This window comes from Equus quagga, chromosome 14 (assembly GCF_021613505.1).
Source record: "Equus quagga isolate Etosha38 chromosome 14, UCLA_HA_Equagga_1.0, whole genome shotgun sequence".
NCBI classification, from domain to species: domain Eukaryota; kingdom Metazoa; phylum Chordata; class Mammalia; order Perissodactyla; family Equidae; genus Equus; species Equus quagga.
The window spans coordinates 36,251,783-36,378,740 of NC_060280.1; the positions used below are offsets into that span (position 1 = coordinate 36,251,783).

At 39.2% G+C, this 126,958-nt stretch overlaps 2 protein-coding genes across 5 annotated transcripts; one reads left to right on the forward strand and one right to left on the reverse strand.

The window, feature by feature from the left end:
• Nucleotides 1–39,748: 39,748 nt before the first annotated feature.
• PRCP (prolylcarboxypeptidase) lies at nt 39,749–100,415 on the reverse strand. Of its 2 annotated transcripts, none has more exons than XM_046637576.1 (10): nt 100,356–100,415; nt 99,040–99,229; nt 68,998–69,138; nt 65,527–65,628; nt 62,678–62,859; nt 62,286–62,443; nt 61,444–61,616; nt 50,823–50,987; nt 49,905–50,092; nt 39,749–40,496 (listed from the first exon to the last, which is right to left on the reverse strand). In XM_046637576.1, exons 2-10 carry the CDS (start codon nt 99,205–99,207, stop codon nt 40,280–40,282), a joined length of 1,494 nt encoding a protein of 497 aa, XP_046493532.1. In that variant the 5' UTR covers nt 99,208–99,229; nt 100,356–100,415; the 3' UTR covers nt 39,749–40,279. The 2 variants fall into 2 exon arrangements, with proteins under 2 accessions (XP_046493532.1, XP_046493531.1); XM_046637575.1 differs by lacking the exon at nt 100,356–100,415 and adding an exon at nt 100,173–100,349.
• Nucleotides 100,410–120,755, forward strand: DDIAS (DNA damage induced apoptosis suppressor). Of its 3 annotated transcripts, XM_046637573.1 has the most exons (7): nt 100,410–100,565; nt 107,119–107,231; nt 108,335–108,429; nt 108,767–108,895; nt 114,998–115,159; nt 116,111–116,228; nt 117,601–120,755. In XM_046637573.1, exons 4-7 carry the CDS (start codon nt 108,783–108,785, stop codon nt 120,196–120,198), a joined length of 2,991 nt encoding a protein of 996 aa, XP_046493529.1. In that variant the 5' UTR covers nt 100,410–100,565; nt 107,119–107,231; nt 108,335–108,429; nt 108,767–108,782; the 3' UTR covers nt 120,199–120,755. The 3 variants fall into 3 exon arrangements, with proteins under 3 accessions (XP_046493529.1, XP_046493530.1, XP_046493528.1); XM_046637572.1 differs by lacking the exon at nt 108,335–108,429 and having other exon boundaries at nt 100,419–100,565; XM_046637574.1 differs by lacking the exons at nt 107,119–107,231; nt 108,335–108,429.
• Nucleotides 120,756–126,958: the final 6,203 nt, after the last annotated feature.

Here is a 126,958-nt window from a genome sequence, read left to right on the forward strand (position 1 = left end):
CCACGTGTCAACATATTTTAGTCTCCTGGGCCACTTCTCATCAAATGATTCTCTCGTCTCCAGAGGATCTGTATATCTTGTCTGCCTTGGACTCTCTGGGTGCAACCTTCCAGTCCACTGAACCTCCTGCCTATACGCCTTTGGCCCCCATTTAGGGGCAGCTCTATGAACTTGTACAGCCAGAAGCAGTCATGGAAGATTGACCATCATCCACATCCCCAAAGGATTTCAGGGCCAAAGGGGCTCGGGGGGCATTTTATGATGTATATCAAGGCTGCCCCAGGAAGAGAAGCCCAAGGCATTCTGGCCTACATGCTGATCTATATCATCCCCCGGGAAGTAAAGGACATCCTGAACTGATTCATATCTAAAGTTATACAACCACACAATAACCAGACCCCACCTGCACTGATACCACTTTAACAACCTTTTTACATGATCTTTCCTTTATCTAGCAAAAATAACTCACATATCCATGCCTTATAAATTTAGCCCTACCCTCAACCCATTGCAGCTCTTCACTGCCCATGGGTCCTGTCCTCACACTAGTCTCTGAATAAAATAGCACTACCACTAGACCTTGAGAGTCCAAGAAATCTTTCTTTTGACTCTTCAGTTCACTGAGCCCACATCACATGTCATTATACATTTCTTAAAGATCACTGAATGAACAACACCAAGAGTGAACCCCAATGTAGACTCTGGACTCTGGGTAATAATGATGTGTAAATGTAGGTTCATCAGTTGTAACAAATGTACAAACTCTTGTGTAGGATGTTAATAGTATGGGAGGCTGGGGAAGGGGGAATTTAGGGAGTGCTCTGTACCTTTCACTCAATTTTGCTGTAAACTCAAAACTGTTCTAAAAAATAAAGTCTGCTTTTTAAAAATGAACAAAGGATCTAAATATACATTTCTCCAAAGAACATTTATAAATGAACAATAATCATATGAAAAGATGCTCAATATCATTAGCCATAAGGGAAATGCAAATCAAAACCATAACGAGATACAACTTCACACCCATAGAATGGCTATAATCCATCCAAAGAGCAGAAAAATACATATTTTTTGGCAAGGATTTGAGGAATTCTAACTCTAAGATACAGCTGGTGAGAATGTTAAATAGTGCAGCAGCTTTGGAAATCAGTCTGGCATTTCCTCAAATTGTTCAACATAGAGTTACCATATATTCCAAAAAATCCATGCCTGTGTACATACCCAAGATAAATGAAAATATATACCCACATAAAACTTGTCCAAAAATGCTCATAGCAGCATTATTCATAATACCCAAAAAATGGAAACAACTCAAATTTATCAATGTATAAATAAAATCACAGCACAGACCCTTAGAACTCTGAAGCAAAGCCCTGCCATCCTCTGAGGATAACTAGTCATCTTTTGGGAAACAGTTTTGGCTTTCTACTAGGGCTTCACAGAGACTGAATGCTTAACCCTGGGCCACCAAGTTACCATATGACCTGGGCTGCCCATCATAAAGTGGGTGTTGTCTGCCCCGATAAGCCATAAGTTGAACATACATAGTACCACTCCATCATCCAATAGAAATGGTAATAGTGTTCAAAATAGCACTGTAGGAAGATCCTGAACTCCCCTCCTCCCATAAACACATCAAATCTACTGCTATATATGGAAAAATTTCCTCTGAAAAAGAACCCTAAAAACTAGCTGAGCAACTCCTACCCATGGCGTAAACCAGAAAAAACCCACATCGAAGTGGGTAGGAGAGGCTGAGACATAATCTCACCATAAACCTTAACCACTAGCACAGTGACCCACAATTGAGAGGGAACTCAAAACCCAGAGCTTCTCCCCAAGGAGAAAAGAATTTGAACCCCACGTTGGACATCCTAACTCTTAAGACCTGCACCTGAGAGATGAGCCCCCAAAACATCTGGCTTTGAAAAACAATGGAGCTTACATCCGTGAGACCCACAAAGCTATAACAAACTGAGAAATAGCTCTTAAAGAGCTTTCAGGCTGGGGCTTACTCCAGAGACCAGCATAGAGGAGCCAATTGATAGGCACCTGGACTTTACATGAAAGAAGTTGATTTGCTTACTCAAAGTATCAGCCTGTGGGGCAGACATCTAATTTAACAACAGCTAAGGGCCTGCTGGAGTACTCTCTGGGGATGGAGGCTGGCAAGTGTCATCTTTGTGGTCTCATTCTGCCTCACTCCAGCTCACTGGTATCTCCTGAAAAGGAGCTTGTACCCTCCTCTGGCACACTGATTTTTTGCAGCTGCCACACAGGAGACACCTCTTGATTGCCTGGCTCTGGTGGCCAGCGGGGCTTATGCTTGCAAGTCCCAGAGGACTATAACCTATGAAGAAAAGAGTTCTTAACTGGTTACCATCCCCAGGGCCCAGCATGAGGCAACAGTCCAAGGAGCCCAGTCTTTATCTGAAAGAGGCCTCTTTCTCTTTCACATAGTCTTCCAAAATGGCTGTACTATTTTCCGTTCCCACCGGCAATGAACGTGCATTCCGGCTGCTCCACATCTTTGCCAGCATTTGCTGTAACAAGTGTTTCAGATTTCTAATGAGTGTGTAGTGGTATCTCATTGTTGTTTTAATTTGCAATTACCTAATAACACACCTTTTCATATGCTTATTTGCCATCTGTATATCTTCTTTGGAGATGTGTCTGTTCAGATATCTTGCCCATGTTTTAGTTTGTTTTCTTATTGTTCAGTTGTAAGAGTTTCTTTACCTATTTTAGATACAATTCCTTTATCAGATATGTGTTTTGCAAATATTTTATCCCAGTCTGTGGCTTGTCTTTTGATTCTCTTAACAGCGTCTTTCACAGAGCAGAAGTTCTTAATTTTAATGAACTCCAAATTATCAATATATTCTTTCACAGATCATGCTTTTGGTGTTGTATCTAAAAAGTCATTACCAAACCCAAGGTCATATAGATTTTCTTCTGTTATTTTCTAGAAGTTGTATAGGTTTCTGTATCATAGATACTGTAAAAGCTGTAAGGTCTGTGTCTGAATTTATATTTTTTCATGTGGATGTCCAGTTTCTCCAGGACCGTTTGTTGAAAAGACTATCCATTCTTCATTGAATTGCCTTTGCTCCTTTGTCAAAGACCAGTTGGTTATATTTCCATGGATTTATTTTTGGGCTCTCTATTCTGTTCCATTGACCTGTTTATCTATTCTTCTGCCAATATCTTGATCACTATGGCTTTATGTATGTCTTGAAGTTAGATAGTGACAACGCTCTTTGTTCTTTTTCAGTATTGCTTTGGCTATTCTGGTTCCTATGCTTTTCCATTTAAACTTTAGAATGAGTTTATTGATATCCACAAAATAACTTGCTGGAATTTTGAGGGATTGCATTGAATCTATAGATCAAGTTGGAGAAAACTGACATCTTAGTAATATTGTCTTCCTATGCATGAACATAGAATATATTTCCATTTATTTAGACTTTCTTTGATTTCTTTCATCAGAGTTTTGTAGTTTTTCTCATATAGGTCATATACATTTTTTGTTAGGTTTATAGCTACGTATTTCAATTTTTTGGCGGTAATGCAAAGGGTATTGTGTTTTTAATTTCAAATTCCATTTGTTCATTTCTGGTATATTGGAAAGCAATTCATTTTTGTTTTTGTTTTTGTTTGAGGAAGAGTATCACTGAGCTAACATCTGCCACCAATCCTCCTCATTTTACTATGGAAGATTGGCCCTGAGCTAACATCCTCGCCCATCTTCCTCTATTTTATATATAGGATGCCTGCCACAGTATGGCTTCATAAGCAGGGAGTAGGTCTGCGCCCAGGATCCAAACCGGCAAACCCCGGGCCGCTGAAGAAGAGCACGCAAACTTAACTGCTGCACCACCAGGCCAGCCCTGATTTTTGTATGTTAATCTTATATCCTGTAACCTTGCTATAATCACTCATTAGTTCCAGGAGTATTTTTGTGGATTATTTAAGGTTTTCTAAATCGACAATCATATCATGTCAAACAAAGATAGTTTTATTTCTTCCTTCCCAATCTGTGTACCTTTTATTTCCTTTTCTTGTCTTATTGGATTAGCTAGGACTTACAGTACAATGTTGAATAGTAATGGTGAGAGGGGACATCCTTGTCTTCTTCCAAAATCTGATGTTCTCCTCTATTCCTAGTTTGCTGAGAGATTTTTTATGATGAATGGGTGCTGGATTTTGTTAGATGTTTTTTTCTGCATCTATTGATATGATCATATGATTTTTCTTCTTTAGCCTCTTTATATGATGAATTATATTAATTGATTTTTGAATGTTGAACCAGTCTTGCATACTGGAATAGATCCCATTTGGTCATGGCATATAATTCTTTTTAAATGATGTCTTAACTTTAATCAAGATGATTTATAGGTGATAACAAACTACATTTACATTACATTACATTATTATTGCAATACATTACATTATTACATTTCCTAATATTGGATTTGCCTAGTATTTCTATTGTTAGACCACATGTTATATGACGCATTCATCATTTAATATGGTCATAAATTAAACCTAGTTTATTCTATTAAGGATGTTTCTGTCTAGTGGCAGCAGTGTGAAGGCATTAGAGTGCTTCATATTGGAAAAGAGCATGGCTTTGAAATCAGATTGTCCTTGATCTGAATCCTGACTCCACAATTCAACAGCTATCTGTTCTTCAACTAGTTATTTAATTTGCCTAAGACTTAGTACCTTCCACACAAGACTGTGGGATTAAATAAGATATTATGTATCATGGCACACGCTGAGCACTCAATTAAGTGCAAGTTTTTATTGATGTTAATATTTCAAGTAAGGTTATACAAATATTTTGTACTCTCCCTTTTCCAGATTCTGGTATCAGAGTTTGGCAGATAAAAATCTCAATGTACAAAAAAACAACACATTTATTTTCTTTAAATCATTTTAACTTCAATACCAAGCTTCCATCAAGCTCTACAGACAGAAAATTTAACCTCAGTCATCCTTGGGGTTACCTCTTCCCCAGGTTTGGAAGTTTTTGGAGTCTTACATGGCATCAGGGCTTTGGATGAGCTCCCCAATCATCAGTCATAGGTCATTCTCATTGAGACACAGTTTCATATAACCTGCAGGCCCATTCAAGCCAGAGTCTCTACTCTTTCCAGAAGTACAGAAAAACAGTTATAAAAATAGGCTCAGGAGCCAGATTCCCCAGGTTCAAATCCTGTCTCCATGCCTTCCAAGCTCTCTGAGCCTCAGTTTCCTCATCTATAAAATCAATCGGGAGAATGATAATACTTAACCAATAGAGTTAATGTGAGAAAGAAATGAATTTCACTATGTAACATTTTCAACAGTACCTGACACTATATAAGAGTCAGCTATTATTATTTTTAAATTAATTATAGCATAGGAACCTTGGACAAGACTAGGAACTCACTGAAGTTTAGGGATGCAGGGCGAGAGGGAAATTGCCAAGGAACAGAACAGAGTGCCATTGTTCAAGGGACCCAGTCTTCCCATAAATCTTTATCCCTTTCCCAGTCTCCTGGAACCTCTCCTCTCAACCTTGCTTGTCAAAGGACCCTCTCCCTCGTCCCAACCTCTCAGGACACCTAGCAAGATCCCTTCAGAAAGCTTAGACTTTTGGAAAACAAGAGCCGGAAAAGGAAGATGCAGAGCGCCCTTGCTATCTATCTTACCACAGATCCTGAGGCAAGAGACACAGGGACTGGCTGCCAGCTTCAAAGGGGGGAAAATGGGGGTAAATGCAGAGAAAGAAAACACAAACTGACACATCAAATATCTATCCTGATGTAAGAATAAAGCTAGCTTCATAAATGACTCAGGAAAATTTCCCTTTTTTTGTCTTCCTTCTCCTAGCACTGGAAGAGTAGTCATCAAAAGAAATTGCCCATAAAATTATCTGGGTGGGAGAATTTTTTGGAGGCAAATTTCTTACATTTAATAGGCAGAAAACAAAACCAGAGCCTACCTATGTAACTGAAACAAACCACACTATGTCATAGATTTTACATGTACTGGAAGCAGTTCATGTGTAAAACCATTGATCCAGGAAATCTGGTGTAAAAACGATACCATTATCTCTTTATCAATTATTAAGGAATATGAAGAAGGGAAGATGAAAGAGGAACGGAATTAATATTTGATAAGCAATTAACAGTGCCTCTTACCTTGCTAGGCCTTTTCTACGCAATTCACATCTTTATATACGAGAATGATAGTAGTAAGGTAGGTTATCCTCATTTTATGAATGAGAAAACAGGGTCATTGAGATCACACCAGTAGTACATGAAGGAGCTAATATTTAAACCTGGTTCTGATTGACATCTAAATCTATCCTCTTTCTACTACACCTCCATTACTTTATAGCAAATTCATGACAAATATGTGAATCTTCCTCCCAAACTTCATTGTTGCAAACTGAAGTTTTTGTTAGATTTAGCTCTTTGATAAGCCCTAAGCTGAGGGAAGACCTATGTGTTTATGAACATCAGAACCAATTTCAGTACAGAACATAGGCTTCCTAAAAGTTTCTCTTGAACAAGCTGCATCCTGACTAACCTCAGATGAAGATCTTCTGTATCATGTTGGGAAGTTTTGTTTTTTTTTAAAAAAAAAAGATTTTATTTTTCCTTTTTCTCCCAAAGCTCCCCGGTACACAGTTGCGTATTTTAGTTGTGGGTCCTTCCAGTTGTGGCATATGGGATGCCGCCTCAGCATGGCTTGATGAGCGGTGCCATGTCCACGCCCAGGATTCAAACTGGCGAAACCCTGGGCTGCCGAAGCAGAGTGCGCGAATTTAACCACTCCACCACAGGGTCGGCCCCTCATGTTGGGAAGTTTTTAGGAGGTCATTTTGGAAGTGGATTGCTTAGCTAAACATTTGAGTCTTGCATGCCTCTTTAAAGCAGGCTCATGCACATATTGGCTTGGGACTTTTTACAAACCCCCAAATGTGATGACTCCCCCAAGGTACATCCCAGTAAGAAATTAAGCCTTGTTAATGGGAAAGGAATATCACCCACTTCTATTTTCATGCAAATGGTCTCAGTAGAATAAAAGGGGGACAGTGAAAGTGATGACACTGATCTAATTATCTGCAGGCCAGTATCACCAAGTTCTTGAAAGGAACCCACAGAATGGCTGACACAGGCACACAAAACAGCCAGGAAACAATTGGGACCTTAGCAACATGGCAAAAACTGGCTCCTCTCTGCATAAAGAGCTGCTTTATGAGCATTCCTTGTTATTTTCCATTAAACTCCACCACCTCCCCCAAGAAAGATTGCAGCCCATTTTTAATCGATGCCCCAATGCTCGACAGTCACTGACATGTTCCATTCCAACAACTTCTGCTTTCCAGGTCTGTTATCCACTCACACAATTTCAAGGCCTAGTATTATGAAAATGTAACATGTAAGAATAAGACTTCAGTGGATACAGAGCATCAGCATCCAGACAGTGTGGTACTTCACAAACTCTCCTATGATCCTCATAACCACAGAGTGAGGCCAATGTTAAAATCTCCATGTTTAAAATCAGGAAAATGAAATCCAAGGAGATGAAGCCCCTTGATAAAACACTCAAAGCTAGCAAGTAGAAAGAAAGGAGCCCAAAGTTTACGATTCTTTATACTGCACTACATTGCAGCTGTGTTGGTAAGATATCAGCAAAAAAAGGAAATGAGAGGTATGCCCTAAAAAGCAGCATTCAATGCAATTCAGCAGTTTCCTGGTTTACGCTTTAGTTTCCTGAATCTAGCCTGCTTTACCCAGGTTCCAAGGCCTTCCCAACTTTGCCGAGGAGGCTTCTCTCTCAATGGGATGTGCCCTATCCCATTTCTCTCATCGCTGTCTCCCAACCTGCTGCCAGCTATAGCCCTATTTCAAATCCTGTCGCTGCCTTATCCCCAGCCTCTATTGTCTAAGTATCACCACTGCCTGGGACCAGATAAAAATCTTTGCCGCCTAATACCAGCTCTGATCAAATCAAGTTCATCAGAACCCCTTAGGCTCTTGGCCATCCCCCTCAAGGATCAAACCTACAGACAGCTTAGTTCCTCTAGCCTCCACCTTGCCTAAATCCAGCTCCATCCACTTCTCCAGGGCCTGACACTAAGGTTCCACACCCTGTAGCAGAGGCAGTGTCGGGCAGGCAATGACCATAGGCTCTGGAGTCAGGCAGACAGAACTGGATTTGAATCTCACTATGTGAACCGGACAAGTTATTTCAGCTCTATAAACCTCTATTTTCTTACCTGCCTAAGGAGAATGATACTACATGCCTAGGGAGGAATCAGCATGCAGTGATTATTTAATAAAGGGTAGGTATGCCCACAGTCATAACTTTCAACTGCTATATTTATCAAAATTCTTTCTTTTTTTTTTTAAAGATTGGCACCTAAGCTAACAGCTGTTGCCAGTTTCTCTCTTTTTTGTCTCTGCTTTATCTCCCCAAATCCCGCCCCCCGTACATAGTTGTGTATCTTAGTTGCAGGTCCTTCTAGTTGTGGCATGTGGGACGCCACCTCACCATGGCCTGATGAGCGGTGCCATGTCCGCACCCAGGATCCAAACCGGTGGAACCCTGGGCCGCCGCAGCAGAGCACACGAACTGAACCGCTCGGCCACAGGGCCAGCCCCTCAAAATTCTTTCAACTGTTATTTAAGAATAACTTTACATTCATATTAAATGGTGATAAATTTCCTTACTACCTAAAAATAGCTAACACTTTTTAAGGAGTGAATAAATGACTGAATAAATTATTAAATAATTGAGTGAATCAATCAAACCGTTGGCTATACTTGGTATAAATGAATCAATTCAATTAAACAAATATATATTAAATACTATAATGTCCCAGGCACTATGCTAAGTTCCAGGAAACTAGCAGTGCATAAGATAGACAGGATCTTTGTTCTCCTAGAGCTTACAATCTCCTTCCTTTGGTTTTTGATACAAAATCTACGATGACATTGAACGAACTGGGTTGGAATTATTTGCTTGGGAAGCTGCCTCCTCCACTGGCCTGTGAGCACCATGAAGGTAAAAGCTGCATCTTGATTGCCGGCCTCAGGGCCTGGTAAGGATGAATGACTTCATGTACTAGCCTCATTTCCCATTCCTGACAGAGATCTTACTGTCTCCTCTGGAATTGCCTTATGTGTACACATTCCTGTTTCTCTCCCCCTGACAAAAATCCAGGCAGAAGCCTGCCATAGAATTTACCCCTCAAGATCTGATGGGAGTAGGGGTTTTAGCAAGGGAACATTTTTATGCCCAGTTGCAATCTATGGATCCAGAGAGTGAATTTTTAAATATATATATATATATATATATGTTAGAGGAAAATGCTGACATTGTGACAGAAAAACAAGTCCAAAATAGTATGTCAACTGAAGAGAGCCAAGGGATCGATGAGAGTCAAATTAGGCAACAGGGAGCAAGAAACAGTGGGTTGGAGGAAGCTCATGGTGATGCCCGAATGAATCTGGAGACCAAGAGCTGATCCTGCGAGTCCTATTGTATCCTCCCACTATGTATTTGAGTAAGTGGGCCCAGGTTAGTTAAAGGAACAGAATTACACAGACGCTGTTAATCTGTGGAGCTTCAAAACTGTCCCAGCAACCAAACAAAATTTGGACCAAAACTGAGTAAACTTAAGAGTTTTCCTGACAGGCAAATTAGTTTTACCTTCAGAGACTCAGGACTTGACTAAGAAAATTAATTCAATCAGCTGCACAAACAGGATGTGCCAGGGTTTCTTCACCTTCTTTCCGGTGGTCACAGTTGGAGGAAAGAGACAGATAATAAGGGCTAACAATAATCTGCAGTTACTTATATAATGGACGGCGAACAGGAAGCCTGAATGCAACTGCCTCACCCCTATCAGAACTTGTAGCTGGAGATCTCGAACCTCTGAGAGCATATGGTTTTCAACTGTTTCACAGAGGAACCCTTCAGAGTAAATGGTGCCCAGCAGGTCATTTCCTAAAGCAGATGGTAGCAGAGCTCCTGTGGTTAGGGTGAGGCTACCAGGTCTGGAAGGCCACCTGCTCAGCCTCCTCCTTGTCCCTTGCAGTTGGTAGTGAGGGTGGGGGGGCAGGCAGGAAGGGAGAGGTGGGGAAAGGATGAGGAAGTTGTGGTTCATAAAGAGAAAACACAACTGCACAAATGCTGCAGGCATTGGAGATTTGATATTCTTTCAGGGTTTTATATGTCAAAACAATGGCGAGTGAGAATGGTCAGGAATGAATAACTGGCTGCCAGGATCCCTGTTAACCATGGTGATTATCTCCCAGCCAAAGTCAGCAGGCAGCAGACCGATAAGAGTCACATCAGCTCTTCGGCTCACAATTCGTTTAGAGCTTTTTTTTAAATGTGGAAGCCAGTTTATTCAAGACTTCCAAGCTCAGTCTCTAGTCAGCACAGGGGCATTTGTCCCTTATTCCTCATCTTCTCTGACTCCTCAAAACCATAGAGGAAAATGTGCTAAACCAGCTGGTGCGAAAGGTCTGAGTTCACGCAGAACCTTCTTTCAAAGGATTTGGAAGCAGAAGCCCGTGTAACTGCATTGCCTGTGGCCAAGCATCTTCGGAGCCCCCCTCCCACCACACCCCAGCTTGAGGCAGCTGCTTCCTTGCTGCAGTGGTTGCCACCCCTCAGACTGGAGAAAGGGAAATAAACCATTGCCATTTATCACCTGTCAAAAACTCAGACTCCACTTGTCCTGAACAGCACAGCCAGACACAAAACGGCAACCAGCAGTCAGAGGATAAGAAGGATGTGAAGGAGAGACGAGGGGCCTGTATCCCACCTGCAGGGAAGAAGGCAGGAACGTTAACAGAATGTTCCGCCACTGTCTTCCTGTCCTTGAACTAAATAGGAAGGCAGTCCGATCAATAGGAAGGCCTATGTGAGTCTCTCAGGAATAAACAGCTCTAGCTGAGGGTCTCCCTTCCACCCCTTAACTGTGGGCCTTCTGGAAACTTACTTGATACTTCTAAGGTCTGGTTCCTTCATCTGTAGAGGGAGGATAATATGAACACTTGCTTCAAAGTTTTCGTGAAGGTCAACTAAGAAATGTGACGAGCTTTATGAACTATAAAGTACTGTATATCATCTCACAATCACCTTGTTGCTGTTCCTTCTCGTGAAGGACCATGTTTGCCCAGTGTGACTGAAGGGCTCCTCGAGGGGCAGCACTGCCGGGACAGCAGCGTGATTAGGTCACCACAGCACTGCAAGGTATAACACGAGGCTGCGAAGGTTGACAGGTTGGGGTTCAGTACTGTCTCTTACCAGCTATGTGCCCTTTGACACAGCATTTATCTCTAAGTTTCTGCGTCCTAAGTTTCTGTGTGATGTAGGGCTAAGAGCAATCACCTCCGAGGTAAAGTTTAAGTGACATAACGTCTAAAGTGCCCAGCTTATGATGGTGTTAAGTAAAGATAAGCATGATCCTGTTTGTCCAGGTCACTAAGACAGAACCTCTGGGAATCAGGACTCCTGTAATGGGGATACAGATTTAACAAACTATCATTTCACCTTTTCTTTAATTGTTTCCATCTTCCCCAAAAGTTGCAGGACCAAGAGGACTTCAAATTTTCAACTAAATAGTATCTCTTTCTCTTCTGGTTTAAGAGTCTCTTTTGCATATCTTGGTGTCTTCTGGGTAAATGCTTAGGCTTTTGGCTTTTTCCTCCTTCTTTTGACCCACACCATCTATGGCATATGGGTCTGTGAGGAGGGAGTTACATAGGTCGGTGACAGCTGGGGAGGAGGGTCCTCATATCTCTTCAGGAAGTTTCTTTCTTTCCTTCTTTCTGTTTTTTTTTTTTTTTGGTGAGGAAGATTGGCCATGAGCTAACATCCATTGCCAATCTTCCTCTTTTTCTTGAGGAAGAGTGGCCTTAAGCTAACATCTGTGCCCAACTCAGGAAGTTCTTTATGCTTCACCCTCATGTCTGGTCCTGAACTGGTACACATGGAAGTGTTGCTGACCCCATCAAATCTTTTAGAATATCACACCTGTATCTACTTCTCTTAAAGTTCACACTATTGGTCATTTGCTTGTGGTTGCAAAATTCCTATTCCTATCTGATCTTTTCTTTATCTCAACCTCAACTCTGCTAGTCCACCCATCCTCTCAGGCATCTGAGCCCCGTCACCAAGCCAAGCAGAAACCTGAATTCCTTGTATGCTCCTCACAGGCCAGGGACCCAGCAGTGCTCTTATACTGTCTGTCTAGACTATTTCTCAGCCCCTGCTACACTGTACAGCTCCTGCCTCCGGTTAGAGTCAGTGTTAACCCAAATGCACAACTTCTCCTAGAGGCTTAAGCATCCCTAGGCCCTGGACCCAGACCACTAGTTCCAATACTTTCAGCTCCCTCATACCAATCTGAAGACTTCTATGGTACACACACACACACACACACACACACGCACACACATACTCCCTCACACACACGCCTCAAGGTTATACCCTAAAAGGGGGGCATTGAGAGCTCTGGAGGCTGTCTGTCTTACTCTTTCTCTTCCCTGGTCTCTCTTCTCCTTCCAAAATTAACAATGCTAAGAGAGGTGGAATTTCTTCAGTCTCCTGAGTCAGAGCCTTTCCCTATGTCCCCTGACTGTTCTCTGAACTATGGTTTATGGGAGTTTTTTAATTATATGTTGTAAGTTATTAATGTGTTGAAAAATCAATTTACTGGGTCCAGACCAGCATTTCTGTGAATGGAACAGAATAGAAAGTATTAGGGGCATCCCCTGAAGTAAGGGCAATACTATTTCCTGAAATTTTTGTTTCTATTTTCTACAAATGTATGTGTGTGCATGGGTTTGTGTTGGGTGTGTGTGTGGTTGTGTGTGTGTGTTGGGTGATGATAAAAAATATATTTCTTACCGTCGATTGTGGTCAAAAAGTCTGAAAACCACTCGGTAAAATTACATGTTCATGTTAAGAAATCTAAGCTTTGCTTTTGATATATAGAGATAGCTTAAGATCTTTAGAAATCTATCTTTTCTTTCAAAAATACCTGACTAAACTATTATCTGACAAAACTATTATCTTCCTAAAGATTCGTGAAAGAATTTAGGTCTGAAATTGAAAGCGAAATAAAGGACACTTTGCTATAGGTAGTATCTGCCCTTCCGATGAAAGATGATGACATTGAGTAAAGAGCTGCAAGGCAACAAACTCATATTAAAATTGAATGGTCCAAAAAGTATGACCCCCAATTTACATTTTAGAAGAACATGTGCACCACCAGCAGGCCTGAACCAGGGAACACACCGAGATTCAACGACATGTTACTTCGTAGTGTTTTGCCAGACATCTCAGAAGCAAAGACATCGTGGCTGACTTACATCCTATCACAAATAGTCTATTTTAATCCAGTGATTATCTTCAGCCAAACTGAGTTATTCATTATTCCTAGAACCAAATTTAGGGGTGGGCCAGCGAGGCCACTTCCCAAGACCCCAATTCATAAGGAGAGCTAAAGCAGGTGTGGATCATATAACATCAACACAGATGGTTTTAAACGAGTGAGAACAACCCAGTTTCACCAAAAAGATCCACCGAGAGAGTCAGAAGAAAGGCTCAGAGCACCTTGTGCTATATAGATGAGAAGAGCGCCTTGGAGTCTGGGTTGATCCAGACAAGACCACTTCTCCCAGAATTCTGTGTTCCTGATGGGACCCTGACTTCTCCCTTCTCCCTCTGCCCAACGCTCACAGCCTCACACCGCTGTCTGCCTTGACCCATCAGGGTTAATCTCATTTGGCCTTTATAGCTGTTTAAGTCAGACACTTTTTGTTTAGGGCATCCTCATCCTCTTGGCTCTCATCACCAATTTGGCTCTCTATATCCACTTTTTTGATGCCATCGACCTCAGGAGACGTCCGAGGAAACCCTTCCATTGCATGCCCCTGGAAGTCAGAGCCAATCACCAGCAAATCCCATACTTCCTCAATCTTGTACTTTCTCTTTGCTTTCTTGTTGTGATAGAAATCTGACCTCTGGGAGAGGACATTGCTTCCCCAGCAACCCTCTCAAGTGGTTGCTGTTTTATCTCCAAACTCCTTTTACCACAGAGCCCAGGTGGGGTAAATGTTCTCCTTGCCCATCGTGGTGCCTCTTACCCCTTCCACCCTAAAACTCTCAGCTTTAAATAATATCGCCAGACCATACTACCCACTGCCCTCTCTTTGTTGCTACCATCTACTGACCTTTAATTCATACCTCCTCATTTCTTGGAGGTTGCATCTCACTTTTACTTTTACTTAGTTATAAGTCAGTAATTTCACAGAGACATAATTCCAATAATCATATAGATGTTCCTCCCTATGTCTTGGCTTCTGTGTTTCTTGACTTCATCTCCTCCAGTGATACTGCCCTACACCCCAACCTAGCCACTCATTCCCATAGTCAAAGCCTACACCTTATTATTACCAGTAATTGCAATTTTTACCTAATCTCAGTTCCAAGCATGCCACTTTCTGATCACCACTACCTCTTACCCTTCCAGTTTTAGTATCCCAATTCCAACAAGTCTTTGACCCCACAGAGGCCAACAATTTATAGATCCTAGTCATTTTCACTATCCCCTACTGTAGCACCCCACTGTGGCTTCACTCCCCTCTTTATCCAGCTTATAGTCTACAATCCATCATTATAATTTGTCCCATACTTGCACCTTCAATGATCTTTTCCCTTTCTTGCTTCTTTATACTGTTCTTGAAAAACTCCAACCTCAGCGAGATTCACCTCTTCACTTCTTCCAGCCTGCACCTGAGCAGCTGAACCTGCCTGGAGGTAAAAGCACAACCATGCTGAGTGGCCTCATGACTCCTAAACTCGAGCAGACCCTTAGAGCTGCTCAGGAATCATCTCCCTGATCCATTCACTCTCTCATTTTCTTAGGTAAGTATTTCATACATTTTCCTCATTTTAAACCTCCATCCCCTCTTCCATCATTGCTTCCTCTTTCACTGAGGAAATAGAAACAGTCATGTAGAACTTCCAGAAGCTGCATCACCACATTTGCCTCACAGATGTGCCCGTGCCCACGCCCACGTTCTCTCCCTTCCCTTCCATTATTAAGAATGGACAGTCTTTACTCCTAGCTAAGGCCACCCTGTCTACCCTTATACTGGATTCTTTTTCCTCCTCCTTAATCAAAGGTATCACTTCAGAAATTTTCTTCTCTCTTTTATATCATTGATTACTATCTCTCTATAAAGTCATCCCCATCTGCATAAAAAGCATCTGAAATTCTTCCATTTATTAAAAAAACCAAATATCTAGATTCCACATCCCATTCCAGCTAGCAACCTATTTTTCTGCTCCCCTTCGTAGCAACTCTTGAAAAGATATGTCCATGTTCACTTTCTCCAATTCCTCTCTTTCTATTCTCTAGGGAACCCACCTTAAAGAAGAATTCACTCCTACCATTTCATAAATACTGCTCTTATCAAGGTCTTTAGTAATCAATGTTAGCAAATCCAATGACTAATTCTCAGTCATCGTTTTCTTTGCCAGTCAGGAGCATTTGATATATGTGTTTGAGCATTAGATATATACTGTTCTTTCTCAGTCTCCTTTGCTGGTTCCTCCTTCCCTTTCAGACCTTTAAACCCTGGAATACCCCAGGACATAGATCTGCTCTCTGTCGTTCATGTACTCACATCCTTGTCAACTTCTCTAGTCTCATAATTTCAAATATAATAGCCAAGCTGACAATTCTTAAGTTTAAAAGTCCAGTCCAGGGGCTGGCCCCGTGGCCGAGTGGTTAAGTTCACGCGCTCCGCTGCAGGCGGCCCAGTGTTTCGTTGGTTCGAATCCTGGGCATGGGCATGGCACTGCTCATCAGACCACGCTGAGGCAACGTCCCACATGCCACAACTAGAAGAACCCACAACGAAGAATACACAACTATGTACCGGGGGGCTTTGGGGAGAAAAAGAAAAAAATAAAAATCTTTAAAAAAAAAAAAAAAAGTCCAGTCCAAACTTCTTCCCTGAACTTCAGACTTAAATATCCAACTGCTCAAATAACTCTATTTTGAAGTCTAATAGGCATCTCAAACTTAACATGTCTGAGGCCAGACTCCTGATCTTCCTTTAAAACCTCTGCTTCCACAGTTTTCTCTATCTCAATTAATGAAAACTCCAACCTTCTGATTTCCCAGATCAAAAACTTTGGAGTCAACACTGACTTCTTTCCTAATACCAGACATTGAATCCATCAGCAAATTCTGCTGGCTGTATTTTTAAAGTAGCTAAAATCCAACCTGTTCTCCACACCCACATCATAACCTCTTTGGTCCAAGATACCAAACCCAGTTTATTGCAATAAACCTCCAAACCAATGTCCCTATTTCCTCTCTTGACCTCCAGATCTACTCTCCAAACCTTTTTAAACGTGTCAGATTGTGTCACTCCTCTGCTGAAAACCCTCCAGTCCTTCCCATTTCATTGAAAGAGCTAAGCAGCCCCATAGAGTAAACCATTCTCTATTCTCTGAATCCTGTACGTACCGCTGTGATAGCACTTCTCACACTGAACACTAATGAGCTTGTTGACTGGTCTGTCATTGCCCACTCTGTTAATTCCTTGAGGACATGGGTTGTGGGCATTTTCTTTTTCTTTTCAATTTTGGTATTCCCAGCTTCTAGCACTATGCCTTATACATGAAAGGAGATCCGTAAATATTCATTGAATTTTAACTGCATCTGATCACAGTAGGTCCTCCTAAATACCCAATTTTTCCTGAAGAAAAGTTCCAGGTATATTCCCAACTAGACTATAAGCTCCATGAGGACAGAGATTGCATCTGCCTCATTCATGGTACCTATCATGATACCTACCACATAGTGGGTGGCAGGTAAATGACTACTGAATGAATGCATGAATGAATGATGCATGAGTAATGAAATAAAGATCCCACACCTCATGCTGACTGCCCTCCCACCAAATGCCACTGTCATCTCCAGAACAACTCCCTGTACTTTCCTGAGAGAAGGCTTAGAGTTGTGAACTTCTTTTAGCTGTGCCGAGTTGGCAGAGAGGAACTGCTAGCCTCGTTTCCCGGGCTCAGCTGGCTGTGCTCCGAGCTCCACGGCTGGCCCTGGGTTAGGGGAGAAAGAGAAGAGCTACCATAGATCACTGCTTCAGTGAAGTGAGCAACACTTGCTTCCGCAAAGAAAATATCTTCTTTATTCACCTTCACCTCAACTCAGAAGAGCTCCCTAGCAGCCAGCTTTGTCCCCAGACTCTTTCTCCTCCATCTCAGGAAGCCAGGAGCCAGAGCCCACTCCCTCTTTTCTGGTGTGTGGTCTGAGTTTCAATTCTGTCTGGCAGACAGTATGGAGGACTCCAGGTCAGCAGGGTCATCAGAATGCTAAGAGGAAATCTGATTGATGAGCAAGTGTCAGCAGGAATGAATGGGAGCCTTAATTAATGACTTCTGCCCTGTTTCAAAGAAAGGTTCCCTTACACCCAGTTCTGTCTTTTCTCTGGAAAAAAAAAATTGGGGTGGGGTAAGGAACTGAGGAAGAAAAAACACCCCTATAATCCAAAGTTTTCTAAACAACATAAAGGAGACTTCAAAGACAGACATGGTCAGTTTTTTATGTGAGAGACTGGTTCAGTGATTCTCTCCTCTCTTTGTTTCCATGGACAGCTAGGCTCCATTCCAAAGCTAAAAAATAAAAGGCCACATTGTTCTGAAGGGAGCTAGCTTTTACAAGAAATTTCCTCCTCACCACTGGGGCACATTAACTGCCTCGGCCCTGGGTGCTCCGGGAGCATTTCTTCCAGAGCTAGCTCAGCAGGCCAGCCTCCCACTCCTGCCCTGCTGACTCTCACCAGAATGGAAGCTTCATCCACTCAGGAGACCGAGAAAACTGACCTGCCTGGTGAAGGATCACAGTCAGGGTGATAAGTGTGGTAACAGAGGTCTGATCAGGGTTCATGTGCACCAAAGAGGCAACATTAGGTTACAGAAGGATTTCTCGAACAGGTGGTGTCTAAACTGAGGTTGCACTCAGGACATTCAGTTAGTAACTCCGCACTGAACATCTGTCATGTGCCTGATCATGGAGCTGGATGATGCAACAGAATATAAAGAGAAAACATTCAAATCACAGCTCAGCAAGTCACTTAAACTCTCTGCTCTTAGAATCCCCACCTCAAAAGTGGATGTCATAATATCTGTTTCCAGGAGTTGCTGAGGAAGTGATGAAATGAGATAAAAAAGATAAAATTCTTATGCAGTACTTGGCACGTAGAAGTTAACCAATAAATGGTAGTTTAGAAAGGGGGAGGGGAGTTAGTCCTCGTCTGGAAGCCCTCCCAGCCTAGTGAGAAGAACAAACATGAAAAACAAGTAATTACATTGTGTCTTGGTCAGTTTGGGCTGCTATAACAAATTACCATAGACCAGGTGGCTTATAAACAACAGAAATTTATTTCCCACACTTCTGCAGGCTGGAAGTCCGAGATCAGGGAGCCAGTGTGGGCAGATTCTTGTGAGAGCCCTGTTCTGTTTCAGACTGCTGGCTTCTTGCTGTGTACTCATTCATGAGGGTTCCACACTCATGACATCATACCTCCCAAAGACCCCACCTCCTAATACCATCACATTAGGGGTTAGGATTTTAGCATACTGATTTTGGGTAGGGGGGGACACAAACATTCAGACCATTGCATTGTGATATTATGTAATCTACAAGAAATGTGCACAAAATATAAGTATAAAGTATAGTATACACAGTACAGTAAATCTCAAGGGGAAGTTTCAGCACCAGTTTAATCAAGAGGCCAAATTTATCTGAGTGTTGAAAATCGAGTAACAATTCACCAAGTAAAGGAAGCTTGGAGGATAATCCAAGGAGTGGGCCCAATGAAACTACATCAAGCTGTTACTATGGACTGCATGAGTGGAGATTCAGTAACAGATGGGAGAGACATTGGGATGATAGAAGCAACTAAATTTAGCAATGGATTGGACATGGAGTTGAGGGCAGAGGAAGAAGTCAAAGAAGGCTGATAGTGGATTAGAAGGCATGAAGATGGTGATGCTTCAAATAAATCTTACAAGGAACAAGGCAGAGTTGCTCATCCAGGGCAAAGATGAAAGAGCAGATTGAGTGGATCCACAAATCCAAGACCAATGGGGTAATTTAGATGCTCTTATGCTTCTGGAAGTGATGAGCTGGAGGGAGGACACTTGGCTAATTTTGACCCAGCATCCTTAAATTGTCACAGACCCCACTTCTGTATTTCCATCACCTTTATGAATTCCTGTTGAAACTCTCATCAGATATTCCTCTGGCAACTCTGTCAAGCAGGTGAGCACACGTGCTGTCAGTTTAGAGATAAGAAAGCTAAAACAATGAGCAGCCTTTTACTGAAAAATTATAGGTTTGTTAATTGACTTAGCGGATTGTGTTTGAGTTAAAATTCAGATTCAGTTTGCTGAATTTTGCAAAAACACCTGAATCTAGAAGGTCAAATTGTTTTCCCAATGACAAATCAGGTCTATATAAAGTTAATATGCTATAATTACTTTTTACAGATAGTTGTTTTTGACCATTTGTACTTATTTTTTGACTAGAAAATACATGCACATGATTAAAAAATTTTAAAGGTATGAAAGATTACAATGAAAAGGAAATCTACCTGCCCCTCAGCACCACCATTTATCCTTTCCAGAGCTCACTCCCAGTTTCTTGTGTATCTTTAAAAAGAATATATTGTCTTGCAAAACATGTTCTGCACTAATAAAATCTTGTTTGTTTAGTTCCTTTTATTTACACAAATGATATTATACTGTACTCACAGTTCTGTACCTATATTTTTCTCCACTTAGCAATTTATCTCAGACATAGTTCCATATCATTATAGATAGAGTTGTTCTTTCTTTTTCACTATTTTAGCATTACCAAAAAAAATGCTTTATTAAATATTCTGGTATTCTGGTATATAAATATAGGTCACTTTAGAGTTTGTAGAATAAAGTCCAACAAATGGGATTGCAGGAAAAGAGGATGTGTGCAGTTTCACTTTTTATAATTATTGCCAAATTGCTCTCTGGTTAACATTCCCACTAGCAATTTATAAAAGTGTCTAATCTCTCTCACCCTCTTCAAGGTAATGTGTTATCAAACATTTTTATCTTTGCCAATCTGGTAGGTAAAAATGATCTCTTATTATGAATGAAGTTGATCATTTTTCCATATACTTAATAGCAACTTGTATTTCCTTATCTTATAAATTCTATATCCTGATTGTTGATGTTTTTCTTAGCGAGTTGAAGATTTTTTTTATACATTTATTTTGTGCCAGGCACTGTTCTAAGCATGTTACATAAATTAACTCCTTGTTTTCTTAAATGAGGAAACGGAAGCTCAGAGAGTTTTAGCAATTTGCTCAGTGTCACACAACCACAAAGTGGCAGACCTGTATTTGAACATAGGTAGTTGGGCCCCAGAACCTGAGAGTTAGCTAACACAGCAACACAGCTTCTGTGCATTGTACCCCTCTTCTTGATCACATGTCATCCACATGCTATGTGGCACTACATGAAAGAGGGCACAAATGAATATTCAACCCAGTAGGAAAACCAAAAGAGGAAGAGTAAGACTACTCAGAACAAAAAAGTTGCCTCCCCTTTGGACACCGTCAAAAAGGAAGGAGAGAAATTGGGAAATTGGTTTAGAGAAGATCAACCTGTTGCCATCCCACAGTGAGTCATTAGGCCCAGGGTAATTTGCATGCGTCTTGGAGTACCTTGGGGAAGGCTGATAAAAGGAGCTTCATTGATCCAGATATTTTAACAAGGGTCTGGAGGGAACTGGAACCACTGTCTTTTGGAGAACGTACTCCTGTACAGAGCAGCTTTCACTCTGGCCTTTCCCCCCTTCTCCTCTCTCCCCTCTCCCCAACCCACAATCACCAATGCATTTCATAACAAAACAGTTGAGAGCTTTTATTTCCATAGGATGTAGAATTTGGAGAAACTACGTGAATTTCAATCAAGAATAATCTTCCACTTGCCCATCAAGATTGAGAAATCGAGACCCCAAACAGGAAGTGACTCTCAGCTCCTTTCCATAGGGGCCAGACCTCAAACCTTTGACACTGGTTCCTACCTCAGTAATTTTTACACTATTGGCGAAATATAATTAAAAACGAAATCTCTTCCCAACCCAGAAAACTTCTCTACAAAGGTTGAAGAGAAAGAAAACAATCTGATTATTGAATAAGGCTATGATCCACATCACAGGCAATTCACTAAGAGATTACAAAGATAGAAAGAAATCTCACCTTTTTAAATAGCTGTGATAGGCTGAATATTTTCCCTTCAAATTCATATGTTGAAGTCCCAACCCCCAGCACCTCAGAATGTGACAATATTTGAAGATAGGGCATTTAAAGAGGTAATTATGTTAAAATGAGGCCATTAGGGAGGGTTCTACTCCAATCTGACTAGTATCCTTATAAGAAGAGGAAATTTGGACACACAAAAAGCCACCAAGGATGCGTGTACACAGCAGAAAAACCACATGAGGACACAGTGAGAAGGCAGCCATCTGCAGGTCAAGGAGAGTCCTCAGAAGCAACCAAACCTGCCAACATCTTGATCTTGGACTAGCTCCACAAATGCGAGAAAATAAATTTCTGTTGTTAAGCCACCCAGCCTGTGGTATTTTGTTAGGCCAGCCTTAGTAAACCAATAACCAAGCAGATGCAATCCATTTCATACATGTTCTCAAGATAAACAATAACTAGTCCTCAGGTAAGAGGACCTGTCAGCACCATTTGTCACACAGTAGTTCATCTTAGCTGTACCTGATAATTGAGGTTGCCGTCTGCGTTTGCTAACTGGCTTTATTCAAAGGAAAAATCAATTCAGATCTTTATGAAAGGAGGTAGTTTTACAACTTGGAGCAAGGTACCCACATAAGGTAGGCTCCTATCTTCCCACAGAAGCTGGGAGATAGGGGTGCTATCTCCTTTGATGACCACATTTCAGAGAGAGCTCACAAGATGGATAGTGGTGTCATTATGCAACAATGTGAATGCACTTAATGCCACTGACCCATGCACTTTAAAATGGTTACAATGATCAATTTCATGTTATATATATGTTACCACAATTAAAAAAAGAGAGAGATGGTTCCCAGGTCCTTGAGAAAGGCATTCCTGGGTTGTAAAACTGGCAAGATGCCTTTTAAAAGATTTACAAGAGTCTCGAAGGGACAGGGAAAGAATTTGTAAGTTTTCTAAGGAAAATTCTGCAAGAAACAGGAGGAAGAGAAGGCTCTTGTCTTACTCTCAACAGGGAGAATTAAACCTCTTATTTCTAATTTATATTTGCCCTTGCAATCTAAATATTATTCCCTAATTTTATACTTAAGGAAACTGATGCCCAGAAATGATGAAAGAACTTGCCCATGGTCACACAGTTGGTGAATGGTAAAGGTTGGACTTGAACTCAGGTGTCCTGACATCCAGGCTAGAGACAAGAAAGCCCCTACACCTGTATCTGGAGATGCAGCATCTTATCTTGCAGCTCACTGCCTGTCTGCTGTGCATGTTAAGAAGGCAATGTCCTTTGGCAGCATCTGTGTGACTGGAGTCAATACAACAACTTCTCTCAGTTTGAGCCAAACACAAACTACCAAGAAGCTTCTCCAGGACCCTCACTCTCTGCTTCGAGGGGAAGGAGAGTGAGGAGGCAAGCAGTATCTGGCCATAGCTTTTAGGGAAGTTCCTCTGCCTCCCTATCTAATCTGTCTTGGCTTGGACAGATGGCATAAATTCTGTACTTCCCATCTGCATCTAGGCCAAGGAAAAGTCCTGTGAAGGCAGCGTGGAGGAAGCAAAGTATGAGGGGGTTAGAGGAGAAAATCCTGATGCTAGGCCCAATGTGGTACCATCTCCAAGAGCCTGGATTATATTGTTCTAAGCACTAACAATAACAGTGACTACATTTCTATAGCACTTAAGGGTTTCCAAAATACTGTAAAACTATTTTTATCATCATAACAACCTTCTGAGTGAAAAAGGAAGGCTTTCATACACACCCAACACCTTTCCCTTCCCCTAACACACACACACACACCACTTAATCCTCTAGTCAAAAATACACACAGACATATTTTCCCCCCACTCCTCATCCTATCTTTCTTTCTTTAAAAATTCCTCAGGACATTCAGGAAGTCAACCAAGATGGAGACATAAAGGGCTCCTGAACTCTCTTCATCCCATGGATGCTCCAAAAATACAGCTAAACACAGATCAATTCTCTCTGGAAGAAATCCAGAAACTAGCTGAGCAACACTTACACATCAGGCAAAATACCCATATCAAAACAGATAGGAAAGGTTGAAACACACTCTTGCCATAGAATTCACCCCCGACACAGTGCCAAGCATTTGAGAGGGAACTCCCAACTCCTACTTCTTCCTGAGGTGCAAAGGGTTTGAATCCTGCATTTACTGCTCTAACTTTTAAGACTCACCTGAGAGAAGGGCTCCCAAAACATCTAGTTCTGAAAGCCAATGGGACTTGTGTTCAAGGCTCCCACAGGACTATAGCAGACAGAGAAGAAGTTCTTAATGAGCGCACAAGCACTAACTGCAGCTTATACCCCAGGGCTCAGCACAGAGGGAGCAGGCAAAAATGCCTATCTCTCAGTCTTTCCCTGAAAGTAGTCCATCTGCATACTTGAAAGCTGCTGCCTGAGGGTCAGGCTTCTAATTTAGCACAAACCTACAGGCTTTCTGGGATCATTCCTAGGGACTGGGGAAGCTGGTGGACACCTCCTCTACCTTCTCCTTCTAGCCTATTCCAAGTTGCCAGTATCTCCCTGGAAGAAGCCTGTACACATATCTGTGCACCAGCTTTGTGGCCATCACCCAAGGGATGGGTCCCTAGATTGCCTGGCTCTGATAGCCAATGAGGCCTCCTTTCATGAGTCCCATAGGACTGCAGCAAACAAAGAAGTAGTTCTCAACCAGCTATTCTGCCAGGGGTCAGCACAGAGGAAGCAGGCTAGATGAAGCAGAGAAAGGATAAGCAAACTCAAAGACAGGGCAGTAGAATTCATCCCATCAGAGGAGAAAAAAGAATGAAAAATAGTGAAGATAGCTTAAGGGACTTATGGATGACATCATGTAGTCCATGGTCCCTCAGGTGGACCAATATATGCATTATAGAGGTCCCACAAGGAGAAGAAAGACAAAAAGGGTGAGAAAGCCTATTTAAAGAAATAATGGCTGAAAACTTCCCTAATCTGGAGAAGGAAAGAGACATCCAGATCTAGGCAGCCCAGAGAGTATCAAATAAGATAAAAGAGACCCACAGCAAGACATATTATAATTAAGTTGTCAAAAGTTAAAGACAAGGAGAGAATCTTAAAAGCAGGAAAAGAAAAGCAACTTGTTGTATACAAGGGAATACCCACCCTTCCCTAAGACTATCAACAGATTTTTCAGCAGAAACTTTGCAGGCCAGATGGGAGTAGCACAATATATTCAAGATGCTGAAAGAAAAAAGCCTACCAACCAAAATTATTCTACCCAGCAAAGCTGTCCTTCATAATTGAAGGAGAGATAAAGAGTGTCCAGAAAAGCAAAAGCTAAAAGAGCTCATTACCACTAAACAGAACTCACAAGAAATGCTAAAGGGAATTCTTCAGGCTGAAATGAAAGGATGCTAATTATTACAAGGAAAACAAATGAAAGTATAAAACTCACTGGTAAAAGTAAATGTATAGTTAAATTTAGACTACTCTCATGCTGTAATGGTGGTAGGTAAATCAATTCTAACTCTAAAACACAAACGTATAAAAAAACTTTACAATAGTTCATTAATGGATACACAATGTAAAAGATGTAAATTGTGACATTGAAAACATAAAATGTAGGAGAGGAGTGTAAAAATGTAGAGCCTTTGTATGTGTTCAAAGTTAAACTGTTATCAGCTAAAAATAGGTGGCTATAAATATACGATGTTTTATGTAAGCCTTATGGTAACCACAAAGCGAAACCTACAGCAGATTCACAAAGGATAAAAGAAAAGAATCAAAGCATACCACTACCAAAAATCATCATATCACAAAGGAAGACAGCAAGAAAGGAATAAAGGAAAAAAGGAATTACAAAACAGCTAGAAAACCATTAACAAAATGGCAATAGTAAGTCCATACCTATAAATAATTACTTTAAATGTAAGGGACTAAATTTTCCAGTCAAAAGACATAGAGTGGCTGAATGGATAAAAAAAACAAGATCTAACTATATGTTGCCTACAAGAGACTCACTTCAGCTTTAAGGAAATACATTGAGTGAAAGTGAAGGTATGCAAAAAGATCTTCCACACAAATGGAAACCAAAAGAAAGCAGGGAGAGCCATTAACAGACTTTAAATCAAAGACTGTAACAAGAGAAAAACAAGGTTATTATATAATAATAAAGGGGTCAATTCATCAAGAGGATATAACAATTGCAAATATATATGCACCCAACATCAGAGCAACTAAATATATAAAGCAAACATTAACAGATCTGAAGGGACAAATAGACAACAACATGACACTGTTAGGAAGAAAAGAAAATTACCGGTCAACATCCCTTATGCACATAGATGTGAAAATCCTCAACAAAATATTACCACACTGAATTCAACAATGCATTAAAAGGATCATACACCATGATCAAGTGGGATTTATTCCTGGCGTGCAAGGATGGTTCCACATCCACACATCAATCAAGTGATACATCACATTAATAAAATGAAAGATAAAAATCACATGATCATCTCAATGGATGCAGAAAAAGCATCTGACAAAATTCAACATCTATTCATGATAAAAACTCTCAATAAAATGGGTAGAGGCAATGTACCTCAACATAATAAAGGCAATATATGACAAGTCCACAGCTAACAACATACTCAACAGTGAAATGCTGAAAGTTTTTCCTTTAAGATCAGAAACAAGACAAGGATGTCCATTCTCACCACTTTCATTTAACATAGTATTGGAAGTCCTAGCCAGAACAATTACGGAGGGAAAAAGAAATAAAACACATCCAAATCAGAAAGAAAGAAGTAAAACTCTCACTATTTGCAGATAGCATGATTTTATACATAGAAAGTCATAAAGACTCCACCAAAAGACTGTTAGAACTAATCAACAAATTCAGTAAATTTGAAGGATACAAAATCAACATACAAAAATCAGTTGCATTTTCAAACAGTAAAAACAAACTATCAGACAGAGAAATTAAGAAAACAATCCCCTTTACAACAGCATCAAAACAATAAAATACTTAGGAATAAATTTAACCGTGGAGGTCAAAGATCTATACACTGAAAACTATAAGACACTGATGAAAGACATTGAAGATACAAATAAATGGAAAAATATTCCATGCTCATGGATAGGAAGAATTAATATTATTAAAATGTCCATACTATTCAAAGCAATCTACAGATTCAATGTAATATCTATCAAACTTCCAATGGCATTTTTCACAGAAATAGAACAAACAATCCTAAAGTTTGTATGGAATCACAAAAGACCGAAAAGATAGCCAAAGCAATCTTGAGAAAGAAAAATACTGGAGGCATCACACTTCCTGATTTCAAAATATATTACGAAGCTACAGTAATCAAAACACTACGGTGCTAGCATAAAAACAAGTATATCAACCAGTGGAATAGAATAGAAAGCCCAGAAATAAACTCATACATTTACAATAAATTATCTTCAACAAGGGTGCCAAAAATACGCAATGGAGAAAGAACAGTCTCTTCAATAAATGGTGCTGAGAAAACTGGATGGCCACACGCAAAAAGAATGAAATGGGACCTCTATTTTATAACATACACTAAAACCAACTCAAAATGGATAAAAGATTTAAATGTAAGACCTGAAACTGTTAAACAACTAGAAGTAAACATAGGGAAAAATTTTCTCGACGTTGGCTTTAGTAATCATTTCTTGAATATGACAACAAAAGCAAAGGCAACAAAAGCAAAAATAAAAAAGTGGGACTATATCAAGGTAAAAAGCTTCTACATAGTAAAGGAAATAATCAACAAAGCGAAAAGGTAATCCACGGAATGAGAGAAAATATTCGCAAATTATAAGACTAATAAAGGATTAATATCCAAAATATGTAAGGGACTCCTACAACTCAGTAGCAAAAAAGGCAAATTTAAAAAGTGGCAAAAGTTCTGAATAACCAGTTCTCCAAAAGGAAGAGAAAAAATATTTAAAGATCATAATAAGGAGTTCAATTATAACAAAACCCATAGAGACATGATGCTTGGCAACCTTCCTCAACAAAGGCCCCCCGAGAAAATTAAGACCTACAGAAAATATTTTGAATGACTTTTTAAAAAATTCTCTTAAGGATGGTACATAGCTAGGACCATTTCTAGATGCAATGGAAAAAAGTTAATTCACTGCACACGATGGATACTTTTAGCATTGGGGTGTAATTCCCTCATGAAATACATGAGAAAGGCTTGAATAGAGAGCCTGAGGAAGAGGGAACGGTCAAAAAGGAAGCCTGGGTTTCAGTCATGGGACTTGAAAAGCTGGGAGTTTTATTTACTGAAACAAGAAACACAGTACCCGCCCCCCCCCCGCCACCCCGCCCGCACTCCCCACCCCAGGTGTAGAAAGTTCTGCCACATGTAGAGTGCTATTTCTTGAACTTCCTGCCCAATCTGCCTGAATGTCTGACAGACAGAATCACTCCTCATGTCCCCAAAACAAGTTCTCATTTTCCATTTACCCAGACGCCCTCTCTAGCCTCGTTGACTGGACTTTACCCTGGAGATGACAGAAAGTGTTCTGTAATCATCTCTTCACGGGCAGGATCTAGGCAGACCTATCTCTGCAATCTCGCCTAGTGCCTGCCACGGGGCAGGTGCTCCATACATATTGAGTGATGATTAGGAATGCATTTATGATAACTAAACCATTTGGAAATTTTAAGCAAGAAAGTGATTTAAGACTTATATTTAAAAGGCTTACTCTTGCTGCAGAGTGCAGAATCTGCTACAGCAGTTTTTCTCAACCTTGACACTAGTGATATTTGAACAGGTTAATTCTTTCTTGGGGGTGGGGGAGTGTCCTGTGCATTGTAGGGTGTTGGGCAGCATCCCTGGCCTCCACCCACTAAGTACCTGTAGCTCTCCCCTCCCTAATTATGACATCCAAAATGTCTCTCCAGACATTGTCAATGTTCTCCGGGAAGCAAAATTGCCCCTCGATGAAAACCACTGTCCTAGAGGTAAAAGAAGATGAAAGATCAGTCAGGAGGCTATTCATTAGATAACGTTATTAAGAGGAAGGATGGAAGTGCACTCACATTGATAGAAAATGTCTACTGTGTACTGGGCACTTTACATATATTATCATATTTTAAAGAGGGATATCGGATAAGAAAGCCCCATTCCCATACCAACTGCCCCCTGAAATCCCTTTAGGGTTACCTGAGGTTAAGCTCCCAAATGATTAAACCCTAGAACAGACATCGTCACTTTCTCTTGATTTGAGCTCAGTGAAGCCTAATTCCCACGCCATGTCAAAGAGAAGTGTTTGACATTGCTCCCTGGATATTAATTTAAGTTATTCTGGGGAGGACTCAAAATCACTTTCCAGCCAGCTCCAAGGGGGAACAGGGCAGAGGTTCTTTGGCACAAGCTGGTCAAACTCCCTCCAAGACATGGGTGTCTTATTCCTTTGCCCAAGTCCTCGGCTACGCTTAGGGACCCTCTCCCTGGGGGCCACAGAACAGCTAGGCTAAGAGCTGAATGCTGGAGCGGGCTGGTTTTGTTGGTGAGGTCCAGCTCAGATGGCCCTGGCAGGTGCCTCTACACTTACTCAGCAGCCTGGGGACTTGGTTTGCTCTTCTCTGCTCCCACCAACGCCTGCTGGTTGCTGCTGGTATTAATAACATGAGCAGCAGGAAGCTTTGTACCAGAATTGGGGCTGTCTGGATAATTATCTAGTGGCCCAGGACCAGTCGGTAAATTACTCTGTGACCTGGGAATTCAGCAGGTTACCACCATCACTCAGGTCTGCTCACTTTATTGCTCTCCCCTCCTGCTGCACTGACATTTAATTGTCTAGTTTACATTCAGAGCATCGATTTCATGCTGCTTTGTTTTCTGTCTTAGAGGTGAGAAGTAGCCCCTTTGGGGAGACTGGTTTCAGGTCAGCGGATGGCCATAGTGACATGAGGTGGGAGAATATTGGGAGTTTTTGTTTTCTGCAATCATTTAGCGTGCCTCCAGCTTATAAGCACCTGCTCTCTGTGGCACTCCCAAATATATTTCAGTCTCTTTTGTCAGAGTTGTGACACTCTCTACTAAACTGCCTGTATATGTAACCTTGTATATTGGGGAAGGGAAGTTCAGAAAAACAAATCTCTTGTCACTCCCACTGCACACACTACACTTCGGCTATACCAAATGGTAATAGCACATTCAAGTTAATTTTCCCATACGCAGTGGTCTCTCTCCTTGGCGTATTTGCATAAACTGTTCCCTTTATCTAGAGCACTCTTTGCCCTCCTCTTCTTCACACTCTTAGTCATCTTTCAGGCCTTATCTTAGATGTCACTCTCTTCCCAGGAAGCATTTCCTCACTCATCCAGAACATAGTCAGGTTACTCATGCCTCTTCTGGACTGCCACAGCATCCTCTTCCTTACTATATGACTAATTCCAGTTGGTTGCAACTACCTGTTTTCTTGCCTGTCCTTTCTTTCAGATTGTGAGCTCAGTGAGAACAAGAACTAGCCACATTTGTACCAGGTCCCCAATTAAAGTAGCCAAAGAAAATTAATAAATAGACGTAGAAAGCTATCCCCTAAATTTACCTTCCAGGCAAACTGGATTCCCAGCTTCAGTTCAGCCAAGAAACTCACTTACATATCCAACACCACTCTCCGGAAAAGAGCCGAGATGAAGTTTCCCAGTGGGAAACTTTAGCTAAGGACTTTATTCCCATTCCCTGGAATTATCTACTGCATCTCTTCCTCTTTTCAAGTCACCAATTTCTACAAATGCACCTGGAGTTAATCCTGTAACTCACTTAATGTCTACTTTAACTCCACAATCCATCTAAAAAACACAAATACTCCTGGCTCAGCTGTTTAAACTTCTTTATAACCTTGATTAAGACATTTATATGCATTCAGCCTTGATTTCCTCCCGCACAGAATGAGTTCATGATCTTTTACCTGCCTTTCATCCTGAAAGCTTTCTGATTCTAAAATTTGAAGTATATTTTATGATTCTGCACCATAAAGGTACGAACAGTTCCCAATTTGCTGCACAACCCTTTTTGACAAACAGAATATAAATCAAGTAATTAATTAAAATATAAATTTACCCACTTTTTTTCACAAAAGTACAGTGTGAGAGGCGACAACCTGGTTCCTCCTTACTCTTCCGACTTGCCCCACTCCACTACTAATCACACACTGCTTCTAGTTCCTCTCTGCACAAATGCTTTTCTAGCCAGTGTGCTTTAATTTATGCTATTCCATCTGCCTGGCCTGCCCTTTCTCCTCTGTACACCTGGAAAACTTCTAATTCTGTTTTGAAATCCAGCTATGGTTAACTCCTCTAGGAAGTCTTCCTTGACGTGAGATGCAGCACAGCACAATGAGGGAGAGTTTAGACTGCAAAGTCTGACAGATCTGGGACTCTCATTTGGTCCACCACTTACTGTGGAAACGTGACTTAATTGATCCGACTGAGCCTCAGCCTTGTCTGTGAAATAGGCATAACAGTTCCTACCTCCTAGGGCTATAAGGATCGAATGAGATAACTTAAGTAAAGCATTTGGCTGAGCTCTTGGCAAATAATAAGCACTGTATGAGATTTAGCTATTATTATTGACCCTAAGTTAGAATTAATCACTTCTGATGCACATTTATCAAGCTGAATTTTATACGCCTGCCTCCCCTACAAGGTTGTGATCTCCTTAAAGTTCAGAAACTTCTTCATATCTGTATTCCCAGAACTGTGCACAATGCCCAACACATAGTAAGTAGCCAACAAATGTTTTGTTGAGTTAAATTGAATACAGGGGGCTGGCCCCATGGCCGAGCAGTTAAGTTGGTGCACTCTGTGCCAGTGGCCCAGAGTTTCGCCAGTTCAGATCCTGGGCGCGGACATGGCACCAGTCATTAGGCCTTGCTAAGGTGGCATCCCACATAGCACAACTAGAAGGACCTACAGCTAGAATATACAACTATGTACTGGGGGCTTTGGGGAGAATAAGAAGGGGAAAAAAAAAAGAAAGATTGGCAACAGTTGTTAGCTCAGGTGCCAATCTTAAAAAAAAATTGAATTATACATTTAGAAGACTATTCTTTATAGGAACAAGAATTAAAATAAAACTTTAAATAAAGTAAGATAAAATAAAAATAAAAGGGTACAACATGTTGCCTGATAATGTTCTAGATCTGCTGTGACACATCCATGTTCATATTTTCACTTTGGTGCTCACAGTGAATTTATGTTGCAGGTACTGTCATCCCCAGTTCACAAAGGAGAGATCAGCCTCAGAAGGATTTACTTTTGACCCAAAGTCACAGAGCAAGGTGCAGAACTCAACTCTGTATCACTTTCCTCCCCTCTTACTCTTTCCTTGCCCACCCACCACAAAAGCAGCAGCTAAGCCTCTCAAAACTCAGGTGTAAGATTTCAAGCTTGCACAAGTGATCCCTTACCCAGCACCCAATGAAAGCAGGAGCCAGGAATGGGGCTCCTCCAGATGCCATTCCCGCTGGGGACCGGAGCCCTCGCTTCTCCACATGCCATGGAGAAAGCAGGCGTGCGCTGTACATTTTGCCCTCACTCAGAGGAGATGCTTGGTTTCTGGCAATGATTTGGGCTCCTCTAGCCTTTTCCTGTGCTTTTGAGCAGCTGAGAAGGTGAAGCGTAAGGGTATCAAAAGCTACAAACAGTCCCTACCTCTGGAGACAGGCATTTACTAGAAGAAAGGACGGACCAATGGCTTCCCAGAGCATTGTTCAGCCACATTAGAGAAAGGATTAAGCAGATACATTCAGCTATTCTAACAGATTTTCTTTAAGCCTTGAATAGCCTCTCACACTCACTCAGATAATCACATTAGTTTTGTCATTAAAAGATCCCTTTTATAGAAAGTACCTAAACCGCTTAAACCACCCAGAGAGGTTGCATACATTATCAAACACCAAGACAAACAAAAGAGATTTTTCTGTTCCACATCTCAGTTCTCCTTATTCCTTAAAAAATTTGGGAAATCGAGGTAGAAATGATTTTGCAAATGGACAGTGGCAGGACAGCAATTTTCACTCCTTTCTTCCCTTGGCAAATCCTCAGCAATCGGAACTGGGAAGCCTGGAAAACTTCACCATTGGGGCCAGCAGAAAACAAAGGTTAAGACAGAGATGAAGACAGCAAGGCAAGGAGGGGGGTAGAAAGAAGTGGGCTTGCCTCTCTGCCACAGGAAATTGCATTTGGAAATACGGAACAGTAGAAAAGCACCGGATTTGGGATCAGACAACTGCTGCTTACTACATCTGTGGCTGTGGTTGGGGTAAAAGAGTCATTTCATTTCTCTTGGCCTCATGGCCCTCCTTTATAAAATAGGGGTAATACTGCCTTGCCTCCCGCCCAGGGTTGTTGAGGGGCTCAAATGAGAAGAGGCAGGCAGCAGAGTTCTGAGGTCTATAAAGTATGACTTAAGTATGAGAGGGAGGTTTCCTTGGCTATTTTTTATAGCCCCCATAATGATAGGAGCTATGTCTGTTTTTTTCACAGGAACATGATTGGTGCCTAACTCTTGGTATACAATGGGTGGTTAATAACTTTTTTTTTTTTATGAATAGTGCTTTTATTGACTTTCTTACCAATCCCCATCTACCCTGCAAACTCCCATGTTTCAAATCTCAGTTCAAATGTTACTTCTCCTTTAAAGCCTTCCTCAGATCTTCGGAATGAATTCCTCACTTTTGCCTTCACACTCCCATAGCATCCTGAATGCACCACAAATTCTAAGCCCAATGTATTTAATCTCACATTCTGACTGTCTCTCCTCATTAACATTGAGCTTCTTGAAAACAACTGGGCTTTTTGCCTTTTTATTCTTACTACCTACCACTGTACCTGCATAGGGTTACCAATCAATAAATGTTTGAATGAATGATAAATGAACAAATGATCCAAAGCATTGGGGTTATTTGGCCCAAGGAAGAGAAATTCAAGGAGTAACTTAAGAATTGGTCTCCAAAATAAAAGTTGTTAAATTTTAGAGAAGAGCCTGTCTGTGCTAAACATTGTGCTACTGTGTTGTTTAGAGTGTAAGGGTATGGGATGAATTGAATGAACAATCAATTTTACATTTCCTTTGCTGGGTAATACTTGAGGAAAAGGCCTTAAGTCACAATGGAGAAGATTTAGGGTAGATATCAACACTATTGCCATTTGGGGCCAGACAACTCTTTGTTGCAGGAGGCTGTCCTTTCATTGCAGGTTTAGCAGAATCCCTGGTGTCTACTCAGTAGATTTCAGTATCAACCACCCCTCACTCCAAGCAATAATGTCTCCAGACATTGCCAATTGTCCCGTGGGGCGCAAAAGTACTGCCAGTTGAAAACCACTGGCTTAGACCTAAAATCTAAAGAGTAAACTCTCACAGATGAAGGTTTTGTGGCATCAAAAAAAGGAGACAAAAGAGATGATGGTTCCATGAGTTCCTTAAATATAAAGCAGATGAGTATCTTACTGATTTATATTGTACCTTCCATTCTGAAGGCAGGTAGAAGTAACATGATGGTAACATATGAAATATCTTCTGTCAACTGTAAGGGAGATTTCTGAAACAGAAATAGTCCAATAGCCTTTATTGATGAGAAAAGGAAGCCATTTATCAAATCATCTGGCTACTTCTACAGTATTGCACTTATTCAAGGACATTTATTGTATACCTTCAGTGTCACAGCATTTTATATATCACCTGAGCAAAGTTTCATTTAAAGATTAATACCTTGGACTTATTGATTGATGGTTTTCTGTAAACCTTTGTTTGGCTATTTGCCTCTAGATTTCAGGAGCTACAAAACAAAGAAAAACAGTTAAAACCACTCCACCAAAGCCATAGAGGAAGTTTGGTAACAGATGCAAACATCTCTGCAGTAGAAGAGGCACCTGACTCCTTGTCTTGGTTCTGCCTCCACATGACTGGTGAGCTACCACTGGCCCCATAGTAAACCTGTGAGCCAAGTAGGGTGATAGTAAATTCAGGTGTCTGAAGTACTTCCTTTGTATTATAAAACATCATTCCTCCCAACTATCTACTAAGGCATTTAAATTGGCCAAGAAACATCTATCTGGAAAAATTTTGGGTGAGAGTTCCTCTAGATACTGTAAAATCTATTTCTAGATTAAGCCAGATCAGCAAAGAAAAATACATCAGTAGTATATTTCATTAGTTCATTATAGAATTATTGTTACACTTAGGTGTTACGACTTTCCTCTATACTGAAGGATCGTATAAGGTGAATACAGTGAAACTTAGCAATATCTGTAGAGAAGTTGAAGGTCTCATTCATTATACCTTATCCTGTTCTGAGGCTCTTTCAGGAAGTTCCTGACTGAGCTTCTCCAGGTTGACTGGTGTGATTTTATCCTATGCACAGTGTGAACTGTTTAACTGACTTTGTTTTCCTCTTTGCAGACGGCTGCTAGAAAGCTTAGAGCCAAGTTTTCTTGGCCCCTATCTTCAGAATATTATGGCAGCATTTCCCAATGAATGTTTGGCAGAGCACTAGTTCCTCAAATGTTGTTGAAAAAAGGTTCTGGATCAAATAAGTTTGAGAAATGTTGCATTCTTGTTGATTCACAATGCACGTGGCACATCAAAGGTTTGAGAGATTCTGTATTAAAAGATAACCTGTTTAAATTTATTTCAACCATGTTCAAACATTTTGATCAGGTACACCTTTTTTATGTAACACCCACTAATATCTGGCCTTACCAGCAATCGCTGGAAACTATTTGATAAACGCTGCTTTATGGTTTGCATTCCTAGATCCATTTTACATCTCTATCCCTTTCAAATCTGTTCTGTCCCACTCACACTATGTTTAATATATACCTTTAGCTCATCTGAAATCCTTTCAGAAAAGAGATGTGACAAAAATAAATAAATGAATAATAAACATGTTAGCTGTATGACCTTGGGCAAGTAACTTTCACACTCCAGGCCTGAGTTTCTTATTAAAGATGTTAGCTGTGTTAAACACACATGTAGAACTAATTGATCCCAAGATTGCTTTTCAGCTCTGCTATTGTAAGATTCCATCCTCCCATCTCCATTATTGGAAAAATCTACTGGAACCAGACCCTTCTTCAACCCCTTGAGTTGAAAAGTGGCTTCAGAGAAATCTACCCACTCGAATGGCTCTGTTTCTACTCAGTATTCTGTTCCCACCTAACATCAAGGCAGAGTTACATTCAGACCCCTGGGCAAAGAGTGCCAGGCTGATAGAGTGGGAGGAGGAGCCAAGAGCACATGCAGTTGAAGAGAGTGTAAATCAGGAAGTCCAAGTTCTAGAGGTATTGAGTACTAGGTGATTCCCTTCCCAGAATCCGGGAAAGTCAAGGGCAGGAGGTCACGTGAGCACATCAGAGGTATGAAAAGTGCTTGGCTATGGAGACAGATGGATACAAAGATTGGCCTTTCCACCTTGAAATGTATCCATTCATATAAATTTATGAAGGGCCTACTGAGACCTGGCTGCCAGGCCCCAAGCTAGGTGCTAATTACTAGAAGGAATGAGACACAGTCCCTACTCGCAGAGAGCTTGTTCTTCCTAAAAAGAAGGTGAGAATATTTAGCAAAATATTATAGTTTAGAGTATGTGTACTAAATTAGAGATGGTCAGGCGCTATTTAAAATACTGGAGATGTAGAGATGAACAAGACAGATAATCCCCACCCTGGTGGTATTTACATTCTAGCTGACAGGCTAGGTGTGAACCTTTTCCTGAGAGAGCATAGATGAGGAAACCATTCCCTTTAGGAAAGCTGAGAAAGACTACACAAGGGAGGTAATCAAGTTGATCTGAGCTTTGAAAGATGCACATAAGTTTGCCAGTGAAAACATATTGAAGGGTAGTACTGAGAAAGAAATATTAGAGGAACAGTATTTTAGAATGATGGGAGGTTTGATGTGGTTGAAGTGCAGGGTAGTAGGAAAGTGAAAGGTGGCAGTAAGAATGGGAAATGAGTGCAGAGAGGTAGATCCCAATTTAAGCAAAGGCTGTACCAGGGCTCAAGTGGTGGGTTGATCAGTAGAGTCATTATGTACTACAGCTGTATGAGAATTAGGATGTTTGGGGATTTCTTAGGAATGTATCATGGTAGGTACAGTACAGTAACAGCTCCTGAAGTTTATTTCCTGAACACTAGTTCCTTGAGCTCACATCCCATGCTTGGATCACCATCTATTTATCATGTCTCTCCAGCCCAGACTGGGCTCCAGATCTTTACATCCAAAAGCCCTACTTGACAGCTAGTTCCACTTGGTTACTTCAAAAGTGCATAAAACTCAACATGACAAAATTGAACTGAACTCATAATCTTTCTGCTAAACCTGATCACCTTCTAGCGTTCCCTTTCCACTGTATGTATTTCACTGGAATCGATCCAAGTGCACAAGCCAGAAGTCATCATTCTTGATACCTGCCCAATTCATACCTCATATAGAGCCCATCACCAAATCCCACTGACATTCTTTACTAAATCTCTCTCAAGTTCATCCACTTCTCATTTCCACCTCTACCACCCTAGTCAAAGCTTCATATCTTTCTCCTACGAGAGTGTAAACCTTATTAAAACAGATACTCTGCTTGCTTTTTCACCACTGTTTTCTTCAGATTCCAGAACAATACCTTATACCTTATAGATGTTCTGTAAGGGTAGGAAAATTTGCATTCTCAATTATTATTGTGGAGAATCACAACACATATTTACCGATTAAAAAACAACTACTATTTAACTTTGTTTAACCCAATATTTTCCAAACTTTCTTAACTATGGGCTTACTGGGCTCCAGATCTTTACATCCAATAACCCTACTTGGCATTGGCATTTTGTTGGACACCAGTGTTCCAAGAAACACTGTGTGATAGATATATATTGAGCTGCCCGAACTGCTCCTCTCCATCTTAAAAGTCTATCTCTGAAGCCATGTTTTTACGACCTTGTCCCTTCCTAACCACCTGAGAGTTGTGGGATTGCAAGGTGGTGCAGCCTTAGGGTCCTGAGGATACCATTCTGGGAAGTCATCACGGGCCTTGTGAAAGCACTGAAGCTAGTCTACAGAGAATGAAGCAGCCATGGGAAGAGAAGCCATGGGCAAGGTTCCCACACTCATATGGGATCAGGAAGGACAACAGGAGTGAGGTGAACTGGAGGGGCATGCCCTGTCTGAAAAAATTCAAATTCAGAACCCTTTCAACTAGTGCTTCTCAAAGTGTGATTCCCCAGCATAACCTGGGAACTTGTTAGAAATGTAACTTCCCAGGATCCACCGCAAGACACATTACAAACTCTGGGGTGGGGCTCAGCAATCACTGTTTTAACAAGCCCTTCAGGTAATTCTGATGACATGCACACTTCAGATTGCTAGCCAAACTATAAACTTCTGAGGGACAAATCTCACCCACAGGCTGACAACTGATGACTTCTGCTGAAAGTGACAGAAACAGAAAGTAGCAGCCTTGACTTTTAATGACTTTCCAGAGCCCAGTTCCATTCCCTCAAGACTCCTAATGGCCCAAGTCCTGGAGGTATTCTTGCAAAGTTTCAAAAATTCTCTCCTCTGTTTAAGCTGGTTTGGTGAGGTTTTGTTGCTTGAATCCAAATAAAGATTAAACCACACCAATAAAATGAAAACAACAACAACAACAATCAAACCTGGATTCAAAGGCTGGTTCTGGCAAAAATGAACTATGAGGCCTTAGACAAGTCCCTTCTCTCTGGGCCACACAGCCATCACAAATGATGTGGTTGGAGTGGATGATATCTGACGTGCCTTCATTCTCTAACATACTAGACAAGATATTGGCTCCTCTGGATAATCTTTTGATGCTACAGATTCCTCAGGAAAATCCCTAAATTTCTTTAGTTCTACTCATTTGACTCCAGGTAGTTAAGGTAACAAAAACAGAAAATAAAAAACATCCCATCTCTCTGTCTCTCCTCCTGGGTCTTTCAAAGCATCATCTGTTAATTAGAGGGATGCTTTAAATAATAAGGTTTAAGTTTCAACTCTTTTTTTCAATTTAAAATTAAATTTTAGCATATTATAATTAGGCTAACTAGTTATGGTTGCTGTTTTTCATGAAATGTACATAGAAAAACACGTATATAGGACCAAAGTATACTTGCAGAAAATGTCATTTTTTGGCAACTTTTCCCCTCACAAAAATGCAACTCGTCCAAACAATCAACATTAAGTGACGTGGCAAGTATTTTAAAGATTTTAAGCAAGTAGAAAGGTGTCAAGGAAAATACCCTAAAATAAACAGTAAGAATATCCTCTATTAAGCCCATAAACCCTACATTATATAACTTCTTAGTTGACAAAGAATAAAAACTAGTATTGCTTTGACCCTTAAATTCCCACCCCAGCAGACTTTTCTCCAATGCCGAAATGAAAATAGTGACCGAATGTTTTGATGGACAACTCATTAAAATGAAAACTGAAGGCTTCTGAAAGCAAAGATTTTCTGTATCTCCCAGATGTCAGGGAAATAGTTCAGTCTCCTACAGAAGAATGAACTTTATATCTATATATCTGCACTTTAAAAAAATAAATGCTTTAGAAATGATCAAGCTCAAGGTACAGTTTTTAAAAAACAGAAAATGTTCCCGAGGCTGGGTGATGAAAAAAAATTTATTGAGAGAAAATAAAAAGAAACAAGGGAGAAGAAATCTTTCAACAGAGTAGAAACTGTTAGTCTCTCTCTGTGCGCCTGAAAGGTTTTGATCCAACTCTATTTGTTATCCTAGAAAAGCTCTTCTGAAGAAAAGTCTCAGTGTAAGAACTGCTTGAAAGAAGCCAACCCCTTGGAAATAGGAACAGCTCGGCCATTTATTAATGTCAAATATGCTGCCTGCATGAATTAGTCAGCTTGTCTTTTGGAAGCCATACAGAAAAGTTCTCGTGCACCTGCCTCTTAGTGTCCTGACACTTCTGGCTTTAATGACAGCAGCAGCAACCACCAGAAAATAAAATTTAAAAAACAAAATGCCGAACATAACTGCATTCTACCTTCTGAATAGGAGATTCATCAGTTTTTCAAGGCTTCTTACTGAAGTATTATCAGTGACTATAGCACATAAAAACTTGCTCTGATGTAAAAGGAAAAGCAAAACAGAGTCATTTTCCTAAACTGGTAAAGTGAAACCAAATTACCACAAAACTGACCTCAGAAACAAAGAGAAATGGAGCAGAAAAAGGCCAGATTTCTTACTGGCAGTACCACAGTGGCAAATATCCCAGAACTAAGAAAAGCTGCCAAGTAGAAGAGAGAAAATTAAAGGACTTTCCAAAAACAGCCAGGCCCAGTGCGCACAGCATTCTCAACAGCTGGAGTGAGCTTCAGAAGCAACACACAGGTATAAGGTCCAGCCTTATTCTTTATTTACAGCATAGTTCAAAGCAATTAAATCAAGTACAAAAGAAATGGCTTCCATTTCCTGGACTGGCATTGGACATCCTTCCTACCAGCTGCAATTACATCATTTTTATCTATGTTCAGCTTTTCCTTTTGGGAGGACAGGGGTGGAGAGTGACAAATGGGCCAAAGAAACTTCAACCTCAAAATGAAGAGAAATCCTGCTTTCAGAGAAACAAAAGAAGTGACTCTCCCTCTTGCGAAAGGCAGTTGGGAACTCTGCTCCAGTTGTGAGGGCCACTAATGCTGTGGGAAAGCTGTCACAAAGAGATTCTTCCTGGAGGTGGCACAAAGATGGCGAGGACCTGGGGTGTGGGATGGCTGCTGTTGCCACCATCACCCTCTTTTCTATCTCAACCTTCACCTTGCCACATCTACTGATAAACAAAGGAAAGTAATTACATGCAGAAAACCAAAGTGAATGGGAATGTGAGTGAAATCAACATAAAAGAAACTGAAAATGATCAAAAGTTGCTCAGCGCTTCTTTCTCAGGCTGGCGTAGAAATTTTTGATCCACTGCTTCATGTATCTAACTTCCAGGGAGCGGGCTAACAGCACAGACGTGGGATCAAAGGCATTGTTGGCTCGGAGATCTAGATGATGGGCCCCCTCTGGGATGGTAATCGCAACCAAGGTGTCTGTGACGTTCTCAGTTACTCCACCTCCTGACCAGGGGTCTAGGTCACCATTGCTAAGTGAGGGAAAGAAAAAAATATGATTGTTAGTTTTCCATATCTACACCCAGATAAGATAGGAGAAATCTATTGTATATATAACATCTAAAATTATAAGCTTATAACCTGAGGATTTGATCTGAGGATCTAATCTGTCATATAGAAAGGTGCTTCATATTGGAGTTTTAAAATATTTCTGCAACCAGGCACAAGAAACAGGACAAGAGAAGACTGAAGATGGCGCCTCATGAATCAAACCAGACTGTACTGGGACTTGGAACTTAGAAGCCTGAATTCCAATCCCGGCTTCATCACTCCAAAGCCGTATAATCTTACAGAAGTTATCTGACTCAGTTTCCTCACCTGTACAATAGAGATAACAAGGCCTACCTCATAAGGTTGTTGTAAGGGTTAAACCAGATGATACATGTGATGTACTTAATAAGCACAAGTGTTAGGCTCACTGGAGTCCCTCAGTCAACCGGGTTTCTTTCTTTCCTAGGACCCAACTATCAAAGTGATAAAGAAAAGTTCCCATATTTAAAAATGCTAATTATCTCTTAGCTCTTAAAAGAAAAAAAGAAAACACGTACTTTTTTTTTAAATAATACTTCCCTCTTAGTACAGTACTTTGGAAAACAATGTGGTAGAAATGAAAAAATTTCCCTGAATCTGGAATCAGAAAATTTGGAAATTACTCAAACATCCTCATTCTCATTTTGTATTAGCTTCACAGTTAAGGCAATGCTATTAGGTTATTAGTCTTGGCTGGTTCACACAACACATTTCAGAATGATGTAAACAAGATCAGTCATTGAACTAGGCTATTGAGTTTAGCTGAGTAAAAAACCAATAAAACCACAGACAGCATCCATAATAATATTTGTTAATAGCTTTACTGAGATATAATTCACCTACTACAAAATTCTCCCATTTAAAATGTACAATTCAATGTTTTTTAGTATATTCAGAGTTGTGTAATCATCACCACAACCAATTTCAGAACATTTCGTCACCCCAAAAAGAAATTCATACTCATTGACAGGCAATCTCCATTCCCCTCCTCCACACTCCATTACTCTCAGCCCCAGGCTACCACTAATCTACTTTCTGTCTCTATGCCATACAAATGGAATTATACAATATGTGGTCTTTTGTAATTGGCTTCTTTCACTTTGGCATAATGTTTTCAAGTTTCATCCATGTTGGAGCATGTATCACTACAGTATTCCTTTTTATGGCCAAATAATATTCCATGTATGGATATGCCACATTTTATTCATCCATTCATCAGATGCACACCTGTGCTGTTTCCACTTTTTGGTTGCTATGAATATCACTCCTATGAACATTCATGTACAATGTTTTTGTATGAACGCATGTTTTCATCTCTCTTAGGTATATGCCTACGAATGGAATTTCTGGTATATATGGTGAATTAACTTTTGATGAACTGCTAAATTGTTTTCCAAAGTGGCTGCATCATTTACATTCCCACCAGCAACATATGAGGGTTCCAATTTCTCTATATCCTCGTCAATACTTATTATCTGTTGTTTTGATTATAGCCATCCTATGTAGGTGTGAAACAGTCTCATTATGGTTTTGATTTCCATTTCCTAAATGACTGATGGTGTTGAGTATTTTTTCATGTACTGATTGGCTATTTGTATATCTTTGAAAAAGTGTCTATTCAGATATTTGCCCATTTTTAAATTGGGTTATCAATTAAATCATTTGATCCATTTTGAGTTAATTTTTTTGTATGATATGAAACAGGGATCCAACTTCATTCTTTTGCATGTGAATACTTAGTTTTCCCAGGACCTTTTCTTAGAAAAAACTATTCTTTCCCCAATGAATTGTCTTGGCACTCTTGTCTGAAAATCAATTGATCATACACATAAAGGTTGACCTTCAGACTGTCAGTTCTCTTCCACTGATCTATATGTCTCTTTTTGTCAGTATCACACTGCATTGATTATGGCAGCTTTAAAGTAAGTTTGAAACCAGGAAGTATGAGTTCCTCAAGCCTGTTCCTCCTTTTCAAGATTGCTTTGGCTATTCTGGGTCCCTTGTGTCTTTATACGAATTTTAAGATCAGCTTGTCAATTTCTATAAAAAAGCCAGCTGGGATTTTGATAGGGATTGCACCGAATCTGTAGACCCATTTGTGGAGTATTGACATCTTAACACTGTTACTATTTCCACAAGAACATGAAATGTCTTTCCATTTATTTACATCTTTCATTGATTCCAACAATGTTTTGTAGTTTTCGGTGTACATGCCTTGTACTTCTTTTATTAAACTTATTCCTAAGTATTTTATTCTTGATGTTATTGTAAATCAAATTGCTCCCTAGTATTATTAACTCCACACATACAGAGACTGGTTTAGAGTTTACAAAGCCTTTCACATTTGACCGTTATAACAACCCTATGAGGTAAGGTTTAATTACAACTTCTTTATAGATGAGAAAACTAATGCCCAGAGAAGTTAAAAGCCTTGCCCAAATCATTCAGCCAGAAATGGCAAATCTGAGAGAGAAACTCAGGTCTTGTAACCCTAGTCCAATGCTCAATTTTATACTTCACTGCATTGCTTAGACACATGCTTGCTATTGGAAATCAACAGCACAAACCCTCTTGACTTGTGTGGTGCAGAGTAAGAAGAGCATGAGCTTTGGGATCAGACATACCTGGGTTCCAGTCCCAGGTCTGCCTCTCATCTTTCTAAACTTATGGAAGCTTAAATTCCTCAGGATAAAATAGGGACTGAAATACCTGGATTTAAGTACCTGGCCCATGGCAGGTATTAGATCACTTTCTCCCTGTATGGCTCTCCTTGGTTTATCTTTATCTACATATCACTTGAAATCACTTACAGAACATTTTTACATGTATTCTGACATTTGTATAATGCACATTTCATTTTGTTGATATTGTTACAAAGCCTGAAATAACAAATCTTGAAGGTCCCATTATCAGATAAATGAAATTATTCCCATAATTTGCATAATCACAAAAAACCCACTCATCTATGAGTACAATCTATACACAGATGACTACCAAATAATATCTCTAGCTAGGACCTTTCCCCTAAACTTCAGAATCAAACTCAACTGTCTATTTGACATTTTTATATGGAAGTCTAACCAGATGTCTCAAATTCACCAGGTCTAAAACAGAGCTCTTGATACTCCCCAACTCCCAACCAGCTCCTCCCACTATCTTCCCAATCCCTTTTAATGGCAACCCTATCCTTCTAGTGGGCTCAAGCCAAAAAGTTTGATGTCACTATTTAATCTTCTCTTTCTTTCACACCCAATCAGTCAACAAATCCAGTCAGCCATAAATTGAAATATATCCAGAATTTGAACACTTCTCACCACCTCTGCTGCCACCACTCTAGTCCAAATCAACATTATCTCAAGACTGAACAGCCTTTTAACTGATTTTCCTGCTTCTACTCTTGTTTCCCTACAATCTAATATGAACGGGGCAGCCAATTTTATCCTGTTAAAACGTGAATCAGATTATGTCACTCCTCTGCCTAAGACACTTCAAGTTTTCCCATCTCATTCAGAGTTAAAAACAACATCCTCACTAGGATCTACAAGTCTCTACATGATCTGGACCCTCTGCTGCCTCTCTGATTCCATCTCCTGCTATTCTCTCTCTCATTAACTCCACTCCAGCCTCACTGACCCCCTTACTGTACCCAGGGAGGGCATGCTGGGGATATTTACATCTCAACGCCTTTGCCCTTGCTGACTCCTCTGGAGTGTTCTTACCTCACCAAACTCATGGCTAGCTAGCTGCTTCTGTCACCGCCCAAGGGGGGGTCATCTGCCTGCTGCAAGACATGCCAATAGTCAACAGGTAAGGTGGCAAGAAAGAAAGGGTTTTATTACAGCTTGCTAGCAAAGGCGAAGACGGGTGACTAATGTCCAAAAGAACCACCTTATAGAACAAAGACTACAGGCCAGTTATATAGGAGGTTGGTCTCTCGGTGGGTGAGGCATCTGGTCTGCAGGTAGGGGCAGATATCTGGTCTTAGTTTCTGGTAATCTTTTGTTTCACTACTTATGTATCAAGGGCCAGAGCAATGCTGTATACCCAGATCTTTCAGTTGTCATTGATGATGGCTATCAGCATAGAATCTCTCCCCAGGGTCATCACATTCCCAAGGAACTCAAAAGAACAAAGTTATCAACTTATTGCAGCTGGGAGGGGCCATAAAATCTACAGAGCATGTATATCTCCTGGAGGGTGCATATCCAACTGGGTTAATCAGAGGTCATTCAAAATTACAATATGGTTTCTTTTCTACAATATGGCTTCCCTTACATCAACCTTGTGTTGAGCTGGTATCACTTCTTCCAGATCATTTTTCAAAAGTCACCCCTTACTAAGGTCTTCCTTGGTCACATCTAAAATTTCAAACCTCCCTCTGCTCCGAGAAATTTCATAGGCCTCTTCTCTGGTTTATTTTTTCTCCTTAGCACTTAACTTCTTCTGACGTGTTTATAGGTGCTATCTTGTTTACTGGCTATCTCTCAAACTAGAACTCCTCAAGGGCAGGGATTTTTGTCTATTTTGTTTATTACTGTATCCTCAGTGCCTGGCACACAGTAGGAGCCACACAAATATTTAGTGAATGAATGAAAAAAGAATGTTAAGTGCCTAGTTGTCCGTGGCCTTATACCAGATGCCCTACACAAAAAAAGGTCTCTAAATACATGTATGCAAGTTCAGGAACACGTAAATCACTTCAGTACTTTTTACATAGGAAAGCAGATGATATAAATGATTAATATAAATATAGAAAGACTGACCTTTAGCTGTGTAGTAGTGACAAGAACAACGAGCGGGTCAGCAGATTTAAGTTTTACTCCCTTACAAGTCACATGACTTTGGGTAAGTCACCTGACCTCTTTGAACCTCAATTCCCATGTATATTACCCCCTAAAATTTTTTAAAGATAATGCCTCACCCACAAAGAGATATTATGAGACCCAAGTTAAATAATATATGTGGTAAGGTATAAACCATAAAATATTATGGTATAAACTATAAAATACCACACCAATGTGCAGTATTATTATAACTCTTATTATATCCTGTAAGCAAGAAAACTGTTAGGACTTCTGAGAGGTAAATGAATCATGGAAAGAGATGTGAAAGCAATCCCCATAGAAATTTGCTCAGAAAACTAATGCAATCCATTTTTTCTAGGTAAATGTACAAATTAAATGAGAAAATAATCATTTAGTTACATTAAATATATGTGTGTTTGAAATACAAGTTTAAATTCCCTGTTCTATTTTCACAATTTTCTTTACAAAAACAATTCAATTGTAACTTAACATCATTCTTGAAAAAAAATCACTCCAAAAATTTACTTTTTTGGCTTTGTTAAAAACAAAAGGGAAAACTCACATGCAAAACAGGATCCTTAGTTTTCAACCACCAGACAAGTTTTTAAAGTAAACTACACGAGGGGTTGAATTCTCTTAAGTGAACAAATAAATAGCCTTTATCATTATTCCAATTTGACAGGACCAACCGAGATAGGAAACTCCATTATTTGCAAAACAAAAAAGCCATCCCAACAGCTACATAATAAGCAAACTGCATTTGATTTAAAAGGTCATCTGAATCAGCCTAGTGGCTTAGCAACAGTGTTTGGAGTTGCTGAGAGACCTAAGATGCACATGGACTTGAATTTCTTGGTCCTGGACTTTGTGAAAGCTAAACCAGTCACTGGGAAATTTACAAAAAAAAAAAAAAAATACTGGCTTTCATGAGAGAATCTAGATGCCTAGATAAAATTCCCTACAGCTAGCCTCACTTAATTGCTGGCAACAATCAATTTGCCTGAGAAATGTTAAACTAACCAGCTTCTCAGGGACTCCCTTTTGGATTTATATTTAAATAACTGAGAAGGACCATTGGCAAGATAATTTCTAACCAATTGGAGTCGAGAGAAAAAAGTAATTCTTTCCAACAAAACCACTGTGGAACTTAAAAAACTGCTGAAATGGAACTATTAATAGCTACAATTTATTAAGCCTTCATTCATTCAATAAATATTTACTGTATGCCTAATATGTGTCAGGCACTAATCAGGCATAGGAGATTCAGTACCAACAGACAAAATCTCTGACCCCATAGTGTTCACTTCCATGATAATCTATCTACTCCTTGAAATAACCCTGTTAGGTAGTCATCATTTCTAATTGATATAAATCAGTAATTTGGCCTAAGGCCATGCAGCTAATTCGGTGAAGAAGCAAAACAGCACCCAGGTGTCCCTGCCTTCAAAGTCCAAGCTCCTAACAGGCAAGTCTCCACTCCAACCATTACAGTGTGATCTTGCCAATCGGAAAAGCACTCACACTTAGATTTGCGTGAGGCAACCTAGGGAGAGAAGCATGAACATAAAGATACTTTCTACACGGTTTCTTGGACATTTCTTTCTCATCGACCAGAAATGTTTTCTAACTGGTAGCCACTAAGTAGACAGTACAGACACCTGAGGCTGCTCCTTTACTTTGGGAACACGCTTTCTTCAGAAACACAGGAGAATTTTGAATTTTTAAATAACTTAAAAGTTGACTTGCCACTGCAAAAAGATAAACCAGCATCTTCACATAGTCCTGCCTTTAAACTTTCACATGCCTCTGAAGCCTTCCTGAGCTTTGTATTTCAATCCTCATCCTTATCAACACACACATTTATGGAGCATCCATTATGCGCCAGTCACTGTAGCAGTTGCTACAGCATAAAGATGATTAAGACAAAGTCTCTGCCATTGGAGAAGTTCACAATCTCATGGAGCAGACAGAAACAGGAACAGATAATTTCCACACAGAATGCTAAGTGACAGTCACAGACCCCAGGGGAGCTAAGGGAGTAGGGGAAACCTAACCTCCCTGGAGGAGTCAGGCAAGGTTTCTTGGAGGATGCCTGAGTCTTAAGAAAAAGAGAAAAAGAAGAAGGAACAGGACATTCAAGGACAAATAGTTTCCTGTGGCTAGAACATAAAATGCAAGGCAGAGCATGTACTTTTATTTATTCATTCAAAACATATTTTTTGAGTATATACATTTGCCAGGTCTCAGCCAAGTATTTCACTGGGTTAACTCTTTTAAGCATCACAACAACTCTATAGGATGAGCATTATTACTATTCTCATTTTACAGAGAGAAAACCGAAGATCAATGAGCTTAAGTAATTTTACTTAAGACAGCTCATTTTACCTTCGCACAGCTCTGTATGAGATGGACTGCCTCCATAAAGGAAGCCATAGGCATGAGCCTACAAAAGCTGGGTAGGGCTGTTGAGGACAGGACCTTGTGGACATCACTCATTCATAGGGTCACCAGGAGTTGGAGCTGACTTGACAGCATGTAACAACAGCTCTGTTAGAAAGTCCTTTCTTACACTGAGCTAAAAATTTTTTAACACTGAGCTGTAATTTCCACCTACTGGCTTCAGTTCTATTCCCCAAACTTTTCTCATAAAATGTGTCCCCATACCCAATGATGACGATGATGGTTATTTTGATAGCAAGAGGAAAATAATATAAGACAAATCAATAACTAAAATATTTATCTATAACAATTGAATCCAATAAAAAAGGACAACGTATTTGACAAAAACTCATATATTAAAACCTTCATACAACAAGAATTTAAAGACCCCACTTTATAGTTCAACTTGAACTTCAGTTTTGTAAGGTCAAAGCAAGGAAGATGAGCTTAAAGCGTCAGCATGCTACAGAATTCCATAAAAATACTATGTAGAGATAAGCTCCTAAACAAAAACAAGACGGGCCAGCCCCACGGCAGAGTGGTTAAGTTCGTGCGCTCCACTTTGGCAGCCCGGGGTTTCGCCAGTTCAGATCCTGGGTGCAGACATAGCACTGCTCAGCAGACCATGTTGAGGCAGCGTCCCACACAGCACAACCAGGGGCACTCACAACTAGAATATACACCTATGTACTGGGGGGCTTTGGGAGAAGGAGAAGAAGAAGAAAAAAAAAGAAGATTGGCAACAGATCTTAGTTCAGGTGCCAATCTTTAAAAAAAAAGAAAAACAAGAAATTGACAAAGTACTTCCTCCTCTGACGGAACAAAGATGAGCTTAGAGACCTAAGGCTTGTATTTAAGCCTTTTTCAGTCCTTTCACACTTTCCTGATTTCAAACACCCTATTTTGGCAGTTTCCTTAAATACCCTAAATAGATTTATTTGCTCAAATGTCACTTTATAAGGCTGAGCTGAAGAGCACAGTTTTGAGGAATCCTACTGAGGACAAGAAAAACAATTTAAGGAAATTAAACAAAAAGAATCTTTAAGTTTTCCATTAAAGTGTCTCACATTTTATTTGGGGCAGGCACCCTGCTGGGTGAGAAAACAGCATGAATCCAATAAGACAGAGGCCCTTTTGCAAAGCAGGCAGAGCCACCAGCCTAAACCCAGAGAATGATCCTTCAGTCAGAACAGCACTCCTCACTTCTAAAAGCTATGGGGCCATGTCCGCAAAGCCACATTTGACTCTTGCTTAGAGCAGCTCTTAAAAGAATGAGACTTAAAATTTCAACAGTAGCTCCAGGTTAAGAGGCAATGTATGAGATCTCTCTACTATTTCGATACAGATATGGGGAAATTTTTTAATAAACTCGTTGCTATCTTAATAGCTGATAAGCTAATGTTCAAGCTAAAACCTAGAAATTTTGAAGTCGTAATCAGATATACATAGAGTCTACTCAGTTAACTCCGATGTGAAACAGTATCAAATATGCCACTCCTAAAGGAGCAGTGTAACCTAGAAGAACAAACACGGGTTTTGCAGTCAGACAAGCCAAGGTTGAAATCTAGCTTTCATCACTTAGTAACTAAAACAAAGCTGGATGAACTTTGGCAAGTGACTGAGCACCGTGACCTTCACTTTCCTCCTCAGTAAAAAGGAACTATAATATACCACTACTTCACAGGGTTGTGAGGATTCAGTTAGGTGATTTATTTAAAGTGCCTCATATAGCACCTGGAACACAACAGAGTGGGCACTTCAAAAGCATTCATTGAATAAATACCAAAAATGTTTATTATAAATACAACAATAACGAAAGCAAAGCAAATTGAGAAGAAATGATGCTTCATTTTGTGGAGAGACTTTTTTTAAATACTTTAATTTTGTCACTGTTGTTTTTAAACCTTTAAGCATGTTGGTAATACAGTATAAAATCACATCTCTTCTCAGCATCCTCTGTCTTTCAAAGGGTAGGAAAACATGATGGATACTAGTGTTGTATTCTATGCTGTTTTATTATCCAGCATTTTCCCGGTTCTATTTTCTCAGCTATTCTACAAACCTCTCCATCAACCAAAGTTTTTCTCTAGACCAGCAAAAACTCACCTGAAAATGATGTTGGTGTGTGAACTGATGTTTTTGCCTCCATACATAGTAGTGATCCAGGAAGGTCTTGGTCTCACACCCCACTGTTTAAAACAGTCATCAGAAAATTCCTTCAAGTTCCATGAGTGAGGTTCAAACATGTCATCAATACCATTAGTACAAAAGGGCATGACCATTTCTGTGCAAGCCTGAAAAAAGAAATCAGGAGAGAATCCAATGATAAAATGAAGCACAGAGAAGTTAGATAAATTGTTCAAGGTCATATAGGTAGTAAGTAGCAAAGCCAGGGTTTGAACTCAGGCAGTCTGGCTTCAGAGCCCTTCCTCTTTACCTCTATGCCATTCCACCTCTCATTATTCCTGGAAAGGCTTGGATGAAAAGTCACAGAAGTTAAGGCCATATATTCCTTCTTTGTAAACTGCTTTCTTTCACATCTATTATCATATTTAATCCTCAAAACAACTCTGGAGGAAAGTATTAGCAGTAGTAGTAGTCTCATTGTACAGATAAAGGAACGAAGGCTCAGAAAAAGTCAAGGTAGACCCCCCCTTCTTTTATGTGTCCATAAAATGCTTCCTTTATAGGACTTCTCAAGATCTATTGTAATATTAGTTTGGTTATCTATCTTTTTCACCAAGCTATATTTGATGGCGAGATCACATCTTATTTATCTTTGTTTCTTTGGAACCTAGAAGGGTGCCTGACACCTGGTAAGTACTCAGAATATATTTGGTAGTGATTAAATACATGAATGAACAAATGAATGAATGAGGAAATTTATCCACGGTCTCACAGCATAAAGTAACAGAGCCCAGATCTGAATCCAGGTTAGATGACAAAATCTTGTGAACTCTCTGTTACAGCACAACCATTATCAGTGAAAAGGAAGTTCCACTTAGGGGAATTACACACACTTACCTGATAGCTCCAACCCAGGGATCCCAGACTTCTAGTTGCTGTCTCTGACATATTCAGGCATTTCACCTGGCCTGAATAATTGTAATATACATTCAGAGCTTGGAAAATATTCTGCAGCAACTGTGGATCAGATACATTGGGATTTTTCAAATACTGGCATACTACCTGTCATTTTAGAGAGAGAAAAGGGGGAAAAGTCAGATTATAAATATAAAATCAAAATTTTATAAAACAAAGAAAAAATATGATTTTGATTTGATCATAAAACAATCTAAAGCATCTAACTCCATTGCTTGACAACTTCTATCTCTTGAGTATAATCCCCTTCATAAATGAATAAACCTTTTAAATTACTCCCCACACTCTAGAAGTAAACCAAAATTACCCGCATGGTATGCAAAGTCCTCCTTACCTACCACTCTAGCCTCATCGTCTGCAGCCTTTGCTCTAGCCTAGTAAAACCATTTCCCCCACACGGAGCTCCTTCCCTCCTCTGTGCCTCTGCTTAGCCTGGAATGCCCTTTTCCTGCTCTCCCATTCGACTAATGTCTGGCAAACACCAACCCATCTTTCACAAAACTCAGCTCAAGTATCATCTTCTCTATGAGGCCATTGTTGTCTATGCCCTCAAGTTGGGAAACCTAAATCACTCCCTTCTTTGTGCCTCCACTATACTCTGTGCCTATTTCTATCAGAGCTCCTACAACACTGTACTGCGCTCATTTCATTCCAGAATGTTTCCCTCAGCACTTAGCAAAGTACCGGGCAACTAACTGTTTACTGAATCAATGATTAAATTTTTATGAAAATACAAAATTTATAAAATTTCTTATGGAAAAACTACACCAAGCTCCAACATCTGTGGTGTGTGATAAGAAGCACATCAGACAGCTCCCCAGCTCCCTGATACTCCAGTCACTAGACTATAATCAGTGCCTGAAATTCTAGTACTAAAAATCCCAGGCAATACTCAAGGTTGGGAGTGAAGGCAGTGACTACACAGGGGCATGGGGAACTTTCAGGGGTACGGAAATATTCTATATATTCATAGGGGTCTGGGTTACACAACAAAAAGTACACTTACAATCTGTGCATTTCACTATATGTAAATTTTACCTCAAAAAATATCATACACAAATATTGAACTCTAGCTAATGATGTTAAAGCTAAAGTATTTAGGAGGAAGTGTATTGATGTCTGCAACTTACTTTGAAATGTATTTAAAAAAAAGAAGGAATGAAGGATAGATAGAAGGATGAATAGGTAAATATATATGTGATGTCAAATATAGAAAAATATTATTTATAGAATTTAAGTGGTAGGTTTATGAGTGTTCACTATCCAATTATTTCAACTTTTCTGTGTTTGAAATTTTTCACAACAAAATGGGGAAAAAAATCACAGGCAATGGAATCATAACTGAATAACAACAACAACAACAGCTACTGATCATTGTGCTCTGGGTTTACAACCGTCACATCATTTAATCCTCAAACAAGCCTATCAGATATATTATTGCTCACTATTTACATGAAGAAATTGATTCTTAGGTTAAATCACTTTATTCAAGGTCATCCAGCTAGTAAATGGTAGGACCTACCTTCAACTCCAAGTCTCTCTGGTTTTGAAATATACATCTTTTCCATTATGCTACACAGCTTAGGTAATATCCCCTTGTAAAACTGCAAATAGCCCAAATGGCAAGGCAAACACATTAGGTTTGCTTCCTCTATTAACATCTTGACACAAATTCAGTGATCTGGTCCTTTCTCATTTCACATGGAAAAGATATATACAACAGGCAAGTTCTGACAAAAAAGAGATAAGTCCAGAGAAGAAGGAGACAGGAAAGAAAGAGCCCAGTTACCCTCACTTCAGAGAAAGATTCTGGGCAGCAGGAGCAACAAGCCTGGGCTGAGGATGTGCTCCCAGTCAGGAAAAGAGGACACTGAGAGAGAAGGTGAGCGACCATAAGCAAATCCAGCCTCTCTTCACAGTTTTGCTTAGGATCAGCTTCCAGCAACACCTTCCTGAAAAAAAGGGAAGCTTGAAAAGACAGAGAAAGTGAGTCACAGGGAAAATTCAATGCCTCTCCCCAAATGTGTTCGGCACAACAATATTTCTATGGTACTTTGTGAAAAAAAGGTTTCACAGCAAAATAATTTTAGGAAATCTATTAGCAAATGGGGACAGTTCTCTTGACTGCAGGATTTCTCAGAGCTAAACTGCAACATGACTTTCCAAAAGGGAGACAGAGTGTGCATTATTCTCAATAAATTTCTGGAAATGCTGAGTGAGAAAAGTCAGAAATGAAGATGTCCAAATAACTGGAGATGCCTTAAAGAAGTAATTGTTAGGTCATAAGAATATGGGGGGGTATAGGGCTTAGAGTACACATAAAGAAACAGAATTGAGCTAAACTGAGAACTTCACAAACTATAAAGCCTAAAGCAATAAGGAAATGCAAGTTGAAGATAAAAGGCAATACAGTGTTTTACACTCTGACAACTCTTGAGTATTCGTGGTAAATCAAAAAAATGCCTAACTGCATAGCAATCTTCACAGAAAATGTTCCTAAGAAGTCTGCCAATGAGAAATACTCAAGAAAATATGGAAATCAAGAACCAATCACAGAATTTATTAAACTATCTATTGCCAACAGTTGATCAGCACTTTCCTGAATGTGGACACCAACAGTGGACACAGTTCCTTCAAAGTGCAGCATAAAGCTACGAAGCAGACCCATGGAACGCAGAGAAGAGCACTCAAGCACAGCATGGTAGATGAGGCAGGGTGACAATGCAAGCTGGGCAGGGTGGAAAAGGGGGAGCTGATGTGCAGTAACTAACAAGTGGCCTAAAACTCCAGAAAAGAATAGCAGCAAGTAGGTGTGACTCACACACTGGCATCAGATCTCCTCTCAGAGCTACAACACTGGGCCTCTGTCAGGCAAAGAAAAGGAGTCCTCATGAATAGCCATCTCTGTAAATAGCAGTTACTGTCACTCCTTAAAAGATACAAGCGTGGCTGGGGACTGGCACCGGCTGACAGTTCTTGGGCTTCGGCAGCCCCAGTTACACAAAGAGAACATCATGGTCAGAAACTTGGCCACTGCTGTTGGAAATTCCATGTCCAGATTAAGGGCAATCCTGAGCCTACTGTCCTCTCTGAAGTCAGAGCACCCTTGGAGTAGTGGATCCAGTTCTGAGCATCACACTTTAGGAGGGACACTGACCAACATGAGAAAATCCTGAGGCGGGCAATCAGGATGGGGAGTTAAGGAATAGTTCAATAACCCCAACAATTGGCCATTTGTACCATTCCCAATCTTTCATTATTACATGTAAGGTCACAATAAATATCCTTGGGGCTAAATCTTTACATATACCCTTAACTGTTTTCTTGAGATAAATTCTTAGAGGAATTACTGGTTCAAAGGAAATAAATATTTTTAAGGGCTTTGATACATCCTATGAAACTGCCTTATAGAAAGGAAGCACCAATTTGTAATTCTACCAGTTCACTAGACAAAAGGCCTGAAAAATAGCACTTAAAACTTGTTTGCAAAATATTTGCAAATTTACTAAGGGAATTTTGTCATTTTAGGTGGTTCTAAAGTTACTTTCTAACTCAAAGATTCTGTGAGTCCATGAATCATCCTCTAGCATAAAAAAACACAATCTCTGTGAATCTCTATGCATTTCCTTAACACTTCTGGTAACAAAGAAAGAAGTTTTCCAAAAAATACTGAAGTCATACTAGCAAAACCTCAGTTTTCCCATGCCTATTCCCATGCTTATTCAAAGACTGCAGTAATTCAAAAGGAGATATTCATGTACTTTTATTAAAGATCTGTAAGATGCACAAAACATTTATGTGAATGTTAAGTTTAACTATGTAAAACTGCCATGTTTATAAGCCAATCAGTCAAATATCAGTATATTTGGTTCAACCTCATATAATACTCAGCTTAGGCCTGATAATTTGCAGTTATTACCCACTTGACGAGGGCAAGCACTTGGTCTGTTGATTGTTCACTTAGGGGCTGTGATCTAATCAGACAACAAGCAAAGAGTCCCTGCCAACCACTTCCATACAAAATACTCAACACCGAAGTAGCCCCTGTACTATACTTTCTATTTATTTTGCGGACACTAACAAACAGTCTTCTAAACAATTTCTATATAAGGCATAGCATTCCTACTTATGCCATAAACTCACTGATACGGGGGCAGCTGAGGCTGCTAGTACAAATACTGAATGTTCCTTGAGGTCAGGTACTTTCTTACAATGACTCGGGGAGAAACATAATGACCATCCCCATTTCACAGAGGAGGAAACAAGATCAGACACATCTGGCTACAGATACACAATTTAAAAACTATGAATATAGGTTCTGAATCCAGACTTTGGCAACAAAGTCCTGGTATAACAATCTGTCTCCTTAATATTATATAACAATAACAGCTACTGTTATTATTATTATATAACTAGCATTGACTTAGTGCTTACTATACACTGGGTTCTATTAAATCTTCACAATGACCCTAATAAACGTTACAATTACTATCATTCCCATTTTGCAGATAAGGAAATTAAAGCACAGAGAGGTTAAGAAACTTGCCCAAAGCCACACAGCCGGAAAGTGGCTGAGCTGAGATTCAAATGCAGACTCACTATGAAGCTTCCATTTGTAACCACCACACTGCACATCCTCAACTTTGAGGTTATAGTGTAAGAGACAAATAACAACACAAAGAGTGCTTAAATATACCTGTAGTCTCATGCTTAATTTTTTAAACAAATATTGTTTTTATTCTTAAATTGTTTTTATATACTTCTAAGTTTCTTTTAGGTAAAAACTTAGGTAGAAGGGATTCTGTGGCAATATTAAATCATAAAACTTTTTTATTATGTAATCCAACAGTAGAGTAATATGAGGCTCAAAAATCACATAAAATTGACTGATTTAATTCACTTTCTATTTCCTAGAATGAAGGTGAACATTCAGGAAAAACTGAAAAAGAACATTAGAAGCCCACTTTAATAATTCTGGTTTTAAAGAGTCTAGAAATTGTGGACATAGCAGAACATTCCAACCTTAGTACCAAATTCATCAGCTCTGCACCCAAATACTTAGGTTCTGCCCTTTGACCCCATGTACACCAGAGAAAGATAATGATTTGTTTAAAAGCTTAAGTGTCCTCTACCTATGAGAATAAGCATTTGAATAAGAGAAACAAAAAGTAAGCAAAAAAAATTTTTTTAAGAAAGAGGACAGAAGATAGGTTTAAAAAAAAAAGACCAATCTCCTCTCAGAGAGTATGGTCCATCCACATTAGAGAAAGGATTAAGCAGATACATTCAGCTTTTCTAACAGATTTTCTTTCACTAAGGTTTCAATACCCCTCTCACACTCACTCAGATAATCACATTAGTTTTGTCATTAAAAGCTCCCTTTTCATAGGATGCACCTAAACCGCTTAAACCACCCAGAGAGGTCGCATACATTATCAAACACCAAGACAAACGGAAGAGATTTTCCTCCTTATGTCTTATTATTTCACACTATCTATCTGAATGTTCAGAAGCCTAAGCCAAAAGATTTGGTGAGCTATCAGCTAAAAAATGATTCCAAAATAAACAAACTCTACAGTATCCTTTAAAACTGCTCTTTAAGCTAAAAAGAGGTCTAGTTGTTTTTATGCTGACAGAGCAGTCAAATGACAGAGGGATTTTCTATTTTCCTTTTCTCTTCTTCCTTGTGTTCTATCAGCCAAGTCCATGATTATTTCTGCATGAATGTTGCAGCTTCTGTTAACAGTAAACAAAAGCAAATGGAGTCTGATCGTGCAAAGACCAAAGACAAATTAAAAAGAACGATACTTGAGTTGACACGGAAAATGGCATTCAGTCGCTGCCTATGCATCCTTCAGAACTGTGCACAGTCCAGGAAGAATTGGAAATCACCTGCTTTTTTCATAACCCAACTGCTACATATTATATCACCATCCTAAGCCTGAGTTACAGACTCAGAAAAGGACGGCTGTTTGTCAGCCCTTTAAAAAGGAGGAAGTGTATCAGAGGGAGGAGGAGTCCTGGTTAAATGGAACTATCCAAGTGAAAGAGCGGTCCCCAACTGTGTAGTGTTCCAGGGATTAGTGGGCTGGGAGAACAGAGAGGGGGTCAAGAAAGGAGAAAAAGAATGAACAGTGAAAGAAAGTGATCTGAAGCTACAAGTTTGAGAGGGAGACATGTCGTGGAAAAATTCTGAAATCAGATAGGATGAAACTGGAGATGGATGTAGGTAATGGAAGTTTCTCAATCAAGAGGCAAAGAGAGATTACTTTTAGTGGGATGTAGGCAGGAAAGAGAATCATATATATATATTATAAGTAATCAAGAATTCCTTAATATGTCAAAAGAAAGGATGAAGTCAGTAAGAAATGACTGAAGAAAACAACAAGAACTAGTCCTGGCTAAAAGAAGTAAAAGGTGATTGTGAGGCAAAGCCACGAAGTTATTTTGCCTTAAAAATAGACTTTTATAATGTATACATACAAAAGGTAAAAGAAGGATTACACTAAATCAAAACAGATGACAAAATGTTTGAGATATACTCCATTGGTTTTGACTGTTTATTTAGGAGAGAGAAAGGGCAGAATATTTATTTACATTTAAGACTCAACCACAAACTATCTCAAAAGGAACATTAAAGAAGTGGGAGAAAACCAAAGTTAGACTGTTCACTGTTCAAAATCATAAACAAAACAACATCAAGCTGTATTCCTCTGGCTTTTTTTCTAAATCAGGGGGTTGGCAAACTACAGCCCCCAGGCCAAATCCAGCCTACTGCCTGTTTTATAAATAAAGTATTACTGGAATACAGTCATCCTCATTCATTTATATATTGTCTATGGCAACCTTCTTGCTATAGCTGCAGAGCTGAGTAACTGTGACACAAACTGGACAGCCCACAAAGCCTAAAATCTTTACCCTCTAGTCCTTTACAGATACTCTGCCAACCCCTCTTCTAAATAACAGGGGAGTTCCCTGTATGTTTTTATCATCTGACGAGTCATTTGTTCTTCAAATGGGCACAAAGATGCAAAGGTAATTCTCACTTTGTACACAGAGTACCATTAAATCTGGTAACGATCACACTGTGGCTAGGAATCCACCCAAACCTTCAGTCAAGTCTTCTCCTAATCCAGGACAGTGTGGCAGAAGATCATAATTCTCTTAACAATGGCAGACCTAAGTTCAAATCCCACTTCTGCCACCTATTAGTGGAGCTTCAATATCCTCTCCATAAAACTAGGATTATACCTCTTTTTCCCACAGTATTTTTGTGAGGATTAAATGAGATAGTATATATGAAAGTGCTTTGGAAATAGCAAAATAATATAGAAGGATAATGCGTTATTAGCACATGGACATTTATGGAGAGTAACTGGTTTTGATTTACTTTTTTCTCACTGTTTTGATCCAGGTTTTCTTTCCATGAAAGACAGCCACTCTTTTAAATAACTTCGTATTGTCAAAATTCAATTTAATTAAATACACATTTACCTTTGGCCTGCTATGTGCAAGACACCCACTAGTCATTCTACTTTTTGGATGCAGAAAAACATCTCTAATAGCAAATGACCTTGTTCCATTTGGGTTACAGAGTTTTAAGCAAGGTGTGCATTTAATGGTTCAAAAGAACAGCTACATTAAAAGTACTTTTGAAAGCTAGTTCTCATTACCAATTCTATTTATATTTCTAGCACTCATTCTAGTTGTAAAGTCAGTTTTATTCTCTAAACTTAATTACCTTCAAGTTGGCCAGCCTTTGTGTTTTTTTTTTTTATTGAGTTATTGATAGGTTACAATCTTGTGAAATTTCAATTGTACATTAATGTTTGTCAGTCATGTTGTAGGTGCACCACTTCACCCTTTGTGCCCACCCCCCACCCCACCTTTCCCCTGGTATCCACTAAACTGTTCTTGGTCCATAGTTTTAAATTCCTCATATGAGTGGAGTCATACACAGATTATCTTTCTCTCACTGGCTTATTTCACTTAACATAATTCTCTCAAGGTCCATCCATGTTATTGCAAATGGAATGATTTTGTTCTGTTTTGCAGCTGAGTAGTATTCCATTGTATATATGTACCACATCTTCTTTATCAATTCATCTGTTGATGGGCAGTTAGGTTGCTTCCATGTCTTGGCTATTGTAAACAGTGCTGCAATAAACATTGGGGTGCACAGGACTTTTGGGATTGCTGACTTCAGGCTCTTTGGATAAATACCCAGTAATGGGATGGCTGGATCGTATGGTAGTTCTATTTTTAATTTTTTGAGGAATCTCCATACTGTTTTCCATAGTGGCTGCACCAGTTTGCATTCCCACCAGCAGTGTATGAGGGTTCCTTTTTCTCCGCAACCTCTCCAACATTTGTTGCTATTAGTTTTAGATACTTTTGTGATTCTAACAGGTGTAAGGTGATATCTTAGTGTAGTTTTGATTTGCATTTCCCTGATGATCAGCGATGATGAGCATCTTTTCATGTGCCTATTGGCCATCAGTATATCTTCTTTGGAGAAATGTCTGTTCATGTCTCCAGCCCATTTTTTGATTGGGTTGTTTGATGTTTTGTGGTTGAGTTGCGAGAGTTCTTTATATATTATGGATATTAAGCCTTTGTCAGATATATGACTTGCAAATATTTTTTCCCAGTTAGTGGATTTTTTTTTTGTTTCAATCCTGTTTTCATTTGCCTTGAAGAAGCTCTTTAATCTGATGAAGTCCCATTTGTTTATTCTTTCTATTGTTTCCCTTCTCTGAGAAGGCATGGTGTCCGAAAAGATCCTTTTACTACTGATGTCAAAGAGTGTACTGCCTACGTTTTCTTCCAGAAGCCTTATGGTTTCAGGTCTCACCTTTAGATCTTTAATCCATTTTGAGTTTATTTTGGTGAATGGTGAAAAAGAATGGTCAATTTTCATTCTTTTGCATGTGGCTTTCCAGTTTTCCCAGCACCATTTGTTGAAAAGACCTTTTTTTCTCCATTGTATGCCCTCAGCTCCTTTGTCAAAGATAAGCTGTCCATAGATGTGTGGTTTTATTTCTGGGCTTTCAATTCTGTTCCATTGATCTGTGCACCTGTTTTTGTACCAGTACCATGCTGTTTTGATTACTGTAGCTTTGTAGTATGTTTTGAAGTCAGGGATTGTGATGCCTCCCGTTTTGTTCTTTTTTCTCAGGATTGCTTTAGAAATTCGGGGTCTTTTGTTGCCCCATATGAATTTTAGGATTCTTTGTTCTAATTCTGTAAAGAATGTCATTGGGATTCTGATTGGGATGGCATTGAATCTGTAGATTGCTTTAGGTAGAACGGACATTTTAACTATGTTTATTCTTCCAATCCATGTACATGGAATGTCCTTCCATCTCCTTATGTCGTCATCCAATTCTCTCAGAAAGGCCTTGTAATTTTCATTATATAGGTCCTTCACTTCCTTAGTTAAATTTACCCCAAGGTATTTTATTCTTTTTGTTGCGATTGTGAATGGTATTGTATTCTTGAGTTCTTTTTCTGTTGGTTCATTACTGGAGTATACAAATGCTACTGATTTATGCAAATTGATTTTATACCCTGCAACTTTGCTGTAGTTGCTGATTACTTCTAACAGTTTTCCAATGGATTCTTTGGGGTTTTCTATATATAAGATCATGTCGTCTGCAAACAGCGAGAGTTTCACTTCTTCCCTCCCTATTTGGATTCCTTTTATTCCTTTTTCTTGCCTGATTGGTCGGCCAGCCTTTGTTTTTAAAATTAAGAGGACTGGTCTTTACAAAGGAATGCTTAACAAGAGCCTACACAATAAACAATTTTGGCATGAAAAGAACCCTAAAATTTATGGTGTAATGTGTCTTTACACTTTCCAGAGTGTTTTCACTTCCAATATTTTATTTGATCCTCAGAAAATAAACCCTATCAAGTATGTACGTATCGTTATCTCGTTCTGCAGAGGAAGATGTGGAGGCTTGGGGAAGAAGAGTGCCTTGCTCAAGATTGCACAGCTAGTAAATGGTAGTTCTGGATCAGACCTTCGCCTTCAGGATGCAAGTCAGTGCTCTTTCCACTCCACCTTGCTGCATGGGGATCACCCATTTATGATGTGTGTAGCACTTAGAATGTGTTAGCAGTTGACTAAATACAGTTGCCACTTATTAAGCATTGACCGTGTATTACATAGCTCTATGTGTCTTACATATATCACAAAGATTAAATAACTTGTGTATGCAAAGTGTACAGTACGGGACTTGGTACAGAGTAATTATTCCATTAACAGCAACTACTGGTTTTATTTCTAATTCATATAACTCTGTAACCTACACATTTTATCTCCATTATTCAAATGAGGAAACTGAGGTTCAGAACAATTAAGTAACATGCCCAAGGTTGAGGAACCAGAAAGTGACAGAAGCCAGGATTCCAGCCAAGACTGACTAACTCCAGAGCCCTTATGTCACTGGGACTTCCTCTGATGCTGAAAGTCAGAGAATACACACACAAAAATGAGAAATACGTTATTAAAAGTAATGAAAGGACATTTTCCTCTTACCTTGATTGGCCAAGCAGGCAAAGGCTGTAAAAAGTTAGACTCGTAAGGGTAGTCCACCATTGCCAGATTTACCCAGGTTTCAGTGATCCAGTCTTTCAAGTGTTCGACATCCTGAGAATTTGTTAATGGGCTGCATAAGTGAAGGGCTTCAGAAAGCCAATGCAAGCCAGGGCCTGAGAAAAGAATCACATTGTTAGAATATAAAAGGCACTACTCAACAGAAGGCTTTGCAGATCATTTATTCTTCACTTGGTATTTTAGAAAACTCAACCTTCTACCATATCTTCAAGAATACTTTTTCAACATTCAACAAAATATTTTTAGAGCAACTGGATAATCCCATAATAGACAAGTTGCCTATCCTCGTGGAGCTTACCAGAATTATTCCCCCTTTAAAGATACCATTAGAATAAATAAACAAACAAATGGAACACTATAGAGCAACGAGAATGCATAAACTACAGCTAAATAAAACAAATGGATGTAGCCAACAAACACAGCATTGAGCAAAAGACAGTAGACAAAAAAATACACAGTATGCAATTCCAATTACTAAAAAATTCAAGAGCAAAATTAATCTATGATTCTAGAAATTAGGAGAATGATTAGCCCGGGAGGTGCAGAGGTAGTGACTAGGAAGGGCACGAGAGGATTTCTTGATCTGGATGCTGATTATGCCACGTATTTCCTTTGTGAAAGTTCATCAAGCTATGTACTTTAATTTGTGTGCCTTTCTGTATGTTATACTTAAATAAAAAGCTTACTAAAGAAGTGGGAAGTGTTGAATTTAACAAGTGAAAGATTAAAAAATCCATGATTCTATTGTTTTATTTAAAGCTTACCCGTACTTGTGAGTCGTCTAATGGCATCCCAGGACCTGCGGATGCTCTCTGAACAATTTGGGCCACTTTTCCTAAAATCTGCAGTTACAATCTCCATAAATACACCACAAGGTACCAAATCCTCAAACTGCCAGATGGGGGCAGAGGATGCAAGAGCTCTAAACAGTAAGAAAAACAAAGAAGGAAAAAAAGAAAAAAATGTAACTCAGTGAATTAACGTTCTAAAATTGAAACTGATACTGAACAAAAATGGTAAGAAAAATAATGGAACTCAATGAGATAGAAACTAGAAATCTCAGTACAATAGAATGGAACGTTTTACCCAAAACAAATCTCTAGATTTGCCTTGACAATCATTAAGAAGTGTTCATGTCAAACATAAATGCATTTACCCAACCACCATATGAGGATATTTCATCCTGAACCAGGCTGCAAGCATGCCACCGTAAGAGCCCCCTAGGGCAATGACAGGTTGATTTTTAGCTCCTGGGACTGTTCTTTTCAAGTGTTTGATTAACTTTGCAAAATCGGCCAGAGCTTGTTCTGATGTCAGAAAATTCAAGTGTGTGGAATCCTAAAGAAAAATAACAAAGAACATGGATATAAATGTGCACATAACAGCAGCTTAGGCACAGCACAGATCCTGAAAAAAGCCAGAGTCAGATAAGCTCTTCTCCAAATAGAATTTCTAGGCAATTGAGTTAAAATGCCAGATCAGAGAAATAGCAATGCTGATTTAAACCACTCAAGAAAAAGCGATTTTAAGTTTGTGGGAAGAACATAATGTATTTTGCATTCAAATGTAATTTCTATTAAACGCTATTTACCAAAGACCTTGTTGAGGTTATAGAAAGAACAGAAACAAAGTAAGCAATATTTAACAGCAAATGTGATGATATACAATACTAAGCTTAAGAGACAACTACTATATTAGAACTTTTATTTCAGATCTTGACACATTTAAAATGGCTACCATATGGGCAAAGGTAAACTAAATCCTGTGGAAAATTGAAGTAAGAATCCTCAGTAAAAATAAAATTCATCCTTCCTCATCAGAAAGATTATTATTATGCCTGATATACCAACAACTGGAACAAATTAGCATGCCTGTTGTAAATAACTATAGAATTGGAATTAAAAAAAAAAAAAACCTATGCAACTACTATTTCCAGGGATTGGAAAACAGGCAACACAAGACATTGATCCCTGAAGTAACTTCCATGATCATTTAGCTCTCCGCCTAGGGAGAGTTTCCTTCTTGCAATGTAGGAAGCTGGAGCTCAAACAGAGTCCTGCTGAGTTGAGGAGGCTAATGAAGTGTCTCCCTTTAAAAAGTGAAGCCTAATTCCTCTCCCTTTGAACTTGGACTGGACTTAGTGACTTGGTTCTAAAGAACAGAATGTGGCAAAAGTGATGATAGTGACTTTCAATGTTAGGTCATAAAAAACACTGCAGTTTCCACCTTGCTCTCTTGGCTTGCCAACTTGGAGGGAATTCAGCCACCATGTCATGAGGCAACACAAGCAGGCTTTTGGAGAAGCCCAGGAGGAGACAAAGTGAAGCCTCTTGCCAACACCCAGCACCAGTTTGTCACTCTTGTGGATCCTCCAGCCCCAGTCAAGCCTTTAGATGACTGCAGCACCAGCTAACACCTTAACCTCATGAGACCCCTAAAACAGAACCACCTAGCTGAGCCACTCTTAATTCTCTACCCACAGGAATTGTGGGATAATGTTATTGTTATTTTAAGCCACCAAGGTTTGAGGTATAATTGTGACAAAGCAACAGATAACTAATATAGCCACATACCTATATTAGGCTATCCTGTTTGATCCTCACGCTTTGGTCTCACTCCTTCTATCATGTGGCTCATTCCAGAATCACATAGTTCCCACCTTTCCTATGTATGTCATCTAATCTTTTAGCCTTCCCTTTATCCAAGATGTATGCTTTCTGACTTCCTAGCTCCTGTCACTACTCTTTACTTCTAGTTTTCATGGCACTATGTGTAGTTGAATGCAAGTTTATTTCTATTCCTCACATAATATTTGTAATATCCCTTATACTACTGACAAATTTTGTGAGCACATGAAAGAAAAAAAGCATATCAAAGAGAGCCCTTAGCTCTATTTTGCTAACAAAGTATGAACCACAGGGACCTAGAAGAGATTAGGTTTCTATCTGCAACAAGCTGACTGCTTCCCAGTGGTTTTAGGACCTGTCAACTCCTCTAATCAGAAAATTATGAAAAAGAAAAAGCTAAAGAATAGTTTCCCATGCAGCCCAATAAATATCCGCAAATTGTGTTGCTTTTCATTTAGAACACAAGGACTTTTAAATTTATTTTATTTATTTATAAGATGAGATAATAAAACCTCTGAGAACAAAAGTAAAAACTCCTTCCTAAACAGGCAGCCTAGAAAATGACTGATCCCAAGTTCTTCTAACTTAAAGTTACCCAAAAGCATGGTGTGTGTGATGGTGATGCGTATGATGATCTTAGGTAGTACACAAACATTTTTGAATTTAATACTTATTGTTTTATTTTAATGTAATTTAGAAAAATTAACTAGTACATAAAGCCCTTGTTAAGATAATGCTGTTTGAAAAGTGAGCTGTTTAGAGAAAAATATTAAGTAAATAATAGTACAGATAGCAAATCCATGCAGCCAGAATCACAAGGGAAGCACATGAGTGAGTCAGTTTAGGAAAAAGTGTCCTGGTTTATCAACGTAGAGTCTGTGGTCAAGGCCAAAGCTCCTTGTGAGAACAGGAAAGGCCAGAGGGAAATCCAAGTGGCCAGCTGGCCTCACTGAATCATAGAGATTATGCGTCCTCATTTTAATCATCATATTTTATTGAAAAACACCGTATTAAACAAACATTTGTGTGTTCATTATATTTTTTCCAGTGTTAGACCCAATAATTTAAGTGTATAATTTATAAAACAGAATTGTTTACTGACATTTCTGAAACAATGAAAAGTCCCCTCCACCTTCTCCAGCCTTATCACACTGAATTAAAAATGGATTAACATTAGAAATTATAATAATATGGTTCTTAAAAGCTTCAGTCTGTTCAAATTGTATATAAAAGGAAAGATTAAATACAAATTATTGAAATTTCAGGCAGTTCAAGTTAAAGCTATCATTCCTTTCTCACAGTGGGATACGTAATTAGAAAATGCTCTAAACTTAAAAAAAAAAAAACTTTTAAACTTAAAAGTAAAAAGTATATTTACCTTGAATGAGTTGGCACCAAAGGGTAGGGACTCTCCATAGTATCGATGTTCAGCAAACACCAACATAGCTTTCAGTTCCTCAGCCATATCCCACATGAACCCCTTGGAAGAAAAGGATTCATTCACAGGATAAAATTAGGATGTGAAAAAAGTCATCAAACCTTTTTACAATTCATATGAAATGGATGTTAAAACAGACCAAAGAGCTCTCTGAGGAGCTGCACAATTTATATTTGTTCTACAGATAAACGATATAATGGCTGTTTCATTGTTATACATCAATCTCACACTGTATTAGAGTGAAACAGCTAAAAATAAGCTCAAGTTGCCCATCCTCTAGTCATTCCAACTCTTTGTATTGACACTCTAGTCCTAGAATCAACATTATGTCTAAATAGTCTTCAAATTGTACTATGTACCAAATATTCTCGGAAAGAGCCAACGATATCTAAGTTGGACACCTACTCATAGGTATTTACAACATAAAAGAGAAAATAGTACAAATAAGCATACCGGACTCTCCCTTGGGTTTTATATTAATCTTATTTACTTGAAAATAAATAGTAGCTAACAACAGCTAATATTAATTGAGTATTTACAATGTCAGGCATTGTTCTAAACACTTTACATGGATTAATTCACTTAATTATCATGACAATCTAAGAGATAGGCACTTTGATTATCCCCATTTTACAGGCAAGGACACTGAAGCACAAGAGTATAAATAACCCGTGACAGTCACACAGTTAGAAAGTGGTAGCACCAAGATTCAAACACAGGCTCTCTGGCTCCAGAGCACAATCTTCAGGTGCTGTTAGATCCCCTTACTCCCACACCTAAGGCCATCAATCGCCTCATTTTTTCACTCACCTCAGTTGTGCCCTCAGAATGCTTCTCAACAAAGTATTCCACGTAGCCAACATCAATCAGATTTAGATTTAGCACAGATTAAAACTGACGTTTCTAGTGTACTGTTGCTTTTTTTTTTTGAGGAAGATTAGCCCTGAGCTAACTACTGCCAATCCTCCTCTTTTTGCTGAAGAAGACTGGCCCTGAGCTAACATCCAGGCCCATCTTCCTCTACTTTATATGTGGGACGCCTACCACAGCATGGCTTTTGCCTAGTGGTGCCATGTCCACACCCAAGATCTGAACCAGCGAACCCTGGGCCACCAAGAAGCGGAATGTGTGAACTTAACCGCTGCGCCACCGGGCCAGCCCCATGTACTGTTGCTTTTTAATGAGCTGCTCCTCCCTAACAAGGACAACGAACATCTGAAAATTTTTGTTTGTTTTGATTAAATAAATGAACAATTAAGAGCTGTATGCATGTGAGGATGGAGACTTTAACCTGATATCTGTGATGGTTTCAATAAACCCCACTTTCTCTCTTAACACCTTGCTCATTCCCTGCCATTTATCTACAGATCCTGTAACATGCAGCTCAAGCAAGCCCTCTACCTGTCCCACCCCGGCAGTGCCAATCACTCCTACCTCTCAACACCACTGTGCTAGGTATAGATCTCTATTACTGTGCTGCAATATTTGTTTACACATGTGTCTTAGCCTACCAGAATATGAGCTTAATTTTTAAAGGTAAGGACCATCCATCAAAATAGCCAGACTTCTGTGGTTTACCTCAGGGTTTGAGATGTACCAATTTAATTAAACTGACTCACATTGTAATAAATAATTATTTGCCTGCATCTATTTCAGGGTTATTTTTCAAAAGGGTCCATAGAATATAATAACATTTAATAACATTATTGTACCAGCATTGTTCTAAGTTCCTCATTCTTATTTAGTCCTCACAACAACTCTATGTACTAGATATTATTACTATACTCATTTAACAGATGAGAAAACTAAGGCACAGAATAAGAAACTTGCCCAAAGTAACACAGCATAGTGGCAAAAACCAGAATTCAAACCTTGTCAGCCTGTCTGAAGTCTTCACTCTTGACTACTATGCTATACTGCCTCTTAATGAATGAACATCCAGAACATGTGAATATACAACCGGAACATTTTAGTATGTAAAGGAAGGTGTCTAGGGTTGGGAAAATGTCAAGACCTGTCCTTGTAGGATCTGCCTCTAGCAAGTTCTCTGGACCTTTCCTACACTGAGTAGCTCTTCCTTCCTACCACTCCTGAGGTCAGAGATTCCCCCACAAGTCTTCAGTATGCTGCAGTGCCTGTCAAAGCAGCAGGGTCTGGTGGAGGAAGCTGCCTGCCTATAATAAAGAACAGGAGCTGAGAAAATAACTGGACAGAAGCTGCCCTATGCCCTTGGCATAAAAGAAAAGTCACACAAGAAAGGAAAAGGGAGACAAGGCAGCCTCAGTTCTTTCCCAGAATAACAGAGCAAGAATCTGATGGAAAATAAGTCCTGGTTTCATTTGTCATTGATCTAAGAGAAACAGAGATCTTGGGATATCATTTCTCAGGGAATTATTTTCAACTAATATATTTAGACTCTTAACATTCCTAAGGAAATAATCAGAAATGTGGAAGTCAATAACACACTATAATTGGGTTCATATTTTTGCTTTCAATTCAGTTCAGTTTAACAAACCTTTGCTGAGACCTCCTGAATCCCAGGCACCACGCCAGACATTGGCAGTAGAGAAAATATGATTCAGTCTCCACTTTAGGGTCATTCACAGACTAGCTTTTTGGTTGACATTTTCCAGCCATAGCTCTGACATATTAAAATGGAAAAACTTCTTCCTTTCAGGTGTCTTTCTAAACTAAGTTTTGTTAATGGATTTAAGTATTATTACAAAAGATGATAGAAAATATAGGCAGGCAAGCAAGCTGAAAGCTATGCTATTTTTTTACCCTCACAAATAAAAGAAAAATGGTAGAACAGGTAAGCTAAATTAAAACACAGCTACAACTTTACCTTTGTCCATTCCTATTTGACAATCAGTCTTGCTTTTTTATTTACATTGCCTTCATTTAGGTTTTATCAACAAATACTCACTGAGCACCTACTATATGCCCAGCACAGTCCTGTACTCTGAGAATACAACACTGAACAAACATACAAAAATTCCTGCCCTTGTGTTTAGAGACCATTCTAGAGGCCATAATAATAATAATAAAAAAAATTATAGGCAATAACATTCCTATGCCCATTTCCCTCATATCTTGTTCACTCTAGAAATAAGCTGGGATTTTAAAATCTTTTAAAATTCAATTGTCCAAAAACAGTATTTCACTCTTTTCATGTGTCTTTAAGCCTGAACAGGCAGGTTTACTGGGCATCTATATTGATTCTTTTGTGAATTGCCTATTCATGTACTTTTGCTGTTTTTCCATTATTAGCGAGTTTATCTTTTCGTTACTTTTTAAAGAACCTCACAATTAAGTACAGTAATACTGGTCATGTATACTGCAAAACATTTTTCCCAGTTTATCATAATAAAAGTCAAATTGAGCACAGGAACTTCACAAATCTGTACATACCGTATTATTGCAAAACCAGGTAATGTCCCCTTCATTACCAGTGTAGAAAAGTATTGACCCACCATCTTTCTTCCAGTGTTTATCAGCTATTAGGTACCGCTGCTTAAAAGTTTTATCAGTATCAAATCCAAAATGATCAACCTACGATAAAAGCAAAAGAGACAAGATATATTACAAAGGAAAGTAATTAAATGAGATCAACATAAAAGTAATTAAATTTATTCTTCCATTAAAATTAACCTATGGTACAAAAATAATCATAAAAATTTTAAACTTCATTTAGTTTTATTAGCAGTAGTAATATTGATACTCTTATTTTGAAATTATTTTCTTTATTGTAAGATAAAGAAATGCTACTGGCAGTCAAGATTTTCAGTGTAAGAACAAAGATACAGTTATAAAATCAAGTAACCACTTAAAAACACAATAATGTTAAAACTCAACTGGAAATAGTGATACAAACTCAGTATTTTTTAAAATACAGATTCCTTCCTATCTGAATTTTCATTATCCAAACCTTCAATATCAAAATTCAAGAACTAAACAGACAACTGAAAAGATCTAGTAACACTGTCACCCCACTAACAATTGACATTCCAAGTGCCAGGATTTTGGTGTCTAATACCATGCCCCACTAAAAGGAACTAGGGCTTGTTAGTGAAGTGGCTGACTGACAGTTGGGACAAGGAATCTACAAGATAAACCTATGCATCCATCTATACAACAAAGCAAGGAAGTTCTGAAAAATTAGTGGAGTTATATCTAATGGACATAGAAGCCAACTACAAGGGACTATCATTGGCTAAAGGGTTGATAAACTGAACATAAAACAAACTGAACACAAAAGAATAATGTCTGTAGTTGACTGAAACATTCAATTCATGAAAATCCATTAGTCCATAAGGATATCAAAAAAGAGAAAGCAAGAAAACTATTCATTTGCCACCATTTAACTTGTCTATTAAACCAACTCCCTACTTTGAAACTGGGAATAAAAAAGTAAAGAATTCAACGTTTAACCTGCTTTTCCACCAGAAGTGTATTTCAGGGTACCAAATAGTCCCAACTCATGAAAAAGAGCTCTATTTAATCAAATGTTAGCTAATGTAGAAGAAATGACAGACTTAAAAAAATGATAGTTTTGCAAACTCTAAAGAAGTTACTGATTCAGGCAAGAATTACTAAATGGTGTTAAAAGAAGTAGGCGAATGGATGACAGAGAAATAAACATTCATATTAGTGCCAAAGTAATACCACAGAGAATACTCTTTCGTCACAAGCAGAAAATGTAACTTTACAATGGAAGGATCAGGCTGTCATCATCTTAGTCTAAGGATCAAAGTTAGCATCACTAACAGTGGGGCAGGCAGGGATTATGTATTTCCTCATGTGGTACAACATGAAGCACATATCACCTATGATATCTTCTTGCCAAAAATGTTCAACTTATATCTTAGTCCATCCTTTAGATCTAATTTCCAGTTTCCAGTAAATACACAGGGTAGAAGAACAAGCTGAAGACACTCAGAAGAGGCAATCAGACAAATCCAAAGGTGGGACATTTTACAAGACAATGACTTGTAATTGCAAGGCAATGTCATGAAAAGAAGACTGTTTTAGATTAAATAAATTTTAAGGAACATAATAACCAGATGTAATGCATGATTCCACATTGTATCCTGGCTTGAACAAACAATATCTAAATGAGAATTTAGGGACAATTAGGCTAATTTGAATATGAATTAGATGATATTAAGGACTTAATTTTGTTAGGAATGATCATATTATTCTGGCTAGATAAGAAAATGCTTTTATTTATTACAGCTGTACAATGAAGGATTTAGAGATAGCATAACATGCTGTCCGTAGTTTACTCAAAAATGCTTCAGCATAGGGGCCAGCCCGGTGGCGCAGCGGTTAAATTCGCACATTCCGCTTTGGCAGCCCCAGGTTTGTCAGTTCGGATCCCAGGTGTGGGCCTACACACTTCTTGGCAAGCCATGCTGTGGCAAGCGTCCTACATATAAAGGAGAGGAAGATGGGCACAGATGTTAGCTCAGGGCCAGGCTTCCTCAGCAAAAAGAGCGGGATTGGCGGCAGATGTTAGCTCAGGGCTAACCTTCCTCAAAAAAAATTCTTCAGCATAAAAAAGTAAAACAAATTTAAAGGATGAAAATTTAATCTATCCTGAAAGAGACAAAACACACAGGACCCAGACTTTGCAAAGCAGCTTATATAAAACATGTTAAAAAAAGATTAAAATGACAATAATTTTAAGCTTAAATTGAACTTTAAATATTTTTTGAGATTGTTTTTGCCCTTTACTTAATAAACTCATCATCTAAACTATAATTATCAAATCCTATAATATGGTAAGATTCATGTACAACTATCTGAATTTACAGAGTTATAGAGTTCCTGGGGGCTGAATTCCCCAGTCTTTGGAGGGACAGGAGTGAGAATGCAGACACAGGTTGATCCAGTGCTGCTCCAGCCTCCCTGGGGCAGGAGTTGGTTCTGACCTAAACCAGACCCTGCAAGAGTTCCCTAGGTCATTCTAAAACAGATGGGACTTCCCATACCCAGCTCCATCTACACACACACTTCACGTTCATACCACAGATACCAAAATGCAAGCTTCTCAAAACTGCATCTACCTGCATACTTCCTGATGTCTATGATCACCACCATACATAGCCCTAAAATGTAAGCTACTCTAATCCAAATACCGCCTACCTTTCTGGAAAATAAGCAGTTTGTATGAAGCAGGTATATAATAATAATGTCCATGTACTAAAAGTCTTCCCCATTATATATATTAATTCACTCAATCACTCATTCAACGAGTGTCTATTAAAAGGCCAACTACTTTTTCTGGGCCAAGTAGTAAGCTAAGCAACAGGATAAAGAGTTAGCTGAGCCACAACCTTTACATTTAACTTAAACTAATTCAACTATACCCACTCAGCCTAAAAATAAAAGCAGGAGAGACGGACAGTACAGAGAAGATAGGCAAGTGATTCTGCCTGCTTCCATTCAATAAGTACGGTGGTTCTCCATGTGAGGTTCCTGGAAGAGGGCATCCCCAAGGGACCTGTTAGAAATGTAAACTCTCTGGCTGAATCCCAAATTACTGAGTCAGAAACTGTGGGGGAAGAACTCAGTAATTTGTGTTTTAACAAGCCCTCCAGGTGATTCTAAAGTTTTGAGAAACAATGAGTTAGCATAAGCCCCAAAATAAGACATGAATCTGCTATTCCTTCTCTTGATCTAGGTTTCAGAATACCTCTAATAACTGGAAGCATCTCACCATGCTGAGTGAGACTCTGGGGTTAAAAGATGTGAATTACCACCAACGTGGCCCCCAAATACAAGCCAACTGCATCATTTGAAGCTCAACAGGAAAAACTATGATTTGTTGCAACAAGGGAGGAAAGACTGGCTGCGCTGGACTTAAAAAAAGGAAGCACACGGTTCTCTAACAAGACGCCTTCCTATGGGATTCTCAAAGAGAATTCTGCAAAGGTGATTTTTACCCCGCCCACTGACTTCAGAACCCAGCCTTCTTGTAAAATGAGATACTGCTGTACTGTTTAAAAGCAGCTCACAAAGAAAAACATTCCAATAATCCAGTCAAAAGCTTTCAAATTTGAAAACATGAGTATATGTTTGTATGTATTATGTTAAACATAAATGGTAAAAAATTCTTGCCAGAGGAAAAGCTTCCATCTAGAACAACAAGGGCCACAAGAACTTCAGAACTGGAGAAAGCCAAACTTCCTTGTGTGGCCACTCTCAGGGCACTCCTGCTCCTGGTGATCATCTCTAATTGTTTAGATTAGGGGAAAGAGGAAGGAACCCCGGTATGGTAGAAAGAAAGCAGGTTTGAGAGTTAACAGATCTGAACTTGAATCTCTACTGTCACTGGCCTGAGGCAAGTCACTTAACCTCTCTGAGATTCGATGTCTTCCTATATGAAATAAGGATGAAAAGATATAATTCAAAGTATTGCTGTGAGGATTAGAGAAAATGTACCTAAAGTACCAGGCATAGAGCCTGATACATCATAAGTGCTTGATAAATGTTAGTTCTTCTCTCCAACTCATTTGCACACCAATGCTAATCACGGAGTACTCAGAAGGGGTAAACGAGGTGGAGAGATGATGAAGAGCTTCACAGAATTACAGTACCCTTAGAATGTCAAAATCTCCTATTTTTTGAGTGTTTCACCTAAATATTAAACACTTGGAAATAGGAAGTGAAATCTCCTTTGCAAAATATTAATTTACAGAATTTTCTTGGCCCCTTCCTATCACCAAGGATATCAACTTCCGGCTACATAACTGTAGACAGTGTCCAATACCTAATGGCCTGGCACACTAGGAGGATTGTGCCCTCTGCTGTTGAGAACTGAGACCTGCACACTGATTCCAGCTCTGCACACCTGAATAAAGAGATTTTTATGAGTAACACAAACAGGGACAACGGCCTTAGAAACCATTTGATCTGTGTTGTTCAACTGAAGAAACTGGGCTCAAAGAGCTCAAAATATTTGGCCAAGGTCAAAAGTCAGAGGTAGAGCTGGAGTTTTTAATTATATTTGCAATTTGGTTTATTGAAATAACTACAATAAATAATAGTTCTGGGAGCCAGCCCTATGGCATAGTGGTTAAGTTTGGCACGCTGTGCTTCAGTGGCAGCCTGGGTTCGCAGGTTTGGGTCCTGGGCACAGATCTACACCATTCATCAGCTATGCTGTGGCAGCATCCCACATAGAACAGAGGAAGATTGGCAACAGATGTTAGCTCCAGGCAAATCTTCCTCAGCAAAAAATGACAATAACAATAATAACAATAACAATAGTTCTATAAAAGCAACACCTCCATGACCTCAAAAAGGAAACACACCTCTAGTCACACACAGTAGTTCTTTCTAGAATGTGGTCCAAGAAGTCTCAAGAGACGCTTCCCTCCTTCACCTTGTAGAGGAGAAAGAGATCCATGAGAACGGGTAGGCAAGAAGGAACAAAAAGAACATCCTTTAAATAAAGTCTATTGTGGCAAAAATAACTATTTAGACTTTAAAACTGCTCAAAAATGAAGTTTATATCCAGAAAAGCCTGTAAGAACATTACATCTGTTAGATACAGTTTTGGTGGCAATTTGGGGGCAGTGTGTGGGGTGGACGGGGGGGACAGATGGATAACACAGAGTACCTACTATGTGCCTGGCACCTTGCTGGTACTTTCCACAGATCACCTCATCATCCTCCCAATCACCCTCAGGGGGCACTTTTTCATTACATCCTCTTACAATAAGGCTGTTGAAAATCAAAGAGGTCAGATAACTTGCCAAGGTAACATAACTAATAAATAAAAGTCAAATACAATTCTTTTTCACGTGCTTTTACTCCCTACCTAATCCTACCTCCAACAAAACCGTCTGCTTTTGTCACTATAACACGCTATTGCAGATAGGGCTGACAACAATATTCAACCTTCGGCAGGGGACACTCCAGTATATTTCTCCTGGAAAACGAAGGACATATCCTCCAGCCATTTACTAACAGTTAACTGAAGAATACATGGGATATTAGTCTTTTTACTGACCTGACTCAATAATTGTTATATACTATTATTTTTAACTCATTTAATTAGGCCACTAATAAAAAACAAAATCACAATGGCTCTTACTTAGTAGCCTTTAGTTTTAGAAAACTGAGTATACAGCTGGTTTTATTTATGCATCCAGATATACGATAATAGCTAATTGAAATCTTACTAAAGATACTCAGAGATAGGACAAAAAAAAAGGACTCGCTCCTCCAATAAATCAAAGCACCTAGAAAGAGGGTGCTCTAGTTTCCAATTCTAATCCAGAGATGCTAAAATGAAGTAAGACCCTCTTCCTTTCATTTGATATATGTGTTCTATATTAATTTTGGAATTGTGGCATTACATTGTTAGAGTTCCTAAATGGAGACTGACATTGTTTCTGAGTAACCTTGATCTCCCCTGAGAGATAGACACCTTTATGTTGGAAGGACATGAGTTCTCAAAGCAGGAACCAAAACCTGGAAGGAAGGTGAGGTTTACGCAGGCCCTAGGTCTATAGTTGGAGAAAGGTGGATGTCTACAAGTGGAGTCCTGCTAAGTTAAGTGGTCCCTCACACAGAAGTAGCCCCAGAGCTAGGACAAGATGGGAGAGCAAGCCATATCTTACGAGTCAGATCATGGGTGACTCCCATTTATTTCCACTGCATAATGTCAGGACGATTCAATAATCTCGCTTAAATGTTCTACCTTTGCTCATCTGTACTATGAAGATACCAGGAAGGACTGGAGACTAAATTTGAATTAAACAATTAAAAGGGAAACAGTATCCCTGAGGATAATGTGGTGGTAACAAGGGAAATGATCACAAGTCCCTCTAAGAGGAAGGTGAATATAAGAAATAGAATTGTCCTTCCCTTTCCACAGGGGTGCTCCCTTCACTGCCAACCTTAGCAGCTCTAGTTTCCATTTTAACAAGGAAGGTGGAAGTTTCTTCAGATATAGCCTTCAAATGAAATCATCGTTATGTAGTAAGACACTTCTTCACACACCCTTCTGTCCAAATTAACCAGGAGAGAGAACTGTATTCCCTCCTATACTTTTCTGGTAACCTGTCCCTAATGTTAAAAAGGAGATTCTTAGAAATAAATTATTTATTTAGAGAGAAAATGATGAAGGGCAAAGGGAAAAAAAGGAGCGATATTGGAGAGTCCACCGTGGAAAAAGTTTGGCTATCGAGCCTCCTATGCTTATAAATGGATAATTAGAAAGGTAAGAACCCAACAGCTACCACAGTGTCCCTGTACAAGACAGATACTTTATAATAATTATTAAATGAACGCAGTTCAAATCTTCTAAATCAGTGGTTCCTCACATTTCTAGGTATGAGGTCCCCTTGCTAATGTTAAAATTTTCATAAACATATTTTATTTTAGTAGCCAGCGCTTGAGAAAACATACAAGAGAAGCTATTATAAATTCAATACTAATATAAATTAATATCACAACAGCATCTAAATACATTTGAAAAAATATTATATGTTTGGTAGGAAAATGGATTCAAATACCTTCTCCAAGAACTACATGCAGTGCTCAGTAACCCCACTTTCTGTGACCAAGGACTGTGGGGCCCAGAGGGGGAATTACATTCTAAGTTATCAAAATTTGATGAAATCAAAATACTCTCTGCTCTACTGCTAAAACAAAGGTGGATATTCTGCCCTTGAAAACACCTAAAATGTTTCAATAAATCAAGAAATAACACGTTTTGTCAAACAACAGTTAAGTGTTTCATCAGATAAAGATTCTGTCACTACCTGTTAGCTAAACAACTCTGTGAAAGCACTACATGATCAATAACTTCCAACGGCTTCAGGAAGCTTTGTACCACTAGAATTACCTGGTCACAGCTTAAGCTCTCAAATTAGAGATAAAGTACCACTGTGATTATGAAATACAGAAATTTTAGGAAATACTACACCATCAGAGGGCGCTGTTGTACAAGAAGTAAAGTGGGAAAGAGCGTTAAATTTTAAATATTAGATTCACAAAATTTTAGGACAAGAAGGGGACTTAGATCTTAAGTTAAAATTCTTAATTAAAAAAATAGATACAGAGATGCCAATTATTTTAAATCTTTCTTTTTTAAATGAAGATATATTCACATAATTTAAGCATTCATCACTCTTCTTTTTAAAGTCAGGGTTCAAAATTCCTGCTGTTAGAAGTCAGAATAGTGTTTACTCTTTCAGGGGAAAAGTGACTCAAAAAGAGAATGAGGGATTCTGGAGTTAGGATGGCGCATTTGTCTATATGTATAATAGGATAATTAACACATAGATTTGTAAACGTTTAAGATTTTAAGAGGTATGTATAATTTTATAATGTGCATGTGATGTTTACATTTCTATTTCACTATAGTCATATGTAAATTATATGACACTAAATCAATCTATATTAAATTTTTCTTTCATTTAAAAATATATATGGAGTACTCATTAAATGTTAGACATTGAGGAAAAAGAACTGAGTAAGAAACAATTCCATCTCTGCAGTTTTGAATCTAACAAAAGTGATGAACACACACCAACAAACAATCGCATGATGGTGTGGTTAAGTTCTATAGACAAAGTGCTACGGGAGCTCAGAAGAGGAAGTTACCAGCCCGCCTGAGGGAATGATGGAAGGCTGCGCCAAGGAGGTGATATCTGACCTGAACCCTGAAGAGTAGCAAGAATTTTTCCAGGTACAGAAGAGATAGAGGACCTTTTCAAGTAAATGGAGCATGATGAACTGTGCAGAACAAACATATTAAGAAACTGTCATGTTTTTCATGGCAGGAAGTATACAGTTTATGAGGGTAAGAGACAGGAGATGAGATTAGATTCATCAGGCTGCCACCAGATGTAGACATCAAAATCTTTCTAAAAACAGAAACCTAAGTGAAATCTGAGATTGCCTCTCTAAACCAACAGTGAATGCAATCAGTCCACTAGAAATAGAGCCTTAATGATGCAGAGACGTCTGTTATTTTGTCCACTGCTAAATCCCCAGTGACTAGAATAAAGTCTGGCACGTAGGAGACGACCAATGAATATATAAAGAATGAATGAACGCGTGTATACATCCTAGCTCTGCAATTGGTATAAAAACAGACCCAACACAGCTTCAGAGAACAGCATAATTCAATGCAATGAGAACGGAAATCAAAGTTCCCAAGACAAAGTTTGTGGAGTTCATTCATTGCTCGGGTCTGTTACTGGCTTTGGAAGAGTTGCAAAACGCCGTAGTTGGATGTGCCTTTTGCCCAGTGACAAATCACGTGCCTACGAAAGAACACACAAGCACAAAATCTAAAACCAACTCATAACAGTTTAACTTTATCCAGAAGGCTACTGAAGGGTTCAGTGAGAGATCATGGCAACATAATAAGCTAGGTTTCAAACCCAAGTCTCTCTTCAGTTGCTACATATATAACACAGATAACAACGTTCACTTTCCAAAATCGTAATATACCCAGGAAAGATCACAATGAAGAAGGACCCAGCGTATGTCATCAGCAGTATTCGAATAGCAGCAATCAACAAAAAGAAGTCTTTCAAACAGCTGTAACCACCACTACCACCCTTTAATAACTCATTCAGCACTGACCCTGACCTGGTTACCTCAGCTAAATTAATAAACTGGTTTTTTTAAGTAGCACATAAAAACTAGATACTATAACATAATACCAAAATGAATCTCCTCCTCCCCAACAGAATATTTTCTGCCCATTACACTGTGAAAACCATTGAAACAGAAAATCTACAATATTCTCTTCTAAGAGATTGCTTTAAAATGAATTATTTTTATTACATTGACTAATATACGATTTTAAAGGCTTTTAGCATTCTGAAAAATTAAACTTACAAAATCCTCACATGAAGAGCATCCACAAAAGGAAACAACTAAAAAAGAAGCTGCGTGAGCTTCTTCCTCCTGGGGAACTCCAACATCAAATTTTCAGTCCTGGTTTCACTATAAAACGGCCTCCAGAGATTTTTTATCATCAACTTAAAAATACACTCTATAGACTACTCATTGTTCTCAGCATTCATCCGGTCTGAATGATAAGAGCACTGTAAAAAGATAAAGGAAGGGAAAAGGATATCCTCAACTGAAACCAAAAAGCTCAGAACAATGACAGCAAGTTCAAACACAACCGAGTTGCTTCTTTGATTACTTTCAGGTGCTTTTGCCACTGCGTCACCATCTTGTATAGCAATTTCCCCGCCCTAATAGGATGTGCAGAGAAATGACAATCAGTGGCTATAGTCATTCATTCATATAACAGGTATTTTTTGAGTGCTTACCATGGGATAAGTGTTAGAGATACAACAGTGGACAAGCCAGATATGGTCACTGCCCTCATAGTGCTTACAGTATAATGAAAGAAACAGATGACAAAAGAGCAAATACACAAATAAACACTCAGAAACTGTAACAGTGCAGGTATGATTCTGAGAGAGAATAACACAGGTAGACCTAATTTTAATAGGGAGGTCAGAGAAGGGTATCAGAACAGGCAATAAATAAGCCTTTAATCTCCACAGCCTTCTAGTTAGGTATGTCAAGTATGTGAAAAGGCTAAGGGGATTCTACTCAACACCACTTCCTACACGTACCATTCCTTGGTCCTCCTGTCCTCTTTGTGCTTCCATGATAATTTTAATTCTATTATAGAGCTTTTCAAATGTAGTCCTGCCCTGTAGTTATTTACGTATACATGTCGTATACCTGTTATACTATTATTAACCCCAAGACTAAAGTGACTCTAGATAAGAGGTATAGATATAAGAAACTACTGATCAAATCAGGTGTATTATTCCCATCTGCCTTACATGAATCATGTAAGGGCTGCACTAACAGCTAAATGTACATTCTCTCATTTGTTCTTCACAGAACACGTGAAGCGGAGAGGCTGAATTTTTCCCACCACGCCATACTGCCTCCCCTTTCTTGCTCATATCTGAACCCCAACAGCACAAAGCACAACAGGCACGTGACTTGTTCATCAATGATTACTGAGTTGAACTGAGTAGAAAAAGTGAGAAGTGTAATGTGACAACAGAAGACCAAGTGACCTAGGCTGCACTTGGACCACACTGGTTAACTCTGCTCTGGGCCCTTGGGGCCACCAGTGAGACTCTGTTAGCCTCAGGAAATGTGAACAGATCCTAAAATTATCAAGTTAAAATCCAACTCAACTTTGAAAGGGTAGAAGAGTGGTAAACACAGAGGTGAATATGATTAATATTGATTCTCCCTAGCAAGAACAAGGCCCTTTCATCCTCCCACCACTTCCTGAGTGCCTACTGCATGTGCTTGGCTACACTAGATACAAGGCTAAAAGGCATAGACTTTGCTCTCAAAGAGGCCACAGTCTAGTGGAGATTAGCAAGCACAGAAACTATTTCTACACAAGGGATGCACACTATGAATGCGGGTAAGCACAGATGTTTGTTATGGAAGCAAAGAGGAGATGCAACCCAACTAACTGGTGGGACAGGCGGCTGCAGTGAAGCAAACTCGGAGAAGCTGATAATGCCTGTACCAAGACCCTGCCCACCTCTTTTCCAACATCATCATCTACCACTTTCCCCTCTCATACTTCATAATTCAGAAATACTGTAGACATAGAATACTTTCTCAAGTCTCCAGGTTGCTGCATATGAATTTCCCCATCTGGAATACCCTCCTCCCTCATGTCATTACAGAAAACTCCTACCTCATCCTGCATCCATCCAAGCATTGTCCCCTGCATCAAGCTTTCCAAGACAACCCCAGGCCCAGGAGAGAGTACTCCTTCTCCAGTGGAAAGAGTCCAGCTTTGCAGCCGGACAGTCTTGAACTGAAATGCTGATTGTGCCACTTTCCAGCTAGGTGAATTCCAGCAAATTTTTTCAGATCTCTGAACCTCAGTTGCCTCATCTGTAAAAGGGGCTACTAATATCTTCCCTACAAGGTCGCAAGGATTCAAGGCAATGTGTATATAAATCCTTTACCATAGTAAAGGCTCAAAATTTACTGAATTATAGCAAATACTCCTTGATGATTGATAGCCATCAATAATTTTACCTTGTGGTATTAAAAAAAAACCATAAAAGTACATTACAACCATATGGATGTTTTCACAACATTTGGCATTTGACCCCGGGCAACCTGAAAAGCAGTTTGATGATATTTTCCCCAGGGACAAGTCAGTCCTCATTAAGGCAGTAAAAATAATGTAAGGTAACCTTTACATAAAGAATCTTCTATAAGGGAAAAGAGTTGCCACAAAGAATATAACCAAGAAAAAGTGTGCCTCAAAGGCTCATTACATTTAAAAAAAAAATCTATGGAAAACAAATGGCATGTTCTGAGGGGAATTCCTCAGGAGTAATAATTATAGTCTGCCAACATTACTTACTATAGGACACTGCCTCCCTTTAAAACTATAATTCAAGCAGCCTACAATGAGAAGATAATTACAACTAATCGCAAGTGATGTTTCCATCCCACAGCTAGTACCTCTTAGACCTCCCCACTTTAAAAATAGTCTTTTTTTGTTTGTCCCCAGAATGGATGAGTATTAAACAACAAATAAATCTTCTCCCTTATGGTATCCTCCTTTGTCGTTAGTGTTTAGAAATATAATCCAAGTCAGGAAACCTCAAGTAAAAGCCCTGATATCAAACAAGCACATAAACACTGCGAAGGAAAATAAGATGGTGAATAAATAAAGAGGAAACGAATGTATCTTATTTCCACCTGCCCTTGGTGGGTGGGGGAACAACTCTAAAAGGAATGATTGAACTATCAAGGGAAAATCTATCAGACTACTAAGAGATACCTAAGTCCCTTCCCCAAACAGAACCATCTTACTATAATAGAAGTAGTTTTCATTGTGCAATTCTCCTTCCTCTGAACTCTCATGCTATATACCTCTTTGCAATATTTCACACTCACTCTATAGCAAAGATTTTTGTTTCCAGGTCTTACCTCTCCTTTACAAAGGAACACTCATCTTTGTAAAGCCATGTACTCTACATTGATGTTTTATAAAATGAAGATTGTGATTCATTAGTGGGTTATAAACTCAATTTAGTGCATGATAATCAGCTTTGCTCTTTAACAAAATTGCACACTATTCAGCAACCTAGCTACAGAATTTAAAATTATGTCTATCAGAAAATTTGAAAATCTAAATGCCCTGAATCATTATGCCCCTGTGGGTGTATTAATTCTAGGGCATGTGTGTTTTCTACTTGAAGGATAACTACCTGTTAAATCACATTCCAAGATGTAATTACTTCAGAAAATAAGAGCCATTTCACCAATAGAGCACAGGTAACAGCCAAATGAATGCTATAGACAGTAAGTACTAGGGAGCCCAGGGAAGGATAACTCATGCTAGGCTGGGTCAGTTGGGGAAGGTTTCCCTGAGGATGTGGGATTTAAGCAGGACCCAGTAAGGCCTGGATTGGAAAAGAGGAGAGGAGGAAGAAAAACCATAGTACCAGCTGGCCTAGACTGAGGCTGAAGAACAGAGGGAGTGAAGAGGCTATTGTAATAGTCTAGCTTGGAATTTTATGGGCCTGTACCCATATATAGATGGTAACCCTGGGAGTGTAAAGGAAGGGGCAGAAACTAGGGAGGAATCATGGAAAGGTCTTGTTGATCGATTGGATTTTGGTGTGGAGGTGAAGGTGAGAGAATCAGATGTTTCCAAAGTATTCTATCCTGGGTGACCAGGAGGAGAGTAGTGCCATTAACAGTAATGTGAACAAGATCAAAGAAGTTTTAGAAGGGAGGGTTATGTAATAACATCAATATTTGCTATAAAAGTTTAACTTGCTTTGAACACCTATACCTCTGAGTTGCACTTAGGAATCCATATGAGGGATACTAAGTAGTATAAGCAGTACCTTATTCTTAAGGCACTCATTACGTGCAGAATCAAGGCTGATACTCAGCCAGTTCCTAAAATATTGAAAAACTTCCATACCAGTTGGAAAATAATTACCTTAGCACCTTGAGTGATGCCCACCCCCTCTCTATGCCTACCTGCCCCACTGCCTCAGTCCCTTCTCCAGACCTCCAGATCTAAAGAATTAATCTACGGCACTGCAAGAGGCCTCAGCTCTGTGACCAGCTCTGTTCTGATAGGGCAGTGTCTATGCCATATTGGCAGTAACTAGGCAAAATATAATAAAATCAAGTGCTAACAGCATTCAGAAGAGGGAGTAATCACTTCAACCTGGGCCAGTTATTCAAAGACCTGCTGAGGGTGTACACTAGGATACACTGATGGTTGTATCCTCAGGCTGCCCAGTCTAATGGGGACACCAACATATCAACAAATCATTGCAATCCAGGGTAGTACCACAGAAGAAGTATCTATAGGGCACAATAGGAGGCACAAAGGGGACAGGAGTCAATTACCCAGCCTGTGGGAGAGAAGCAAAGCAGTCCTATAAAATTTCATAGAGAAGTTGATGCAAGACCTGGGCAGTGAAGGATGAACAAGAGTTTGCTAGGCAGAGAAAGGAGGAAGAAAAACCATTCCAAGCAGAGAGATACCAGCACTGTATGAGCCACATCCCAGCATAGTGTGTACAAAACAATGAGCTGGTCAATGTGTAATGCCTCGCATACAGTGTCAATAATAAAGAACAATACATAATAAATATTAGAGAGCTCTTCCTAGCAGATTTACTCCTCTGATTATGTTTTTAAGGGTTGATCCTAAAATTCATTTGCTTGGTCTAAGCCTACACTAGCTGAGCAAAGGATAGGTCAGTCAAGATATCCTGGGAGGCATGGGGTCAGTCAATTTGGAATTTAAAAATGAAATATATGGAATCTGCAGATCAACTAGAGGTGCCTGCACTTGTTAGATATGTGTAAGCAAAGATGAGGGAAGTACAGTGCTGTGGCCTCCCACATCCACAGATGAGTGAGACCCAAGGTTGCTGCCATTGAGGAGATCACAGAGACGTACTCAGCAAATATGAACTCTCTTCACTTTTACAGTGTGATCATTTTCTAGAAATTAGGCTTCACAAAAAGGCAGACAAAAAGCTTGTTTTGGTCTGCACTGGCTGCATTGGTCATTGTCATTTAAAGCCATTTGTTCAACAGAAAGGAAGCATGGACGCCAAGGAGAAGGGAGTCATCACCGCTGCTTTCCAAAATTGTTGTGTGTGCTGCTCCTTCAAAGGAAGAAGCCATCAGTGCTCAGGAAGCGACAGAGGTTTCCGACAGTTTTAAAGGATAGTGTCTGCAGTGTGACCTGTGGTTCAAACTGCATAAAAATAAAAATTCACTGACAAATGATAACAACTACTTCCTCACTTTCCTATCTGTTGAATCAGAGTCATTGTTTGGGTTATAGTTCCTTGTCTAAATTAGGTTATTAAATCACAGTGATGCTGGCCAAACATGCTAGTCATACACCATGAGGAAAACTTATTAAAAATGCCAATTGTGTCTCAAGGCTTAAACACACCCACACATGCACTTTTGCACTAATAAAATCTAACCAGTACCAAAGGCATCTATCAAAAACTTTGGGTTTTTTCCTCCTAAAAACCACAAATGTTCTATAATATAGTGGAAAGAGAAAGGAATTTGACGACAGATCTGAGTTTGAGTGCCAATTCTGCCATCTATTAGAGCTAGTTACTTTATGCCTTGTTTTCTTATGGGAAAAATGAAAAAACTAATACCTATCTCAGAGGGGTCTTGTAATGATTAAGTTGGATAATACATGCATGCAAGTGCCCAGTAAGAGCCTGCAGGAAGTGAGGACTTGATGTATTACTAATATATTTTTATAGTGTATTACTAGCATGCACCTCCCAAGTCTGAAACCACTACCAAACAAACATACAAACATACACAATGATATATGTTAAGTGTTTAATACTGCCACTTATGAGGAAGAAATTATGATATAAAACTTTAGCAATTTGTTCTGTGTTCACTTAAAAAAAAACATGCGTGACCATGCAAAGTAAAATTAAGAAAAAAATTTGCAGCTATCTTGGGACTGATGACAGTAACAGGGCAATGACTTGGTGACAGTGAGAGGCTTTCATACACCAAATATGATGTGGTCTGGTATGTGAGAAGCTTTAGCTTTTGTGACTTTCTGTCCAATTACAAGTCACCAGTGGTGTGACAGTGCAATATACCTTTAGTACACATTCATCACTATATAAATTACATAGCTCTGAGGAAAGGCACATATTGCAGAAATAAAACATGATAACTTTGGGTATCTTATTTATAAAGAATTTAAAAATAATCTATAATAACACTTTGATCACTTCATATGGTGAAGATTATAAATCCACATCTCAAAGGACTGAGATGGCAGGATAATATTACAATCATGGTTCAACAGCAAGGCTTCTCATCAAAGTAGTTAAAGAGATTAGCTGCAATTTTCAGTCTAATATCTTTTAAAATAATAACACTTTATTAAACAGAAGAATAGTACTATTATTCTAAACACAGTGCTAAAAGATGAGATCAGTATCCAGGCTTTTAAAGAAAACAAAAATACCCAGGTACAGTTAGCTGGACTTGACTCCCTAATCCAGGGGCTGGTAGACTTTCAAAAGCAGAGTGCCAAAAAGGTGACCTCTGTTCCTTTGAGTTATTGGTCAGGAGGGACATGCAAGGACTTCTGCAAGTGGAGTGGAAGATGAACATTTGGCAGCGAGTAGTCCATGCAGCATAGATTAAGGACATTTACGTGAACTCTTATTAACTTATTCCAAGACAAATTCTGTACATAGACTGTTGGGAAAGCTTAAAATGAGTGAAAGAATTCACTAACAGAATTAGGGTAAGCTATACTGAGCACCAAGCTTAAGGCAACAAAGTTCTAAAGTAGTGACCTCACTCCTGCCTCACCAATTTAGTCTCCTCCTTTATTCTCTTGGAGAGGACCTTTTTGTGACCATCAATGGAAGTCTCTTAACATCCTTTATTCTAGAATGTATAGAGCCACCCAAAAACATCTCATAGTCCATTTTATCTTAGAAGGTTTCATAATCCCTTCTGTGCCCAACAAAGTTCCCATTCATTTAAAGCTCTTCTTTCTATAACACAAAGCCAAAGTCAGAAGAAAATTCTACACTGTTGAAACTTCCAATATGATTTTTTTGCTCTCCAAAATTACCCAACCTAGTGTTAGAAAAAGAATTGAGATTTGTCTTATTCCTCAACTTTATTACTATCTAATGTGGATTTCCTTAATAAAAGTGACTTCCGCAACTATCTCTAAACTAGGCCATGAATTACAAAATCTTCTGTCTAATCCAGAAATACAGCTAGTACAGAGGTGACATGGAGTAAGGATTTGATGTAAACAGAGCTCCGTTTATGTCCTGGTGCTTTCAATGATCAAGCTATGTGATCACAGTTATATTACTTCACCTCTGAGCCCTTCATTCTTCTATAAAAAAAGATGTACCTCCCTGCAAGGTGAAAAACATATTAGGAGCACTTATGCAGTACATGTCACGAGGTGAATTCATCTACTCTGGTCAACAGAGCAGTGCTCTGCCCCACACCACTTCAACACCAAGCTATATGCTTAAAGTCAATGAAAGCTTCAGAGAAGGAATAGCCACACTATGAGTGTGTAAATGGAAATAGTGACAATACTGACCTCACAGTGTTGAGGGCCCATCTCCTGCCTCATCATCTCTGACTCCTTATCCCAGTCTTACTGACCTCCTTTTAGTTCCTTCAACATAGCCTGCTCTTTCCTAACTTAGGATCTTGTACACGATACACCCTCCACCTGGACAGAAATCTCAATCATCTCCCTTCTCCTGGCTAATTCCTACCCAGCTTTCTGGACTCTTCTTTAACACCATTGCTGCCTAGAGGATTCCCTAATACCCAAGACTTAGGACTCTATTGTAGATCCCACAACAAACTACTTCCTTAAAGCACACATCACACTTGCAATTTCTTGTCACTATCCTCTTTCCCACTAACCCGTAAACTTCATGAGGTCTGTCTTTGCTTTCCACTTATCCCCAGATACTAACACAGTGTATGGCACATAGGAAGAGTTCAACAAATATTTGATGAATGAATATATAATTGTGCTGCTTTACTACATAAATGTAAGATATTATATCAGCTATAATACTGCTATGATACTTCACTGTATCACATAACCAAATTGCAGAGCTACTCAAAGAAAGCTCCTAAAGAAATCTGCCTTTTCCTAACCGTTGTGGGCAGCCCTCACTATATGAGCAGCAAGAAAGAGAATATCATGAGCTTGACAGAGACAGCAGCTGCTCCTCTCCAGTTGCAGCACTGCAGGGCAACTTGGAACTAACTGACACGTAAATAATAGATACTAAGGATTTACAAATATACAGTTTCTTGGCCTCTGTTTGCAAATGAAAAACCAAAATCATAAAAAGAACCACCTTTACTTACACTGATAAACACGGGCAGTTCACAATTGCCACAGAAGCAGCTGTTAAGGAGACTTTTTTTTTGAATTTATTTTTTTCCTTTTTCTCCCCAAAGCCCCCGGGTACACAGTTGTATATTCTTCGTTGTGGGTCCTTCTAGTTGTGGCATGTGGGACGCTGCCTCAGCGTGGTTTGATGAGCAGTGCCATGTCCGCACCCAGGATTCGAACCAACGAAACACTGGGCCACCTGCAGCGGAGTGCGCGAACTTAACCACTCGGCCACGGGGCCAGCCCCAAGGAGACATTTTTTATAACATGTTCATTCTTCACCCTCCCCCTAGCCCTTACCCAGACACAAAACAAAGAAACAACAGAAACCGCTGCACTCCCTCGCATGACTCTTTCTCTGTAGATACACTGGGCGAAGGGTCAGCACGGACAACTAGCCATAGCTTCCAGATCATCAAAACAAGAGATGAGAACAAGAAGGTCTGTTTTTATTTGCCTGACATTCTACCGTGTTCCCCAAAAGCATTTTAGTGGGAACCAAGTTTCTATACCCTTCCTCTCCCTACTACACACACACACACACACACACACACACACACACACACACATCTTCCTTACCTCAATATGTAGGGAAGCAGGAAAAGGGAGAGGGGGAAGACATAGATTCAATAAACATTTGTGAAGACAATCAGTAAAACAATGTGCAGTATGCTACGGAGGAGTACGGATACTTACAAGACAGGGTTCTTGCTTTAAAAAGGGACTAAGACAAGAGTACAAAAGATTGCAACACAACGCTTGAGTAAGGCACATGCCATGAGAGAAGTATAAAGAAAGATCTGACCGATCACACACTTTCTGGGAGATTAAGAAATGGCTCCAGGAGAAGGCAGTGTCTGAGATGGGGCTTAAAAGATATATGGGATTGATAAACAAGGGAAGGCCATGGGAAAGGCAGTCTAGGCAAAAGGAACAACGTGGACTAAGGTATAGAAACAGGAAAGGAATGAGCATGTGTGGAGAACAGATAGCAAACTAGAAAGGTGGGAAGGCCTTGAATGCTACGGGATTTTGTTCTTAACAAAGCAAACAATAAGGAATCATTGCAGGTTCTGAGCAGAGAGTGGTGTGACTGGAGGAGAGGGGATTAATGTGACCCATGGGGACTGCAGTAGAGGAGGAACTGCAGGTAGCAAGGAGGACTAGTTAAAAGACTCTTCCAATCCATGGAAGGCAGTGATAGGGCTCACAACAGAGGATGAAAGCCATAAGTAAAAATAACGGATCTACTCTGAGGATGGAATCTACCCAACCTGGTAATTACAAGAGGTACAGGAGAAAGAAAAGCCAAAAATAACTGACATTTCAAGCTTTAGGGCCTTAATACTTTCTGTTCCCTCTCTGATCCAGTGTCCCTTCCTCAAAGAAACCTTCCTGAGATAAAGCCTTTCCCATCCACTGTACCCCATACTGACACATACATATCACCTTGCTTCCTTGCCCTCCTCCAAAGCAATCATTACAGTCCATAATTATCTCATTTATTTAATGTTTATTTGTTTATTATCTACTTATTTCCTAGTCAGAAAATAAACTTCACATGAGCAGTCCATCTGCTGTCTCCAGAAGCATGCCTGGCATATATGTAGACCCTCAATAAATATTTTTTAATGATAATAGTGCCCCCATGAGAAAGCTGGACCGAGTCATCACCTAACAAGATGAGTTCGGTTTTGAGTCAGACCTACAAAACCTCCAAGTAGAAACATCAGGAGACAGACTGAGATAGTGATTAAAACACTTAACACTCAGTGCCTCAGTTTCTCCATCAATAAATTGAGGATGGTAGTACCAAGACCGCATTAGGTCACTGTGAGAATTAATGAGCCAATATGTGTAAAGTGTTTAGAACACTGTCTAGTACATAGTAAGAGCTTGACAAATATTACCTATTATTATTACTAGGATTATTGTTGGAGAAATGGGTCAAAGAGAGAGGGGGAGAGAAGGAGAGAGAAACCTACAACTATGGACTTGGGAAGGATCTGCTAAGTGGCCCTGAGAGGAACCATGAGCTCTTATCTTTGAAAAGCAGACAGATCAGAGGGGCTGGAGACTTAGGGAAAATACAAGCTCTGGTCCTATTTAAGTGACCCTAATCCTGCCCCTCTCTTTGACACAGGTACAAATTCCTCTGGAAACCTTTCTTTCCTTTCCTCTCCCCCTCTTCTCCTCTTCAATTCAGTAAAATCTTAGGTTGAAATAGGGTAGAACAGAGCATTGTTCTATTTTTCTCCCATCTCCACGCAAATCAGTTCTTCATCCTTGCCCAGCTCTGTACAGAACACAAGGATGTAAAATACTTAAGGAAAAGATGTTAAAGCAGCCATGGCTAGGCAGCAAAAGAGGAACACAAGCAGTCCAAGAGTTTACCCGGAGGCATGGGGCTAGGTGACAGTCTGGAGTCGGAAGGCCCAGGTTCTGATGCTGCCACATACTGCCTATTTGAGCCAGGACAGGCCAACTGCTTTTTTCAATGGAGTATAAAACAATGCAGGTTCATTATAGACAATTTGAAAAATACAGAAAACTATAAAGAATAAAATGAAACATCACCCATACTTTTCCACCAGTTAATATTTTAGTATATTTTCTTTGTGCAGCTATAAACATATTTTAAACATATTTGACCCTGTCATGTGGTAGGTGATTTCTCTCTCAAACCTCTCCCACCACTGGGACTGAAGGTGGCCTAGGTATTCTCATCATTCCTAATTCTCCCTCCCTCTTCCCCAACCCATTGCTTCTAAATATTATGTCATCAAAGTATACCACCCACTACTCTTGCTACAATCATCTACTGACAGCTGCTTCACTTTCCCTCATGCCTTGAAGATTTTAGCTCCTTGTTTACTGTCACTCCAACATAACTCTTTTCGAAATTCTCAGTGATTTCAATATCCTGGCTCCTTAATTCCTGTTTCTCCTCTCCTCCAATGACCTTGTCCTCCACCTACCCTGGTCATTAAACCATGGTCAAACCCTAGATCTTGTCAGTCCCAGTAACCGTAATCCCGCCATACCCTCAATTTCAAGTATTCTACTTGCTCTTATCTTTCCAGCTCACTCCCTCTACTACTATGATTCCCCAAATCCTTCAACCTCATACTATCCACCCTTCCACTGTCCCTCAACCCATCCTCACTCCCCTCCTTACTTGGTTTAAATTCCATAGCCCATGAGTAGAATCACTCCCTTGCATACACCCCTCAGCCCCCACATCTCTCTCTTTCTTTCACTCATTTGGCAAAAAACGCAATCCTGGTTAAAAACAACTCTCCACCAACTCCACATCCATACCCAAGAAACTGAATGTAGCTGGAAAAACATATAGCCATGTCATGTGGTCTTACTAACTTGCATGAGACTTCAAAACTGCCCTGCCATCAAATTCTATTTCCCTAGTCCATTTACTTTCCTTCTCTGCTAGAGGAGTATTTACATTGTCTCTCTTCCTCTTTGTCCTCATCCTCTACTACTCTCTCCCTTAGGCACAACCCTGTGGCCACACTGCTTTAAAAGGCGTTCTCGTATTAGCCCTGCCACTAACTCATGTTGTTACCTTGGGCAAGGTGCAGTTGCTCCCACCAGGCATGCACCTACCTCCAGGTTTTTATACTTGTTCTTCCCTATGCTTTGAATGCTTTTCCCCCCATGCCTAGAATAGTGCCTAGCACATAGTAGGTACTTAATAAAAACTGAGTAATGAATTTGGAAACAAATTGTACATTCACTTTCTATTTTGTTTCCATTTATCATTAACTCATGAACATTTCCCTACATTGTCAGATATACTTAAAGGCCATTATTTTTAAGGGCTAATAATATTTCATTATATGGATATATCACAAATCATTTACAATTTGGGACTGAAAAACCAGGAGATTTACAAGTTGGATATTTTGGATGTTTCCTCTTTTGATCTTTTCTGAACCTCAGAAGCCTCACCTCTAAAAATGAGGATAATATCTATCTCACAGGATTGTTGTAAAGATTGAATGCATAACATAAACAGATACAGACATCAGTTTTGTTACCACTGCTTACAACACAGAGGCATCATGATGTCAACTGAAAGATCATAAAACTTGAAAGCAACAGATTAAAATGTAACTCACAATATTGTTCCCTAACAGCTTGATGAAGACACTTAAACTCTACGAACCTAAATTAAATCATCTATTTTTAAAAGTGATTACAATAATTAAAAACAGATATGTAAAAGAGTTTAGCATATTATCTGGCCCAGATTAGATAATCAGTAAACGTTAACTCATTCACTGCTCATACACAATAACTAGGACTTTTCTTAAACTGTGAACCAGAAGAAAAAAGACTTTTATAAATTCCCCAATAACATACATACCATCAATGCAGAATTTTCCTTTTTGACGAACAATTATCCAACACTTAAAAAGCAAATGTAAGATTTTTTATATAAATCTCTATATGTATTTTGTTTCTTTCATATAAAAAAGACACGGAAAAGGGGCCAGCCCAGTGGCACAGCGGTTAAGTCTGCATGTTCCGCGTCTCAGAGGCCCAGGGTTCCGGTTCAGATCCCAGGTGTGGATATGGCACCGCTCGACAAAAGCCATGCTGTGGTAGGCGTCCCACATATAAAGTAGAGGAAGATGGGCATGGATGTTAGCTCAAGGCCAGTCTTCCTCAGCAAAAAGAGGAGGCTTGGCAGTAGTTAGCTCAGGGCTAATCTTCCTCAAAAAAAAAAAAAAAGAAAAGACACGTAAAACAATTATTTTTAATTACTGAATAACATATGAATAAATACACTCATTTTTTTAATCACATGCTTCAATGTGTGAATGTGTGTACATCTATCTATCTATCTATCTATCTATCTATCTATGGCAGGGCAGTGAACTATAACGATGATGATAAGTTGAGCAAGAAACCATTAAGTAGACCAATCTCACTTCAGGGATATTTTTTTGAAGCAATCTCTGAGTTACAGCCATATAAATGCCAAGAAATTACAAATTTATCAGTTCTTTCTCATTTTTTTCAGATACACATTTGAGTATATACAATTGCAAGAGTCAACAAGTACAATGTGAGGTTCTCCAGGATGTAATCATCTCTGCCTCCCCAGGACCTAGTCCAGGGCCTGACATATAAAAGGAACTGGATGAACCCTGAGTAGGTGGATGGGTGTATGAGTACGGTAGCCATTAGTGCTATATCTCCTTCTGGGCACTTCAAATTCAATACTTTTCTTCTTCCCATCCTGTGGTTAGATGCAGCAATTTAACCTGTTCTGGCCAATGAAGCGAGAAAGAAAGTGAGATGTCTCATATCCAGGCTGGAACATTTATACGCTAGCACAAATCCTTCCATGTTCTTCTTCCACTCTACAGTGATCATGAAAGCACATGTTGAAAGAAAACCTCTATCAGTCACTCAATCTCTAAGTGAATGTAATGAGCAGAACCCTCTGCTTACCCCAATGGAAATACAATATCAGTCACAAATTTCTGAAATAAGTCACTTAAATTTTAGAGTTTTGTTACAACAGCATAAGTTAGCTTATCCTGTCTAGCACAACAAGCCAGGTAATGACATTTATTTTAGAGCTAGAAACTTATGAGTTTATTTTCAGAAAAACAAAATGGTACAGATAAGCAGTTTATCTTGAACACATAACTTAACCTCTCTGTATGAAGTTCTCTCACCTAGAAAGTGGAACAGTAATAGCGTCTACCTCATCGGACAGCTATAGGGATTAAGTAAGTCAATGTTCATTAAGTACTTAGCAGAGTGCTTAGGGTATATAAAGCTTTCAATAAATGGTAGCAGATTATTGTTATTATTAATGCATTAGACACATACGCAATGCATATTTCAGTTTACTCTCCCACCTCTCACTCCTTATTCATTTTAATTTATAGCCAATCTTTTCCATCCAAAAAATCTTTATTAAGAACTACTATGCAAAGGGAACCATGCAAGGCACTAGGAATCAAGACAAATAAGATAAAGACATATTGTCAACGATTCTTCTTTCTTCAATCTACCCATAACCAAGCAAACTTAAAAATCATAAACATAAATACAATGCTCTATGTTATAAATATTGTGCAGTGGTAGAGTGGCATGATTTTTAATTTAAAACACTTCACATGATCTGAGTCTATGTCTTACTCAAAATTGAGATGGAAAAAGTGTCTAGGTCTGATCTACCAAAGGCAATTAATGTTAGGGCAAAAAACAGAACTTGTGCTTACATCCTCACTGTTCCTAATACAGTCTCCTGTGACAAGAGGCACTCAGTAAACAAAATTACAGATGCATCAGAGATCAGCAGATCCAATCCTCTTATGTTACATATTAGGACACTGAGATCTAGAGTTAAGCAACTTGCCCAAAGTAACAACATGAGTTAGTGGCAGGGCTAATACGAAAACCTAAACTCTGAAAATGTTTTAAGTGCCTAAAGCACAATGTCCCTGCAGTATCCTGACAGAGATATAACATGACAATGCAAAATCTAAAATTAATTTTTACTGTGAAATTACATTTTAGAATTAACTAGTAATACATTCAAAACTCTACAATCAGAAAGACTGTGTTAGATTTAGTATGATCATCAAAAAGAGAAGGCATTTAGGGGGCTGGCCCCGTGGCTGAGCGGTTAAGTTCGCGCGCTCCGCTGCAGGCGGCCCAGTGTTTCGTTGGTTCGAATCCTGGGCGCGGACATGGCACTGCTCATCAAACCACGCTGAGGCAGCGTCCCACATGCCACAACTAGAAGGACCCACAATGAAGAATATACAACTATGTACCGGGGGGTTTTTGGGAGAAAAAGGAAAAAATAAAATCTTTAAAAAAAAAAAAAGAGAAGGCATTTGGAAAAACCTAAAAGGATACATTCATTATCATATTTTCCCCTCCACAATTGACTAAAACTCAAAATAGTATACAAAAAAAATAGAAATAGCTTCATATGGCTTTCTGTATGTATCAGTCTTGTGTGAAAGAAAATTATTTCAAACAAGGAAAAAAGTTAAATTTCTATGCCTTACTTACAAGTATTAAATTACATCCCACTGATAAAAAGGCACATATGTACTATTTATGTAATGGAAAAGAGTTCACACAGATTTCCATTCTTTCCAGAATAACTATTTTAGGTATGATAAGGGATGATTTAAGTGCTTTATTCCGACTGGAGAGGAGTTAAGTTAAAGCCACACACATTAAAAAACTGCAGGATAAAATAAAAATAAATCTACCATTTATTGATTGTCTACCAAGTGATATAAACTGTGCTAAATAAACACTTTACACATACCAGTTTATTTCACAACAAATGTGTGGGATGAGTAGTATAATTATCCCCATTTTGCTGATTATAAAAATGGAAGCTCAGAGTAACTTGTCTGAAGGTATTCAGGTAGAAGTAGAAACATAACTCATTCTCAAACCTCTATGGCAGTCAAGCTCTATCAAGTTCCTGACTTTCCATAATATAGATCCAGGTCAATTCATCTAAGGAATGGACTACATGATCTCCAAGACCCCTTCTGACAATGATTCTGTGAGAAAAACGAGAAATCAGTTCAGAATTTACATAATATTTGTGACGGTATACTCCAGTTCTAAGGCGAAGGCCAGCAGTAGATGAACCAATAAGAGGAGAAGAGGGAAAAAGTAAGAAGAAGAAGAGGAGGAGGAGAAAGAGCAATAGGCCTTTGCAAGGGGCCCAACACCGCTACGTTTTACTAGACATCAGGGACACCATGACAAGAGTGGGAAGGGGGAACCTAGAACAGGAATTGAAAGTAGAACCGGGGCTGGCCCCGTGGCCGAGTGGTTAAGTTCGCGCGCTCCGCTGCAGGCGGCCCAGTGTTTCGTCGGTTCGAATCCTGGGCGCGGACATGGCACTGCTCGTCAGACCACGCTGAGGCAGCGTCCCACATGCCACAACTAGAGGAACCCACAACGAAGAATACACAACTATGTACCGGGGGGCTTTGGGGAGAAAAAGGAAAAAATAAAATCTTTAAAAAAAATAAAAAAAAATAAAAAAAAATAAAAAAAAAAAAAGTAGAACCGTAAGAGATGTACATAAATCAAAAGAGCTTAGCCCACTGGTGTGATTGCCTCACAGCATACAAGGAAGGAGCTGTGGGAAGGCCTTGCCGCAGCCAGGGACCATGAGCTCAACGCTGGGCTAAGATGCAGAGTTCTAACATAAACACTGGTCAGTAGTTAAAGAGGAAGAGTTGAGTATAGATGACTGACCACTAGGTTTCTAGAAGAGGCATTACTGCAACTGTCACGCATTCGGGTGAATCTGAAATGTATAACACTCTGGAGAGTGTGGTTCTAGGACAGTATGGGGAAGGAACCAGCAGTTATGCCATCAAGTTCTTTAAGTTCCTACCACGTTCCAGGCAGTGAGCACGTGCTTTCATGTGTTACCATATTTAACCCTCACAACAATCTTGGTAGATGTGATAGCTAATTTTACATGTCAACTTGCTGGGCCACGGTGCCCAGATATTTGGCCAAATATTCTGGATGTTTCTGTGAAGGTGTTTTTTGGATGAGATTAACATTTAAATCAGTAGTCTCTGAGTAAAACAGATTTATCTTCCATAATGTGAGTAGGCCTCATTTAATCAGGTGAAGGCTTAAATAGCACAAAAGACTGACCTCTCCTGAGCAAGAAGGAATTCTGCAGGCAGTGCCTTTGGACTCAAATTGCAACTCTTCCCTGGGTCTCCAGCCTGCCAGCTTACCCTGCAGATTTTAGACTTATCAAGCCTCCACAATCATATGAGCGAATTCCTTAAAATAAATCAGTCTCTCTCCAAGGAGAAAGAGATATACACACACACACAGACACATCCTATTGGTTCTGTTTCTCTAGAGAACCCCGACTAATACAGTAGATATTATTCTCTATTTCACCCCTGAGGAAGACGATGGCCTGAAAGGACCCATTCTCTTTCCTCAGGACTCACAGTCTTATCTGAGGGGCTGGGGTGGGAGGTGGAGGGTAAGGAGAAGCAGAGAAACTTTGTAACCACAGGCCACCCATCCCAAGGAGCTCTGTACAACACTGGCATCACACATGCACCCAGAGCCTTGAAGTGCCCAAGTGATGTACTATCCTTTGTCTAGTCTCCTGATTCAGTTATTCTGGATAAAAGAAATCAAATATTCCTACTAAATCAACCATTTGAAGATTTCTAAAGAAGAGAAAAAATAATTGGTAAAGACAGGAAGTAAAAAATGAAAAGTAAACAAAAAATTATTTATGTCAATTAAATGATGGTAGACTTTGCTTCATTTAGGCTTTCTTTGGATAGTCATTCATTCACTCCCTCAACAAATATTAATCTTGTGCTTTATATTTTTTATGGGTTCTTCTGGGTAGTGGAGGGTGCCACCTGGCTGGGGGACACATACAAAATAGTAAGCGTGCAGAGTGAAAAAAGACCAACTAAGTTGCTCTAAATTTAAGAAGATTTCACAGAAGAGGTGACATTTCAGCTGGGATAGAAGTATGAGTTTAGTGGAGAAGAGGGATGGTATTCTAGATAGAATTTCTGACACAGCAACATTCAACTGAGTCTGTGTTGCTAAAAGTGTATGTGTGTGTTGGGGGGTAGGGGGCAAGTGGGGTTTATGGCACGATATGAAGCTGGAAAGGCCAGCTGGGGTTATGCAGTGGGGAACAATGCCAAGGAGTTTGACCTTTATCCTGCAAGTAATCAGAGTTATGAAGGATTTCTCAGCAGGAGAGGGATAGGGCCATGGGCTAAGCTTTTTACAGAGACCATTCATGGAGCTTATGTGCATATAAGGACAGCTGGGAATAGCTTAGCCAGCTGGACAGATATAACTACAGATAAAGAAAATCATTATAAAGTTTGATAAAAATTAAACCTCAAATAAAAACTGAGCCTTACAGTTATAATAATAATATTTAATATTAAAAGGCATAAAAAGTATTTCACGTGCTCTAACTAAAAAAATTAAAGTTGGTTTACACATACATAGTCAGTCCCAACTAAAAATCTACAGTCCAGAAATTAGCTACTATATAACCATTATATGCAATAAATACATATATGAAGTTTTTCTTAAAAAACAAAATAAAACTCAATTGTAATTGATGTAAGGAAAATTATTATTATGGTAATAAACATACAAGTGGAATCTGTCCTAATATATTAACTAAATGTAAGCCAGAAGGGTAAAGGTGGCTGAGTAAAGCCAAACAGATTTTGCAAATCACCAAAAATGGAAAAAGAACTGACCTTAAATTATATTTCTAAAGAGCAAAGTGATCAAGAAAAGAATTTACAGTGAAGGAATATAAATTTGGCACTAAGAGATCATCTGGTCTCTTCTACCCCTTCGTTCCCCCCTTTTCTGCTGATAGTTCTCTCTTTTTCATCATTCCTAAAGGGATTTTAGAGACACTCGTTTGGATAGTTTCCCTTCAGTTTTACTACAGCAATCAAACTCTGCAAACAGTCGTAAACAGAATCCCAGTAGAGAAAACAGATACAAGCATATAGCTCAGGCTGAAAGAGGTCAGGGAGAAAGGGGGTACTAGAGCACCCTAACGTGGCTTCAACTTGGGCCTTCACCCACCATCCCTCTGAGACAGCTCCCCAAAGAGCCCTTAATTTTCCTCAGTAAAATGTAAAACACATTGGTCCTCGTCCAAATCTCTCAATTTACAAATGAGGAAACTGTAGCCTAGAGAGTTAATTTAAGTGAGTTGCCTGAGAAAAATACCCATTTCCTGGTAACTCTGCTACAACTAAAATGCTTTCTCTTCCTCATAAACTCTAATTTAAATTTCTGGGTTAAAAACCATTTCCTACATGTTATTCTACAAATTCATGCCATCCCTCTATCCCAAATTCCTATTCAAAATTCCTATAGATCAGTAACCATCAATTTAATAAGTGCCTACTTGAGGCCAGATACTCTGCTAGGGACATGTCATCTGCTCTCATTTAAACATCACCAAATCCTCAGATCAAGAAACTGGGATCAGAGAAGTACTGTGACTTATCCAAGGTCACAGAACTAGCAGAGTGGCATCCTGGTCTATCTGACTCCTAAAGCCAAATCTTAGATTCTTGCACTCTCTAATCCCAATCTTTCCCAAATCTTTGTTTACACGGAGATTTTCACATGTTTACACAGGCTCCTAGAAATACAGAACTGTAAGAGAACCTGTCATTTCACACAGCATGGACTTTTCCATCCAGGCCTGTTGGGAATCCCTTATGCTAAGGTCAAGCACAAAGGCATCAAACCTATCTTAAACCTCTAAACTCAAGCTTCAGAGCCATGGAGATGCTAAACCCCCACCCCCGCTCCCACCCTCAAATCTTGACATACTCCTACAACTTCCTTTACAAGCATGGCTACATATATATTGTCCTATGCAGAAAAGGGAAGGTTAAAAACTCTTAATAAAAGGATTAAAAATCAACTTTGAGCTGAACATGAAATGACAGGTTGGCATTTTAAGTTTAATAAATATTAGATATTATCTAATAAGATTGGAAATTTGTATTTAGGGGCTGTTTTTCGACAAAGGATGACTGTCACCACGGAGCAGGGACCAGAGCTGGCATTAAATAATTTCAATTTGGTGGGAGGTGAAAGGAATTTGGATTAGGGCATTCTCTAGGAGGAGGAGTTGAAGTGACTGTTGTGGCCAATTGCAGAAGACAGTGTGGAGCCAGGGTTGATATTAAATTACTGATAACGGGAGGAGAGATTTTAAACAGAACGGGGACTTAGGGCCACCATCTGGAAACTGTGAGCCAAAGACCGGACAAGTCCTAGGCATCAGGGGTCTGAAATTCCTGGTGGGCTCCCGTGCCTGGGGTCCCGTCGGTTGGGCTGGGGACTGAGAAGCCCTAGTCCCTCCCGCCCACCCGCCTTACCTTTTGTTGGATGTAGTGAATCGAGTACTTTATGTCTATAGCGGGGCGGGATGTTAATCTGGTTGACAAGTGCAGGTTGCTGAGGGCCTTCAGGGCCGGCGGTACGGGGATGGGGGCCCCGGGCGTCAGGAAAGCGAAGAGCAGGAGCAGAAGGGCGCGGCGCTCCATGGCTCAGGTTGGCGGCTGCAGTCTGAGTGGGAAGGAGACCGGCAGATGCAGGCAGCTTGAGCAGGGTCCAGCCCGCAGCTCCGCCTGCCGCAGACAGGCTCCTCCCCAAGGAAACCCAAAGCCACCACGCCCCTCAGTAACGCCGCCTAAACCCAAGTCACCCAAGCCACAGCGCCCCCGTCTCCAGCCCAGAGAACGCCGCATTTCATTTCCCTGTCGTGCCACCCCCTATTTAGAGTCCACCTACATTGTAGTCACACTTCAGGTCTGCCCTTATCATCCCCAGGGCCTCCTACTGACAGCCGAATCCCGTCCTATACCGCATCCAAGCCTACCTTTCCGCCTGTTCACCCTAAATCTCCGCCTGCATCGTCACCACCAAATCCAGCCCTGTCCGACTCAATTCCATTGCCACACCCCTTGCCCTCTGCAAATCGCATAGAATAGTAATAATAACTACCATGACAATTTAGTGATCGTTCACTACATGTCACTGGGCATAATGGCACACACATTATCTCATCTAACTGAACCATCACAGCATCTCATGCGTCGTGTATGATTGTTGTTCCCATTTATAGATGAGGAAACTGAGGCTCGGAGAGGCGCAGAGGCTTGCACTGGGTCATTCAGACAGGAGGGTATTCAGACTGGAGTACGGCTTCGCAGACCGCTCGGTGTGGCTCCTTGCACCGCCCCTCGAGTATGTCAGCCTGATCACCTCCTACGGTAGTCCGTCAGTGGTTCACTCCAAATCTCCGTCTGGCTTGCCAAACCCATCCTTTACGGAGGTCGCCCGGGGCCCACTCAGGCCGCGAATCTCCCTCAGACCCGTCCTTGCTAGGTTACGCCCCCTTTCTTCTCCCGGCACCCAGGAGCCCGCTGCAGGCCCTGCCTCCGCCCTCCTCCCGCCCCCGCCCCGGGCCGAGCCCTTTCCGTCTTCTCCGCTCCGCCAACCCCCTCACCCAGCTTCCACGCCTCTTCCAGTGGCCCGGCTGAACCCCAGTCCGAGGGGCGCTCCCGCCGGCTGCTATGCCTTCCCGGGAGCTCTACGCCCAGCTGTCTCAGCGCTGCCCCAAAAACAGCTTTAGAGACTGTCCTACTGCTCCACCAGTCGAGGAAGAACATTCCCCAAGCCCCGGCTTTACCCCAAGTCTAATGAAAATGGTGGTTCCCCATGCTCTCAGAATCTCGCGGCGGCGCGTCTTCTGATTGGCTCTGAGGAAACACGACCAAAGCGTCACTTCCGGCGGAAGGGGACGCGGGAGATTCGATTGGAGGGCGCTGGGCTTGCGGCTGAGTCTTGCCATCTGAGTGCCGGAGCTTCGCCCAGGCGGGGTCCCGGCCGTCTGCCTCAGGTGAGGAGCTGCGGGGAGAGGTTCTTGGGGGGCGCAAGGGCTGGACACTCCTAATGAGGCCTTCAGCTTTATTATGAATGAGACTCAGAGCATTATACGTTGTTTTTCCAAGGGTGGGTCTTTTCTGTCAAAGGAAGGCCATGAAGGGAGAAGAGGAAAAAGGCCGATCATTTTCGTTTTAGACAGTGGTGTTGCAATCGCTGCGCGAGCGTTTATTGAACATTTACTGTGGCATCCAGCTAGACATGGGTGAGCATCTGGAGCCGGAATACGGAGAAGAAAAGGTGCTACTCCAGCTTTGGAGGAGCTCAGAGATGCACATTCAGCTGGCTGCCATGCCGAATAATTATGTGCTCAAAAGGGGTCCTTCCCAAACTGCATGGATGGCCCAAAGGGAAAAGTGCTTAATGGAGCGGTGTGCTCAAACCAGAAACTTGAAAGTTTTCTAGATTCCTTCCTTCTCTCTCACATCCAGCCACTCATACCAGCCTCTGGAATATCTCAAATCCGTACATTTCTCGCCACTTTTACTGTCATTACTTTGGTTCAGCACCATGACTGCTACAGAGCTATGATGGGAGGCTCCTAGATGGTTCTCCTTCTTTTAGTCTTGTTTCTTTCCAATCCAGTCTCCACATGGCCAGGCTGATAAAGCGCAAATCTTATCATGCCATTTCCCCGTGTAAAACCTTTCCATCGTTCCTGTGTGCCCCCAGGTTTAAGTCTAAACTCCTTAACTTGGTTTCCAGGGCCCTTTCTGTCTGGCCTTTGCCTACCTCTCCAGCTTTGTTCTTCACCACTCTAGACCTGGGCTCCAGCTGTTACAGAATGTCTTTTTGAGTTCCTCAACTGCACCATCATCCCTCACCTCCAGACCTCTTCTGACCTAGTCCCCAGCCTGGCTAATTCTCACTCATTCCTTAGGTCTCTGTTTATGAAGACTTTTAAGTCAGGAAGACTTTCCTGACCCTGCAGGATAGAGTCACAAAGCACCCAGTAGTTAGTTTATTCATTCTGCAGATAGTTTCTAAGTGCCTCCCTCCTCTGTGCCAAGAATTCCTAGATGCTGGAATAACAGTGATGAACAAGATAGACAGAATCCTGTCCTAATGAAACTTAAACCTTGTATGGGTGGACTTAAGAATAATAGGAGAACCTACTTGAGTTAGGTTGGTCTCTGAGGAGTTGACACTTAAATTGAGGCCTAAAAGATAAGAGTGATCCAGCCATGCAACAGAGAAAAGGAAGGACATCCCAGAGTAAATCAATTTGCAAAGGCCCTGAGTCAGGAAAGAGCTTGGCATCTTAATGTTGAGAACCTAGGAAAAGACCAGTCTTGCTGGAAAAGATTCAGAAAGGACAGTTGTATGAGAGGTGGGCAGGGAGCTAATCTCACAGTTACAAGACTAATGCAGCACCATAAGCAGGAGATGATGGCAGTTTGGATTAAAGTGGTGGTATAAATATATAGAGGGGGAAGTAAATGATGGTTTTTAGATATGGAAATAGACTCAAGGACTTACTGATGGGTATAATGTGGAACTTGAGGGAAAGAGTCATCCAGGATGACTCCTAGATATCTGGCCTGAGTTGCCGGTTGGTGAGTAGTGCCATTTACTGAGATGGAGAAAACTGCAAGTAAAGAAGTTTGAGAGGAAACTAAGAATTCAAGTTTTTTACCTACTAAACCTTGAGATGTCTATGAGACGTCATATATAGTTGGCTTTCAGGTAAGCATTGAGATATGGAAGTCTGAAGCTTGCAAATATTGTGTGTACCTTTGTGTCACTTCATTGGTAGTTATATATTATCTGTCTTAGCCAATAGATTATAAATTCCTTGAACTCAAGAGCCTGTTTTTCTTTCTGTAACCGTGTGGTCCTCCCCATCCCTAGAATAGAACTTTACCTGTCATAAATGCAATGGACAAACTGTGTTGCACTCACTAAGATTATCTGAGTAACGTTTTAAAAGTGTTTTTCACCAGTATTTCTTGAAACAAAAGAGGTTTTGTCCCTTTGGTTTTTTTAATTTGATTTTCTGTCTCCTGCCTGCCTCTCCCTTTTCTAGAATTTTCATGTTAATGTCAGTAAATCATTTCTCAGAGACTTGTTATGACTGCCTTTAGAAAAATTATACAAAGTATGTGACCTTGGAAGACACCATTAGATAATTTTAAGAAAACAACTCAAAATAGCCACCCTTCCCATAACTGAGGACTCTTGGCCTGTAAACTATGGAACAGAAAATCTGAAAGCAACAAAGTGACAAAGATTTTCTTGCAAAGCAAGAACAGTTTTGGAGGAATGAAGAAAGGGAGAATAGTTAGTCATATCTCTTTTGCCGTATGTCGTTAGAACTGGGGACTAGTTTTTTAAAGGAGTGATTTCATCCTTTGGCCACAGCCTTGGGAAAAATACAAATAATTTAAGTGTGAAGCTTGAACAAACAATGTAATGGACTAGAAAGACTGATGAACTACCATCAGAAGGCATGAATTCCAGACCTGATTCCACCTGCTTCTTGACCTTGAATTAGTTAATTTCTCTAAGTGGATCAGATAATGATGTAAAAGCACTTTGAGAACCATAAAGCCTTCAAAAGAAATTATGAGCCCAACCGGATTACAAACTTCATTAAAATGGGATCCACATCTTGCACTTCTCCATCTTCTCTTCATCACCCTCCCCATAAGCCAATTCACACTCCTTAATTAATTTTTTCTCCATGATCTAACATTTAATAAGAATTATTCCAGATTTTCTAATCTAGCTCAAATGAGAAAACAGTATGTTGGTGTGAGTACATACATGGGCATGGTTTTTCATAGACTATTAAGGTGCCTTCTAAGAACTTGGTAATGAGGGAGTTAAGCTGAAAAGCCACCAGATAATAGGATTAGAGCAAAGAATTACAAGGTAATATGAAAGAGACTGAAATGCTCTCAGGCTTTAAGATTTAGCTATGACCGTGTTAATCACAAGTGTTGCTCACCATCAGACAGCCCCAGTGGCTAGGCCAGTGGTTTTCAAGTGTGGGCAACATAAGCATTATCTGAGAACTTGTGAGACATGCAAATTCTTGGGCCCTCATCCCAGACTTACTGAACCAAACTCTGAAATTGGGGCCCAGAAATCTGTGTTTTATCAAGCCCTTCTGGTGATTTTGACGCACACTGAAGTTTGAAAAACACTTGGCTAGTATGAAAATAGGATGCAGGGGTGGAAATCAATGAGCTTATATATCTGGGCCCATTGACAAAACCTTCTTTAGTGTGAAAAGGATGCATCAGCTATATTAGCCTGATTCCGTTAAATATTTGGTTTACCTTACGCCCTTTCCTCAAGCAGCGTTACAATTTAGCTTAACATGTAGTTATACCCAAAAGAAAAATACAGGCTCAAGATATGTCCCTTCCTTGTGATGATACTTTTTCATGGTAAATTAGGAAAGCATCTTTGGATTCTGGTTTAGCTCCCCATATGACTTGACTAGGAGAGAAAGCAAGTATTCTAGAGCATTCCATGTTAAATTAAAAATGCTCTATAACGTGTCCACCTGTACCCCTCATATTTTAATGTGTAAGTCTGTCAGAGTCTTCATTCCTGGTTATTGACTTGGATAATCTCTGGGCCTTCAAAACAAAAGCAAACTGAAACCCTAATTAGTTCCCATCAACCTACGGTAACATTTACACTTTTCTCCGTCTCCATCTCAACAACCTTGTTTCTACTTTTATGTGTGAGAGGCGAAGAGGACCCAAGGTTTTCTCTGTTATTGCTAAGTTCCCTGCTCAGTATTTTTATTATATTTATTGATTTTTCTAATTATAGAAGTAATTTATAAAATATTGTAAATATATGAAGAAAATAAAAATCACCTTTAATGTGACAACTCTGAGAGAAAATACTTTTCAAAAAAAGATTTATGTGTTTTCCTAACTATCCTCCTCTCTCTCCCCATCCCTCTAAGCTAAGACTAGCTCAGTCCCGTTGTTATGTTTTCTCATGGTATTACCTACATTTCCTTTATAGAATTTGCCACAAAATCAGTTAAATTTTTTTGTGATTATCAGTTTAATATCTGTCTCTTCCACCAGACTGTAAGTCTAGTGACCTTATCTCTTTTATCCATCACTTATGTTATCCCCAATGCCTGGTATTTAGCAGCTGTGCAATAAATAACTGATAAGTAAATATACTGAGCTTATTAAATTGGAATGTGGTTTGCTGACTATGATGGAGCTGAAAGAAATGTAATACTATATCACCATCCTTCCCAATAAAATTTAGAAGAAAGATAAATTGCAAGAGATACCACGTTGGAATTGTTCCCAAGTCTGTTGTTATATTTTCCTAACTTTAGTATTTACTCCTTCCTGGTGCTTCATTCAGTTATGCCTCAAACATGAATTCACCATGCTGCAAGGCAAGCAGTAGAGAGGGAGACAAAAGAAACTAAATGACAAGTTCCATAAAGGAAATACCATGGAAACAGCACAGGGAATAACTAACAGTAACTGCCTGAAGGGTATTATTGCATTTTGGTCCACCAGATGATGAATGGGAAGTCTTTTTGCCATTTTCTAAAGTTTGCCAGTTGAAATACAAGTAGTAAAAATAGTTAAATGACCTTTTTTATTTCAATTCTCAAATTTGCCATTGTTATAAATAGTTTTCTAGAGATAGTTATTTGATCCACTAGAGGGCAATAAAACCTTAAATAAAGACGATTTAACCAACCTACCTTTAAAAATATAGCAGTTAGTGCTTGGACAATTTAGAAATTAATCTCAAATATCTCTGCATATGTAAATTTTTCATTTATTGATGAGTTGTCTGCCCAATTAGTAAACATTTTAGGACAGGAAATATCTTATTTTTTTATTGTTTTCCTCGTGGCACTTAGCACAGTGTCCTAGTCATCTTACAGGTTTAATCCCTTGCCTAAAGTTTGAGTGTGATAACAATTGTGTAAAGAATGTGATCTGGTGAATGTCCATATAGTTGTGGTACAATATAAAATTCTGTTTTAGAGCCCTAAAGAAGATAATCTCTGCTCATAATAGGACCACAATTAAGAAAAAAATTGGAAATGAGGATAAAATGTAAATAATGATTAAAATAAGTTTTAAATATGAAACTACTCTGTACACTCTAGTGCATATACAAATATAAAATTATTTTGGTAAAATTGTATTTTATATTTAATGGTATATGGTAAAACAGGCTTAGGAAGAAGAAAGCTGAAAATCAGGAAGAAAGATAATAGTTGAAGTTCAGGCTGACAATTTTTGAGCTTGGCACTGGGAATATAAAAAGATGGTCCTTCTATGATCTTATTCTGGTTCCAGAAATACCTGTTAAACAGATGAGTTTACTATAATGTGGTAAGTGATAAATTAGGAAGTAGGGTCACTTAACCTGGGACAGCTTCCTGGGGATGGAGACCCCCTACGAAGGATCTTATAGAAGAATAAGCATTAGCCAGGAGAGTGAAGGAAGATTTTAGACAGAGTAAAGAGTGAAAAAAAGCAAAGGCACAGAAATGTGAAACATATTGTGGTGGGGGAGTAATTGGGGGTAGGGAGGGGAACGGGGAACACAACTCAGATTACTTTTGTGTTCTTGTTAGCTGGCGCATAAAGAACAAGGAGGAGAATCGAGAAAAGGCATTAGGGGGAATAAAACCAAATAGAAAATAGAATAGAATAGACGCAAAAAACAAATGGTAGGACTATAGAAGTGCAGTAGCATAAGATGTAGGAAAAACAAAAAGCCATCCTCTTTTTGTTAATAAAGTCTTTCTTAAGGGAGCTTTAAATGAAAAAGGAGAAAAATCCTATAATATGTCATATACCTACTCTGTTATAAAAGCTTTCTTAAATTGCAAGATTTTGCTTATAGTTTTCATTTAGTCAATGACTGTTTATTGAGCACTTAATAGGTGCCATCACTGGGGCTATAGTAGAGCACAAGATAGACAGATAGATAGATAGACAGATAGACAGATAGCATAAGATAGGCCCCTGTCTTCATGAACCTTTCAGACTAGCAGAAGTAGAACAAACAAAAATATATCAGATGATACATGCATTTTCACAGTTGCGTATATCACAAAAATGATTAGTACCACAAAGGAATAAAATAGGTGATATCATAGAAACGAAGAGGAAGCTGTGTCTACTTGAGATAAAGTGGTGATCTCTGAGGGGTAACATTAGAGTTAAAGATTGAAGGATGAGAATGAGCCAGGCATTTGAAGAACTAAGGGAAGAACATTCTAGGCAAAGAGAAAGGTAAGCACAAAAGCCCAAGAAGAGAAATCGTTAGGTGTGTTTGAGGAGCAGAAAGAATTCTGGCTTGGCTTGAAATGCATTGATTAAGGGGGAGGTGGTCCAAAGTGAGGTCAAGGAGGAGGGCTAGATGACCTAGGGCCTCATGGGTCAGGGTAAAGAACTGAGGCTTTATTCTAAATAGCAAGAATTTAAGCAGGGAAGAAATGACGTTTTCAGGAGGGAGCTTTGCCTTATTTTATCTCCGCTTGCTCGTAGGTAGGTATACCAGCATGTTACACACTACTTCAAACTGGATTTTAGAGATGTAGAGGGAAGATGGCTTTGCTGACATACATTCCATCATCTGTTGAGTTGGCAAGAAACTTGAGGTTAGTAGCACTAACAATGGCAATGTTCTGTGACCTTTCTCTCTGCCTTCACCTTGTGTCCTATATCACCTATTCTGCCTTGCCTTTGAGACTACCATGTGGCCTAAGATGTCAACCAAATCTAGAAATAAGTATCTGTATTTGGTAGAACCTTATTAGTCATGTATACCTAAGGGTCTCAAAACAAAGATAACAATAAAGAATTAGGCAGGGGCCGGCTCTGTGGTTGAGTGGTTAAGTTCACCCACTCCACCGCGGCGGCCCAGGGTTCGGATCCTGGGCGCGGACATGGCACTGCTCCTCAGGCCACGTTGAGGCGGCGTCCCACATCCCACAACTAGAAGAACCTGAAACTAAGATATACAACTGTGTACAGGGCGAGTTTGGGGAGATAAAGCAGAAAAAAAAAAAGATTGGCATCAGTTGTTAGCCCAGGTGCCAATCTTTAAGGAAAAAAAAAAGAATTAGGCAGGGTTAGTTTATTTTTTCTATGCTCCCTTTAATAACAGATTAGTGATTTATATAAATCTGTTTATCTTTCATCTTTGCAAATTTCTGTCTTACTGCCTTGGGGGCAAGATTTTATTTTCACAGAAATATTATTTTGACTGATGGATAGGCTTCCTATCACTTTCAGATCTCCTTTCCATAGTTACCATATTTGTAAAGTCACAATCATCCTTAGGAAGAGCTATACGTAAAAGATTGTATTATGATTTTTAAACCGATAACTTCTACTTTGTCAAAATTTGCTGATGCCAATCTCAGAAACAGTTCCACCACTTTCAGAAATTGAAAGCTTTTGCCATGAGTTTACAAATGAAAATTTATTGATATAGCTTTATCTTGAACCTGTACAGAGACTATTTCAGCACAATTATGTTATGCTGTAAATAAGCTAATCAGTTTTTAAATTTTGATAAACCACCATTTGAATTTTTAAAAACAAAGCATAAAAGAGAACAACATTGCTATTTTATTGCTTCACATCTCTGATGTGTTTTTTACAAGGATCTTAAAGCACTTTGAACTCTCCTTTGACAGTGCAGCATTTTGATTTTTCTGTTTGCAAAATCTGAATTGTGTTTTGTTTTTTCTTCAAGCTATATAAAAATGTGCACACGGAAATCCGTTAAAGTGATTTTTTTCAGCTAAAAAGAACCATTTTCCACCAATTTAGTTTCTTTAAAAGATTCACGTAAGTTCATTTAAGTTCCCTTCTATTAATGGTAGAAGCAAGTCCTATTCTTATGAAGACACAAGAGAAGCTAAATGTTGTCTTTCTTGAATTACTGGGATGGAGCATTTGTTTGAACTTCTGTTCTAAATCTTACTATAAATACTTTCAATTAAGCAGGAAAAGAAAAATAGTTTTTTGATAAATTAACACTTATTGCAAAAGACATCTATTGGCTTTGCAGTAGAGGTTAAGTAGTTTTCCTAAGAAGTGAATTATGCACATACTGTTAAAGATTTGCCACTCATCCCATGGCTGTTTTGTTTTACATTCATCCCATCGCTATTTTGTTTTGCAGGCCACGGTGAGAGCACATGAATAGAAGAAGAAAATTTCTTCTTGCCTCAGTTCTTGCTCTCCAGAATTCGAGTTTTGTATATCCTTCATGTCAAAAGTGCTTTTCTCGGGTAATCCTGGTCTCCAAAAGGTAAAAGTAAAGCCTGTAAACATGAGAGGGGAAATTCAAGTGTGCATCACTGTAGATTTCCTATGCCTCAAAGGCAAGTAGGATTAAATTCACCATACTAGGACATAAGATTCTCTTGGGTTAGTTCTTCTGTAAATCCTAGAATAAAATTGCCTGGTAATCCTCTATTACTAGAGGGAAGTCTCAGGTTACCTTTAAGTCTTTGCTAAGTACGTGCTTCAGAGAAGAAAAATAACTTCTTAAAGATTAAGTCCCAATCCTGATGCAAAAACTTAGCCTGCTTCTGGGATATCCCTGGAAATAGTATAGGGGTTTTCTATTTGTTGTTGGTTTATTTTTGCATGGTCCCCAGATTATTTTTTAAAATAAATAAATAAACTCCTTGAGAATAGGGACTATGTTATAGTAATCTCTGTATTCAGCAGCAGCTTGAATGGGGCTTGGCACATAATACTTTATTATGGTGCTCAGATGCAGGCCAAGTATACCCGAGAGCCTAAGATTCTTCTCTGATCTTTAGAGTACAAAGTGAGGGGGGTTAGGGTTGGAGTTCCTTAAGAGCACTCTCTGCCTGGAGGAGAGGATAAGGATATCTAGTAAGTACCTAGTAGTATGTAAGTAAGATAGTAGGCCACCGATGTTCTTAGCTGTTCTTTTTGTCTAGTTAGCATTGAATGAGGAGGAGTTGGCAGTTCCAGCCCACATCTAGACTCCAAGTCATCCTTCCAGTGGTTATCCTTGTCCCTTTATGAAGCCATTCTCTCGAGTACTCCTTTGTAAACTCTGAGAGAACGACCCTGTTTGTGTTACTCGTCATTAAATCTTCAGCATCCAGCCTAGGGTCTAGTCCATAGAAAATATGCAACAAATGTTTGTTAAATGAAAGAATAAATGACAATATGGTAGTGTCTTAGGTGCACCCATTTTCAGGTTGCTACCTATTATTTGAAAAAACTAAAACCCAGGGGCTATTTGCCTTTGATCAGGATCTATTCTTAGAAGCAGTGTGGTGTAATTGAACAATTTCAAGCTTCAGAGAACACAACAGGGTTGCAGGTAGGCTCTGCACTTGCTAATTTTATGATCTCGGGCAAGATACTTAACTTCTGTGAATCTAATTACTCACTTCTAAAGTGGGATACTAATACCCACAATACGAGATAATTGTAGAGTTAGAGGTAATGACAATACGTGACATATATTGGGATTTCAAAAATGGTAGCTGTTATTATTACAAATCTATTATAAATGTACTTTACCTATTGCAGTGTATCATGGTGATTAAAAAGCATAATTCTCTGGAGCCAAATTCCCTGGGTTCAAATCCCAACCCTGCCGTTTATAGCTGTATAGCCTTGGGCAAGTCACTTAGATTATCTGTCTAGGCTTCAGAATGGGGAAGGTAATATCTGCCTGATGGGGTTGTTGTATGAATCTAATGAGTTAATGTATGTGAGATGCTTAGAACATTGTGTGATACATAATCGGTAATATATAGATGTGAACTATTTTTAAAACTCTGGATTTTTTTCCTAAGTCATTTCTTTTAAAGATAATCTGCAACAAAAACTGAGGTCAGACAATACTGCCATTGTTACCTGTGTAGACTGGTAATAACGATAGATGATATTAATGAATGTTTACCATATGTGACGCAGTATGCTAGGAGCTTTGTAAGCAATATATCTTTTAATACAACAGTGCTATGAGGTGATGCTATTGTTAATATTAACCTTCAAAAGAGAAAATTAAAGCTCAGAAAAGTTAGGTAATTTACCCCAGATCACACAGCCTGCTAGTTAGTGGCAGAAACATATTCAGGCGTAAACAATCTGGCTGCTGTCTATAATCATAATCACTGTATTGGCTCCAAATTAGCAGTGATTTGTATCGAGAATCATATCTCCCTCTCTCTTTCCCAGAGTTTAAGATGCCCCGGGAAAGGGGAGCTCTGACTGGACCGTTTAGGTAACATAAAACCCACAGCGCTTGGTCCTTGCCTGTGGAAACATAGTCCACAGAAATATAACCTATTCTCTATATATGTTACATTGACAGTACACAAAAAAATCGATCCCCATAATTTCTGATGCTTATCTTTTCTGTTATTACTGCTTTCCTTTTTTCTTACTTGGAATCACTTGTAAGCCAACACAGGAAACAAATTCCTCACCTTCTTTTCCCCACTGCTACAGCACAGCAGGTTTATAGCAGAGGAATTCCACACTCTGTTCTTGCAGAAGATTTTAGAGACACCAAAGAGCGAAAAGTCTTCTGTCTAAAGATTTCACTGAACCCTAACTCATTAGCAACAACCACCATAATAGGTGTTTTGCATTTTATGGAGTTAAATTTTTTATTTTTTTAACCTCCAAGGTTAGAACAGTGGTGGTTTTCAAATGACATTCTGCAGAGCCTTAGGGCTCCCTGGAGGTGCTTCTAGAGGGACGGAGGGATTAGAGATGTAATAGCGGAAATTAGAGAATACTGGGTAGGGCTCTGGGACCCCCACTTGAGTTCCAGCAAGAGCTCCATTGAAAGCTCTTGTTGAAAGAGTTCCAAGTTAGATTTCACTTGAAAAGAGATTACATGACATAAAGATGCAGACATACAAATATAAAAAAAATATGTATAAGAAGTTTGTTTGGTCCTTCATGTGAGAAGATGATCATATCTACACATATATAAAGGTATACATATGTGTGTATATATATATATGTGGGTATGATCATCTTTTCACATGAAGGACCAAACTAACTTATATGTATGTGTGATCTTATATATATATGACTGTGTGTGTGTATGTGTACTCCCAAGTTATAAGCAAGGGAGGGGACTTATTTGTCCAGATAAGCTATCCACCCAGCCCAAACAGATGTAAATTGCCCTTCTTGGTGACTTAATGGGACTTACAGTCCCTTTAGTCCGGAAATCTGTCTTTGACCCTAAGAACTTTCTCTCCCTATCTTAACACGGGAATCGTAGCTATGTACCTGTCCTCTCCCCTATCCCCCAAATACCCAGAACGTTTGTATCACTTATTTAAACAAGTCCAACTGAATTTCACACACATAGATGATAGTTTTCTCCTTTTTTGGGGAGAAGTGTTATGTGAAGTCTTGGAGATACCTTTTTTAAAAAATATTTTTCATTGCTTTGTATACATTCAATTTAACCTGGGACTGTAAACTTGGAAGGGACATTATGTAATCACCTATTCTGGGTATTCTTAACTTGGAGTCTGTGGATAAGTTATAGGTGTATATGAATCCTCCAATCCCCAAAGTATGTAAAAATACTGTGTTATGGTTGCATGTCTATTCTTCTCAGAGAGTGAGTCCATTGCTTTCATCAGGTTTTCAAAGGATTTCAAGATCAAGAAAACACTAAGAATCACTAATCTCATCAATTTTTCTACTTCTGGACTAAATATAAGTATACAAATCTAGAAAAATAAATGAAACTGTATTTTAACTGGGATCAAACAAAAAAGGTAGCAAACTATGAGTATTATTTCAGGTAGATCCTTTCATAGGCTCCTTGAGGTCAAAACTATTTTCATAATAATTGTAAAGCATTGTTCGCCATTTTACTCTCATTCTCTTAAAAGTGCACAGTGGAGTTTTCCAGAAGCTACATGACATGTGATAGCACAACAGATTGAGCAGAGAAGGAGATGTGAGAACCAGCTGTCTTTATTAAGCCAGGTGTTAAAGAGATTTGCAAAATGTAAAACAATGCCACTCTTTTCGCACTTTTTTTTTTGTTTTGGAACACAGTTATTTTTCATAAAAATAAGTTCTTTTTGTTAACCATATAATGGGTCTGTTATCTTTAATGAATTAATAAACATTTTTTAGATTCCTCAATTTTAATTTCTCACTTTCATTTAATTTCTCACATTTAGTTAAAAGTATAGATAGATGTTACCCACATAGACAAAAGCTCTTTGGGGTTCTTTATAGTTTTTAAGAGTATAAAGGGTCCTGAGACCAAACAGTTTGAAAACTGCTATTTCATACTATGACATTTTGGAAAATAGGGGTGCCTCCAGAAGTTATATCAAGGGACTGTGGTTTGAATGTGTTTTCTCCACCCTTGCTTCTGAGAATGTGGTCTGAGGAACAGCTGCTTCAGCATCACCTGGGAGCTTGTTAGAAATGCAGAATCTTGGGCCTTGTCCCAGGCTTAATGAATCAGAATCTTCATTTTAACAAGATCCCCAGATGAGTTGTATGCATATTGAACTTTGAGAAGCTCTGATCTATATTACTCCATATTATCATTTATTTATTTCAATCCAGCCTTATTCCCAAAAGGATTAAAGGAAACTATGTAAATAAATACCTTTATTATACATATATATTATATTAAAGTATGTACTTACTGTGTATATGCATTAATTCCAATAGACCTAGTTTTTGTTAGGCTGTCATTGATATTTTCTATTTGCAAGACGGTTCATTAGTAGCCATATTGTTCTTATAGTTGTCATAAGACATCATACAGGAAAAAAACTCCAGGCTAGGAATCAAAGACCTTGGATTTGGCTCATAAAATTCACTGTCGCCTTGGGCAAAAATTCACCCCAATTACTCCACTTCTAAATGGAGGTAAATGTCTTGTTATCAGAATGAAATAATGTATATTAAAAACATTTGTAAATTGCAAAATGCTGATGCATATTAATTATCCTAAGATTTTCTAAGAATCCTATATTAGACCTGAATGCATTATTAATATATAATCTTTAAAGAAGTTCTAATATATATTTAACAAGTTCATTTCACTAGAGCTTGGTACTAATGAAGTATTTATCCCCAAGTGAGTCAATTGCCTTCACTTTATTCTATGGCCAGACTACAGCACAAACTCCAACAGATTTGGGTAAGATTATATGAATCAATTGGCACAGATCCATCCTCAGTGTGACAAGAAAAAAATAATTAGCACAGATCTAATGATGGTGAATCAGCAACTTCTTATATGAAGGATTAACCTTTGTTCAAAATAGTCACCTTTTGAGCTATGGATTTTAGGCTCCCTCTAGTGGCTGTCTGGCAGCAATCAAATTTATACAACTATCTTCAACATTATTTTCTGTTTGCATCAAATCCTAGGACTAATCATTACCATAGGATGTTTTAAGGAGTTAGTTTGGTAAACTAAGAGCGTGAAAGATGGATATCAGAGTTAAAAGATATTGCAAACAACCAGAAAGGTGGGAAACATTAAGTAGAAGCAATAGTAATCATTACAATATTTAATATAATTATGAGAGAGAAGCAGACTAACTGATTAATTTGGAAGATATGTACTAGATCATTTCTTTACTTTCTTTTCTTAGACTTTGTCTCATTTTATCCTTCTTCACCCTTGGATTTTACAGATGAGGAAATCGAGGTTTAAGGGATTCAGTAATTATTCCAAGACCACACAGCTAACACTTGACAGTAGAGTTACACTTGGCACACAGTAGTTTTTGACAAGAAAGCCTTTGGTCATAATTACATATTGTCTTAAAAACAAGTTAAAATGTTTCATACCTAATTTTTGTAATCTAGTAACTTCTCAGCATATTCCAGGGAATTAAAGAAAGTAAAGTTATAATGGTGAGAAAAATATAACTAGGTATTTTGTATATAAATATTTATTAAATGTGTCAAGATTATGCATTATTCTCGACAGACGTTTTTCTCTTAACAGAAGATAGACCTTAAATTTCAGGTCTTCTGTTGGTGTGGTGCTCACTTCCTTATGTTAGTTTGCCCCCCAACCCCAGACATAATATGCCTCAATATGTAAATGATGATTTAGCTACCCAATAAGGACATACCTCCCTCTCCCTCTGTCTCTCTCTCTCTCTCACACACACACACAGTTTTCTATCAGTTTGGTGCTGCTTAATTTAAATCAGTAAAGGTAGCTCTTAGGAAATTCAAAAGAGGTTGATCTGAAATAGTTTAAGAGGAATGTAAGTTGTGTAGGTACATTTGTACACAAAATATTATCTTTAATGTTTACTTTTCCAAATTTGTTTTGTATCATACGAAAAAAAAATTAGTGAACATCTCTTTACACTTTTTTTCTCCACTTTCTCAGGTCTAATTGTCCAAAATGTGGCTTTACTGGTGAGGCTGAAAATGTCAGTTACAGATATAAACTTTCTTTAAAAGTTGCGGAATCAAACAAATTATTTGGCATTACTGTATTTGGAAGCTGCTTAGATGCATTTTTTGGTCTTACAGCCACTGGTTTGCACAGGTAAGAATATTTAAAGCATTTTTTTCCCTAGCTACTCCTTTTAGTATATCAGTAAAATTTGAAGATATGTGTTTTTAAGGTCATAGGCATTTAGTAAAAAGATGATCACTCAACCTCAGATCATCAGTTCCTTTAAAAAGTAATCAAATGAGAAAGAGAAAGTTGTTTATTTCCTGAATATATATTGTGGTGTTAAACCAGGCTCCTTTTATTCAGGCCAACTAAGCTGTAGTTAGAATATTAAATTACAACACTCTAATCCAAGTTAGAGAAATATAGAATAAGAAAGTAAGATCCTTTCAAACTGAAGGATTATCCAAATTGAGGTTAGCATTCAAGTGGCTAACGTCCCTTGAGGCAGAAGAAGCTATTTGTGGGAATATTTGCATATCAGAAGTTGAAATTTTGTCATTTCTCTCACTTGCGTTGCAACTTCATCTGCACAGTTTGACCTATTATGATGTGGTCCTGAGAATGCACGGATGTATAATAAGCAACTGAAACTTTATCTCTCCCTCAGGCTTCTGTCCTCCTCCCCTTGACAGGAAATCTCTGTCCCTCTCCTTGTAGTTGAGAGCAAACTGTTTTGAAGAAAGAGGCAGCAGTGGGACCACAGGCAGGATGGTCAGGGAAGAGGAAAGACTTCCATCTGCTTTGAAGAGAAGGGCTAGAGATCCCGCCATTAATCCCACTGCACATTCAGAATAATAGCTGGGCCTGATTCCTAGGCAGCATCTACTTTATTCACACTTGATCAATTGTTTTTGCCTTTCTAGGCTATCGGAAACTAGAGGGAACAAAACGCCAAGCTCTTACAGTCACTTTTTTTCTCTAAAAATAATTCAAACGATTCATGCCACAGTTTCAAACTAATTGTATCTTGTGACTTTATGGCAAGTTAAAACTTCAAAGCTTATCTCTTCACATTTTTTTATTTTCTTTCCAATCAAGATACATTCAAGATCCTAAAGAAATTCCAGAAACACTGGACAGTGATACAACTCAGAACCTGTTAACTAAAGCAGTGGAAACTTGCTTTCTTGGACAAAGCTTTATTTTTGGAGTTACGGTAATTGAGACTAGCTTTCTCTTTCATATTCTGTTAACATTTCCATTGTGATGAAATGATTTGAATTCTCTAAATAGTTTTTAGGTGTCATAAACATGAAAGCCTGTAGAAGCACTTTAAGCTGTATAAAAATAGGCTATAGGTGATCTGTTACAATATCATATGTGACAACTTCCTCTTGCAAAAGTCAGAAAAGCCCAGTTTAAATGCTTTCAGAGCTTTAAAAATCTAAATTTATTATGAATTTGGAGCGTTAGATATTTTGTTTTAATATTTGGTGTTTGTTTTACCCTCCAAACTTTGTTCAAATTCTGTAGTAAAACTTTTCCTCAACTCTCTAGCTTTTTAATTTTATCGTCTATTAAAGGAGAAGGAGGGAACTAATACCGAAGGCAAAGTATCTGAGTATTGATAACTCTTAGAATAGGTTAGAGAGGATGGTCTTAAATAATTATGAAAGTGACTGTAGAAAAAGTGAAAAGAATGTACTGACTCTGAAGGAGTAATTGTTTTCTGTCTTGTCTATGCTGAAGGGAGCAAATGGAAATTTTGTCGACATTGGAATCAGGTTTTAAAAAGGGGAGTAGAGGGGCCTGGCCCTGTGGCCGAGTGGTTAAGTCCGTGTGCTCCGCTTCAGCAGCCCAGGGTTTCGCTGGTTCGAATCCTGGGCGCAGACATGGCACCACTCATCAGGCCGTGCTGAGGCTGCATCCCACATGCCACAACTAGAAGGACCCACAACTAAAAAAAAAGCAAAAAATATACAACTGTCTGCTGGGGGGCTTCGGGGTGAAAAAGGAAAAATAAAATCTTAAAAAAAGAGAGAGAATAGAGAACTCCAGTTGCAACTGAACAGTGAGAAAAACCCAAAGAGAAGGTGAAACTAGGAGCTCCAGAGCTTTCGTTTGTAAAAATCTTAGACAATTCCTTCTCTTTTTCTTTTTTTTTTTAACAAGTGAGAACATTCCCTTAAACACTCAAAGCTTACGGACACTGATGAGAAATATAGTTACCGTTTATTGAGCAACGACTGTTTGCTAAGCACTGCGGTTTTCTATGTGTTGTTGCTCATACGATAATCCTGCACTTTTATCCTTATTTTATAAACAAGAAAACTAAGGCTCAGAGAGGTTAAATAACTTGTGCAAAGTCCCAACACTAGTAAATGTTAGAAGCAGGATTTGAAGACAAGTCTCTTTACTCCAAGGTTTACTTCTTTTACATATGCTACTCTGCCTATAACATTAGAGGAATTGAAATTTGGGGGTGGGATTATAGTTGTATCTGTTTTAACCTTTTAAATCCCTGTTTCTCATTCGAGTCAAAGGAACAAAATTTTATTTTCATTTAAATTCATTCACTTCTTTCACAGAATTTTGAAAACCAACATGGGCAAGGTTCAGATTCCTGTAACTTCTTACATCAGTGTCCTGACCGCAGGAGAGAAGTTAAAGGGCTGGTGGCTTGCCAGATGGTTTTACCAGACCCAGGTGTTGCAGGCTTCACTGTCATTGACTATTTCCGTCAGCTTTTGCAGCATTCTGATTTCAGGAAGCTTCACGGTGGCTACCAGACACCTAATAGCTCAACACACTCAAGTAGTGATCTCATTAGCATATGTGACCCTGACAGCAGTTCTTGTTTTTTCGAGTCCCATGGCAGAGATAATTTTTCAAGATTCTGGCAGCTATCACTTGAACTCACTTCCTCTGTTTCACAACTAACAGGTGATGATGATTTTTCAGCTTCAGAACAAAACAAGGCCATTGCTACTCTTCCCCAGAACAGAAAGTACATCTCTTTTGCAGAGGCCACTGGTTCCACTAGCTTCCATGATGCCATTCAAGGTTCCTGGGGCCTTGTTTCATATATGGATAGAAAGAGTACAACACAAAAGTTGGGTGAAGAACTTGGCTTACAAGCTAATCAGCCAAGTGCAGTTCACAGCAGTCATCATGAAATTGGAGTTACTGACTCTAATTTATCCCCTTTGAAAATGCAAGAGCCCTTTGAGCCAAGTAATACAAAATCTTTCCACAGTGCAGTTGAAATTAAAACTAGGTATTCTCAGCATGAGCTAACATGTCACCAGCATCATGATGTAGATGCCCACCCTAGCCTTCAGGAGAGATCTACATGTCGTCCACCTTCATCACTCAGAGTCGAAGAGATAGCTGGTGGCTCCCAGGATTGTGACCCCGAGATTTGGGATGATCTGCCATTCTCTGAAAGCTTAAACAAGTTTCTGGCAGTTATCGAAAGTGAGATTGCTATAATTCCGACAGATGCCAGTAGTAGGAAACGTCACATAAATAATGATGTTGATAAATTACATGCAGACCACAGCACGTTATCTGTGACTCCCCAGAGAACTACTGGAGCCTTGCATACACCACCTATAGCTTTAAGATCCTCACAAACAGCAGTCAAAGCAAACTCTGGCAAAGATAACTTCCTTTCCAACTGTGAAACAAATTCAAGTCTTCGTGTTCAAAAGGAGCCACAACCAGATAACACAGCAGAGGCTGTTTCTATAAGTAGTAATGGAAGAGATATTTCTGAATATTTTCTACCAAACACTTGTCTGTCGGCTCTGTTACCATCTTCCAAAGGTTTAAGAACAACACTTTCTCGTAAGACGTCTCCCAGAATTCTGCCATATAGGGCTGAAATTTCACTTAAGCTCAATACTTCAGAGAGTGAGCATTCTTGTCTCAATATCAAATATTTTAATGGATATGGAGAAAAATCACTTTCAGAAGTGAGTGAAAAGTTGACAACTTTCTGTTGTAGGAGATATTATGATGTTTCTGAACTTTGCAACTTAGAAAATAAACAATATAGTAGGTGGCCAAAGAACCAAGGTGACAGTTTCACAATTTGCAGGAAACTTACATATCCCTTAGAAGCCCTCTGCAGTAGTCCAAGTAGAAGTACAGATACATTGAAAGAAATGCCTTATGGACAAATCAATAATAACTTAACACAGAACTATTCTACTCGTCATGAAAGTAGCTACAATGCTTCTGCTGATCTCTTTGATGACAGTGCTGAAGAAATGGACTTTGCAATAGAAATTACAAAGAAATCACAGGATATTTTGTTACAACAGGGAAAATCTTTGGCAGAAAATCATCATACAGAATCTGATTTCTCACTGAGATCACTTTCTGAAAACTCTGGCCAGTCTTCACAAAAATTTTCCTTGCAAAACATGTCTGCCTCTATGTTTTTGAGAACGTGCTCCTCTCCACCTCGTTTTCAGTCAGATTCAGAATGTGATTTTGAAGATAGCCAAGACTTTGTTCCATGTTCACAGTCAACTCCAGTTGCAGGATTCCACCAAACAAGAATTCTTGGGATAAAAGGAGCTTTCAAAAAATTACCTACCTTTTATTCAGATCTTGATGCTAACTATAAAAAAACAAGGGTTTCCTCTGAAAATGATGCACAGCAAGCCACCTCTAGCTGTCCAAAAAATATAAGAACACCCAGCCAGAAATCCAGAAGCCCTATTATATCTGGCATTACACAACCAGAGGTTTTCAACAACTGTCCTAGTGCTGAGTGCCTTGAAACTGATATTGATGAATGGGTCCCTCCCACCACAAAAAAAGTATTTCTTTCAGATATGCTTGGATTCCAAGCCATAGGTCTAAGGAAATGCTCTGCTGCCTGTAACTCTCCTGATCAAAAAGAGTTACCAAGAAAGAAACTGAAGTATGTCAAACAAAGAACTGATAAATGTTTAATTAAGAAAGAGTTAAATTTGAAGAATATATTTCCAACAGTCGTTACAAAACAGAAAACTCCTAACTATGGCAGTACAAGTTCAGGCTGGATTTCTAAAGAGTCAATTTTGGGATGTGGTTCTTGTTCAGGAGTTAAATGTAGCCTTCCATTTTCAGAAAATTGGCCATCTTCAGTACCTGAAACTAAAAGTGCTTGGTCTCCTGAATTGTTTTCATAAAAAGTCACCTGAACCCAACTGCTGAATTTTAAAAGATAAGTCTGGGTCCAGCCCTGGTGGCCTAGAGATTAAGTTCAGCACGCTCTGCTTCAGCAAGCCAGGTTCGGTTCCTGGGTGCGAACCTACACTGTTCTGTTAGCATCCATGCTATGCTGTGGCCCACATAGTAAAAAAATAGAGGAAGATTGGCACAGATGTTAGCTTAGGGCAAATCTTCCTCAGCAAAAAAAAAGTAAAAATAAATAAAAGACAAGTCTGTTTGGAAACGTTTGCCTCCGGTGGCATGGAAAGCATTCTTACCAATTAGAACGCTTGAAGGGACACAAATAGAAAAGAGGTGCTGTTGTGCCTTTTATATTTATATTGTTGTAAAGCCAGTGTTTTTCCCAGTGTTTTATCCAGAATACTCTGATTCAAATAATTTGGCACTTTATCTTATATTGATTGTACTTCAGTAATATTGTTAATTTTGCTTGTTAAAAGTAATTGTTAGAATCACATGCACGTTCAGAAATAAAGCCTTTGCAAACCAAAACCTAAAGTCTTATTTGTTTAGCTCAGCTCAGCTCAGGAAATACCTGCTATGTATTAGGCCAACTACTGTGCTGAGTTTGTGATATCAAGCTACAAGATCATTGATCTCAAAAGATTTTAGTCTACTGGTTATAGAACAGACCGTTTCACTACAGGGGAGCAAATGCAATGATCGAAGTTTTTAATTGGTTATTACAAACATTTATGTTGCTATGGGGACAGAGTAGAAAAGCAGCTAACCCAGCAGCACCTGTGGGCTGCTGATAAGAGGAAAGGTCCTCATTTAAAAACTTACTATTTAGAGTTAAATGTAAGACTGTCACTATTTTCTTTAATAAGTTCACTGAGTGCTTACCACATGCCAGACACGGTACTAGGTGCTGGGAACCACAAGATGAAAGCTGAGCCCCTTCCCTCAAGAAACTCTCAGTCTAGGAGAGTAAACAGCAATTAGTATCTGGTAAGTACTATGATAGGAGAGAAGCTGGAAGTGCTAAGAGGAGCAGTGTCTAGACACTCAAGTCCTTAGCAGCACCTCAGCTGCACCCTCTGAAATCTTTTACGTAGCTCTGGTCAGCTCCCTTTGCCATTTCCCACACCAGCTGTTCCCCATCTTCCTTCTCTTCATGCCACCGACCTACTGCTACTCTCCTTGGCTCCTACTTCATGGAGAAGATTGAGATTCCCTCAACTTCCCACGCTCATACCTACCCACTTGTCTATACCTGTACTCACAGCTTCTTTCCGCTAATCTCAAAAAATAATGCACACCTTCTGTTTAGCGCAAATCTTTCTATTTGGGCTGTAGTTCAATTACACCCATCTTTACCTTCTCACTCTACTGGCTCCCTTCCTCTCCCCAATTTTTTTTTTTCTTTTTTTTAAATGTGATGATAGGTTACAACCTTGTGAGATTTCAGTTGTACATTATTGTTAGTCATGTTGTGGGTACACCACTTCCCCCTTTGTGCCCTCCCCCCACCCCGCCTTTTCCCTGGTAACCACCGATCAGATCTCCTTGTCAATATGTTAACTTCCACCTATGAGTGGAGTCATATAGAGTTCATCTTTCTCTGACTGGCTTATTTCGCTTAACATAATACCCTCAAGGTCCATCCACATTGCTGCGAATGGGCCAATTTTGTCTTTTTTTATGGCTGAGTAGTATTCCATTGTGTGTATATACCGTATCTTCTTCATCCAATCATCAGTTTCTGGGCATGTAGGTTGGTTCCACGTCTTGGCTATTGTAAATAATGCTGCAATGAACATAGGGGTGCAAGGGACTCTTGGGATTTCTGATTTCAGGTTCTTAGGATAGATACCCAGTAATGGGATGGCTGGGTCACAGGGTATTTCTATTTTTAGCTTTTTGAGAAATCTCCATACTGTTTTCCATAGTGGCTGTACCAGTTTGCATTCCCACCAACAGTGTATGAGGGTTCCTTTTTCTCCACAACCTCTCCAACATTTGTCGCTCTTGGTTTTGGATGTTTTTGCCAATTTAATGGGTGTTCCCCAATTTTTTATTTTGAAAATTTACACACAGACAAGTGGAAAGAATAGTCAAATGGGATAGCATCTGTACATGCCACCTAGCTCCAATCATTAACATTTTGCCTTTTCTGTATGTGTGTGTGTACTTTCAGTGTGTCTGTACAGATATGTATAGGTGTTTTTGCTGAACCATTTGAAGGTAAGCTGCAGATAGGACGTTTCACCCATAAATACTTCAACATAAATTTCCTTAAAATAGTGACTTTCTTCTATATAATTGCAATATCACTATCACACCGAAAAATAACAGTAGTTCTCCAATATCATCTAATATTCAGTCCATATTCAGATTATTTTCTACTTGTCCATAAATTGTCTTATAATTGTTGTTAATGTTGTTTAACCAGGATTTCATTAAGTTTTATCCATGGTGTTTGGTTATATCTCTTGTCTCTTTTTCTAGAACTTCACCTCTTATTCTCTGCCACATTGACTTTATGAAAAAAATCAGACCATTGTTTTATAGAATGTCCCACATTTTAGATTTGTGTATTTCTTTATTTATAATATCAGTACCTGTTTCTATCCCCCAGTATTTCCTGTTAATAAGGTCTAAAGACTTGATAAGATTCAGGGTTTGGGCAGAGATATTTCATAGGTATGTTGTGTACTTCATATTGTATCACATTAGGAGACACAATGTCAAGTTGTTCCACTATTAGTATGCTAAATTAAATTGTTTGGTTAAGATGTTACCCATAAGAGCTCTCCATTGTGGGGGTGCTTTGTTTTACTTTTTATGAGTAAAGAGCAAGTTACCTACCAGTGGTGTTGAATAAGTTTCCCTTTCCATCACTGTATACTCAAGAATTTTTATTTTTTCTATGATTTGAGTCAACTACATTCATTCTTTTTGATGGTCCGTGTAATGTTCCTTGCTACCTTCCTTCTAGCTACTCTTGTTCATAGCCAAGCTCCTTTAAAAAATTGTCGCTGTCAACTTTTATACCATTCACTGTTTACCTTGCTGCAATCTGTTCTCTCTCCCCTACCTCCAGTGGCTGTAGTGTCAGTGGTTTTCTACCCCTCAATCCAATGGATCTGTCATTCTGTATTTATTTGATCACTTCCAAGGTACTATTCTCATGGTTTTTGGTTTCTCATAGTTCTGCCCTGCTTTGCTCATGGCTGCCCACAGGGCAAATATTTTTTACAGGACCATTGTCTATATAAACAATTTGATTTAAAAATGTATTACAAAATTCATGGGCCCAAGTAAGATAAAATGACTTGTCAATGAAGATTTAGAACAATGGGTAGAGAGAAGGTGTGTATTTATTGCCCAATCAGTGCACATATAGATTCTTTATAGGATATGGGCACCATTTCCTCCTCTGCCCTAGGAAATAGTCCCTTCAGGTTCTTTATTGTCAAATGTGCCATTCCTGGCTAAATTCATATCTCCCACTGTGATAAAAGAGTAGTAATGCTGTTAGTATTCACAATGCCATGACTCTTTTGAACCTGTTTGTAGTGAACTATACAGACCTTGGCCTCTACAGTTTCCATTTATTTAATGCTGGTTACATCATTATGATGATTCTGTGTCTATTGTGCCACTGTGAGTACTGGCTTCCAGTGACTCAAAGGTTACTGTGCTTCATTGGTGATTACCAGAAATGCAAGTCTTACCCAGAGTATGCAGGAAAATGTGAATAACAAATTTATTTTCTGGTCATATTATGTTTTCCATTTGGACTTTTTTAGCATAAACATAGAACACATAGTCCAACCATGTCTTCTGAACTTTTTAGGCTGTAATTACTGCATTCCTAGACCGTGATCTTTTGGCAACACCGGGGAAAAACAGGCAAGAGGCCCATGCGTGGAGCAAGAAGAGCATTTTCATTTGTGCGAGGAATGTCCATTTCTTCATCAGTATAACTTAAGTCCAAACCTGGAGAGCACAATGTCACTATCATTGGAAACGAGAGGACATTGATTGGAAGGGCCGTTGGCTTTGTGGAGCACAGTTTTAAAATGTCTCAGATGAAGTGGGCCTGGCCTGACACAAGGTGCAGAACCTGCAGAGGTGGGTAGGGTTATCTCCCTGGTGCCAGTGGTGGGAGGTGAACAGGGTAAAGAACAATGCCAGCACCCTCACAAGCATGGGGGTCTACACCAGAGGCAGCACCACAGTTGGAACACAGACCAGTGAGAGCTAATGCACAGCCCCACACACACAACACAATCCCCAGGTCAATGGTGAGATTTGGTGACCCAGAACCCTGAATTCATCTTGTATGTAATATGAGAGTTACCTAAAAGCATGAAACACCATTCTGGCAGACCAATTTGATCCACCCCAATCATGGGTTAGAGAGTAGGAGAGTGCCTCAAAGGGGAGAGATGGCACCTGTCCTAGGCACCAAAACGTGACCTAGAAAATTTCAAGAGAGGCACTTCTGGCGACTAGACCCCACGTGGGACCAAATCCAGGCTCAGGGTGCCTTGCTTTGCCCCAGGAACTAGAGGAGGATTTAGACAATCTTGAAGAAGGCAATCTAAAGCACAAATCTACCTGCAGCATGGGGGCCGAGGGCTGGGTTCTTGCTTACTCTGGTCTCAGAGGTACTGTCTGATCATCTCCCCTTATTGTCCTGACCGCCTCCTTATTTGCTGGCCTTTTAAAGGATGGTGCCTCTTAGTGTTCTATTAATTGGCCCTTCTATGTGTACTGTTTGGTTGAATTCATCCACTTATCTACAGTTGCTACCCATAAACTGTTTAATCCAAAGTCTATCTTCTACCTAGACTTTCTCCTGAGACCAAACTTGTACGTTAGTGTTTTTCTTATCGTTCAGGTTAAAATGTTCTCTAATTTCCATGTGGTTTCTTTGACCCATGGGTTTTTTACAAATGTGTTTCTTGATTTCCAAACATAGATTTTTTCTAGCCATCTCTTTGTGAGTGATTTTTACCTAAACTACATTGTGGTCAGAAAACTTATTCTGTATTATCTCAATCCTTTGAAATTTGCTGAGAGTTGTTTTGTGGCCCAATCTATAGTCAGTTTTTGTAAATGTTCCATGTGGGCTTGAAAAGAACATGTATTCTGCAGTTATTAGGCACAGAATTTTATGTTTGTGTATTAGATATGTTAACCATGTTCAAATTGTCTGTGTATCTATACTGATTTTCCCTCTGTTCTATCACTTATTGAAAGAGGGATTTTAAAATGTCCCTCGGATGATTGTGGATGTGTATATTTCTCCTTTTAGTTATGTCAACTTTTATTTTATTTTGAGGCTATATTATTAGATACAAATTCAATCTTGTCATATCTTCCTGATGGACCGAAAACTTCATTATGAAAGTCCTGTTTCATCACTATTAATGCTTTTTGTCCTAAAATCTAATTACTGTACTATATTAACTTTATTTTGGTTAGTATTTGCAAGAGGGTTTGTTCTTAATTTCTTTTTCAGTCTGTCTCTATCTTTGTGTCTTAGATGTGCTCCTTATAATCCTCATTTAGTTGGGTTTTGTTTTGTTGTCCAGTTTGACAATATTTTTCCTCTAACGAGAACATTTAGTCCATTAACAATTAATGTAGGGGCCAGCCCCATGGCCGAGTGGTCAAGTTCGTACACTCCACTTCAGCAGCCCAGGGTTTCACTGGTTCGGATCCTGGGCACGGATGTGGCACCACTCATCAAGCCATGCTGAGGCGGCACCCACATGCCAAAACTAGAAGGGCCCACAACAAAAAAATACACAACTATGTACCCAGGGGCTTTGGGGAGAAAAAGGGAAAAAATAAAATCTTTTAAAAAAATTAATGTAATAATTAAAATACACATATATTTGGGTTTATCATATTTCATACTTCCTATTTATCCTTCCTAGTCAATGTTTCCTTTCTTCTCCTTTATTTCTTTTTCTGTTGATTACTTTTTAAAATTCCTGTTTTTCTTTGCCCTAGTTTGGAAGTTAAATGCTGTTTCTTTTTGTTTTTACCCTAGGAATTGCAACATACCTGCTTAGTTTATCAAAGTATAAAGCTAATCAGTACTTATAATCCTTTTCCAAAGACCTTAAATATTTTTTATCCCTCTACCCTTCTCTTGAATTACATTTGTCATAAATTTTGATTCTCTGTTTTTAACCCCACTGTTTCTACAGTCCATTTTTTACTTTTGCTTTTTGTTTTTGTGTTTTTTAGATTTACCCACATATTTGCCATTTGCTTTGCTCTTCAATTTATCTTGTATCCAAGACCCTCTATCACTTTCCTTTGGCCTGAATTATATCCTTCAGAATTTCTTTTGTTGAGATTCTCTTGGTGGAAAACTCAGTTTTTGTTTATTTGCTTGCTTGCTTATTTATGTATTTGTTTGGAAATGTCTTTATTTCACCCTCAATCTTGAAAGATATTTCCTCTGGCTATAGAATTCTAAGTTAGGAATTATTTTCTTCCCACTCACAGTGCCATTCATCTGTCCCTAGTTCTGGTTGCTGTTGGGAAGTCAGCTGTCTCCCTAACTGCCTTTTCTTTGAAAGTAATCTGGTATTTTTTTCTGGATAGTTTTGTTCTCTTTGTCTTTAGTGTTGCTCAGTTCTACTAATGATGTGTTGAGATATGGAGTTCTTTTTATTATTCTTCTCAAGATTCACTAAGTTTACTGAATCTGTGGATAAGCACCTTTTATTAATTCTGAAAAACTCT

Coding starts and splice junctions, on each gene's coding strand:
- PRCP (XM_046637576.1), bottom strand. CDS start 99,207: ATGGAGCGCCGCGCCCTTCTGCTCCTGCTCTTCGCTTTCCTGACGCCC. Junction 69,139..99,039: donor TTCACTACATCCAACAAAAG/GTAAGGCGGGTG, acceptor CTTTTATCGTAG/GTTGATCATTTTGGATTTGA. Junction 50,988..61,443: donor TGCCTGCTTGGCCAATCAAG/GTAAGAGGAAAA, acceptor CTAAAATGACAG/GTAGTATGCCAGTATTTGAA.
- DDIAS (XM_046637573.1), top strand. CDS start 108,783: ATGAATAGAAGAAGAAAATTTCTTCTTGCCTCAGTTCTTGCTCTCCAG. Junction 115,160..116,110: donor ACAGCCACTGGTTTGCACAG/GTAAGAATATTT, acceptor TTTCCAATCAAG/ATACATTCAAGATCCTAAAG. Junction 116,229..117,600: donor GCTTTATTTTTGGAGTTACG/GTAATTGAGACT, acceptor CTTCTTTCACAG/AATTTTGAAAACCAACATGG.